At 63.1% G+C, this 135774-nt stretch overlaps 3 protein-coding genes and 2 long non-coding RNA genes across 7 annotated transcripts; 2 read left to right on the top strand and 3 right to left on the bottom strand.

Moving 5' to 3' along the window:
- Positions 1-230: 230 nt before the first annotated feature.
- On the bottom strand, positions 231-37311 carry LIN28A (lin-28 RNA binding posttranscriptional regulator A). The gene is made up of 4 exons (XM_075908848.2): positions 37085-37311; positions 36128-36312; positions 7757-7941; positions 231-5368 (listed from the first exon to the last, which is right to left on the bottom strand). The coding sequence occupies exons 1-4, from the start codon at positions 37113-37115 to the stop codon at positions 5155-5157; spliced, it is 615 nt and encodes a 204-aa protein (XP_075764963.1). The 5' UTR covers positions 37116-37311; the 3' UTR covers positions 231-5154.
- A 25037-nt stretch (positions 37312-62348) lies between these two features.
- On the top strand, positions 62349-89905 carry ZNF683 (zinc finger protein 683). The gene is made up of 6 exons (XM_075908790.2): positions 62349-62432; positions 76954-77170; positions 82343-82568; positions 84317-85188; positions 87256-87384; positions 87699-89905. Exons 2-6 carry the CDS (start codon positions 77000-77002, stop codon positions 88179-88181), a joined length of 1881 nt encoding a protein of 626 aa, XP_075764905.2. The 5' UTR covers positions 62349-62432; positions 76954-76999; the 3' UTR covers positions 88182-89905.
- A 3105-nt stretch (positions 89906-93010) lies between these two features.
- CRYBG2 (crystallin beta-gamma domain containing 2) lies at positions 93011-125369 on the top strand. Of its 3 annotated transcripts, XM_075908533.2 has the most exons (22): positions 93015-95380; positions 96644-96731; positions 101060-102108; positions 107421-111582; positions 112679-112726; positions 112817-112935; positions 114135-114291; positions 114909-115048; positions 115178-115304; positions 115715-115750; positions 116486-116610; positions 116755-116881; positions 117228-117370; positions 117652-117778; positions 118227-118259; positions 118485-118597; positions 118898-119027; positions 120186-120325; positions 121363-121486; positions 122138-122296; positions 122778-122937; positions 124235-125369. In XM_075908533.2, the coding sequence occupies exons 1-22, from the start codon at positions 95139-95141 to the stop codon at positions 124321-124323; spliced, it is 7638 nt and encodes a 2545-aa protein (XP_075764648.2). In that variant the 5' UTR covers positions 93015-95138; the 3' UTR covers positions 124324-125369. The 3 variants fall into 3 exon arrangements, with proteins under 3 accessions (XP_075764650.2, XP_075764648.2, XP_075764651.2); XM_075908536.2 differs by lacking the exon at positions 101060-102108 and having other exon boundaries at positions 95189-95380; XM_075908535.2 differs by lacking the exons at positions 121363-121486; positions 122138-122296; positions 122778-122937; positions 124235-125369 and adding an exon at positions 121080-121356 and having other exon boundaries at positions 93011-95380.
- On the bottom strand, positions 122790-123967 carry LOC142819884 (uncharacterized). The gene is made up of 2 exons (XR_012897557.2): positions 123545-123967; positions 122790-123124 (listed from the first exon to the last, which is right to left on the bottom strand). It is a non-coding gene; the product is annotated as an uncharacterized LOC142819884 (long non-coding RNA).
- Positions 125370-128925: 3556 nt separating the features above from the next.
- On the bottom strand, positions 128926-133131 carry LOC142819883 (uncharacterized). The gene is made up of 2 exons (XR_012897556.2): positions 131252-133131; positions 128926-129891 (listed from the first exon to the last, which is right to left on the bottom strand). It is a non-coding gene; the product is annotated as an uncharacterized LOC142819883 (long non-coding RNA).
- Between the last annotated feature and the right edge of the window lie 2643 nt (positions 133132-135774).

Raw genomic sequence — 135774 nt, 5'->3', positions numbered from 1 at the left:
AATGGCACAGCTGCAGGGGTGCACTTGTGCTGCTGAAAGACCCATAGTGCAGACATAGCTAAAATGCCACTGATGAGGGCCATGTAGATAGGTGAGTTACCATGGAAGAGAACCAAGAATGCTGAGTCCTAGGCCCCTGTTCCTGAACATTCAGGTAGTGACGATAGCTTTGGGAACATGCTTTACAGCAGGACAGATCTAGGGCAAATGAAAGGAGAAGCACCAGTTGCCATTATTCATAGTCTTTATTTTGCAGAAAAAAGTCAAAACGTTTTGCATGGTTGATACAAAAAAGAAAAGGAAGGAAAAAAAATGCAGTGATGGGCATTTCTGAGCTCACTGCAGACATTTCAGCAGGAAATCTGCTCTCCAGAAAGCACAGTCCTGCAACTCAGACAACCCCCAAAATCATACACATCCACCCTCTCAATCCCTCCCCCCACCCCCTTCCCGCTTCATAAAAATTCAAGAGTTTGACACAAACAAGCTTTGGTTGCTAGCAGTAAACATGGAGTTACATTCTTCCGTCTGACAGTAGACAATCGTTTGGCCACTTGACTACAGGTTTTTGAACCAGGGGAGAATCATCCCCCGAAGGATATTTTATCCCTCTAACATTCAAATGCTCCTATATGTTTGGATGGAGTTAGGGTTAGGGACTGAGACTTGGAGCACGGGTAAGAAGGATGATTAGTGGGCAGGACAGACCTGGCGTCAGTCCCTAGCTCAGAGAGAGTCCACCATTGCCTACCTGCTGTCCCATAATGCAGAGTGGCCGTTGCCTGCAAACCAGGCATGAGCAGGAGGTGATGACCGTAAGCCCCTTGCAGGAATTTATCCGCAAGATTGTCAGCAAGGAATGGAAAAAGCCACACCAAAGGTCTCCAGTCTGCAGATGGAGGAACCTCGAGTGCTGCAATGTGCATAGGGAAGGTACTGCAAGCCGCAGACAAGAAGATGCAACTGAATATTTTTAAAAGTCCATCTTCTGTAGCCTGGCTTTCCCTTACAAATCGACCCTTGGTTTTTGGGAGGCACGTGGCTCTCTTGTCTGCAGCAAGACTGGAGGCTTTAGGATTCACTGTCTTGCCAGAGCCCACTATGTTACCTCAGTCACCTCCCTGCCCAGGCAGAGCCGCAAGGCAGAGCATAAAGAGAGGATCCCATCTCCCTGGTCCAAAAACCCGTCTAATGCTTTGGCTATTTTTTTTTTACGTTTGTAAACAATAATCAAGGAGAATATTGAAAGAAAGTGGAGAGATTTACATAGATATTTACACAGACTAGACACCTAGCAAATCACCAAACTGCTTACTTGGAAGTTCTACACGATTCTTCAAGACAGATACAAAACGAGAAGGGGCAGCATATACCCGTCGGCACACTTCCGGTGCCAAAGGATGATCAACAGTTCCCTCTGTGGGTCCCACTGAGTACCGGACCCTAGGGTTAGACGCACAGTCCAATGCATTCTATTGCATTTCCCCGTTCAGACAGAGACGTTATCCTGAGGTAGATTTGTATAGATCCCACAGCTACTTTAAAAAAAATTCTTTCCCCTCCTCCAAAGTACTATCACCACTCCACCACACTCACGGCTGCAGCAGGCAGAAAGCCAGGGCGAGGGAGCCCCTTCCGCCCAAGCCTACCTACAGGCCACGGAGACGGCAGCATCTCACCTAGACAGCTCTAACAGCGTGTGTCAAGGAGCCTTACAAGGCCAACTCTTCATTGCCACAAGTACATTTGCTAACCAGGCCAGTTCCTTTTCCCAAGCTTTAATGGGAATGGGCTGAGCCCCACGGGTGGTGCTTTCAGATTCTGAGAGGAGGGCATTTCACGTCCGTTCTTGCAAACTCGCCCGTTCTCTAACTGCATGTCCCAGCGCTGAAGCGGCATCTTGGATTCCCTCCAATCTCCACCTGATTCCTATTTGGAAGGTTGAAAATCCCCCTCTCTCTCGACATTCCCTGCCCGGATCGAATTCTATTCTGTTACTACCTAGAACTTAGCGTGGAAACTGCAGCCCCAATCTCAAACGTGCTGCTGGGCCAGCATTCTCTGTACCTAGGCGGGGCGGCACAGCCAGCCCCTGCGGCTGCAGAGCACGGACGAGCCTCGCAGCTCATGGCTTGCAGACAAGATTCCACCATCGCAGCCAGCAATCGCTGGCTAGCATTTGAGGAAAGTGGGATGGGAGGGGGGGAGCAAGGAAAGGCAGAGAGAAGGGGAGAATTGTACCTGAATCTGCTACAAGGCTGGGAGAGGGCTGGCTTGGGGAACTCTTCATGCATGTGACGTGCCCAGCTCCATGCTCATCCCCCAAAGAGGTGCTACATCCAAGCACATTAGTGAGAGGTAGAGATGGCTGGAGCGAAAGGCCTTCCGGGGGGTGTTGGATTGTAACCCTTATTCTGTTACACTGCAGTTTTCCTAGAGATGCAGCCAGTCCAGGTGGGGGAGGAGAGAATCTCACACCCAGCGTCTTACAGCCGGGCAGAGGCTAAGGAGTTTCTAAAGAAGGGATTTACACTAGAGCCCCACTGATGACTATTATAGGCACTGAAAGGCTCTTGCTCTCTCAGAGGGAGGGATAACCCGGTGCAAGGGCAGCCAGCTTCTTTATGCCCTCAATCCAGATTAACCCCCAGTGCTGGAGTCATAGCCCCCATTTCTGATTGAAAGCCGGGCCCTGAGCATCTTCCCCACCGCAGTGTCTGCAGCAGGAGGAAGCCACCAGCAAAGAGCTTGGTTTTCGTGGTGGGGAAGCAGAATGGTGCGTGGTGGCCATAGTGGGGTCGCCAGGCCCCTGGTCAAGGTGGGCGGGGGCTCTGTGCTCCAGAAGGGGCAGGGCCTCAGGCAGAAGGGGTGGGGGTGGGGCTAGCCTCCCCTAGGCAGCCCTCAGCATGCCACACGGGGCTCCAGCAGTGAAGTAAAGGGCCTGGTGCTGCAGTAGTGACAGCAGCGGCTGGGATCCCCAAGCTCTTCTGAATCACTGGCCCCAGGGAGCTGCTCCCTTTGCCCACCCCTGTTGTCGGGCCTGGATGGTCCTCGTCAGCAACTGGAGTGGGGCACAAACTAGGTGCCCAAGAGCGTTTTCCGCCAGCGACCATTCCGCGGGGAACATGGAGGCAGGACGAGAGGGGGAAGAATTTGAACCACAATGGAGACAGATGGCTGAACCCTCCTCTGCAGCACTGACTGACTTCTCCATACCCACCCGCAGACCCACAGAGCTGCCTGTCAATCCGGGGAGAGAGGAAAAGAGCCCGTTCGAAATACAGCTTTTAACAATCATTAGACCATCCCGCGAGGCAGCCCTGCCGCTTCCAATACAAACTCGGTTCCGGCGCGGTGCGGGTAAAACGCAAAGAAACAAAATTCCACTCGGTGCAGCACGGTGGCTGCAGAGACCGTCTATCCCTGAGATTGCGCGAATACCTGAGAAGAAGTTGCAGTAGTTCTGTCCTCTCTCTCTCTCTCTCTCTCGCTCTCTTTAAGATTAAAATATACAAAAATACAAAAAACCAGAATATTTATATATAAAAAAAAAACAAAGACGACAAACAAACCCAAAGATACGTCATACGCGCACGTCTTAGTGCAGGTTTCACATCATGTTCGGCTTCAGCATGGAAGGGGGGGGCCTTGCGTTGCAAGGGCAGCTGTCCCCGGGAACAAATAAATAAAGGCAGACTGGGGGGTGGGGGAAGACAAGGTGGGGAGAGAAGGCAGCAGCTTTGAACTGACAGAAGGTCACCCTGTTCCTATGGGGAAGGAAAGGACCGAGCCTGCAGTCCTTATGCCGAAAGAGGGCATTGCAGGTGCATATGGACTGGAGGGTTGGCCCTAATAAAGGGAGGAGCAGAAGCAAGCGGTCTACAATATGGGAGTGATCCAAGGTCCATTGAACTCAGTGGAGAGAATCCCATTGACTTCACTGTGCTCTCGGATCAGCCCGTTGGCGCTGGGCAGTAAATATATCCCACCCTCGGCGCTCTCGACTGCGAAGCTTTTAAAAACAGTGGGGAGAAAATATGGCTTCTTCCTTGCTTGGACCCTGCATTGCAGCCCCGGGGCAATGAGGGCCCACCAGGGTCCAGACCAAGACCCGTGCTCCCGTGCCTCCTGTCCACGGCAATGCCGCCAGAGCAGCAGGTTACAGCTGGGCTGGAAGGGCTCCTGTAAACGAGGCACCTGCCCCATGTGTGACAGTTTTGAGGTCCCCACGGCTTCCTTCCAACCAGGCCCCCGTGTTCTTTGCTCCGTCCCCGGCTGGTGCCACTTTAAAAGGTCGGCGTTGCAATGGCCTTCAGGGAACGAAACCCCAAGTCCAGTTCGAGGTCCAAGGCCAGGGGAGCAATTTTATAAGGCCCGGGATTGGTCTCTAGGGAAAGGCTGTTCAGAACAGAAAGCCGAGCGCCTCCCCTCAACTCCCTCTGGAGCGTGGTGGCTCTGAAACGAAGGGGAATAAGTCCCAGCCATGCTAGAAGAAAACCCTCCGTCCAGCACGGAATGCCTTCCCAGCTGTTTCAGGGGCCGCTACAGCTTTCTCCCGGAGGAGATTACTGTTTCACTGTTCCCCTGCGGGCCTCAAAACACTGGAGCGTGGATACTCCTGGGCAAGCAGCAGACCTGGGCTGGATATGGGTGAGATCCATCTGTCCCACCTTCCTCTGCCAGGAATAGGTTGCTTGCTAGTGTCTAGCTGGCCATCGAGGGCTTGTCTCTGCTCTCCGGCTAGGGTAGAAGGACCGGCCTTGCTCCACCCAAAGAGACCCAGGGATTCACAAACGCTGTGTTAGAAAACCCGCCCCACCCAGGGAAAGAAAGCAGAGCAGCGTGTGGCTTTGGGCCGGAGGCAGTGGTTAGGGACAGGGCTATGGGGCTGCTCGCTCTCCCACTTTTGGACAGAGGGGGAAGAGGGTTCTCCCCACTCACGGGGGAGAGGGGTGAGGTAAATCTGTGCTGGGATTTTGGAATCAGCAAACAGCCATCCCACGGTTAGAGCTGCCACCCTCCCACCCATCCCTGCCTTATGCCAACCCCCCGAAATCATGGCGGCAGAGACTGCTCCCTCGTGGCTGACTATCCCTTGTTGAAGCCTTTTGATCCTGATGGAATTCCCCCCCACCTCCCCCCGAGCCCCCGCCATCATTCCCTGGTTTCAGGAAGAAGGGACGAGCTGTGCATTTCTTCCTCCTCCCGGAAGTAGGCGGGCTTTCCCTGAGAGCTGGGCGATTGCTGTGCTTTGATGGGGCAGCTGGCAACCATGTGGGCGATGCTCTGGCAGAAGTGGCATTTCTTGGGCTGCGGCGGCAGTTTGCATTCTTTGGCATGGTGGTCCAGCCCCCCGCAGTTGTAGCATCTAGGAAGAGGAAAGGGAGAGAGCCTGAGACCCAGGGAGAGGAAGTCAGTCGGCAGAGGGGATTCCGACTGCAAGCGGCTTTCCAAGGTGCCTCATCCCCCTTCCGCCTGGAGCATGATGCTCTGCAGCACGTGGGTCACGCAGGCCAGGAGACGTGGCTGGTTCCCCAGCACTGACATTAGCCCCGTTACGGCGGTAGAGAGTCAGTGGTGGCTTTGTGCTCCTCAGACGGGGACTGAGCGCACAGCCTCCCACCCCAAAAGCACAGGGAAAAGTCCCATAGGCTTTGTCTACACTGCGGAGCTCTTCCAGGGTACCTCCGGAATCCCGGAAAAGCACTGCCATGTCCAAGGAGCGCACCCGCTTTTACAGAACAGTTCCCGAAAAAACGGGCGCATTCTTTCGGCATCTCTGTAGTCCTCATTGTACGAGGAAGAAGGGCTGTTCCGAAAGAGGAGGTTTTCCCGAAATTTGGCCCTGTGTAGACGGGCCAAATTTTGGAAATGCCTCTGGGGGGGGGGGGGGGGGGAAGGAGAAAAAGATACGCAAATTGCGATTCACAATTTGTGTATCTTTTTCCAACTTTTCTTTACTGTCTAGACACAGCCTTAGCGACGTAGGGGCTGAGACACACAGCTGACTACTTCAGATTCCATCCAGGACCAAACAGAGTGCATGGAGAGTTCATTGCATTTAGCCTCCCTTTGAATTAGACTTGGAAGGGTGAGATGGTCAGTAAACACACACACACACACACACACACACACACACACACACACACACGAAAAAAATATTTCCAGTGATAATCAAAATGTAGAAAATAAGAGGCAAAATAAGAAAACACTGCCTGGGAACGCCAGAGTTTGCCTTACAGAGATGTATTTACGTTGCATATTCTGACATGCTGGGTACAGTTTGTGTTTGAATAGTGACAAAGCTTTAACTTTTTGATTCTCGATGTTTTACTGTCGCTCATTGTGGCCTGCACCCTCGCCCCTTAATTCTGCACAACTCTGGACATTTAAAATGAATAAAAATGCTTAAAATAAACATCCAGGTTGTGCACTGGAATTATAAAAAGACAGCAATCCAATTCTGCCAAGCCTCTTTTCAGTGTATTTTTTGGCTTTTGTCTCCATGTCCATGTCAAGCCCTGCATCTCTACGGTCAAACCACCACCGAGAAGGAAAACCAAACCAACAACAGCCTTTCTGGGTTCATTTCGCATCCCCCCCAAGGATTTAAATCCCCTTGCAGAACCCCACTCCTCCCAACCCGACTCGCTTTTCACAGCCTGGGAAATAGACTTCAAAATGCCCACCAGGTGGCAGCACTAACACACAGCCCCCCCCCCCCCCCCCCAGCCCAGGGAAGTCCTGGGAAATGAAGAATTTGAGGAAACCCCTGGCAAACTTGGAGTGGGAGGGGAAGGCTCCGTGGTGCTAACTAGAGTCTTGCCTCTGGGCTGCAGAGCTGCTGTGGGAGACCGTGCGGGGCTGTCCGGCCATTTCCTGAGCTCTCACAAGGCCGGGCTTTTCCTGGAGAAAATTACCCCTGCCCTCCCCCAACGCGCCGTGTGGCTCCAGCACCACCCTGAGCACACAGGCACAGAAAGGGAGCACTGGTCCATGCCATTCAGCCCTGGGTGGTTTTGACCTCTGGCCTTTCACTTCTGGTTTTCTGCCCTTTCCCCAGAAATCTGCATCTGACACTCATTAAAGGCTGAAGGAAGCATCTTTCAGAGGAAGGGCCACTGCCCCCTTCTACCCCCAGGAGCCCTGTGGCAAGAACCCTTCTGTTCCCAGTGTTCAGCCTCATGCCTTCCCCGCGGCGTCCCAAAGGCCCAGCAGCCAGATGGGGTCTCCCCAACCCAGCTCCTTAATATCAGCAACGTCCAGCTCCACTAGGAGTTCTGTGCCTGTCCCCCCGGTCAGCAGGAACCTGTCCGAGGTGTCTGCACACGCTACCCTGGTGGTCTCCTCAGTACAGAGCCAGGACCCTGGTTACCTTGGTGATCTCAGGAGCAAGGTGGCCACCACCCGCCCTTCCCGGACAGGGACATTTCCCTTGTGGAAGAAGATGCCTCGGGGGCTTTTCCAGAACCTTGGCCTGGGTCCCAAAGGAGCTAGAGGATTCTGGGGCACATTGGGAAATGAAGAGGGGTGGAGCAATAAGACCCAGAGAGAGCCTTACAGGGGAAGGACGGATACAAACAGGGGATGGGTGGGGAGGGTGTTACCAGATCAAGCATCAGTCCACAAACCAGTCTTCTGGCTTTGAGTCTCCTCCCACGCTGCCCACCACCCAGAGTTCTCTCCCAGTGCGGGGCTAGAAGCCCTTGAAGATCAGGGCCTGCTCTCTGACATGCCCTTGCCCTGCTACACTTACCTGTCTCCTTTAGATCTGCGTTTCTGGAGGTTCTTCCCCTTTGGTCTCCTCTCACTGCCAATGCAGAACACGCCCCCGGGGCCGGTCACTCGGATGGACTCCAACCCTTTGGACGACTTCTTGAAGGTGAACTCAACGGCCTCCCCTTCTTTCAGGCTGCGGAATCCCTCCATGTGGAGCTTGCTCTAAGGGGCCAGAGAAGGGGGGAAAGGTTAGGCCTGGTAAAAAGAGGGTGCAGCCTCACTGGAAGGAGGAAGGCCTCCTCTTTTCACTGCAGCGCTGGGAAAGGTTGGATGGAGGGATGGACAGGAGACGGACGCGGGGACACCACGGTGCTCTCTTCCTCAGAGACGCTTCTGGAAGATACGCTGCCCCATAAAGCCAGTTCCTTCCCCCAGCGGCGCTCAACCTCTCCAGACCACTGTCCCCTTCCAAGAGTCTGATCCGGCGCATGAACCCCCAAGTTTCACTTTCCTGGCAGACGACTTGCTGGCAAAATCAGACCTAAAAATACCTGAGTGTCCCAGTACCCTGGGACGGAACCATGGCCGACTTTCTTGTTTCCACCAGGTAATTATAAAATAAATCAGCTGGACTAGACATATCATACGGGAAGCTTTCGCTATGGCAGGTTCGCGCTTTGGGGTTTCACAGATCCGCAGTGCGAGCAACCCAAGCACGAGGCTTTCTGCTCTAGGAAATGGACGTTCACTAAATCGCAGCAGAATCGTTAGGCCTCTAAGAAGAAAAGGGAGTGATGCAGACAGAGAGGGGCAAGAGGCTAACGGGGGAGGAAAAAGGTGATGAGAGGGAAATTGAAGGTGCAAAGACATTTTTAAGGAGCTAAAAGTCTAAACAATTTCCCATCACGCTGTTCCTTTGCGAACCCGCCCATTAGCCCCCTTCCCCAAGTGGTCTGGCCACCCTCTGGGCTGATTAGATCAGTGTTTCTCAACCTTTTTTTAAAATAAAGTACCCCTTTAAAAAAAATTAGAAGTCCCCCCAGTACCTACAGTTTTCAGACACACGATTTTTTTCTACCATTGCAACACATTTGTTTAAACAACTTAATCGTAGCCGGGCGGGCGATGACATTTTGGGGTGTAAAAAGTACAAAAATAATAAAGTGCTGTAGAACTTAAAACACAAATTCCGTTTTCTCTAAATTTCAGTGATGCTAACGTGCCCCCCAGACTTCTGGATTAGACAACTGCCAGGTACGCAGGGAGCCAGTCCCAGGAACTGGCTAGGGAGATTAGCGTGCAGCTGAGGGGTTTATTACGGGTTCGTGTGGTTGGAAATTTATCCTTTTGAAGTGTAGACTGTGCAGGAGCAGGGCAAAAACCCCTAGTTAGCATTTGACTGGACTTACCGTCTCCAGCCTGGTTTTATCCCCCCCACCACCACTCTGGCATCACAGTCAACTTCACTAGCATGGTTTCCCCCCCCTCGTCCTCACCACCATTAAATGGCCGTCCAGGAAAAGGCTTTTCTGGTTCTCTGAGGGTATGTCTACGCTACAACGTTAATTCGAACTAACTTACTTCAAATTAGTTAATTCGAACTAAGCTAATTCGAACTAACGCGTCTAGAACTAAAAACTAGTTCAAATTAGCGTTTTGCTAATTCGAACTAGCATGTCCACATTAAGTGGACCCTGAACCGGGCTTAAGGATGGCCGGAAGCAGTGCCAGCAGGGCATCAGAGGAGAACTTAGAGCGTGGAGATGCTTTCTCAGGCTAGCCAAGGGCTGTGCTTAAAGGGTCCTGACCCCCACCCCGGACAGACAGTTCTCAGGGGTGCCCCGCTTGCAAAGCAGTCCTGGCTTGGAGTGCCCGGACTACCCACACTGGGCACATCACACCACTCGGCCATCAGCCCAGCTGCACTTGCCACAGGCTGCCCTCTGGGGAGAGGGGGCAATTGGGGGGCTGCAGGGGAGCTTCCACCCCCAGAAGCCCGCAGAGCCAGCCCAGTCCTCCCCATCAGGGGCTCGTGCCCCATTCCTCCCTCACCTCCTTCCACTTACCCTTCCCTAGCCCCTCTTATTGATGTACAAAATAAAGATAACGTGTCTTCCAAAATGGAATCTGTCTTTATTGAACAAAACTGGGGGAGACTGGGAAAAGGAGGTGGGAGAGGGGAAGAGAGAGGCTGGGAGAGGGGAGGGCAACTAAAATGATCAGGGGTTGGGAACAGGTCCCATATGAACAGAGGCTAAAGAGACTGGGACTTTTCAGCTTAGAAAAGAGGAGACAGAGGGGGGACAGGATAGAGGTCTCTAAAAGCAGGAGTGGGGTGGAGAGGGTGCATACAGAAAAGTTCTTCATTAGTTCCCACAAAGAAGGACTAGAGGATACCAAAGGAAAGGAATGGGTAGCAGGCTTCAAACTAGTAACAGAAAGTTGTTCTTCACAAAGCAAAGAGTCAACCTGTGGAACTCCTTGCTGCAGGAGGCTGTGAAGGCTAGAACTAGAACAGAGTTTAAAGGGAAGTGAGATCAAGTCATGGAGGCTGGGTCCATGGAGTGGTATTAGCCAGGGGGTAGGAGTGGTGTCCCTGCCCAAGGTTTGTGGAAGGCTGGAGAGGGATGGCACTAGACAAATGGCTTGGTCACTGTCTTCGGTCCATCCCCTCCAGGGTCCTTAGGGTTGGCCGCTGTCGGCAGACAGGCTACTGGGCTAGATGGACCTTTGGTCTGACCCAGGATGGCCATTGTAAGCTCAGGGCTCAGGGTCGGGGGTCTCACTGGACCCCCTTGATTCTCTTGCACACCTGCTCCTGGGTGGCCAGGCTGGCAGCTCTCCTGCCCTAGACGGCCACTTTCCTGTGCCTAGTGCGGAGATCGTGGACAAGGTCCACGATGTCTGCACTAGCCCAGGTGGGTGCCCGCCTCTTGTGGTCCCGGGCAAGCTCCCGGGAGCCGCCAGCCTGGTCCCGGGAAGAGGGGGAGGGCTGGGGGGCATCAGGTGGGTGGCTCGATCCGTGCCAGGTGCAGGGTCTGCTGGCTGGGTGCTGGCAGGCTTGCACCTGGCACAGGCACCGTAGCCAGACCATGCCCCTTTAAGGGGTCCGGGGCCGGGAGGGGGGCAGAAGAGTTTCCCTGGTGTTGGCCAGAGTGGCCACCAGGGAAAGCTGGGGAGGGCTAGCCTCCCACTAGTTCGAATTAAGGGGCTACACACCCCTTAATTCAAACTAGCTAGTTCGAACTAGGCTTAATCCTCGTAAAATGAGATTTTCCTAGTTCAAACTAAGCGCTCCGTTAGTTCGAATTAAATTCGAACTAACGGAGTGCTGCCTAGGAAAGTTAGTTCGAACTAATGTCCGTTAGTTCGAACTAACTTTGTAGTGCAGACATACCCTTAGATCTTACATGCGCTCACTGCATTGTTCCATGTCAGTATTACTCCATTGCATCATTGTATATGGGAAATGTGGCTGTGTTGTGCTGGGAACACCCCTCCCCCCTCCGCCTTACTCGCAAGAGGGAGGTAAATACCCATTAAAACAGTTAACCAGTGAAAAGATCTAATTGTGATCATTTAACCAGTTAACCATGCGGATGGGGTCCAGCCAGCCTGCCAAGACACAGGAGACTGCTCTGGCTGACAGGGTCCCACGGTGCCTCGGGTTGGGACCGCTCCGGCCGGCTGAGTCTTGCAGGTTTACCAGGTAACTGGTTAACCTTGTACATCCCTAATTTGGGCATTTGTGGTTCTCTCAAGAACATATCTCCTGTGAAGGGCAAGGGTCTCTGCTACCGTACAAGTCACTGTCTGTACGAAACTGTAGTTTGTGCAGATTAGACTAGTGCTTTTATGTAGCCTGTCATGAAACTAGCCCAACATCGAGAGGAGCTGAGGAGCCCTGTGGAAGAGCTCTGGGCACCCCAGGGGTATGTGGTACCCTGCTTAAGGACCACTGTCACTGACAAGTAAGAACACCCAGGGTGCTAGATGCTCCCCCGGCTGGCAATCTGAGCAGCACAGGACTCAACAGGTCACGGAGATTGAACAGCTCTCCATCTGGGAATTAAGGTCAGGTCTCCGCTACGGGGTAATGTTGACCTAAGCTACGTAACTCCAGCTACATGGACACCGTAGCTGGAGCCGACATCTCATGGATTGAGTTGTTGCAGGGTCTCCACTGTGGGGAAACTCTCTGGTCCCTTCCCTCATGCTGGAGGAGTACCAGAGCCAATGAGAGAGTGATCAGCAGTTGATTAAGTGGGTCTTCACTAGTCCTGCTAAATCAACGCTGGGGGGGATTGATCGCTGCAGCGCCGATCTCCCAGTAAGTCGAGAGATGCCCTAAGGTTGCAATGCGGCATGGTTCCAAAAGCCCCAGCTGTCAGCCGGAATCCTGGCTTTTTCCAGCAGCTTGCAGGGTCAGACCCTGCATCTGGAGAACAAAGTCCTGCATGTAGGGTGGTTGTTTGGAGACCCTGCACAGCGTACACTGTAGGACGTTACAACAGGCACTCACAGCTTGTCAGCTCAATGCTCCACTTGGGACAACTTGGGCTTAGGGAGTGGAGGGTGCAGGAGTCAGGGCTCCCCCGGCTCAGGGCAAGGGGTTGCAGAAGTCAAAGCAAGGGGGGGACTCAGGGCAGAGGGTGAGGGTGCAGGAATCAGGACAGGGGTTGGGAGGTGTGGCGGGAATCAGGGAAGGAGGGGGGCCAGTCCATGGAGGAGTCCACACATCCTGCCTGCTGGCTTTTCCTAAGGGCTGGTGGCTGTGTGTGTGTGTGGGGGGGGGGGGGGGGAGACAGTCTAACCAGTGGCTGCTTCCTGGGGCTGTGGCACTTGCTCCCCAACACCCCTTTCCGTCTGACGGGAAACATCGCATTCTACACACATTCCATTGTCCTGGCACAACCAAACCCTTACGCTGCTTTCAGATATAGGAGGAAGCTGTACACCAAACTGGTGGTCCTAGCTCTTACTTTTTAGGAGCTAGGAACAAGCGGACTCACAGACGCACACACAGACAGACAGACGCACAAATTCTCTCAAATATAGACTAGACTAATTTAACTTAATAGATTGTTGAAACGTCACCACTGAACGGCCCTGATTGCAGGTTTCTAAGGGCTCTATTTGCCAATATTTCCCTGAGCAGTTTCTCAGTGGAATGGAGCAACAAAACACAAAAGAAAACAACACTTTTTTGGGACCTGTGAGACTCCAGTTTTCCAATATGACACGATCGGGATGCTAGAAAGGAAATTTAATTTCCTAATTCAGAGTGTCCTAGCTCTGCGAGCCTTTCATCCAGGATTTTACAGAGAGATGCTCCACTCGAAAGAGACTGCTAGTCAGCTGAACCCAAATTATACATTTCAGAGGGGTCGTTGTGTTAGTCTGTAGCTTTAAAAACAACGAGGAGTCCTGTGGCCCCTCACTGACTAACCAAAATACATAGAATCATGAGCTTTCGTGGGCAAACCCCACTTCGTCAGATGAATTGGAATGAAAAAACCAACATTATCTGGGTCATTTCCAGCACAGTTCTGTCGGCAATTTAACAAAATCATTAACAAAGTCGGCCACAATAAACACACAATGATGCGGGTCAGAGAAGTCTATGCTGGTTGTGTGACACAGAGCAAGTAGGAAAAAGGCAGCCTACCAGGTGGGCAAGATCAGTTTCGTCGTCAGCTCAATGAAACCAACCTCAAGAATGTGCTACGAGGCACCGTTTGGCCGGTGGGGGATGAAAACCATGAATGGTATGAAAATGATTCATCCCGCGAGGCTTCACCCACTCTGGCCCAGCGAGACGGCGCGTAGTGCTAGCTGTGGGAACGGAGGTCTTCGTCCTGCTTTAGCAGCTGAGCATCTTGGACCAGAGGGACACCCTCCCCCGCACATGACCACCCCCTGCCGGGCCACGCCAGAGGCCACCAGACCACGGAGGCTCCTATCAGTGTATCCGGCTCCAGGAGATATTTACTGGATCATCTGGCAATGTCTGCTTTCGGGGAGGGGTGAGCAAAGAGTTAATCTGCAATCTTGTTTGGGAAGGTGGAGGGGGATTAAAATAACTTCCCCAGCATCTCAGCATCCCCACCTATCTCTCAACAGCAGGGCGGCTGGTAATTCCCAGCCCTGTTCAGGCTGCTCCCCTCTCCCGACAGCAGAGCCTTACTCCCAGCTCCCTGCCCATCTGGTCCACACGCTGCTCTTTGGAACAGGTTTTTTTTTTTTTTATGAATGGAGCATTCCCACCATTCATCTGTTACTCAGTAACCCAGGTCACGTGATCTCCCACAGCCCATTCTTCGCAGAGTGTAGGAAAATGCCCCCAGTTAGACCAAAAGGGGGAGTGTTTCAGGGGAGAGAATTCTTTCCTCCCCCATCCCCACATGGAGCCCCCTGGCCCTCCCAGCCATCTCCCCCGACCCCACGTCTTGGCACATGAAAAACTATGAAAATCAGGAGGAAGAAAGATTGTTTTGAGCTAAATGTTTACAGCTCCTTGGCCAGGCCAAGAGTGTTGACGGTGGGGGGTGGGGGGGTGGGGGGGGAGGTTAGGTTAGGGTGGGGTTTGCACAAAGCTGAAAGAAGAACCCTGCAAGTTCAAAGGAACATTTCCTTTTTCCTTTTCTGGTTCTCATTTCTCCAACCCCAACCAGTGTTCCCTGTAAGAGGAGTACTTGGGCGGCAGCCCAGGAGAGATTCAGGTGCCTCCTAGCTGATTAGCAGCGCGCCCACAGCGGGCAGCGTGTGTTTCTATTGGTGGTGCACATCGTACATGCCTCAGTGCACAGAACAAAATGAATTCCACACATGGATGGAAAAACTGAGGGGGAACATTGAGCCCGACCCCCTGCCAATGCACCTTTCCGAGGCTGACTCTTGGGAGCCCTCATGGCAACCAATGAGGCACAACCACGGACAGAGCTGCTCTCAGGCCACAGAAGCAGGGCGAGAGGCGAATTAGATCCATGTGGGGCCTCAGGGTGGCTCGCCAGGGCTGGAATCCGCTGCAGGCCTTGCATGGGGGTGAGGGACTCCCAAGTGGCCAAGGTCCCCTTTAGATGGAATAAAGGTTTCCCACCAGATCCAACCCAAGGAGTCACTGTCCCACGGGAGAGATCCAAGGGGCAGGGCTGACTTGCTTGTCCAGGAAGAGGTGTGCGCCCTTCGCTGATCATAGCAAACGTGAGCTGGACACGGAAATTAACCCCTCCTCGGTGGCTGCAAGTGAACCCTGAGCCAGGTCTCCCTGCAGCATAAAGAGGCCCCAACCGTGCCCGCGTACACACCCAGAGTCGGCAGTAAAGCAACAAACTCGCCTCCCCCAGCCAGGGGCACCGGACACTTTCGATAGTGGGGGCTGCTGTGCCCCCTGCAGCCTGCTAGAGCTGGGGCTCTGGGGAGGGGGAAGAGAGGATGTGGACAGGGACTGGGCAGGCACCAGAGACCCTGGGCCTGAGGTCATGAGTGCAGCCCCAGGGAGCCCCACATACCCCACCAGACCCAGCAATCCTCCATGGCTGGGAGAGGGGCCCCATGTCCCCTGCTAGCCCCAGCAATCATTCCTGCCCCGCCCTGGGGGGGCTGCTGGGCTAAGCACAGGCTGGGCTACACTCCAGAAGTGGCTGCCTTTCAGTCCCAGGTAAAGGGAGACTTAGCCTGTTGGCACCCTTCGAGATGAAAGCTAATGCAAATGCAAGATCCTTACCAGGAGATGTTTAGGAGCAGGAATAGCAGCTGTGTTTACACTGGTCACAGACAATAATCCCCAGGACTGGCAACCTTCATGCTCCAGGGCTAAGCTGATGGCCAGCTGGGGTTGTCAGGAAGGAAGGGCTCTACTCAGAGTCACATTACTCATTTGCGTGAGTTGCTCTGTGTCTCTGGATCCCTGCAGCCCAAAGGCATCCAAGCCGATCACAATTAGCACCTTGGGCCTCGTACCACCCGTGGAGCGGGGGTGGTTTATCCCCTCTCTTCAGGTGGGGAAACCGAGGCAGAGAGGCAAAGCAACTTGCACAAGGCTACACAGCAAAGAGTGGCAGAGCCGGGCATCCAGCTCCCCCCACAGCTTGCGGCGCTTGGCGAGACCTTGCGAAACCCGCCGGCGCCTGTGGGTTCCACCTGCTGCGCCCCACCACTCTTCTCGGCACAGGGCTGGGGCGCAATTTCCCTTCGCCGCCGTGTTCCACTGGGCCGGGGCCGCCGCGTCCAGAGGGGGCTGCATTTCAGCCCCACCAGGAGGCAGGGCCTTCCAAACCCGGACCTACGCCTGTTTATTTTCCAGGCGGGCTAGAGATAAACGACCCCCCCAGCAAAGGCAAAGGCAGCCCCTCTGGGGGAGGGAACGAGCAGGGCAGGCCGGCAGGGACCAGCCCCTCCATCTTCTCCTGGCCTGGGCCTTTTGAAGTGAGCTGCCAGAGGCCGGTGGTCCCCTGCGCGCCCCCTCCCCCTTCCCAAAACACACACATTGCTGGCATTCCTCTGTTATCAGAGAGGTAATCAAAGTGTGGCCCATTGAATTAGCTGCATACCTCCTGCCTCTGAAAGGAAGGGGCCCAGGGCCCCTCCTCCCCCTCTGGCCTGCCCCACACCACACACAAAGCAGGGACATTCCCAGGCCTGGCCAAAGCAGGGCGGGGGAGGGGCAGGAGCCTAGAGAGATCCTGGGAGGGGGAGGGGGAGGGGCGGGGCGCTGCCTTTAGTCCCCCAGGCCGGACCCAGAGAACAAAGGGCTGTCCCTGTCCACTGCCCCCTGGCCGAATTCCAGGAGTTCCTGGCTCTGGTGGGGGGAGGGCGGCTGAAGTGGACACTGCGAAGCCTCATGCGAGAGGCAGAGCTGGCCTGGGGGTGCGTGGCCAGAGAGCGGGCAGCCCCCCCAGTCCCTGATAACCCCCCTGGTCCCTGATAACCCCCCCCCCCCGGTCCCTGATAACCCCAAGCCATTCCCTGAGAGCTCCCTGCCTCTAAGAGTCTCCCCCCCACCCGTTCTCTGAGAACCCCCCAGTCCCTAAGAGCCTCCCCCCTGTTCCCTGAGAGCCCCCCCGTCACTGCTCTCTCCTCCCCGCCAGCCCCCCACGGACACAGCGCAGCCCAGCAAGGCAAGGGCTGTGAGGAGCTTCAGACAGCTCCCTGCTCTCCCCTTTCCCAGCAGCAGCCTCCTCCGCCGGGCCCAGCCATGCCCCTCTGGCAGGCCGGTCCCTCTCCACACACCCGGGGCGGCCGCGGGCCGGGCAGTCCCTCCCCAGGCCATGGCGCCTGCCGCTCCTCCCTGGGGGCGCTCGACTCTTTCCATTGGCCGGGTGTCCCCCGAAGGTCATACTGGAACAGGCCAAGCAATGGGGGTCTCCCAAGCCCCGCCCCTCGGGAGGCCGAAGGGGAGGTCACGCGCGGCTGGCGCAGCTCGCCGTGCGGGGAGCAGGGTCACGCCCCGATTTCACAGATTCGCTGCCCTCCAGGGGCCAAGAGACAGGGAAAGGCTGGCCCGGGCCTGCCTCCCAGAACGGCTCTTCCAGGCTCGCCAACGCCTCGGGGAGAAACCGTGGGGTCACTCGCCCTCCGAGTCACTGTCTCAAACCGCCCTCCTGGCTAGAAACCCAGGGCCGGCGGCGCGGGCAGTGAGGGCCAAGACAGCTGGCAGGACAAGTATCAGCGGGGCAGCCCTGTGCGTCTGAATCTGCATAAACGAGGAGGAGTCCCGTGGCACCGTATGGACGAACAGAGCTATTGGAGCGTGAGCTTCCGTGGGCAAAGGCCACTTGGTCAGACGCAGGCAGGAAGGCTCCTGCGCCAATGAATCTGTTAGTCTACAAGGTGCCACGGGACTTCTCGCCGTGCTGGCAGGACAGAGGCGCTGCTCACGGCCCTGGCGCCACGGCCCAGCGCGCGTCCCTGCGGCCTTCGGCAATACGGACCGCCCGCTCCCCTCGCCGGTGGCCAGGAAGGGAGACGCCTTCTCAGCACCTCCTTCCCCCAGGGCCTGCTGGGGTCCTTCGGGCGTCTGTCCTCCGACGCCTCCTTAAGGTGGGGGGGCTCATCTGCTCCGTCACCTCAGTGCCGATAACTCCCACATCCCCTCCGCGCTCCCTCCCACCCAACTCCTTGTGAAGGCCCAGCCCACCCCAGGCAGCCACAGCACCGGGCCCTCCCCCCCCGGGAATCCCAGACCCTTCCTGTGCAGGGTCCCGGCTCCTCCCCATCATCTCACGGCGCCGATACCCAGGCCCTGCCCCGCACATCCCCCGAGCGTCAGGCTCCAGCGCGACACCCTTAGCGCTGCAACATTGCCCCTCCCCCCTGAAATCTGCCCCACGCTCCCCCTTCCTGCTCCCCTCCCCCTCACCATAAAGGCTCCTCCCCTCATCTTCTCCCACGCTTGTCCAGCCAGGCCCTGCCGCCCTTTCAGAAAGCGGGTTCTCCCTTGTCCTCCGGACACCCGCCCTGGGCAGGGCAGTCGGAGAGGCCAGGCCAGGAGGAGCCCAGACTCAGCAGGAGAAGGGTCGTGTCCTACGCAGGGGCCCATGAGAAGAGTCGTTCATTTCCACAAGCCCCCTCTCCTGCCCGCTCTTTCGGGAAGGGAACTTGGCGGGCCCTGCTCAGGGGGGCGAGCTCAGACTGTCTGGTTGGCTCAACACCCCTCCCTGTTCCTGAGGCTTCCTCACCCCCCAATGCGGCCCCCCCATCTTCCCAAGGAGAGATGGACTCTGGACCAAGCCCTGCGGCACATGCACCGTCACCCCGCTGTGACAGCCGGGCAGGACCATCGCACCCTGGGAGAGCAAGAAGCAGGCGAACCACCAGAACGGCCCAACGGCGGCTACTGAAAGGACCAGTTCAAAGGCAGGGCGGGTCGCTCCTTGGGCTGAGCGATGGTAAACCCAGCAGACGAGAACATGGAGCTGAGGTTCTCTGCCGAGACGGAGCCAGTTCACCTGTGGCCATCCTGGCCTCCCCCCCGAATTACCCGATCCCCTCAGTGAGTCCCAGTAAGGAGCAGAGCTGGCCAGACAGCCAAGGGTGCAGTGCTGAGTCCCAAGGAGCACGGTGCCCGCAGACAGTGCAAAGCAACTCTGCAGAGGAAGCTTTGCTCCGAATTCACCACTAGCCCGAGGCCAGTGGGGCCAACAGACTTGCTGGGCCCCTGGGCTAGCCGGGGCTCGGGGCAGGGCCTCAGGCAGAAGGGACGAGGCTGGGGCTAGCCTCCCCCAGGCAGCCCTCAGCGCCACCCAGAGCATGCTGCAACAGCCGCAGCTGGGAGCCCTGGACCCTTTGGAATCGCCAGGGTCTCAGACAGCTGCCTCCGCTACCCCGGCTGGTCTGCCTGCCTTAGGCCATGTTTACTTGGAACTTCATGGATTGGATCACAAGGACAGCAATCAGACCCTCGTGCTCCAAAAGCACAGGCCACTGTCACTTGACCGCAAAAGAGAATCTCCATTAACTATTAGCAGTGCAGGGCTCATGACACACAGCGTTGAATGGCATCTAGTTCCGATGCACACAGCGAGAACCTAAGAGGCCCAGGAAAGTGCAAACGGGGCTTTAGGAGAGCCAGAGATGCTCCGGGAGGAGAGGCCAGTGCCAGGATGAACAGGAAAGGCTGGAACCAGGGCGGTGAGGTCAAGAGAAAAGGCCACTTCAGGCGTGAAAAGCCAAAGATGGAAAAGGTTGAAGTGGCTCCTGGAAGGAAGGGGGAGCCCTGCAACCGCGCGGCGAGCAAAGCGCTTAGTGATCAACTCGGGAGGGCGCCTCCCAGCCTTGCGAGTGGTGCTGCGGCGACCTCCCCCGTGTGCTCGGCGCTGTACACGCAGCGCAGAGCCGACAAAAGCAGTTCTCTGCTCCCCTTGATTCCCAGCTGATGGCCACCCCCTTCCATCACAACCACGGGGCTTTCTTCCCTTGAAAGCGTTCCAGGTGACTTCAGAGTCCAGGTGCAATGGAAAAGCAGCAGCCTGGGTTTCCATTCCCCTAGGGCTGGAGGGGCCCAGAGCCCGGTACAATCCCGAAGCTTCACAGCCTGCCCGAGAGGCGCCGTTTCGTTTGTTCCCCCTTCACAACCAGGTGCGATGAGGGGAGGTGACTCGCCCCGGGCAGCAGAGCACGTCGGTGGCAGAGGCGGCCGTTTGACTCCCAAGTCCAGTCCCCTGCTCTAATCCAACCATGTATTCTCAACTGACATGCATTCAAGAGATGCCTTTTAATGCGAGAGGGTCTTTGTTCCCAGCCCCACCACGCCGCACTCGTCCCCCCAGGGCCCGGAGCCAGCGGGACACAAGGAGACATTCTTGAGAGCGGAGCACGGCTCAGCTCGTCGTGGCGGGGGGGGGGGGGGGGGGCTCGTCACAGGAGCAAGGCGCCAGTTCAGCCCACGCAGGCCCCTTTCTAGACGCCGAGGCCGCGTGTACGCAGAGCGCCGACCCCAGGACGAGGCACGAGGGAGCCACGTCCACCCGCAGCCGAAGCGCCGCCGGGAGACGCTGTCCGGCTGGCAGGACACAGTGCACACGGGGGGGGGGGGGTCTGCCCAGGTCCCTTTGGCCGCTCAGGGGCACGGCTGGTTTATTCAGACCCCCGAGCAGCCTAAGTTCTGCCGACACAGGCTCTGGGGTGGGCCTGGCCCAAGGGGGGGGCTCACTCCGGTTTGGCCGATGGAACCAATCTCAGCTGAACCGAGAGGAGCTGCCCACCAGGGGGGCCGTCAGGGAAGGGGCCACGTCTGCGGGTGGAGCTCGAGCGAAGCCAAGCAGGGCTCCCCCTGTCCCAGCCTCGGAGACACAAGCCCTTCGTTCGGGGCAGCAGGACACAAGGGGCCTCCTGGCTGAGGCTAGGGATCTGTGCTATTTATGCCCCAGGAGCAGTGGAGACACCAGCAAACCCTGGATCTTGCCCTGATCAGAACCCATCCCCCGACTCCTCTGGGGCAAGGTGTGGGGGGGGCTGCGATGCACCCTGGAAGGGGTGGGGCCTCTGGGGAAAGGGGCGGGGCCGAGGGCAGTCAGCCCTTAGCAAGGAGCCCTCCCCCGCAGCCCTCAGAGCCATGTGACACGGCGCTCCCGGGGCAATTCAAAGAGGCCTGGAGCTCCAGCTGCCACCCCTGCAGCAACCGGGAGCTCCGGACCCCTGTGCAATTGCCCCCTTTGCCCCCCGGAAGTCGCCTGCCCACCCCCGTCCCAGACACTAATTGGGATCTTCAGAACGTTCCTGCTTACACCCAGGTGGGCGCTAACACGGTGGCGGTGCACCCGGGGGCGGCCCTGGCAGGCCACTGGACGGGTGATTGCAGCTCCCATTGGCCTGCCCGGGGCTACCCTGGTGAACCGGCTCCAGTCTGCGGGCCCCACCGCTGCTCCAAAGAGCTTGCCGAGACACACAGCCAGCACCCCCCCACCGAACCGTCCGGGCTGCTTCTCAGCTGCCCCCGCGTGCACTGCACGCCCACGGGACTGTCAAGCACCGAGGCTGCTCGGCCGACCCCAGCACCTTGAGCCAAACCTTCACGTCCCACCCAGAAAGCCGCAGAGCCGCCTCCCGGCCGGTGGTCAAACAACAGGGCCCTGGCCTCGGCTTTCCACCGACCCGCTGCATGAAGGGGGCAGGCACTTGGCATTTCAGTCCCTCAGTTTACCTACTGCAGGGGGCGGAGCTTTTGGCTAAGTGGCCGGCTGGAAAGCCAGATGATCGATACAATGATCAGCCCCTCCCAGAAAAAGAAATGAACGTGGCGCCCTGGAGCAAGGGTGGGAGGATGCAGCGAGGCCGCTCTCTCTCCTGCAAGCGGATTTCTACGGCTCCGCAGAGGCTGATGGCGAACAGGTTCGGATGCCATTTCCCTACCGCCCTGCTGGGAGATGCCAGCTCAGGAAAGCCAGAACCTGCCTCCAGGAAGAGGTTGGGTTTGGTAAATAGTTTCGACTCGGAAAATACATTTGACATTGTCAACGTGCTTTGCTTCAGCATCAGCGGAACACAAAAATCCAGCTTCCTGGTGCAAAAGAACAGTTCATTGCAAAACGGGCTAATTATAGTTAAAAAAACAAAAGTCAAACTGTAAACAAAACATTTTGATTGGCCCAACCTGCAGGATTTTTCCCTGGATTTTCAGGTGGCGAAGGCTTGGGGTTGGGTTTTTTGGCCCCATTCAGGGCATGGACATTTTTTGCATCTTGGAAGTTTTCCTATGACAAGGAAACGCCTCCCCCCAGCTCTTCCTACACCGGAGTCCTCTCGCCCAGTACAGCTGGCAAATTCCATCCACGTGTCTACCCCAAGCGCCGCAGGGACCCGGGGTCTTCCCTTCCTATCAGCCCGCTCACGGCGCTCCGCACGCAGCGTCAGTGTCTATCGAACCTCGGCCCGCTCTGCGGGGATGGGAGGGAGAGAAAGGCGCAGGGAGAACCTCGTGTCTCCAGATGCAGCCCCCTTCCAGCCCAGCTTCACTGCAGTATCAGGACACTTGTTTCTCCCGAATCCCAGGGCCCCAGCTCAGCCTGGCCGAGCTCTCTTCATTCCTCCTAACCCAGGGCTCCAGAATCAGTGTAGGCAGGGTCCCAGCCCTGGTGCCGAGGCCCTGCCTGGAGCACATGGAAGTCACCCCCCACGGACCTGGATCGAGGAGAGAGAACAGGCATGAACAAGGCAGGCAGGAGACGGGAGAGCTTCCGAAAAAGTCACCCAGGGCTGTGGTGGATTCCCCCTCGCAGGCGATGGTTAAAATCCAGCTGGGAGCGTTTTGCCAAGAGCTCTGCTCTGGGGATTGCTGCGGGGGGGGGGGGGGGGGGGAGAGGTCAGATTGCAATGGGCTTCCTGGCCCTGCAATCCACCAGCCAGCCCAGGGGAGGGCAATAATTTTGAGGGGCCACAAAATGAATTTTGCTATGTGGTCACGGGCTGGCTCCACCCTGAAAGGGGCGGGGCCTAGGTGGAAGGGGCGGGGCTGGGGACTAGCCTCCGGAGTCTTTGAATTAAAAACCCAGCAAAGGGCTTGTGACTCCCGGCCCCTCCACCACCGTGTTGCCTGGCAGCCGCCTGGTGCTGCGGAGATTTAAAGGGCTCACGGCTCTGATCCCCGCCGTGACTGAGCCCTGAGCCATTTAAACAGGATCCTGCTGCCTGGGCGGCCGCCTGGACAGTCAATGGCAGGGGCAGCAGGATAGAAATAGCAAGTGGCCAGATGCAGCCCGTGGGCCAGATCCAAGTGTGAGGGGGGCCGGATCCGGCCCCAGGGCCGCACCTGGCCCAGCCTTGAGCGAGAGGCAGTGGTGGAAGGGGAGCTGCACTCGGGACAGAGACAGCTCAGCTTGTCATCGCCCCCGCCGGGAACGGGGTGGGCAAGCGGAGGTGAGGCAGGGGGTCTGCCGTGGCCAGCGGGGAGGCTTTAATGAGAGTCGTGCCTTCCCATCTCCCCCTGCTCAGTCCCCAAGGGGGGCTTGCTGGGGAAGGAGCCGAGAGGGGGAAAGGGACTCCCCGGACACGCCCCTCCCTCCCCGCCGGACTCCGTGCACAAGCAGCGGCCCAGCCGCCAGGACTTCTATGGACACTTCCTGTGTCTAACAGGGCCCTCTGCGTGGGGAGGGGGCAGGGAGTCGGGGGAGGGGAGTTGCCCTGGTGCTGCCCAGGGGCATGCTGCGGGGAAGGGGCACAGGGGTGGGGTGTTGGGAACAGCATGGCCCTGCCCAGCCTGTTCCATCGCTCGCCGATTGCAAGAGGAGATGGGCTCAGGCTAATGAGCTGGCTCTAGCCCCCGCCCCCCTCCCCCGCAACCCGGCAATGCTTCAGTCTCAGCCCACTCTGAAATGGGCCCTGGTCCCCGCCTGGCCCACAGGCCCTGCCCCAAATGACCCATCTCACACCCCGCCCCTCGCCAGCAGCAACAGCACCACGTGTCTGACAATCAGGAAGCCACAGGAGAAACCCCTGGGCTACACCTGACCAGGGCTCCCTCTCCTTTGTCAGTCTATGAGCGGAATACATTTTGTTCTGTGCACCAAGGCATGTCCAGGTGCGCACCACCAACAGAAACCCAGGCTGCCAGCTCTGGGAGGCGGTGGGCCCCCCGCTAATCAGCCAGGAGGCATCTGAATCCCTCCTGGGCAGCCGCCGAAGTGCTCAGCTTAGAGGGAACCCTGCATCTGACCCAGCCTGAGCGCTTAGCGCAGGATTGGTCCCTGCCGGAGGGAGAATGGCGCCCACGCCGTGACTCTGGGCACACCCCCCAGGCTTGAGCTCAGACCCAGGCGTTAGCTCCTCCTTCTCTTCAGTCTGTTTGTCATCTGGCTTGGGGGCGGGTTACACTAAACGGGCAATTTCTTATCCCACAGCCCGTCGCAAGGCACCGCGCTTCTCACAGCTCCTGCTGTGGGCCTGGGGCGCACCCACACCTGGGGCTGGCCAGTCAGGCTGCAGGGCTATAAAACTGCAGCGCAGACGTTCAGAAAGGAACACTTGGATGGGCCCTGTCTTCAGGTGGGTGGGCAATGGTGGGGGGCATGGGAGAGGGACTGGAGGGATTGGGCCACCCCCCACAACCAGCCAGGGAATCCTGGGCCCCATGGACACACCTGGAGAGCGGGGTCCACGCATAGGATCTCTACTCCCCTCTGTTGTAGGCAACAAAATGTGCTTGGGCTGGCAGGACGTGGCCACAGCCCCACAGTAGCCTGAGCAAAGCTCAAAATCTGCAGCCATGTCTACACTGCATGGAAGAGCAAAGCTTCCACAGTCCATCTTTCGGAGTTCGAATTAGCCAGTCTAGTGAAGACCTGCTAAATCAAACTCAGAGGGTGCCCAATTGGTGCAGGTACTCCTGCTCTTCATGAGAAGCAAGGGAAGCTGACGAGAGCGTTTGCTCCTCTCGGCCTTCTGTTGCGTGGACGGCGCAGAAACTCAATTTAAGATCCGTCAACTTCAGCTACATAACCACCACAGCTGGGGTTGTGTATCTTCATTCGACCTTCCACTGTAGCGTAGACCAGGCCTGCACTGCCAGCTCACAGCTTTATCTCCAGTCTTGTGACATTTGTGTTTTTCTTAAAAGTTCTAGCTCCTGGAGTCAGATTACGTGACAATTTCAGATTTCATATCGATCGGGTAAGTTTCCCAACCTCTGTCTGTGATTTAAAAAACCTTTGAAAACACACGAGCCCGAAGGGCTGATGAAACAGAAAGCAAATAAAAGCACCCAAAAGATAGTTTTTAAAAAATCATGACTTTTTTGGGATCTGACTTATGATTTTCCACTTCTTGGAGCAGAGTTCTTTGTGAGCTGGGCACTTGTGTGGCCACTCAGGAGAGATTCAAATGCCACCCAGCTGATTAGCAGGGCACCACAGCTAGGTTTTTGTTTCTACTGGTGGTTCACATCCACACATGCCTTGGTGCATATAAAATTATTCCTCACATGGATAGAAAAAATCCACACACCGATAGAAAAGATTAGAGGGAACACTGGCTTGGGGGCAGCGATACAATTAACCCTTTAACAAACCACAGGCTGCATAACACAACTGGTACCACAATTGACACACATGCTTGTGTCATTATAGAACCAAGTTACAGTTGCTCTAGGAAGGAAACAAGGAGCGTTAAACCTCGTGAAACCAGGTTTACCTGCGCCGGTCGACAAAGGCTTCCTTGTCGACCATGACGCGTCCAGACTGCCCCGATCTGCCAACAAACAGCTGATCATCAGCTGGTCGGCAGAGCGCGGCAGCCATGTAAATTTAAATGAAGCCACGATTATTTAAATCGCGGCTTCATTTCCCTCGGCCGATCAGCCTAATCTACATGGCTCCATCGAGGGAGCCATGTAGTTTAGAGGTAGAAATGTAGCCGTGTTAATCTGGTGCAGCTGAAACAAAAAAAACAGGACTGTGATCTGAGGAAGTGGGTCTGGCCCACGAAAGCTCATCACCTAATAAACCATCTTGTTAGTCTTTACAGTGCTGCACAAACACATTAATTAATGGAGATGCCAATCTCCTAGAACTGGAAGGGACCTTGAAAGGTCAAGGAGTCCAGCCCCCTGCCTTCACAGCAGGACCAAGTACCACCCCTGACAAATTTTTGCCCCAGATCCCTAAATGGCCTCCGCAAGGATTGAACTCAAACTACTGAGCTATCCCTTCCCCCTGCCCCATTAGGGCACAGGGCAACTGCTTTGAAGTGGGGAAGAGAAAACCCCAGCCAGGAGTAGCAGAAAAATGTTTGAATTTGCTTATGCAGATGGAGGGAAGTGACTGGGATTTTCAACCTCTCCCCCAATCCCTTGGCAAATGTTTCCATTGCCCGAGGGAATACAGAACTAGAGAGGGGCAGCTTCTTTCAGGGCTTGTGTCCAACACAGCCTGGGAGGGAGAGAAGGGCCCTTGCAGCCTGCATCTTTAGCTCCTTCAGTGCTAGCTGGTTGTGGACACGTTCCGGGTGGCGTACGCGCCTTAGCGTGAGTAGCCCAAGGGCTTTTCTGAATGGGAAAGCTCGTCAGACTATGTTCTCAAATGAGCATCCACATGGGGGATTTTTTCCCAATGTTTAAAATTCGCATCCTTCCTTATTCAACAATGGCTTTCCCATGTGGACAAGAATTACTGCGTGTGAGACAAACCCCTTCCATGCCACGCACTTGCTTTCTCAGCCCCAGGACTCGGTACGGAAAGGCGGCCACCAATTCTCTCCCGGGGCTCAGGGAGAAACCTGCTGTGAGTGAAACGCGGGCAGAGCCCCCTGGTTTCAAAGTAAGGACGTCTCCACACGCCGCCATGCTTGCACTGTTAGTTATGTGGGGGAGGTCCCACTGCTCCACTTTCTGTTCCCGGCTGGGCACCGACCTGGCTGACTTTCCCAGCAGGCTCTGGGAGGGAGCTAACAGCGCAGGCGTTTGCATGGGGGGCCTGGACTTTATGCCCAAGGATCCATTCCAGATCTCATCTGCATTCCGGCTTTTCCAGTGGAGTCCTGCTCTACCAGAGGCCTGGGGAGATTCCATTTGTTTGGAGCCATTTTATCTTGGAGAAACACTGGAGGGGGTTTTCTTCCTCCTTCCACCCCCTGGGGGGTTGAGAGTTTGTGGAGGGGGATGGGAACGGCCTCCTTTAGATGGAGACAGGAGCTGGGAGTGTTCAGAGAGGGCACAAGTCCGCTCTGTAGGGACAGTAAACCTCGGACCCGGCCTTTCCCCCGTCCACACAAAGCCTGGGGCACAAATCGCAGCCCACGTGGCCGTACTGGTCTCGGCAGCACGTCGCAAAAGGCGCCTTCCCCCACCCGGAATAGTTCCCGCGGAGGCGCGACCCCGTACAGCTACAACTTGAGTTGCAGGATCAGCCGCCCCTGTGGCCGTCTCTGCACCCCCCGACTCCCATTGGATGCAGCTCCACCAGAGGCAGGGCCACACCGCTCGCAATGTCCTCCGTGTCAGCGACCCCTGCTCAGCCGGGAAAGCGCCCCCCGAAACCAGGGGCTCCCGACCTTTCCAGGAATCAGCTTTGTCCTGGGCTCCCCACATTTCCCCTCGCGCCCAAAACGTTTCCGTGCGAGCTCAGACAGACAGAGGGGCCGCAGCGCACCCGGCTCCCTCGTTTTACCTTCCCCGTATCCAACGCGCCAACAGGAATGGGAGCGCCGGCATCCAGCGCGGTGTGCACAGCAGGGCAAACAGGGCACTGTCTGTGTGAGGCTTTGGCCTGTGCTGACTCTGCTAATGCTGTGTACCCAGGCAAGTATCCAGAGCGGCTGTGGTACCCCTGGGCCCTCTGTGCACAGGCATGGGAAGGAGGGGTGCAGAGGGTGCTGCAGCACCCCCAGTTTTGGGCATCCTGAGCCCACACCCTTAGCACCCAGAGGTCCCAGTTGCTGGCCCTTGCTCCGGCCTTCTGGAGTCCCTGCCTCCTTGGGTCCCAATCGGCTGCCAGCCCTGCACCAGGCCCAGGGTCCATTGCCAGCCCTCGGTCCCACTCCTCAGCCAGCCCCACACCCAGGGTTCTGCCCCCTTCCTGGGGTCCCAGCCACTGGGCCTGGGCTTCTGACCACCAGCCCCACATGCGGGTCCCAGATGCCTGCCCGGGGCAGCAAGGGGCATGGATAAGGGTAGAGGGTGCCTGTTCCAGCGCCGCAGCCTGGGGCGTTCCTGGGCGGGGAACACTCGCGGGTGGTGCCGCTGCCGAGCAGAAACCCACGTCAGAAACGCCCGTTTGGGAACCATTTCTCCCGCTCTCCCCGGCGCCTGCCCACGCGCTCAGAGCACCGGCTGCTCTCCGCAGCTCACCCGCCAGCGGCGAGTTCCGGACCCCGTGCAAGCCCCATGGGACTGTGGACTCAATCACTGGGGCCACCAACAACCAAACTCAACAGTTGAAAAACTGGGCTGGGTAAGACACCCCTCCGGGGCCCGATCCCTGGCATGTCGTTTCCTCGGAACCGTGCCGTAGCCACACGAGCCGGCCAGCAGTCTTGCCTGCTGGGCTGCTTCAGGGGGTGTCCCCACGGCGCCCTGCCCCAGAGCAGTCCCTGGGCCAGGAAGGCTGGTCTGGCAGCTAACCTCCGGGCTTGGGATTGAGAGGGAGGGGAGCCGGCAGCCTACGCAGGCCCCTGGGCAAAGGGGGGGGGGGGTCGTGTTCCCTGTAAGCTGAGCACTTGGGCAGATGCCCAGCTGATTAGCAGAGCATCCAAAGCCACCCACAGCCGGCAGCCTGTGTTTCTACTGGTGGTGCACGTCTGCTCAGGCCTCGGTGCACATAACAAAATGCATTCCACCCATGGATGCAAAAACTAGAGGGGACACTGAAAGGGGGAGGGGGCAGCACTCCCGGAAGGGTGGGGCCTCAGGTGGAAGGGATGGGGCAGCCAGCCCCCCACGTCACACAGTTCCCCCCCCCCACACCCTCATCCACCAGCCCTCAGAGCCGCACGGAGCGCACAGCACGGTGCACTGGCAGCAATTTCAAGAGTCTGGGGCTCCAGCTGCCACCGCGGCTCCAACCAGGTGCTCTGGGCTCCTTTTAACTGCCAGACCCTGGGGCAACTGCCCCGTCCCCATCAGCAGGCTCCTCCAGGCCTCCCTGTGGGATCTTCAGCAAGTCAATTTCTGTGCCTCGTTTTTCCCATGTGTAAAATGGACTCACACTACTCCTGCCTCGCTGGTCTATTCTGTGCCTGCCGTAATGAGGCTCTGATCTCAGCCACAGCCTATTGTCAGACTCCGACTCGGGGCCTCAGCCACACTACAGCTCCCACGTGCCACGCCCCTCAGGACCCACAAGCCGGACCGGACTCCTCGGGAAGGAAGCTCGTGCGTGTCAGAGCACGGCCAGGCACTTGGCTGCTGGCTTCCAGCTCCGAGCAAGCAAAGTAAGGGCAGGCTAGGCTTCATGTGAAATGTGCTCCCTGCAGGGGGTCTGGGGCCCTCAACACTGGGGGGCCCGAGGTGCAGCACGAGGCACTCCCTGCCTCACAGAACTTGTTTCTCCTACGACTGGTTTTACTCTCGGCTCAGCTGGATGGTTTGTCGCTTTTATTCTTTTCTCTAAATCCAATGGACATTTCCTGAGCCAGCGGCGACCAACAGCCGCCGCCTGGATAAGGGACCAGGCCTCTCACCGCGGGAACAACCCGCCTGCCACAATGGGGGGCAGCAGGTTCTGCCAGAGACGTGCTTTGCAGACCAGATGGGGCAGCACACGCCCAGGCGGGGTCAGGAGCAGGGTTCCCTGTTAGCGGGGCGCTTGGGCAGCCACTCAGGAGAGATTCCAGAGCTGCCCAACTGCTTAGCAGAGCACCCCCAGCTCGGTTTGTGTTTCTACGGGTGGTGCACATCCCCACATGCCACTGTGCACATGACACAATTTATTCCGCACATGGATAGAAAACATCCCGCATGGATGGAAAAGCCTAAGGGAATGTTGGTCAGGCAACAATGCTCTGATGAAGGTGCAACAAATTGGCCTGGCTCTGTCCCATTCAGATCATGAAAAGGCAATTCCATGGTAAAGACACGAGGGCCCTGTCTACACTGCCACTGCCAGCAGCACACCACAACCAGCCTCAGTTTTCCTGCTGCCGGTGCACTCCCTGGTCTCGTCTAGACCAGAAGTTACCACTCCAGTCCGTTACCTACCCTGCACCTATGCTGGTCTTGCAGTAAAGGCACAACTGGTGCTGTGCGCCGAGAATGCAGCCTTGATTTCCTGCCACCGGGACCGTGGCTGGGCCTCGGTCCCCCCATCTGTAAAATGGGGATCACAGGGCTGCCTTTCCCCTCCCACTCTGACTCGTGTGCACGGACAGCAGGCTCTCTGGGGCCGGGGGGTCTCCCTCGGCATCCACACGGCGCCTTGCGTGAATGAACCCCAGTAGCAGCGGGGGTCTCCAGACGCTACCATCCAATCCAGTTCTCGGTCAATGCTTCGCCCCCCCCCCCCCCACTGCACGTCTCATCAGGGTCCTGAGAGCTGGAGACTGGCAGAACTCGGAACGGAGCCCTGGGGTCTAGTGCACTAATCGCTAGCCAACGCGGCCTCCTGCCCCTCTGCCCAACCCAGGAGTCTGACGGCCATTCCCAGGACCTCCTCCTCCTGCTAGGACTCAGATCCAGCATCACAAAGGCCTGCTAGGAGCAACCTGGTGGTGAACGCCCCGCCCATCTGGTGGTGAACGCCCCGCCCACCTGGTGGTGAACGCCCCGCCCACCTGGCATCCTGATTAGATACAAGACCCAAAGTCTTTCAATTCCAACCAGTTCCATTTCTCTGGCCACGCATTACCTGGCTAAGGAGCCTCCCCCTTTGCTAATCTTGCTGAGAGAAGCTTCTTTGCAGCTTCTCAACTCCCGTATCCTTGGCCAACTGGCTTTCGTTTTGCAAAGGAGCCTTCCTCGTTCCATACTTGTACTTCCCACTCTTCCCCCAACAGCGGTATTCAGGAGAGGGACTATTTTCCCCAGCAGTGGAAGGACACCTTTGGCACAAAGCTGCGATAAATCCAGCATTGATAACAACAGGCCCTGTGCTTAAAGCCTCCTTTGTTCCCACCTACGCTCTTTGGGTGGGGACGAGTGTTCCCTGGAAGCTGGGTGCTTGGGCAGCAGCCCGGGAGAGATTGCAATGCTGCCCAGCTGAATAGCAGAGCATCCATCGCCAGCAGCAGTGTTTCTACTGGCGGTGCACACACACTACTTCGGTGCACACAACAAAATTTATTCTGCATGTGGATGGAAAAAATTAGAGGGAACATTGGTGGGGCCACTTTTCATGTGCCATGGGCCCTGGCTGCATCCTACTGCAATACCAGCATTCAGTCAGTCGCTTTTTTGCTATTGATGGTCAGAACAGGATCCTGCTTCCATTCCAAGCGGAGCTTTATAAAGCGACATCAACCCTGAAATCAGCAGCCCAAAGCGGCTCCCAACCCACGGGGATTAATTCTCCATGGGATCCACTGTCCTCAAGCTCGCATGTGAACTTTCCAATGAACGTTCAGCCTCTACACCGGGGAGGTGGGAATTGCCTTACACCGAGTCCAACACCTGCCCCTCAAACCACACTGCCACTCACACCGTGTGCTGGGCAGCGGACGGGAAGGTACATGAAATACCAGGGAAGCATTAATCCTTGTGATTTCCTTGGAGAGGGGACTCTGAGATGGGGGAAGTCAGGGACCTGGTGATTTTCCTAAGGGGGCTGTTTAAAGTGACACGTCAGTTCGGGTTAGTTTAGTTTTTAGAGTTAACTATTTCTGTCCCATTCTCTCCTTTGGGGCTTCCATCCATTCCTCCAGCCGGGGTTTTTAATCATCTTTCTGTTTGAAGGTGAGGCTGGGTTTGGTTTTTACAGCACTCCGAGGTGACGTCCCCTAGTTTTATCTGAGGGGTCTCAAAGCCCTTTCACAAACGTTTAGTCTCCCCGCACCCTAAGGAAGAGGGAAGGGGCAGAGGGTGAGAGACGCTGGCCACAGATGGGGATAGAAAACCCTGCCAGGGAACCGAGCTCTGCTTTCACTGACAGAGAAACTGAGGCACAGAGGACTCCCTTGCCTGAGATCATGGCGCCAGTCAGTGCCAAAGGCAGGAGAGAAGGGCCGGAGTCCCTGCTGTTCCTTTTTGTGCCCCACTGGTACCCTGGAAAGCCTCCCCCCTCATGCCCTGCGCCATGGGACCACTCTCCGGCTTGAGACGTTAGTCCAGTCTCCATGGCCCATTCAGCCCTCCGCCTCCCAGCTGAGGCTGCAGACCAGCGTCTCCACCTCGCGGGCGTGGTTCAAGTCCCCTTTGGCTGGCACCTCCTGCTGCCGGGGCCAGCGGCGGGTGCATGGCACAGGACACGTGCCGGTGTTTGGGTCTGTGCCCCAGCAGGCTGCTTCATGGGTCCCTTTCTGTGCCAGGCTTGAATTGTCTTGCCAGATGGATTCACCCACCACTCGTGGTGGGAGGGCTACCAACAGGGGCTCACCCCCTGGGAGCGCGGAGGAACGAACTTAAACCTGCCCCGGAGACGTGCCAGCCCCCTGGGGTCCCCCTGAGCCGCTCTCCCCCAGCGGGTGGAACCCGCCTCTGCCCTGGCGCCTGCCGATTCGCACCAGCTGGGGAACTGACCAGGCATTTCAGTTCGTGGCATCCTGGTTGAAGGCTGGGGATCCCTCCCCCTGCCTCCCCAGCGGCCCCCACTGAGCCCATCTCCAGTGCCCGGCCAGACGGCTGGGAGATCTGACCCAATGCCTCATTGGAAGCTTGGAGGAGCCCTGCTCTCTCCTGGCCGGCAGAGATTTTAATCTCTTTGTGATCAGATAAAGGGGGAGAGAGAAGGAGACTCACCCCCTGCCGGGAAGGGCCATTCAAACCTGGTTCCTGTAATAAAGTGATTTAATAGATCTAAAGAGGCCAATTCCCTTCTCTCTCCCCCCTGACTTCCTGTGGGTCATCCTTCCCATATGCAAATGAAGGGGGCAGGGGTGGGGGCAGTGCAGAGGGGAGCTGCTTTGGGGCGGGTACCCCATGGCAGAGGGATGCCAGAGCCACCCCTTCGGGTAGCACCTCCCCGGACACCCTCCTGCCCCTTTGTCCATTCTCCCCTGGATCCTGGCTCATCACCCACGTGGCTCCCACCTCGGTGCCTGGGGCGAGGGTCTCCAAACACCCGGCTCGGGGGCACCCGGGAAGGCCTGGGCTGGCAGCCCCGCAGCCTCGCTTCATGGCACAACGGGCGCAGAAGTTTCCTTTACGCTCTGCGATGCGTCTCAGCCCTGTCCCGAGGGAGGAGGCCTGAGGGGCGAGATGGGAGTTTATTCCCCACGATCCCCTGGGCTTCTCGGCTGGGTCCTGGTTTGTACCACCCCAGCAGGGGCGGGGCAGAGGGCAGATGCACAACTGGACCGAGAGCCAAACAAGTCCCATAGGCCAAGCAGCCCCCCCTCCAGTAATGACCTTTTGTTATGATCAAGCTGGGGCTGGATTTGAACCCACCACCAGGAGATGAAAGACTGAAACCATCTTGCTCCCCCACCTGCGATGCAAGCCCACGGCACACGGGGAGGGGAGTAGCGCTTTGGACAAAGCCTTTGACACCATTCCTCCCCCCCACCGCCCAGAAAATCCACTCGGCCAATGCATGAAGCTTCTTCACAGCAGCTGCCCACCAACGTGGCTGCACCAGGCAGCGTGCGGCTCTCAACCCGGGGGAGAGCTCTCCCCATGATGTTAATGGACCGCCCCCACCCCCTCCAGTGGCTCTCTCGGTGGAAGACACTCTCCCACGGGGCGCTCAGGCGTAACTGGGGAAGTGGCTGATGCGCGCCCTGGTGCGACGTAAGTTACACGGCTATACGTGGCTGTGCATGTGGGCCAGCCTCACCGTGTAAGGCCCCCTCCTGGGGGGACGAAGGACGTTTGTGACCTTTCCCGGGACAGTGGGCTGAGAGACAAGAGCAGACACACTCTGTCCAGGGCGCGGCCGCACAGGAACCGACGACTGCCATCCAAGAACCAGGCGGGCGAGGGAGCCGAGACCAGAGCACCCCCGCTGTGGCGCCATTGGGCAAGCTCAGCCCACCTCTCACTCACAAACAATCCAGCTGCTTCTACCAGAGACCTTGGCCCTGGCACTGACTAGACCAAGCGCCGGGCCCAGGAACTGGGTTTCCCAGCCAGTCTAACCCCAACAGGCGACCGTGGTGCAGCTGTGCAGGTAGAGCCCACGCGGTTTCTGACCCTGCCCCAGCCCTGCCTACAGGCCCCCAGGCGCCAGGTCCAGTGCCTCTGGGGCTGGTGTGTCCCATTAGCCGGGGGGACCCGGAGAAACTGTTCTCCCCTGGAGCACAAAGGAGAACCCAAGCCCACCTCCACGCAGTCTTGCAGCTCCGACCCCAGTGTCCGCCCAGCGGGGGTAGGTCTGGCCCAGCCGCCTGCCTCTGAGCTCCCCCAACACCAGGAGCGTCCTCCGCTGAACACTCTCAGCAACAGCACTCGGCCCACCCTGAGGGACCCCTCTCTTCCGGAGGTCCCAGGCCGCTCAGGAGCCATGGACATTCCACTCGCAGGCCCACCTTTCAGCAGCTCTCACACAGCCCAGCATACATGAAACGGCCACCTCCCTGGCCTCGCCACAGCCGGATATCGCCCTTTGGGGGCCGCACCAGCTTTACCAAGGAGAACAAGTCTTGTTTCTTTGGGGCTCCCCTGGAATCAACCGCCCACGCGCTGCTCACACCAGCCACAATCCCTCTTCAACCAGCCCCACTGCCAACCGACACTGTCCAGACTGGCCGGGCAGAAGGGGCTGACCCTGGCTCCCCCTGATCCCAGGGGGGCTAAGGCCTCTGAAAGGTGCAGAACCAGCACACAGATGGTGCAGACAGACAGCGGCTCCAAGAAGGCGCCGACCCTGCAGGATTGCAGCTGGGGGCGGGGGATGGGGGCAGTGCTAGCTTGAATCTAGCTGGCTTGGGTAAAAACAGCATGTGGATGTGGTGGCACGGACTAGCCTCCAGAGGGTAAGCCGAGTGGGGGCCCTGGGGACGTACCCTGGTTGCCAGCCTGTGCATTGCATCTGCAGTACAGCTGGTACCCCGCATGGCTAGATTGGAGCAGCCGGGTGCGCCTCCCATGTGCCAATCACCCCTCCCCTTGCCGGGGAGATGCACCCTAAGCAAAGTAGAGCCCCCCCCCCCACACACACACCTATGCCGCGGTGCGAGTGCTGATTCAGCAAAGTACCCCGGTCCCATTGACTTCCCTGGGAGCTCGGCCCTGGCTCTCTGAGCCTCTCCTGCCTCTGTGCCCCGTGAGCCGTGACCTGAGGCTACCGGAGTCCCTGGCCCTCACACGCAGGGACCTTTTACAAGCCAACGGCCATTTCCCTAGGCTGGCCTTTGCCTGGACAGCAGGTTTCATAAGCCTGTTACATGCAGATGCAAACCCAGACCTGGCCTGCTCCACACCCCCTGCACCCCATTCCCTCGATAGCATGGCTGGGAAACGTCTTGGGGGAGGGGAGGTTAGGTTTTTTCTGCCTCTCTAGTCCAAGAGAAACAATCTCAGCCTAGGTAGCGGCCAGAGTAGGGCCCGGTGCCTGGCAGGCGTAGATCTGCCTCTCCAAACCCATGTGCCTGGTCTGTAGGACAAAGCCCTGCACCGCAACAGGGACGGATTTTCACTCAGTGTGGGCACTGCCAACACCCCCCCCCCATTGTTAAAAGCCAGGGGCTGGTGGGGCCTGGAGCCAGGTCCTCTTGATGGGACGGAATGAAAACAGGCCAGGGCTGGAAGGGCCTTATCGCTGGGCCCAGGCGGGATAGGTGGAGCACGGGGAGGGGGATGAAACCATCTTGACATGGAGAATGGGGGGTGGGAACCCGACTTCTAGAGAAGCTAATGGGTTGGCCCCCCACATCTCAGCTCACTTCTTGCCCCTCCCCCAATGGAAGCAGGCCTGGGGCATTTCCACTGCCCCTCCCCACGGGGGTCCCCTTTAAGCAGGAGGTTGTCTGCCTGCAGCCCCCCAGCCTCTGGCAGCTCCACTGTGGGCGGCAATGGGGTCAGGCAGAAATCCCCCTGGAGCCAGGCTCCCCAGAGGGAGCCCCCGCCCCGGCTCCCAGCCCCCCGCGAACGGGACTGAGGGGAACGATCACAAGCCCCAGAAACTCCAAGTAGCCCGGGGGTCCCCCCACCGTGAGGTGGATGAAGCTGGCGGGGGGGGGGGGGCAGGAGCCGAACGGCCCCCGAACGCTGCCCCAGGACGGGGGCGGGAACGCCCCGGCCCCCCACGCAGGGCAGCGGCCCCAGAGCGCTGCCCGGGCGGGAGCCTCCTGCGCCCTAGGCCTGCAACCGCCCGGCGCCCTGCCTAGGGCCGGCGGGAGGGCGCAACCCCCGGGGGGGGGCACCGGCCTCGCAGACCCCCGCCCCCGGCCTTACCTGGTGCACAAAGACATCCACGGGGGGGTCCAGCGCCAGGCCCTCCCGGCTGGTCATGGAGAGGAAGCCGAAGCCCATGCGCACGTTGAACCATTTGCAGATCCCGGCGCCGTGCAGGGGCTGCGAGTCCCCCTCGGGCTTGGGGGAGTCTCCCGCGGGCTCCTCGCCCGCCTTCGCGCAGCCACCTGGAACCATACACGCGAGACGCGCTCAGCTGGGGGCGCGGGAGCCCGGCCGCTTTCGCCATCCGGCGGGCCTGGGGCTTCGCCTGGCGCCTGGCCGCATGATCGAGCCTCCCTCGGGCGCCTCTGCCCTTCCCCCCGGGAGACCCCCCGAGTCCCTGGGAGCCCCCCCGGCCGCTGCTGCCCAGCCGGCTCCGCGCCCGCCTTGGAGAAACAGCCAGCCCCTTTGCTGGGGGGTGTCCCCCTCTAAAGCCACCTCACAATAGTAGGGAGCAAATCAAACGCCAAGCCCCAACCCGGTCCGCGGGACCCCCCCAAGTGATCGCCGGGGGGGTCAATCTCCTCTGGGGTGTCTTGTTTTGCGGATGGCAGCCAGGGGCGAGTCACCCCCAGTCGATCCAAGAGCCACAGACCCCCCCCCCCCCGCCAAAGGGGCCAAATCAAAGAGAACCGCCCCCCCCCCCCCCCGGGAAAGTTTGCGCCTCCCGGATCCAGCTGCTCTCGCCTTTGAAAGACGCTTCACTCCCCCCGCTGCGAGTCACCCAACGTGGAGAGGATTTTAAAAATGCCCCCAACTTCGGCCCCGGAGCGAAGCACATGTTGCGGCCCGGCCCCGGGTTTATTTACTACCCCTCCCCGCCGTCAAAAGGGGGGGGCTCGCTCCGCTTCACTCTCCTGCGCCCAGGGGTCCTTCCCCCGAGCCGAGCCGCCCCCCCGCGCGGCTCCTCTCGGGTAGCGGCCAACCCGCCAAGTTTTGGGGAAAGCGGCACCGAACCTGCGAACTGCTGGTTGGAAACAGAGCCCATCCTGCACCCCCTCCGCGAGCCTCGCCGGCGTGCCTGGCTCCCCCTCCGCGCCTCCTCGCTGCAGCCAGCCCGGAGGGTGTCCCGGCGGCGCGGCCCCCAAAAGAGATTCCAGCCCGAGCGGAGCGGAGGGGAGGGGGAGGTTCGCTACATCTTCACTCCAACAATAGCGGTGGGAGGGCCCACGGGCTTTCAAAGGATCCCAAATTCTAAGAGACAATAGCAGCCCCCGGAGCCTCGCCCCCGCCTCCCTCCGCCCCGAGCTCTCCCCTCCCAGGGGTGGGGAGGGGGAGTCACCTTCGGCCCTGCCGCGGGACGGCCTGGTTCATTTCACTTTCCCCCTTTGCCTGCTCCAGCCCCCTGCTGAAGGGGGGGGGCTCTGGGTTAGCCTGGTGGGGGTCTCGCTCGCCCCTCTCCGTCCGCCACGCTCCCCCCTTCAATAATTAGACATTCCAAGAGGGGCTTTTGTTTTAAGGGGGGGAGGCCACCCTGCGAGTACAGCCCCCCCCCAGTGGGCCAAGCCCCGGTAGAAACTACCTGTCGAGGCACAAAAATGGATCCCCAACCCCCTTTGCTCTCCCCTCTACCCCCCAGGGCACTGTAACCCCCCCAACCCCCTTTGCTCTCCGCTCTACCCCCCCAGCCCCCTTTGCTCTCCCCTCTACCCCCCCAGCCCCCTTTGCTCTCCCCTCTACCCCCCCAGCCCCCTTTGCTCTCCGCTCTACCCCCCCCAACGCCCTTTGCTCTCCCCTCTCCCCCCCAGGGCACTGTAACCCCCCAACCCCCTTTGCTCTCCGCTCTACCCCCCAACCCCCTTTGCTCTCCCCTCTACCCCCCAGGGCACTGTAACCCCCCCAACCCCCTTTGCTCTCCGCTCTACCCCCCAACCCCCTTTGCTCTCCGCTCTACCCCCCCAACCCCCTTTGCTCTCCCCTCTACCCCCCAGGGCACTGTAACCCCCCAACCCCCTTTGCTCTCCACTCTACCCCCCAGGGCACTGTAACCCCCCAACCCCCTTTGCTCTCCCCTCTACCCCCCAGGGCACTGTAACCCCCCAACCCCCTTTGCTCTCCCCTCTACCCCCCAGGGCACTGTAACCCCCCAACCCCCTTTGCTCTCCGCTCTACCCCCCAACCCCCTTTGCTCTCCACTCTACCCCCCAGGGCACTGTAACCCCCCAACCCCCTTTGCTCTCCGCTCTCCCCCCAGGCCACTGAGACCCCCCAACCTCCTTTGCTCTCTGCTCAACCCCCCCAGGTCACATGCTATCCACTCTACTCCCCCCCCCCCGCCACTGTGCCTCCCCCCAGCCCCCTTTGCTCTCCGCTCTACCCCCCCCCCCCGGCCACTGCGACCCCTCCCCCAGCCTCTCTGCCTCCTCTGGCGGGGAGATGATCAGCAGGACTTTCGCTGACCTCTGTACAATGAGAGCGGCCGCCCCAGCCCGCCTCGCAGGGTCTCCCCTCCGCGCCTCCCCCGCTCCCCCCCAGGAGAGAGCGGCGTGCCCGAGCGCAGGGGCCGGGGATCCTCTCCTGCAAGAGCCCGGGGCGACTCGGAAAGCGACGGAGCCAGGCGGGCAGCTGGACAGGGCGGGTCTCGCCAGGGACTCATCCGAAACCACCTGCGCTGGGGCCGGGCAGCGGGTCCCCCGGAGCCCCCTGGCCGGCCCGAACCGGCCCGGCGCTTTCCTGCAGGCCCCGGGCTGGAGGGGCAGAGACGGCCGCGAGGCGGCTGGTTGGGGGGGGGGGTGCGGGGCAGCGAGCGACGCGGTCCCCCCTTCCCGGGGCTGGGGAACAAAGGGTGAGGGGGGCAGATCGGGGCGGGCCGAGCAAAACTTCGGGACCCGGGGACCGAGCGTGTGAAAGCGCCGGAGAAAGCCACGCGGCTCCAGCGACACCCCGGTTACCCTGAAACGCCCCCCCGGGGGCCAGTGGGCCCAACCCCACTCGGCGCTCAGCCCCTCCGGGCTGGTGGGGGGCAGAGGCGGACGGGGGGGGCGCAAGGCGAGCAGAGCAGGGGGAACCCTGCTGGGGGGGCGGGCGCGCACCGGAGAAGGGATTCTCTTGGCTGGGAAATCCCCCCCCCCGGGAAATGCTGGGTCCGGGGCTTCACGCCCCCTGCGCCGGGATGGGGGGCGCTTCCCGTAGCCCTGGGAGCGCCCGGCTCGCTCCGGCCGCCTCGCTGCCCGCACAGACTTGGAGCGGAAATGACCCATTTGGCTCTGGGGGGAGGGGGCGCCGGCTGAGGCTGCCCGGGGGGAGGGGTGGGCGGGGGGAGGGGCTGCCTCCGGCACCGAAGGCCCCGCCTGGGAGGGGCGGGGGGAGCCGAGCTTCGAGGGGTGGGTGTCTCCAGCCCCCCCGGGGGGCGATTTCATGGCTGGCCCCGGACAATGGCCGAGTGACCAGCGCGGCGCCCGGGCTCGGCTCCATTTCCGGCGCTCGCCTCGGACTGGACAGTGCCGCTCGCTGCGCTTTTAAAGGGACAGCGCCTCCTAGCCAGGCCCTGCCCCCCGCCCCGGGGCCAAGTGATGGCCGAGCAGGCAAAGGTCCCCCCTCGGGTGCCCCCGGACCCGGATCCCCCAACAAAGCACCTGCCACGCGCGGCTTTGGAAGGGGGGCTCTGGAGAGCGGCGGGGAACAGTCTCGGGTCTACACCGGGGCTGCTCCACGCGGACGCACCGTTGCAATCGATCCGCCCCGTCCCCCCATCCTGCCTCGCCGGCCCCTGGCTGCCTGCAAACCCGAGCCCGCACGGGACCTTTCCCTTCCTCCCTGGGGGGTCGGAGCGGAGGTGAAAGGAAGCGGGTGCGCCCTGGTACGCAGCTCCGGCAAGAGCTGGCCGAGCGGCAGAAGGCCCGCAGGGAGCCAGGCGAAGCGCTGGAGGGACCGGGCTGCGATGGGACAGGGCCGGTGGGACTTGTTACGTTGCTTCCAGCGCTGCCCCCAACACTCGCAGAAGGGTTTTCCCTCCCCACCCCAAACACCCATCTCCACTCCTGCCTGCCAGGAAATGCCAGCTCCGGCCCGAGCCTGGTCCGCTTCATTCCCAAGGGAGCGTTTCCATTTGAGCCGGATCCTTAAAGCCAGCTCCCCGCGGGCCGGCAGCTCCTGCCAAGCGCGGCGGAACCTGCAGGACTGCGGGTGCCGCCGTTTTCGGGGTTAGCTGCGGTGGGAAGAGACCAGCCAGCGCTCCCCCCCCCCCCACACGCGGAGCAATTGCTCCCGACCCAGCTGTAAGCTCCGCAGGGCCGAGGGGGTGGGGGTGGGGGAACCTCCGCCTGCCCTTCCTCCCCGGCGGGCCCCAAAGCCAGCAGGCACCGAACCGGGGCTCAGAGGCTTGCGCGGGGCCGTGCCGGCCCGGGCTGGCAGGACTCCCCCCGAAAGAGCCCCCCAAGTCCGGATGGGCCGCTGTCCCTCTGCTCCCTCTCCTGTGCGCCAGGACCCGCCGCCCCGGGGGTGTCTCCGCTGTCGCCTGCCCCTCGCTGAGCCCTTTGGCTGCAGCCTGCCCCGCACAGGACCTGCCGGGGGGCGAGCGACCGCGAGGCCGGTCTCTGGCTCGTAGCTCGGCTCCTGCCTCGCCACGGATTTACCCCGGGCAGGCACGGGGCGGGGGCGGGGGCTGTGAGCCAGCGGTCCCTTTTGCCCGCGGGCCGAGCTAGCGCCCTCCGGCCGCCCCGCTCCAGGGGGAAGTCAGTCCCGCCCTAACTGGGGGGTTCTGCGCTGTCCAGGGTGCTGGCCCGCGGGCTCCGGCCGCCTGCCGCTGTCCCTGGTGCTGAAAGCCGCTGGGCCGCGCTCGGCGCTAGACACTCCCCGCGCTGGGTGGGGCGCTGCGGCCTCTGGGCCCCTCGCCCGGGCGGCTCCGGGTAGCCTGCAGCCGGCGGGGACAGCGCCCGTGGGCAGGGACCGGCTGGCGCCGGTGGGGCGGGCTCGGCTCCGCGGCCAGCTCTCGGGGCCTCCCCGTGAGGCTGAGGCGCGCCCTGAACGAGGAGAGGATCCGATGGATCGAGTCCCTGGGCCGCCCGCCGCTGTAATATGGGCACCAGTTGGGTCGTTGATAATTGGCAGCGTCTGTCGGCTGAAGGACACACGGGGCAGGTTCAGAAGGGCAAGCGCCACCCCGCTGCCCGTGCAACCGCTGCAAACTCTCCCAGCAGGGGGAGAAATGCAGCCCCAGGGGCGGGAGCAAACCTCCCCAGCAGAGGGTACGTCGACACAGCAACGCTATTCCGAAATGACTTCCTCGGCTATGCAGGCTGTGTCTACACTGGTACAGGGCTTCCAGGGAACGGGTCTGCTCTTCCGCAAAAACAAAACAAAACAAAAAAAGCGGAAGAGATTTCAGAAGCCCTGTCTTCCCCCTCCCGCCAGAAAGACGGGCTCTTCCGAAAGAGGAGACTTTTCCGAAATTTGGCCCAGTGTAGGCTACCTCTAGGCTGCAAGCCTCTCCCAAAGAGAGCATCTAGACTGCAACCTCTTCTTTCGAAAAAGTGAGCCGCTTTTTCGAAAGAGAGCACCCAGGCAGTCTGGATGTTCTGTTTCGAAAAAGCCCTGTTTGCATTCAAGAACGCCTTTTTTCGAAAGAACGCTTTCAAAAAAAGGTGTTATTCCTCGTGAAATGAGGATTACCGCCGTCGAAAGAAAAGCCGTGTTCTTTCAATTTAATTTCAAAAGAACGCAGCTGTAGTCTAGACGCAGGTGAAGTTTTTTCGAAAAAAGGCTACTTTTTTTCGAAAAAACCCTGCAGTCTATACACAGCCGTAGATGGCCCAAATTTCAGAAAAGCCTCTTCTGAAAAAACTATTGGACAAAGGTATCCAAAATGCAGGGCACAATTTGCATACCTTTTTCTGATACATCAGTGCAGTGTAGACATAGCCACAGCAGGCAGTTATTTCAAAACACTGTCAAGCTGGAGGAGTTCTTACTCCGACGCCTGAACCCCTCATGGCCAGGCAGAAGGGCAGTCGGAGGAAGAGGGCTCTACTTGGAAATCAGTGCTGAGTAGACACTCCCTATTTTGAAATAAGATACACAATTGACGTAGTTCTATTTGCATAGCTTTTTTCAAGATACACCCTGCCCTGCAGACACACCCAGAGAGTCAGGAGCAGGGTGGGGGTTACAGTAGATTTCAGAGGCAATAAACTTCCAGAGGCAGGGGAGTTTGTGACTTGTTTGATTTGCCCAGGGCCTAGTTTGGGGGAAATATCCCCTCCCCCCCCCCCGAGCTTCTCCTGAGTGAACAGAGGGGGCACCTTGTTGAGTATGGACCGGAGGGGCCATTCAGAAACTGTAACTCGGTCACAGCGGATGGATTCACACCAGGGATGGTTCTGACCCTTGTGTTCTCCTCTCCCCATCCAGGAGTAAGTGTGGCCTGGAGAGACGGGGGCCAGCTCCACAAGCTGTGACCCTGGCCCTGGGGCACACTGGCGTGTTTGGAAGCTCTAGCTGGCACGGACCACGGAAGGGCAGTGAGAGAGGCTGGGAGTCCAAGCTGATCGACTGACCTACCGTGGGGACGCGACAGTGGCCGGTGGACGCGCTCGTCCTTAGCGCGGGGCAGACGGGACCGATCTGCGCTGGACACCAGCGTTAACGCCACTCAGTGACTGCCCAAGAGATCAGGGCTGGAGGCTGGGCAGGAACTCAGAGTCCAGGAAGTCCTGTAGTCAGAGCTTCAGCACTGACTCATTGGTTCCCAACAGCTCCCATTGGTCACCCGGCCAAGCCTTCGTGTGACGGGGCCAGCCAATGTCACACCACATGGGGCACCAAGCGTCACTCAGCAGGATTGTGGAAACCTGTCAGGTAGAGCTTAATTTGTGCCATGGCTTGCCAGGGCTGAGCAGGGACCCCCTGGCCTGGCAGCTCAGAGCCTGGCACCCCCTGGCCTGGCAGCTCAGAGCCCGGCACCCCCTGGCCTGGCAGCTCAGAGCCCGGCACCCCCTGGCCTGGCAGCTCAGAGCCTGGCACCCCCTGGCCTGGCAGCTCAGAGCCTGGCACCCCCTGGCCTGGCAGCTCAGAGCCTGGCACCCCCTGGCCTGGCAGCTCAGAGCCTGGCACCCCCTGGCCTGGCAGCTCAGAGCCTGGCACCCCCTGGCCTGGCAGCTCAGAGCCCGGCACCCCCTGGCCTGGCAGCTCAGAGCCTGGCACCCCCTGGCCTGGCAGCTCAGAGCCCGGCACCCCCTGGCCTGGCAGCTCAGAGCCTGGCACCCCCTGGCCTTGCAGCTCAGAGCCCGGCACCCCCTGGCCTGGCAGCTCAGAGCCTGGCACCCCCTGGCCTGGCAGCTCAGAGCCCGGCACCCCCTGGCCTGGCAGCTCAGAGCCTGGCACCCCCTGGCCTGGCAGCTCAGAGCCCGGCACCTCTGGGCCTGCTGCGCAAGTTTTGTATGTAAAAGAAATAGCTTGAGCCCCAACACTAATTGCTTGAGCCTGGCTCCCAGGACCCGTCCCCCCCATCCAAACCGACATCCGCCAGCTCAGCGTCACTGAGGCGCAAGCCAAGGCGCGAGCCCTCACTGCTCAGCATGCTCCAGACAAGTGAGTCCCTGGCCTGCAGGGCCAAACCAAAGCCAGGCCGGCAGGGCCTGCAATCTGAACTCAGCGCCACGTCCACATCTAGCACACGGCTCGTCTCCATCGAAACAGGCGGAGCCACGGCGCCCAAGGGGAGCCCCCGGGCGCAGGCTGCTCCGAAGCCATTGGCTGCGAGGAACGGACGCCTGCATCTCCCATCGCGGCCTCCAACGTGCACAGCCCCTCGCTCCGTGTGCAAGGGACCAGTGCGTCAGTGAGAGGCTGGCAGATCCTTTGCAAAAATGCCCCCCGCCGAGGGCTGTGGCTGCCCCTTGGCCTGGGGCGCTCCGGGGTGCAGCAGGAGGCAGGCTGCCTGGTGCTAGGGGGCCAACTTGGGGCGTGGGAGGGACCGTGGGCTGGCCGCATGGTCTTGGCCTCCCCTCTAAAGCCGGGTTAAAAGCATTGACCCCTTCCTCAGGGCAGTCTGCAGCCAAGCAGGGAGGCGCTCAGCCGGGCGTGGGAGGCCCTCTATCCTCGCCAATGGACCTACACTGCTCGCAAGGCCCGAGCCATGCCCTGGGGGGTTTCCCAGGGACAAGAAGGAGCCAGCGGTTAGTTAACCCTTCCTTGCCCGAGTCCCGGGTGGGGATGGCGGGACCCTGGCTAGGCAAGGAGCTGGATTAGCTCCATGGGGAGGCCAAGTGCATGGTGCAGAACAGGGGCTGGTGAGAAGAGTGTGGCTGAGGGGCTGGAAACTGCCGCTGCTGAGGAAGAACTGGCTGGACCAGCCGTGCTCCCCGGAAGCTGGGCGCTCATGCAGCCGCTCAGGAGGGGTTCACATGTCGCCACTCGGCCTCGCAGCGCGCCCCCAGCCAGGTTTGTGTTTCTATTGGTGGTGCACATCCCACACGCCTCGGTGCACATCACATTATTCCGCACGTGGAGGGAAGATTAGAAGGAACATTGCAGGCAAGGCAAGCGCTCGTACACACGCTCGCACACTCATGCATCCAGATGCACCCTCATTTCTCTCTGCCCCCCCATTCCCGGGTGCGCACACTCACGTCGACTGACACTCTCCCAGCCACTCGCACGAGCCCCCGGCTCCCTCGCACGCTGGCTGCTGGAGGCCTGGGGTCTCGTCTCAGCCACGGGAACATAACACAGTGCTGTCTCCCTTTGCCCGTGCACACGGGGCGGGCTCAGGCACCCCCCTTCCCAACTCTCCCGCGGGGCAGCTGTGCTGGGCGAAGCGCCCTCTGCTGGACGCCAGGACACCCGTCTGGCTTTAGTTTCTGCTGCCTTGCGAGTTGCATCGGGCCCCAGGAGGAAGGTCTCTTCCCCTCTGTCCCCCTCAAACCTGGCACATCTCCCCGCCTGACGCTCCTGTCTCGGCCCCGGCCCCTCTCTCCTTGCCTGGCCGAGGAGAGCCAGTCGGTACCCACGTTCCGAGAACCGGTGTGCAGCTGGGTGGGGGCAGCTGCCTATTTAGCTTCTCTCCTCCCCGGGTTGGCAAGGGAACATGGGGCCCATGGGTCCGACCCCCGAAGCACACGCCCAAGCCCGTCGCTGGGGTGGGGCTCGCCGACGCGCTGCGAGTACACGCAAGATCGGGCCCCAGGGAGCTCTGCCACCCGAATGCTCACGCCAGGCTCTAGAGGTGCCCGGTGCTTTGCCAGCTCCCTCGCTCGGCGTACACGGAGCTGGCACCTCGCAAGGCAGGACCTGGCGGATTCGTGCCACATCCCGGCGAGGAATCCCTGCCAATGGAGTCTGGGGCTGGAGAAGCACCGGGCACCCCGGCCACCCACTCAGGTCTGCGCCGGGACGGCAGGAGATTGCCACAGATTCAGTGAGGTCAGTTCTGAAAACCTGGGCGGGCTGCAGGCTTTGTGAGCAGCTGCCAGCCTGGGGGGGCTGGTCACTCTAGGGCAGGCCTGGAGTCCTGCCTCCTCCAAGTCAGTGGCAAAATGCTCCTTGATTGCAGTGCGGGGCCAGGCCCCCCGGCCCGATCTCAGGGCGCCTCTCTGCTCCGGAATTCAGGTGGTCTAGCTGACGCGGGCAGCCAGACGCGGCAGGAATGACACCGCTGGTACCTGCAGGCTGCCTCTTGTGCCCAGAGGTGGTGGGTAAACGGCTGGCTTGGGGAGACAAACCCCTGCTCCGCCCCCACCCGCCCAAGGCCCTGCCCCTACCCAAGGCCCCGCCCCTTCTTCCTAAGCCCCGCCCCTTCTGTTGGCCCAACCTAACGCTAGCTCTTCCCCCATCCTAGGGTTGGGACAGCTGGGTGGCCCTATCCCCCGCAGTCCCAGCCTTTCTGGCTGGCCAGCGAGTCCCACCAAGGCCCCAGGCTTCTGGCCGGCCGGAGCATGGGAGGGGCCCCCCTGTCTCTCTGGAAAGGCAATGCCTTCTCTTGCCTGCCTTGCCCACCACCCATGGGTGCGCTGGCGGGCTGGGGCCTGGCGGGATGGCTCCTGAAAGCCAGTCACAGCCGCAAGAACTCAGGTCTGCGCTGCTCCTGGAGGGGGCGTGGGCAAGCCGGCACCGGGAGGAGCCTCGCGGGAGCGCAGACACGCCAGATGCCTTGTGGCGACCCTGCTCTGCCGTGTGCCCCAGGCCTGAGCCTTTGCTCGGCGCAGCCCGGCAGGGCTCAGGGGCTGCGGCCATCGAGCTAGGCGGCGAGCCCAGCCCCGTGTCGCCTTCTCAGGGGCTCCTGGGCTGTTGAATGGCGAGCGCGCAGGGACGGGGGCGCCTTCCTGTTCTTTCAGCGCTGGCCAGCGCGCCCGGGCTGGCTGCAGGGGCCAGGAGCAGCACGGTCCCTGGCACAAATAACGGCTTCATTAGATTGAAAGAAGTGGACAGTGACCTCTTTGAAATGGACTCTCTGACCCCTGCTGACCTTTGGCCCTGCCCCTGACAGCCTGTAAATCTTCTGCCTCCGCGTCCTGGCCCCTGCGTCACCACGGCGGGGGCAGCGTGGAGCCGCCTGGCCTGGCGTTCCCGGGGCCGTGCCGGAGCCGCCCGGCCTGCAGGGCAGCACCGAGCCATCGCCGAAGCGCCCGCTCTCGCCGCAGGGCGGGGGGGGGACACGGCAGCTCCCGGGGCTGCAGCGACCGCTGGGCAGGGCCAGTGCCGCTCGGAGCCTCCCGCCGTTCGCTCCCCGCCCCCGGCTCGCCCCAGGCCGCAGGCTGCTGCCGTGGACTTTTCAGGGGCCCCTGCGATCAGCTGGGTCTCGCCCGGTTCCCTCTCGACTCCCGCTGGCTTCCTTGGCAGAGGGGCTGAGCCCGCAAGGAGCAACAAGATGCCCCCGCCCCCCCCCGAGAGGCAGCAGGGCGGTGGCCGGTGCACGGACACCCCAGACTCTGGGGCCCGGGGTAAAGCGGGCACGGTGCGTCCCCCTGCTTCCAGACAAACAACCATTGAGAGAAGTGGGGGGAGGGGAGAGCTGGAGGCCAAGCCAGCCCCACCCCCCACTCTGCGGCCGCAGCCCCCGTCCCGCCCAGCTGGGCCTGGCTCCCGCCTGCGGGCACTGCGGCCAGGCAGCAGGTGACTCAGGGCTGGCCCTGCTCCCCATCCAGCAGGCTCCAGGGAGGGGCTGGGGGGCACATTTCAGCGCTTGGTGGTAGGGGTCGCAGAGCCACTCAGGTCCGGGGTCTCTATCAAACGGGGCGGGGAGGGGCTGATCCTCTTGCTCCCCTCCCGGGAGGCTGGGTGTCAGAGTGCAGCAGGGATTCGAGGGCGAAGGAGGGACGTTTGCGTTCCCGGCGCCCGTGCGACGCACGTTGGTTCCTGCCCCCCGAGGCTGGCGGAGGGGCCTGTCGGATCCGGCCACGCAGCCCGCAGAGCTCACAGCAGGGCTGGCACCAAGCGGGACCAGCAGCTGGGGGCTGGATTCCAGCAGGGTCCCTGGCTGGGCTGTTGTCCAGTGGCCTGTAACAATAACGCGTGGGGCTGGAGGAAAACCCTGCGTCTTGCCAAGCTCGTGACTGACGTTACCTTCCCTGCAGGGTCCGCAGGTCCCAAATGCTGTTTGGCTTCCTGTGGGGGGGCACCGAGGAACCCCCCCCCCCCCCCGAGACGCACTCACAACGCAACGGGGCCTCCGCAAAGCCAGGGCCGGCCAACGCAGCACAGTGCCCCGTAACGGCGCGTTCCCACGCGCCCACTGGTCAGAGTGGGGTTCGGAGCAGGCCTTTCAGCTGCCGAGCTCAGACGCGCAGGCCTGTAGCATCAGCTGCGCTTTGCAGGTGGGAAAACTGAGGCACGGGGCGGCGATGTGGCTTGCCTGCGGTCGCCCGGCATGTGAGTGGCAGAGCGGCCGACGTGCCGCCCGGGGCCCCACGTCACGCTGCCCCCCATGCACAGCTGTGTGGGGTGGGCAGGGCTCCCAGGCGGCTGGGAGGGTAGGGTCATGGGAGGCTTTGTCCTGGTTCCTCCGCACTGGCTCATCGTCTGTATTTCAACCCGCCCTGCGCTCCAGAGCATAGCATCCCTCTGGTGCGGCCGGCACAGCCTCCGGGTTGCTCCCTGCCCTGCCTGGAAGCCCCGTGGGTCCGGATGCTGCTCAGGTCCCTCTGGCCCCGAGCTTTGCACGCCCGCTGGTGACCTTTGGCTGCAGAGGGATCGATAGCCGAGGCCCTCGTCTCCCCTCCCCTCTCCCGGGGGAGCCCCACGCCCAGGTCAGTGGTGCTAATGAACCTCGGCAGCGACTGAGGGGCTGCCGGGAGGACACGTCCGCTGGCCTTTGGGGGACACTTTGAGCGGGTGTCGGGATCCGCCAGAGACACAGGTGTGTGCACGAGTGGCCCTCGGCCAGGGGCCTCTCACGAGGCAGCCAAATCCGAAAAACTATCAACCTGAGACTGCGCCCAGCCCAGGCCCCCCTGCTTTCTGCTGTCCGTCTCCCTGCTTTCTGTCCAGCAGCAGCTCCCGGCTCCTGGCTTGGAGTCTGCCCTCCCCTGGCCCTCCACAAGCCTCTGTTCTTACCCCCCACAAAGCTCAGTTTAGGCACATGCCCAGTGACCCTGTGTGATGGACCGGGCCGTGTCTGGGCACAGCTGCGGGCGTCCGCTCAGGGCGAATTGCTCAAATCCGGGGCTCCTTACAGCCCCCAGACTGGTGACCTCTCCAAACAGGCCACAAACCAGTCCCACAGAGCGCTTCAGCTGCCTGCCTGAAGCCTCACGAGCAAAATCCCTCCGACACCCCAGCAATATCCGTGCCTCAGATGGCCCTGGGCCTATACACAGGTGGGGGGTCCTAGCACCCAATCCCACCTACCCCGAACAAGTTCCATCCGGTTCCAAGAAATCAGCCACAGATCCCTGGTCAATTTACCCTCTGGACCTTACCCACAAATCACGCTGGGCCAATCCTTTAGCATCTAACAACTAAAGGTTTATTACCACAAGAAAGAAAAGCCTGAGAGTGAGGTTGTTAAAGGATAGTACGTTACATGCACCGAATCTCCCAGTACTCGATGCAGGCTCTAGCAGAGATGTTACAGCTGCTGGCTTAAAGTTCTTGTTGCGCATCCAAGCATCAGGATGGGTTCACAGGTCTTCCGGGCTCTTCGATCCCTGCAATGCTGCCTCTGGGATGAAGTGCTGAGCTGAGAACAAAATGGCATCGACCACATGGCCTCTTTATACCTCCTCCCTGGCCTCTTCTAGTATGTAGCCGGTCACCTGGACAGAGGCCAATCTCTGTGTTCCCTGCTGGCTGCTCTCAGATGACAGCCCCCATTCTTTAGGTGTGTCCTTGGCCCATTGAGAGCCATTGTTCCACAGGGCCTCGGTAATTAGCATGTCCACATGCCCTGCCCTGCCCAATGCTTAACCACATGCAGGGAAATCTTCAGTGTCCATACAAGTACATGCTAATAGTTGCACACACAGACATTATACAAACACAGGAACAGCGTACATAGGATTATCAGATAATAAGATTCTATTCAATACCTCACATGGCCCCCTTCTATACCATTTTTGGGGCCAACACCCCCACCTATGGGTGCAGCAGTGATCTGGCTGCTCCCCTCAAGATCCAGCAACGAGACACCCTGTAAGCTGAGCACTTGGGGGGGGGGGAACTGCCCAGGAGAGGTTCAGATGCCACCCATAGCCAGCAGGATGCGTGTCTACAAATAACACTGTATTGGTGGTGCACAGCTGCACATGCCTTGGTGCACATAACAAAATTTATTCTGCACACGGATGGGAAAAGTTACCTTACGCATGCCTCACCTGCCTTGCGACATGACTCCTCCTCCTGTCCTGGGGAGATGAGCTACACCTGTCACAGGCTCCCCCTCCCTGCTTCCCCTCCCGCCTCCTGAACACGAGTCACCATCTCATGAAGCTTGGGGGCCAAGGTGACTGCCCTCCGCTTACTGCACCTCCGGGCCTCGGGCCCCGCCCTGCCAGGAAGGGCATCGGCGGGCTGACAAATCCAGATAGGGTTACCAGGTAGCTTCAGAAAAAATACTGGACACACTTGATCGGGGGTGAGAGAGGAGAAGCAGGGCTGGTGGGGGGGGAGGGAGCAACTGGGCTGACCGGGGCAGATGGGGAGGCGGCGGGAAGCAGGGCTGGCCGGGGGGGAGGGTTCAGGGGGAGATCGGGAGGAGGAGAACCAGCTGGCAGGAAGCAGGGCTGCCGGGGGGGTGTTGGAGGGAGCGGGGCTGACTGCGGGGGGAGGAGTTGTGGGGGAAAGGGAATCGGCCAGCGTGGGCAGGACTGACCTGGGCACATGCAGAACCCAGGGCGCTGCCCGTCCCGCACACGGTCCCGGCGAAGCGCGAGTGAGTCCGGCTACGGCTCCACAACGCGCTGGACCAGCGCTCAGGGGCACGGACGGGGCTTCTCCTCCCCAAGGCGCCGCTCCTACGTCAGACGCAGCCAGAGGCTCCCAGCGCCGATCGCGCCCCCCCAGCCACTCCCCTGCCCCCGCCAGGCTTCCGTTGGGCGCCCAGCCGGAAAACCAGAAAATACCGGACATTGCACACTACACGTCTGGTATTTTCTGAATTTTTTCACTGGACAGAGGCCCCAAAAGCGGACTGTCCGGTTGAATCCCGCACACCTGGCCACCCTAAATCCGGATGGAGCTTGGTGAGGAAGGTCCGTTTCGCCCCTTCGTAACCCCAGCCAGTCCTTGCAAGTCCCATCCATGCGACTTTGGCTGCTCGGGCCCTGCTGTGCGAGGCGCTTGGAGCCAGTATCAGAGACAGGCCGACCGGCCGCTCCAGACTCGCTGTCCCAGGGCTACTCTCCAGCTGGCTGCCTGGAGGACCTGCCCTGTTAGCGCCGGGGGAGTCGACAAAATCGGTACGTGTGCTCTTCCGACTCACTGAGGTCAGCGGCCCATGGCCCCCCTGCATGCAAGGGCTCTCTGGGAAGAGGATCCGGGGTGTGAGCTGAGCAGTCCCCAGGGAGGATCGGCAGCCTGCAGAGAAGCTGCGCGGCTGGATGGTGAGTTCCTGGCCTGAGCAAGCCCAGACCCTAGAGGCGAGTCTGCCCTGCTAGGACCTAGTGACCCTGCTTGGAGCAGAGGGAGGAGGGAGCCTGCAGCGTCCAGCCTGAGGGCACAGGCAGCCGCTTGGCGTGTGACCCACGAAGGGTTAAGCAGGGTTACCTGGCCCGGAGCCCCGCCCCTGCTCAGCTGGAAGCTAGATTGACAGGCAGGTGGAGCAGCTCAGCGGGGGCTGGCAGCTGCTGGAGGAAGAACTGACTGACCCATGGAGGCTGTGCAGGGGACGGCTGGAGGCTGCAGTGAGCTGGGTAGGAAGCGCTCTGGGGTGGGGAGTTAGATCCAGAGAGTTTGGTGCGTTCTGGGTGGATTCCCTGCTGAGCTAGCGGTGGGACACACCCACTGCTGATAGGGCCCTGGGCTGGATCCCCCCAAGGAGGCTGCTATAACTGGGGCTCTTGCCTGGAGCTGCTAGGCCGCGCTGCCCTGCGTGGAGGGGTCTTGCCTTCGGGACTGCGGCTGCTGGCCCTTGCTGCCCTGGGAGCCGGAAGTGATTACTGGCTCCAGCTGCTAGGCCTCGCTGCCCTCAGAGAAGGGCTGTCTCACTGGGTGGGGTGTAGCTATTGGCCCCGTGCCTTAGGGATGGAGATGTATGTGGGGTGGGGTGGCGTGGCTTTTGGGGAGGCCTGAGGGGTCTCACGCCCTGCCTCTGAGGGGGCTGGCGGCACCCACCCATGGCAGGAGATGGGGGAGGAGGAGGAGGGCAAGGTCTGAAATAGGTCAGAGGCCATAGGGATGGGGGCCACGACTCAATCCTTGTCACCTGATCAGCTTCGGCCTATCAGGTAGTTGACTCGCTCCTCTACGCCCCCTCCCCTGCTGCCTCTGGATCAGAGGTAGCGGGTGGGGCGGGGAGAGCTGGCTTCAAAGCTGTTCTCCCCCCACCCCCAACACTGTCTCTGTGGTGTGGCGCGGAGGCAAAGCCGCAGCAGTCCCAGCGCGCGCTGCCCTGGGAGCTACCCCCACTGCGGCTCTGCACGTTGAGCAGGAGCCGGGTGCGCAGGGCTAGCGAGCTGTGCCCCCCCGCCCCCCCCGCCATCGAGTGAGGAGGAGCGGATGGAAATTCCACCGACTACTTGAGCTAATTCACTGCTGCTTCTCGCCCCGCGCAGGCAGATGGTGGGGGAGTGACCGGGGGGGGGGGAGTGACCGGGGGGGGGGGGGAGTGACTGCACAGGAAACAGAACAACCGGGAGGGGGGCAGACAGTGTCTGGAGCTAAACTCCCTCTTCTGCCTCTGGGGCTGGACCCACACCTGCTGGGCTGGGACAGCAGCCTGGGGCTCTCCAAGCTGGGGCCGGGGGTGTCCGGGGAGCTCTGCGCTGAACGGGAAGAGGGGGCCGAGCCGAGGGCTCTCTCCCGGCTTCCACCCCGTCCCTCTGCGGCGCTTTCAGCGTCCACGTGGGCCCCCTCTTTCCCGAGCTGAACCCCTCTGCGTGCTCCACTCAGCAGCCTGCTTCCGGGGCCTGGCCCTGAGAGCCCCTCTCGGTGCAGCCGGCTGGTCTCCGGGTGCCCCCTCCGGCCGCGTCCCGCTCTAGTGAGCTGCCCCTGTCCCTGCCCCCTCTCCACGTGGCTTCCCGTGGCTCGGTGGTGCAAAGCCGCCACGCTTTGCACGAGGCCCCGGTGGTGGGGAGCTGCCCTGGCTGGGGGCTGCGGAGCTGGCGAGAAAGCGGGGGTGGGGGGTCTTTGGCGAAGGAGAACCTAGTGACGGCCTCCTCGGCTTGCTGTGGCGGGGCTGGTCCCAGGCCGGGTGGGGGAGGGACCGTGGGACAGCTGGCCGTCCCCGCACAGGAGTTGGTCACTTCTGCCCCCTGGGGCTTCCTGTAGCCTTGTGACGGGGCAGGGCGGCGTCTTGCTGGTGCGTGCGGGTTCAGTTGGTCCCGTGCGCTCTCTGGCCGGCCGAGCGGCTCCGGGAGCGCCGGTCTAAGCCAAGGTCCCAGGGACCCTCCCACTGCTTCTGCGAGTCGGGGCTGGGGAACCGGCGCCCCAGCGAGGGCCATGGCCTGGGGGCTGCTCTCCCCTTGCGGGCCTGTTGCTGCCATTGCAACAATCCCCTTGCGGCCGGAGCTGGGGTCAGACTCTGCTCACTCGCGCTGCAGCCGAAGGACTTAATCCGGATTCACGCCGGTTCCACCGAGGGGCCAACGGGGCCTTTGGTGCTGACGCTTTGCCAGCCCGGGGGTGTCCAGGGGTGACTCAGCGGCCCTTTGGGGCAGGGGTGGAGCCGTTTTCCCTGGCGGGGAGGCCTGTGACCTCAGCTGGCTGGAGCCCCGTGGGCCTCTGCCCCCCTAGCCCCGCCGTGGGAAGTTCTGGGGCAAGGCAGCAGGCCCGTGCCCAGCAGGGTCCCCTGCCTTGACTCCGGGGTGCGGCCGTCCGCCATGCTGCACCGCCTGGCCCATTGCTGGGTTCTTATCTGGGGTCTGAGGGGCTTCGGAACAGGCTCCTGTGCACACGGGGCTCTGCGCAGCCAGCGCCCCACGGCCGGAGGGCTGGGCACCTTGGGTTTCACTGTGCGCCCTGGTTTGCCCAGCAGGGGGCGCCCACGACCCTGGAATGTCACAGCCACACACACACACACACACACCTACCTTCTGCCCCCCCCCGCCCCCCCCACGGCCTCCAGCCAAAGGCCTTTGCTCCAGGCAGGTCCCTGTTCCTGGCTTCGTCCTGTTGGGTCCTTGGCTGCTCCCCCGCGCTAGGTGGGAAAGACCCATGCTTGGGAGAGCACACACACCCCCCTCCGCTCAAGCTGGGCCTGGCTGGGGGAGGGGCCCTTTCTGGGGACTGGAGGAGGCTTGGGCCCAGGGGGTGAATCTGCACCCAAAATCTGAGGGTGGCTGGATTTGAAGCCCTAATTCGACCCCATCTTGCCCTAGAGCGGCCCCCCGGCCTCAAAACGCCCCTGGGAGGGGGTCTCTTAGGTTAGCAGAGCTACTGCAGGAAGGGAGGCAGTGTGACCTAGTGAATAGTGCACTGGGATGGGCCTCGAGCTGGGAGACCCCATGTCTATTCCTGACTCCAACTGGCCCGCTAGGTGGCCTTCCCTGCTCCGTGCCTTGATTTCCCCATCTGTAAAATGGGTATAATGATGCAGCCCTCCTTCGGAAAGGGCTTGCGCTCTGTTGCTGGAGCGTTGCTCCGGGCTGTGTGTTGCGGTCCCCCCAGGCGCGGAGCAGGCCCTCCCCGTGCTCGGCACGGTGCAGACGCCGAATGACAAGATGGTCTCAGGGCCGAAGAGCTTGTGAGCTCAGTAAATGGATCTGCGCTGGACAAGCTCGGCTCTCAGCGGCATGGCTGGAACCCCGTTAGCCCCCGTGGGCCTGTGCCGGATTCCCATCCCCGTGACCCACGGCTGGGGGGCGCTGCTCTCAGGAGACCGTCGTGAGGCTGGTTTGCACGCTGGCTACGCTAGTAAGAAAGTCTCTCCCTGGGAGACGGCGTCCGTGCCCCCAGCTGGCCTGTGCCGGGCTGATCTCCCGGCTGCAGTGGGGTCCCTGGCATTTCTCTTTCCTCCACGTGGAAGCGTTTGCTTAGAAACTCCCAGGTTTGTTAGTAACGGCTGGAGCCCTTCCTGGAAACCCCGGGAGTGGGGAATCAAGCCCTCTCAGGGAAGGGCCGGGGGCGTTTCTGGGGGCAGGGACAGCCTCCGTCTGAGAGAGCCTGTTCCGTTCCTTCCCTCCCCCACGGCCCCCGCCTCCCCTGCTCCACAGTCCCCGGGCGGGCGGGCTGATGTGCTTGTGTCAGCAAGAGAAACCCTGGTGAGAGAAACCACAGGAGCTCCGGGCGCGCTGGGCCTGGAGTGAAAGTTGAGGCTGTGTGCAGCCTCCCCTCACCCTGCTCCTCCCACGCTAGCAAGGGCCACCACAGAGCCGGGGGGCAGCGGAGGTTTGGGGGGGCTCCGGCTTTTCTGATGATCCCTTGGATTCACCAGCTCCACGGCGCAGGGTGGGGAGCCTGAGACCCTGATTTTAACAGAAGCTCCTGCTGAAATGCTCCAGCTGCTCCGGGGTCCTGCCCACCACGGCAGCCAGTGCTGGGGGCAGGGGGCTGGGCTTTCCCTTCCCGGAAGCCCCGAGCGGTGGCTACGGATGGAAGGGGGTGGGGGGCTCTGGCTCAGCACAAGGAACACACCGCTGGCTTGGAAGGGGTCCGGGGGGGGGGTGGGGAGCTGGTGTTCCCTGGAAGCTGGGTGCATGTGCAGCCACGGGGGAGAGATTCCAATGCTGCCCAGCTGACTGGCAGAGCGCCCCCAGCTGGGCTTTGCTGCTCCTGGTGGTGCACATCGGGGAAAATTATTCTGCACATGGATGGGAAAGATGAGGGAACACTGGGGGGGGGGGGCTGGCTCATCTTCCCCAGACCCTTGAGAACTGACTGGGGGAGACGGGCTGCAGGCAGGCGCCCCCCTCGGCCCACGTCACTGCAGGCCAAGGGCTTTCTCCTCCCCCGGCACAGTCCCCTGCGGGATCTGTCTGGGATCCAAGCGCCTGCCTCCTAGAGGGGCCCGTCCAGGCCCTGGCTGTGGGGCTCCGGATCTCAGGCACGAACACCCGCTGGCAACTGCTGAGCGTTTGCATTGATCCGCTAGGCCCAGGCCGGGCTCTGCTCTCAGCCACTCTGGCCTGACTGCTCCCAATTAGAGGGCCGCTAGGGATGCAGTGAGGCCGAAAGGCAGCTCCCTTCCTGGGGCAGGGCACACGCTGGTCAGCTCGCTCCCGGCTACACTGGGGATGGCACGAGGCGCCCTCTGACGACTGGGCTCCTCTGCCTGTGCTTTCCGCTAGCGCCTTGGATTTCTTGGGTGAATGCTGCTGTCAGACTGGGGCATGTGCCCAAACAGAAGCCTCCCCAGCCAGCCTGCACGGACCAATTGCACGGCTACGAAGAGGGGGGCCAATTCTTCCTGGCCGGCGCAGCTGCCCCAGGGACGCCCGGCACCGTGAGCGCGGCCTGGCTGCGCAGCCACAAACGATCCGGGGACTTGAAGGGGCTGTCGCGATCCTCTTGCCTGCCCAAAGAATTTCGTTCCGCGCGTCCCGCTCGGGCTTGACGTGGAGCCGGGTGGCCGAGCGCCGAGCTGGATTCCGAGATGGCGGATGACGGGGAAGCCGCCCCAGCCCGTGGCGAAGTGGCCGCTTGGTCCTGACGTCTGCGGCCGTGGTCCCAACCCGGCCATGTTACTCGACCTTGCTTTTGTCGGCGAGAGACGCCGTGCTGCTCGCTCGGCTCTGCTGCAGCCTCTGGCTCAGCTCACACCTTCTGAAGCTGCTGCTGCGGCCGCCAGCCCCTATCTGGAGCCATCTCGCTCTGGCAGGGGAGGTGTGAAAGGAGGCTCCGTGCCACTTGCTGTGTCTCTCCGCAGAGAGCATCTTCACCTGCTGCCTTTGGTTTCTCTCCTCTGCAGCCTCTTGCAGGCCGGGGGAACGGTGGGGGAGATAAGAGGGTGAGTGCAGGTCAGCCTGAAGGTGCGAACCGCAGCCCAGGTAGCGCTGCAGGGCTCCGTGGGACTGGGGCTGGGAGCTGCTTCTGCAGCTGCTCTAGTTGTGAGTCCAGGGGAGTAACCCCTTCCCTGCCGGATGGCTGCACAGCAGGGCTTGCAAAGTGCCCAGTAAGGGAGTCAGCAGCCTCCGCAGCTCCCCGGGCAAGGTAGGGGACGGGCATAGCTCTGCGTTCCTGGAATGGGCGGGGCCCTGGGTGGAAGGGGCGGAGCCGGGGGCAGCCAGCCCTCGGACTCCTGGAGCGCCTGGTGCTCCAGCGGAGATTTAAAGGGCCGGGGGCTCTGAGCTCTGTGGGGAGTCGTGGGGGGGGGCAGGCTGTTGTGTTCTGAGCACCACCAAACTTCCTGCATAGCTGCCGCCTCCCGGGGCTGGGGGCCCCTCCTGCCTGGAGAGGCTGGGGCCAGCTGAAGGGACGAGCTGCCGGCCCCGTGCCTGGCTGGCCTCGATTTCAGAGATGTGCCCCATGCGTCCAGGGCACAAATGCCCCCGAGAACTGGCCGCTGCCTCGGGTGGGGCCGGGGTCAGTGTGTGCGGGCTCGGGGGTGGGTCCTGGGGCAGCCAGGCCCAAGGGGAGCAGAGGAGCAGGCGGGCTGCCCGCCCAGCCCCGGCGCGTGGCTCAGATAGGACGGGTGCCCATGCGGGGGTGGCGTGCTCCCTGCCCAGACGGCAGCTGCACCTGACCCGGCTCCAGGCAGCCGCCTAGAGGTTGCCGTGGGCCTGGCGCCCGAGGTCGGAGGCAAGCCATCTTCCGGTGCGCGAGCCCAGGGCTGAGTCTGCTCTCCGGGCCGGGGGGAGCTCCCCTTCGGAAGCGGAGGAAGTGGTGGGTTCCCGCTGTGGTTCTGTGCGCCTGCCTCTCGCCGATCTCCACGCGGCTGCCCCAGCCGCCCGCTTGCTGCCCCTGTTAGCACCCAGATTTCTCCTCGCCCTCTCCAGGCCCCACTCCCCACAGGCCTCGCCTGCCCTGCCCCCCTCAGGGCCCCCGGGTCTCTGTGCCCAGACGGTCCCCACTGAGCCACAGGCCCCCAGCCACACGCCACTTACTGGGCGTTTGCCCGGCCCAGCGCCCGCTCCCGCTGGCATAGAGGCCCCCGCCCTTGAAGGTTCCTCCCCCAACACCGTCACTTCTCCCACAATGCACCACGGCTCCCGGGGCTTGCTCAGGCCACGTCCACGCGAGGAGCTGAGGGGAGTCGATTATGACCGATTTCTGGGCAGAGTCGAGGGGCCATGTCCCCGCTGAGGGAGAATCGGATGTCGTGTGAAGTCGCTGACGACTCTGAGCGATGCACCTTGGGTAGCCACCCGACCGTGCCTGCGCCGCTGTGCAGTCTGGGTTATGCCCCGGTGCATGCTGGGACAAGACTGGGTTCGTGTCGGCAGCGTCCCGTAACGCGCTCGTCTGCTCCCGCCCCCCGTGCTCGAGGTCAATGGGCGATGGTCTTTTCATGCCCTTTTGGCCCCGGCCGCCCACACAGACGCCACGGCAGCGCCAGCATGGCCACCCCCGCGGCTCCCACTTGCATCAAACCTGTGGGCTGCTGCTGGCCACTGGGGCGCACCTGGCGGGAGCGTGCGCACGTCGCTCCGCCGGGCCGAGGGCCGGGCTCGGGAACCCGCCGGCTGGCTGTTCAGGGGGCGCCGGTGCCGATGGACGCGCAGCCGGCGTGAGACTTTCTGGTGCGGGGGCGGCCGTGGGCCGGCGGGACCGCCGAGCGCTGCAGGGAAGGGACGCTCAGCTGGGCCTCAGGCCATGCGTCTGAGGGGAAGGGGCCCGCCCTGGACTGGAACCCGCGGCTCAGAGGTGAAAGGTCCCAGGCCTGGTAACAGTCTGCGCCACAAGGCAAATGGGGAAGAACAAGCCCCGCTGCCGGCCTGGCGGGGTCGAGGCGAGCAGGTTTCCACGGGGCTCCCGCCGGCCCCCTTCCTCTTTCGCGCGCTAGCAAACGTGGGAGAGTGTCTTCCACCGAGAGAGCCAGTGGGGGGGGCGGGGGCGGTCCATGAACATCATGGGGAGAGCTCTCCCCCGGGTTGAGAGCCGCACGCTGCCTGGTGCAGCCACGTTGGTGGGCAGCTGCTGTGAAGAAGCTTCATGCATTGGCCGAGTGGACTTTCTGGGCGGTGGGGGGGAGGGATGGTGTCAAAGGCTTTGTCCAAAGCGCTTCCCCCCACCCTGCGGGGCTGCCGGGAGCCGGGTGCCCCCTGGCTGCGTCGCCGTTCCCAGAGCCGTTACCCGCGGTCAGTGGTGCTGGGGGGATGCAGGTGGGGTCCGTGGGGTCTGTTGCGGGGCCGGTTCTGTTCAGTATCTTCAACCATTTACGTGATGGCCCGGAGAGTGTCCTTCGAACGGATCCCACGCGGGGGGGGGGGGGGGGTGGCAAGTGCCTTGGAGGGGAGGGGCAGAATTCAAACTGACCTGGAGAAATGGCCCGAGGCCAAGAGGAAGATCAGCAAGGACCGATGCAGAGTGCACCGCTCACGGGTGTCACACCACACAGTGGGAAGCGACTCCCTAGGAAGGGGTCCTGCAGGAGGGGAGCTGGGGGCAGAGTGGACCACGAGCTAAATACAAGTCACCCGTGTGACGCTGTGGCAAGAGAAGCAAACCTGCCTCTGGGCTGCACGAGCAGGAGCGCTGTGAGCAAGGCAGGAGACGTCCTTCTCCCGCTCTGCTCTGCGCCGATCAGGCCTCAGCTGGAGTGCTGTGTCCAGTTCTGGGACCGGCACAGGGAGGGCTTGGCTCCCAGCGGCGCTGCCCACAGCCGGGGCCAGGGCCGGGGGCCGGAGCAGGAAGGGTGACGTGGAGGGGAGGCTCTCAGCTGTCTGTCGGCTCACTGAGACGGAAAGGGGCCCTGGGGCCTGATCCGAAGCCCCGGGGGGTCCAATTGTCCCTGGCCAGGCCTGTGGGCGGCACTTCGGGACATTCTCTGCCCGCGCCCCAGCCGGGGGGCAGTACTGGCGATTGGGGGGCCCTGCTGAGGCGATCCGGGTAAGGACACACGGAGCCCTGGGGGGGGCCTGTGCCCAGCTCCTTGTGCCAAGCAGGGCCTGCCCCACCTGCCCTCTCTTCTCTCCCATAGCACCCCGCAGCCTGGCCTGGCAGAGCCGTTCCCCGCGGGGCAGGCCCCCCGCTTTGCGCTTCCCAGGCCCTGCGCGTGGCTGCCAGGGCGTCCAGGGCAGCCCTGCCTTGGGCGGCGGGGGGGTGGGATGGTTCTGGCACTAAAGTGGGTCATGAGACCTAGGTTCAGCTCTGGGCTTTTCCACTGGCTCCCTGTGACCGCAGGCCGCCCGCGTCCCCTCCTCCCGCCCCGGCCTGTGGCTAGCGATCCCGCCGTGGTGTGCGCGCGGAGGAGCGCGTGGAGCCGGGGAGCGGCTTTCGCTGGCCTGCGTGTCCCACGTGCCCACTTATAGCCCCGGGGCGGCTTCCCTGGCTCCCGTGGGAGCGCTGGAGGCCCCGATTCGGGCCGTCACGTGTGTGCAGCTCCTAGCGCAGCAGGGCCTTTCCGCAGGAGGGGGGACTGGACGGTCGCTCGGGTCCCCAGGTGGCGTCTTTCCCCAAGGCAAGTTTGAGCCGGGGGCCGGGGGCCGGGGGCCGGGCCGCGACGCTCGGGTGGGAGGACGGCGCGTGGCCCGTGCAGCCGCAGCCCCGCCCACGTTCAGGCAGGGGAGGCACCTTGTGGCCCCCTCACAAGGGGGGCGCTGTGACCCCAGCGTGCGACTGGCGCTCGGGAAGTTTGGATCCAGACGGGATTTCTGCTCTGGCTGCTGCTTGTGGGGTGGGCTGGAGCCCGTTGCCCGAGGATGGGGGGGGTCTGACGAGGGCCCGTTTCTAGTGCTTAAGCCCAAGGCGACGGTCCGCTCTGGCGTGTGCCCCTCCCCCGCGGAGGCTGCCCGGGCCGCGGCCTCGTCCTTTGGGGTATTTTGTTTTTCTCCTGTTTGCCTCTTACTGTAGGAGGCAGCAGGCGCTTTGCCGGCCTGGCTTTGCGGGGAGGCTGCGGGCAGCCAGGAGAGGAACCAGGGAGGGGCCCTGCCCTCCAGGGAGAGGCTGAGAGTGTCATGGGGAGGTTTTGTGGTAACCAGGCCCATGCCAGCTCGCCGAGCCCCTCCCCCTCGCTGCCTCCGCTCTGCGAGTTCAGCCCTCAGAGCGCCCGCCACAAGCTACGCCAGGCAGCGCTTGACTCCTGAAGGTAGAAATCAAGCGGCGGGTGGGGGCTTGGCCGGGTGGGGGGAGGCCAAGGCCTGGTCCAAGCGCCCCCCAGCACAAGCCCAGCAGTGCGGAGCCGGGGAGCCGTGTCTGAGCGGGCACAAGCAGCTGCGTGGAGATGGCCGGGAGGGAGGAGGTTGGAAAGTCGACCGCAGGGAGCATCTCTCCCGTGGGGGTCAGGGCCATGCGCTCCTGCTGGGAACGGACCCTGGTGCAGGCAGCCGGGCGTTCTGCCCGCCCCGTGGAAGGGACACCCACCCCCTGCCCTTTGGCATCTCTGGGCCGTCCCCGCCAGCGTGGCGCCGTCGCTGTACTTAAAAGTGCTGCGCAGGGTCTTTTCGGGGAAAAGGCAAAATGCCACATTTATTGGTAACACACACATAGCCGTCAACACGTGTCACATGCACATGACACATCACGCTCGCTCACACACACGCCCCATCTTGTTGCTACAAATATCGTTGCTCCCCCTAGTCCTGGTCCAAGTGCCCCCCAGCAAACTCCCAGGCCTTATTACCTTGGCTCCCAGGCCAGGTGAGTTAAGTGGGGGAGGGGTGGAGCTGGGCTTTTGCTGGTCTGGATCAGTCCTCCCATGATGAAAAGCTGGGGTCCTTCTGCAAGCTCCTTAGATGCATAGTGGCTCCCTCTCCTGCAGGTCTCCCCATGTTAGTTATGCATCATCCGGGAGAGTCGTCATATGCCTGTGCAGTCAGACATCTGTGGCTCCCTCTTCTGGGCCGCGTCTCAATGCTGCCACGTTCCCCTTCAAAGAGGGAGCTTCCCAAAGCAGGCCCTTGCTGCTGACTCCCAAGGCCTCCGAAGGTCCAGTCTTCTCTCAGTGAGCCCACTTCCCAGGTCCCATTGTTCTTCTCATTGTTCTTGGATCTGGCTTCCGCCCCTCTCCAACCATTGCCAGTGCCCAGAGATGCTTGGCTTTCATTCCACGAGGAGTAACGGTAGTTCGGAATAGGAAGCCTAGTCCGAACTACCTAGTTCGTGCTGCGTGTAGCCGCACTGCACGGGGTTCGAACCAGCCGGGATTTAAAAATGGCGGCGCCTGGCTTATGCAAATGAAGCCCGGGAAATTCAAATCCCGGGCTTCATTTGCAAGTGCGGTATGCCTACATTACCTTCCTAGTTCGAACTAGCGGGGTAGTGTAGACAGACCCTGAGGTCTCTTCCAGCCCTGTGATTCTATGATACGATGCTAAAAGGACTTGATCCAAAGTTCAAATAAAAATGTCAATGAGAAAATGATTAATACAGAGACCGGTGAGCAGTTTCTACACCGTGACACCAAGCGGGTCTCCTGGGCACATGTCCTGGCCCCCGCTGCCCCCTTCTTTGGGAGAAGGGGGAAGGTGGGGGCGGGGCGGGCAGGAGTTTGGGAGGTGGGGGCGGAGGGGATCAAGCCCCCCCCCCCCCACGGCTGGAGGGGAAGTTGGCGCCTATGACCCGGTGCCTCCCTATTTCCTTTTCCACAGCTGGGCCCCTGCGCACCGGGCAGATGGCTGCGCCGCCGTAGGCACTGGACCGGCCCATGTCCGATAGCCGACCCCTCCAGGCGCTCCAGGTACTCGGGGCCCTGGCCTGGGTTCCCCCTGGCCGGCCTGTGGAATTCCCTGGGGCGCTGGGGCTGGGCCCCCCTCGCACTCTTCCCATGTGACATGCGGCCTCCTCTGGGGCGGCGCGAGCTCTGTCCAGCCGCCAATGCCGCTGTCGCACCCGGGCCAGACCCCCCCCACCTTGGGACACTGGGGGAGCATCCTGTGCTCCTGGCTTGCGACCGGGCCGGCTCGTGAGCCCCGTGGCCGTTCCCCGGCGCTGGGCCGAGGGCGGGGGCAGGCTTGCGCGAGTTCCCGCCAGCCCCAGCCAGGTCACAGGCGAGGGGCCCCAGAGTGAAAGGGGCAGGGCGGGAGGGCTCCCTCCCAGCATCCTCGGGCCCCCAGCGCCTGCCCCAGAGAACCAGGGCAGCAGGCTGGCGGAGGGGGCTCTCCGGGGAGCCGGGGGGGGACGTTACTTGGCTCCCACAGGATCGAGCCGGCACACCCTGGCAGCCCCAGCCCCCCCAGAGGCTGTGTGGTCGGGGGAGCAGCTGTGCCTGCAGGGGCCTGGGGTCTTGCCTTTTAAGCCCCAGCCCCCTTTCCCATGGCAAATACCTCACCCCCATGTGTGTACAGCCCCCAGGGCTGGGGGCCCAGCTGGAGGGGGGCTGTGACCATCAGCGACAGAGTAAAAGGTCACCTGGAGGAAGGGCTGAGCCTGCAGGAGCCCTGAGCACTGACGCGGCCCCTGGCCTTGTCCCTAAAACCACCGGGCTTTCACCAGCCCCCTGCGGCTCTAGCCAAAGGGCCCCCCCGGGAAGGGCGGCCCCACGGATGCAGGGGCTGAAGGGAGGGTCCCACGGCCGTGCCGGGGGCCGTCCTGGGGCGTAGAAGAGGTGCCGGGGGAGGGCCTGATCCTTCCAGGCGCTGAGCACCTTCCGCACCCGTCCCAGTCAATGGGCGTTGTGGGGGAAACTGAGGCAAAGAGAGGCCGAATGGCTTGGCCACGCTGCCAGACAGGGAGTCAGCAGAGATGGGAATAGACCCCTGGAGACCACTCCCCTTCCCCCTCCCTCCTTCCGGCACACGGGCTCTGGGAGAAGTTGCTTGGGGGATGGAAAGGGAGCAGCGGGCTGCAGGGTGGGATAGGACAATCCGCTCTGCCCACTCCATCCCCAGCCGCTTTCCCTGCCTCCTTGGCTCTTGCCTGGGTGTGGGCGCCCGGGGGCCTCTCCTCTGGGTCACTGCCAGGCCCTGGCACCGTCGCGCGCTGGCTCAGGGGAGGATTGTGCTGGAGAAGCAGCCCAGCAGGGAGAGCGGCTCTGCAGGGTGCTCCAGGGGCTGGCTCTGCTCCGGCTGCCCGGGTCGAGTCTCTCCGGGGCCTGATGTGACGCGGCCAGTGGCTCTGCGTGTGGCGTGAGCGGAGATGCTGCATTCCCGGGAGCGGCCGCTGTGCTGAGCGCCAGAGCAGGGTCAGTGCCTGAGGGCGGCCGTGGAGGGTGATTACGGAGCCTCCGGGGTTAAGGTCAGTGGGGAGGTGAAAAGTCCAGGCTGCAGCTCCCCAGGAGCAGGAGGGGCAGAGGGGCCGGAGCAGCGCAGGGGGCAGGTGGGGAAAGGAGAAGGCTGGAGCGCAAGGCCAGCCCGGGGGTTGTCCCTTGCCCCAGAGTGGAGCCGTGGGCCCAGACGGAGCCAGGCAGGGCGGAGCCGGAGAGATCCCAGACTTCCTCCCCAAGGAAGACTAACTGGGGCTCCTCCACTCCTCCCAGGCCCCGCCGGCCACTGCCCTGCACCCAGGCCTGTGTGCTGTGGGGGTGCCATGTGCCTCCAGCGACAGCCGCGAGCATCCGCTGCCAGGCCGGCGACCGCCCCACCTCTGCTCTCACCCCTTGCCGCTCTGGGCCGGGCCACTGCCCTAGTCAGTCCCATGTGCCCTCTGGCCCCCGGCCAGCCGTAGCGCTAGCTGAATGGATCCTGGGGCTTTGGGGGCTGAGCCCCTGCTCCGTGATCCTGGCTCAGGCATGTCGGAGAATCCTAGAACTGGAAGGGACCTCGAGAGGGTGAGTCCCATCCCCGGCCCCCACGGCAGGACCCAGCACCATCTAGAGACCACCCCTGACAGCGTGTGGCCAACCTGCTCTTCAGTATCTCCGGGGACGGAGGTTCCACAACCCCCCGGCAATTTATTCACCACCCGGACAGGCAGGAAGTTTTTCCTAATGTCCAACCTAAACCTCCCCTGCTGCACTGCAAGCCCCTTGCTCCTGTCCTGTTGTCAGAGACCAAGGAGAACAATTTTCTCCCTCCTCCTTGTGACCCCCTTTTAGATACCTGAAAGCCGCTATCATGGCCCCCCTCAGTCTTCTCCTTTCCGAACGGAACAAGCCCAGTTCCTTCAGCCTCCCCTCCTAGCTCCTGTTCTCTCGACCTTTCCTCATTCTTGCTGCTCTTCTCTGGACCCGCTCCAATTTCTCCCCATCTTTCTTGCAATGTGGTGCCCAGAACTGGCCACAAGACTCCAGCTGAGGCCTGAGCAGCGCAGCGCCGAGCGAGCGGGAGAAGGGCTTCTGGTGTCTGACTCACCACACTCCTGTTCACGCGCCCAGAATCGTATTTGCTTGTTTTGCAACGTGTCCCCCTGCTGACTCGTATTCAGCTTGTGGCCCTCTCTGACCCCCGGCCCCCTCCCTAGACAGTCACTTCCCGTTCTGTGCGTGAAACGGATTGTTCCTCCGTGAGTTAAGGACTTTGCATTTGTCCTTGTTGAACTTCCTCTTCCTGACCTCTGCCCATTTCTCCCGTTTGCCCAGATCAGTTTGAATTCTGACCCTCTCCTCAAAGGCACTTGCCAACCCCCCCAGCCTGGTATCATCTGCAAACGTAACGAGCATGGTGTGACACACTCGCGGGCCGTGCCTCTCCCACGCCTGCGGCCCAGCCTGCCCGTCGCACAGCAGCTACGCTCCAAGCAAGCCGGAGACTTTGGGCTGCTGCTCCCTACTCCCCCGCCCCTGGGGCTCCTGGGAGCAGCAGCGAGGGGGGGTCAGTGCCCCAGCCGGGGGAGGGGGGAGGGAAGCAAGGCTGTTGTGGGGGGAGAGGGGACAGGAGCTATTGGAGAAGAAACATTTACAAATGGAAGTTGATGCTCTGGCAAGTGGGGGCTCTCTCCGTCCCTGCAGACCTCGCCCAGTCACAGGGCTCCAGGCGCTGGGGCCTAAGGCAAGCCCCAAATGTGGGAGACTGAGCAGCTCATGAGGGTTGGCCGTGTGCTCTCTGGATCTGGCAGAGGGGCAGCCCCCGCTGCTGGCAGGGCACCTGTGGAGCTCCAGGGAGTTCTGCATGTTGCCAGGCTGGAAAGCAGAACCAGGCACTGATCCATGTGAGCAGCTGCCCAACTCTGCATTTCCCATCGGGACAGCTCCGGCACTGGAGGCCCGGAGACGGGAACACAGAAACCTCAGCTCCCTAGGCCAGGGCCCGGGGTGCAACAGCTCTGGAACAAATCAGAGTGTTTCTGTTCACTGCTGTGCACGAGGGGCGTGAGCATGTGCGTGCGAGGGGCGTGTGAGCATGTGCGGGTAAAGTGGGGGGGTGAGTGTGATGGGATGAGTGTGCGAGGGGGTGTGAACAAGCTGCGGCTTCACTCAGCTGGGAATTTCCTGCCAATCCCGGTGATCAGTGGTGACTCGTGGTACACCCGGGCGGTGCCCCGCCCCCCTGTGCCCCCTGCCAGCCCCATGGGTGGCCCTCCCTGCACCCCCTCCCCCGCAGGCACCCGCCGCCTGTGCTGGTGAGACTGGGCAGCGCAGGGCACAGCTGGGGCAGGGACTCCAGGGAGCACAGACCCCCCCACACTGCTCCCCTCCCCAGGGGCTCACATCCCTGCCCAGGCTGCTGGGCCCGCCGCCCCCCCGCACGCTCGCCCTCCCCGCTCCCCGAGCCGCCGGCGGGAAGGTCCCTCCACCGTCCTCCCGGGCCAGGGGGCTTGGTTCAGACAGGCCCTGGGAGCCGCCCTGGCCCCGGCTCCTCTCCTGCTTGGCTGGAGGCAGAGGGAGCAGCGCGAGGGAGTCGGGCGGGGAGGGAGAGGGGGACCGGCCGACAGCCTCACGGCCGGGGTCCAGGGCCAGTCTGCCCCCGGGCCTGGCCCTTTGTAACCCGGCCTAACCCCCCGCCTGGAAATACCCCCCCGGGCCTGGCCCTTTGTAACCCGGCCTAACCCCCCGCCTGGAAATACCCCCCCGGGCCTGGCCCTTTGTAACCCGGCCTAACCCCCCGCCTGGAAATACCCCCCCGGGCCTGGCCCTTTGTAACCCGGCCTAACCCCCCACCTGGAAATACCCCCCCCCCCCCACGCCCTGGGGCTGTGGCATCAGAAGGCAGCCTGCCCTAGGAACACTGCCCCCAGCACTACCCACTGCAGAGCATCCACCCGCCGGGGCCAGCCCGTGGGGAGACGGGGGTGCCGGCCGGGTGCTGGGGGGTCACCCGGCCCACTCTCTGAAGTGCAGTCTCCTGAGTCCCATGGCTAAGAGCCCCACAGCGACCCATGGATGGGCAGGCACATTCTGAAGAGGGAAAGCGACTTTCCCAGACAGCCAACCAGCCCCATAAGTCCCTGCTGCCCAGAGCCGGCGGCACATCCTCCCTTCCCTGGAGGTCTCAGGACTTGTTTCCCTGAACCACACAGTATCCTCCCTTCCTGGGACCCAGCCCTCCGAGAATCAACCGCCCCCGCCCTGGTCCAGAGCCGCTGCGCTAGTCTCTGGTCACCGGGCCCGGGAACGGGGCCTCTTTCCCCCGCCCAGCGAGGGCTCCCCAGAGCGTGTGACTCCAGACAAGGCTGAGGCGTCTCCTGGGATAACAAAAGCCCAGGGCCAAGTTCTCCCTGTAAATCGGGCATTGCCCTCCGTGCTGACTTACACCAGCGTTTCTCAAGCAGCGGTCCGAGTTCCCTTGGGGCGCGCGAGAGACGTCCGGGGGGTCCGTCAACACAACGGAAATGCGGAGAAAACGGAATTTTTGTTGTAAGTTTCACAGCGCTTTATTATCTTTGTACTTTTTACACCCAAAAATGTCATCGCCCGCCCGGCTTCGATTAAGTTGCTTAAACAAATGTGTTGCAACAGGAGGGAAAAAATGGTGCGTCTGAAACCTGTAGGGACTGGGGGTACTTCTGATTTTTTTTTTTTGAAAAAGGGGGTATTTTATAAAAAAAGGTTGAGAAACAGTGATTTCCACCACTCGCGGCTCTGGTCCGTACTGCGGGGATGTAGAATCGTAGGCCTGGAAGGGACCGCGAGAGGTGAGTCTAGTCCGTGGGGCTCAAGGCAGGACTAAGAATTACACCATCCCTGAGGGGGCAGCCCTCTCTTATAAATCTTCCACGGCCTCCCTCCGCAATTCATCCCCCTGATGGGTCGGGTGTTTTTCCTAATGGCCAACCTAACCCACCCGCCAGGGGGCGACAGAATTGGCGGGGTCCATGCTCCTGGAAGGGGTGGGGCCTCAGGCAGAAGGGGCGGGGCTGGAGGTAGCCAGTCTCAGCCCTCCCTAGACTGCCCGGAGTGCACCACACTGCAGTAGTGGCGGTGGGGGCTGGGAGCCCCGGGCCCTTTGAATCCCCAGGCTCCGGGGCAGTCGCCCCCTTGGTCCCGCATTGGCAGCACTGCCTGCCCTCACCTCGGTCCGGCTGCGGGCTTCCAGTGAGGGAGGCCGGCGGGAGGAAGCAGCGTTAGGAATGGGATTGGACGTAGTTAGACCCTGGGGTCCCAGTCTCCCTTATGCTGTGACGGAGGGCTGGTGTCTCACGCCCTGTCACCTGCTTCTCCCGGTCCTTTGGCTTTACCCAGCCTGGCGCTCTGCCCTCTCCAGCGCTTCCCCGCCTGGGCTCTCACAGCGCCCGCCTCACTGGGCCCATTTTACAGACGGGGGTGTTGAAGCGCAGCCGGGGGAGGGGGGCCTGTGGTAGCTGGGTGTCAGTGAGAGATGCAGCCGGGACCCCGGGCACAAGGCCAGTGACAGAGGCAGGGCTGGCAGGTAGGAAGCAGACACCCAGCTATCACAGACTCCCCTCCCCAGGCAGTGGGGTGGGAGGGGTCCTCCGCAAGCCTCCCTGTCGTGCCTCGGTTTCTATCTATTTGAAACCCTAAAGCCAGGCCAGGCGAGGGGCCCCATGTGGAGCGGCCGAGGGAGGAGTAGATCCCGGCTGGCAGCCCTTCCCCCCGGGAGGAAGGGTCCCCACGGCCGTAGGAGAGCGACCCCTTTCCTGGGCTTCCTTTACCAGAGAACCCGGCCGCCGCCTCCTCCGCCCTTGCGGTGCAGCTCGCCTGGCTCTGACTCGCCTCTCCAAATTTAGCAAGAGCCCCTGAATGAGAAACGCTTCCTGTCAATGAACTGGCTTCAAGCCCGGCTGCTGAATCATTGCCTGCCAGAGGCCCCCGGAGGCTGGCGCGCGCCCCGCTCCGCCTCTGAAGCAGGGTTAAGGAGCAGCTGCCTGGGCCAGGTAGGCGATGCCATGTCCGGGGGCAGGGGCTCCGCTTGCTCTGTTCTCTGCCTCCTTTGCTTTCCTTCCGTCCCTCCCTGCCTGGCTCCTTTGCCAGACCCTTTCTTGTGGGGGCCGGGGGCTGCCCCCTGCCTGTGGGCCAAACTACGCCCCCCCCAGCAGCCTTTGGGTGCTCACCTGGTGCCTCAACGGCACGGGGAGCAGAGCTCAGCCCCGGATCTGAGCGTCGGGAAGTTCGAGGGGGTTACCTGCCCTCTGCCTCTTCCTTCAGCCCCATCTCCAGGCAAAGCCCAAACACCCGGAAACCAGCCAAGGTTGCTAAGAGGCCTGGGTGCTGTCCTAGCACATCTTTTGAAAAAGGCTCCTCAAAGCAAGGAAACACACAGCTCAGGACCTGTCAGGCTTAGCCCTTGCCTCAGAGGAGCGGCAGCCGGGCTCACTGTTTCGTGGCTAGAGCCGTGTTTCCCTGCCAGTAGCGCCCGTGCCTCTGACCTGAGGATTGCTGGTGGGTGGTGGAAGCAGGGTTCTTGTTATGGAGAGCTCAGGAAATAAGGGTTTTCCTGTGAAAGCTACTGGTGCGTGGGAACTCTTGTCAGCTCCTAAGCTATCGGCTGAGAGGAGACCGGTTCGGCACATTCCATCTCACCGCTGCCGCCCGAGAGCAGGTCGCCAAGAGACGCTCTTAAAAACGTTCATTCCGGTTCTAGAGGCATTTCCCTTTCTGCCAAGTGCCCCCCTGGCATGGGCGGACGGGAATAGGAACGCGCAGAACGTTACCTAGTCGTGGGCTTGCAGCTGGGGCTGCTCCACGTGTGTCATTAAAGCATCCCCGTCAGAATGTGCTTGAAAGGTGATAAAGTCATTGGGGAGAAGCTAAATGAATTCTTTGCTTCAGTCTTCATGGCTGAGGATACTGGGGAGATTCCCAAACCTGAGCCGTTCTTTGTAGGCGACAGATCTGAGGAATTGTCCCAGATTGAGGTGTCGTTAGAGGAGGTTTTGGAACAAATGGATAAACTTCACAGTAACGAGTCCCCGGGACCAACTGGCATTAACCCAAGAATTGTGAAAGAACTCAAATGGGAAATTGTGGAACTATTCCCTGTGGTTTGTAACCTACCCTTTAAATCAACTTCTGTACCTACTGACGGGAAGGTAGCTAACGTGACGCCAATATTTTAAAAGGGCTCTAGAGGTGATCCTGGCAATTACAGACCCGTGAGTCTAACGACAGTACTGAGCAAATTAGTCGAAACTATAGTAAAGAATAAAATTGTCAGACACATGAATGAGTATAATTTGTTGGGGGAAAGTCAACATGGTTTCTGTAAAGGGAAATCATGCCTCACTAATCTGCCAGAGTTCCTTGAGGGGGTCAACAAACATGCGGACAAGGGGGATCCAGTGGATGTGGGGTACTTAGATTTCCAGAAAGCCTTTGACAAGGTCCCTCATGAAAGGCTCTTAAGTAAAGTAAGTTGTCATGGGATAAGAGGGAAGGTCCTTTCATGGATCGATAACTGGTTAAAAGACAGGAAACAAAGGGTAGGAATAAATGGTCAGTTTTCAGAGTGGCGAGAGGTCACAAGTGGGGTCCCCCAAAGGTCTGTATTGGGACCAATCCTATTCAATTTACTTATAAGTGGCCTAGAGAAAGGGGTAAGCAGTGAGGTGGCAAAATTTGCAGATAACTATCTTGAGCAGTTTGGTAAGACCAAAGCAGACCATGAAGAGCTTCAAAAAGATCTCGCCAAACTAAGAGATTGGGTAACAAAATGGCAAATGAAATGTAATGTTGATAAATGGACAGTAATGCACATTGGGAAAATAATCCCAACTATACGTACAATACGATGGGGACTAATTTAGCTACAAATACTCAAGAGAGAGATCTCGGAGTCACTGTGGATAGTTCTCTGAAAACATCCACTCAGTGTGCAGCGGCAGTCAAAAAAGCAAATAGAATATTAGGAACCATTAACAAAGGGATAGAGAATAAGACAGAGAATATCGTGTTGCCTCTGTGTAAAACCATGGTACGACCACATCTTCAATACTGCGTACAGATGTGGTCGCATCATCTCAAAAAAGATCTTTTGGCACTGGAAAAGGTTCAGAAAAGGACAACAAAAATGATGAGGGTTTTGGAACGGGTCCCATAGAAGAGAGATTAAAAAGACTTGGACTTTTCAGCTTAGAAAAGGGAGACTAAGGGGGGATATGATAGAGGTCTATAAAATCATGACTGGTGTGGAAAAAGTGAATAAGGAAAAGTTATTTACTTGTTCCTACAATATAAGAACTAGGGGTCACCACATGAAATGAATAGGCAACAGGTTTAAAACAAACAAAAGGAAGTTTTTCTTCACTCAGTGCACAGTCAACCTGTGGAACTCCTCGCCAGAGGATACAGTGAAGGCCAGGACCTTAAAGCTATGTCTACACTGCAGAGTTTTTGCACGAAAACAGCCATTTTTGTGCAAAAACTCGCAGAGCGTCCATACCCCAAGCACGTTTTTGCGCAAGAAAATTTACAGTGAATGGACAGAGCAGAGGGGTTTTGCGGAATAGGTATTCCTTTCTACGAGGAACAACTCCTTTTTGAACAAGAATGATTTTGCAGAAAGGTGTGTGTGGATGGGCAGCAGGGGGGTTTTGCATGAAAACAGTCTATCGAAAGAAGCACAGGTGCCCTGGTGGCCATTCTGTGAATGGACATTAGAGCTTTCTTGCAAGACAGCGTCCATGCAGCTGGACGCTCTCTTGAGCAAAAGTGCATCACTTTTCCGACGTGCTTTCACGGTGTGGACGCGCTCTTGGGCAAGAAGTTTTTGTGGAAGATCTCTTCTGCAAAAAGCTTCCTGCGCAAGAAGCTGGAGTGGAGACGTAGCCTAGCAGAGTTCAGAAAAGAGCCAGATCCCTGGAGGTGAGGTCCATCAATGGCTGTTTGCCAGGCTGGGCAGGGACGGTGTCTCTAGCCTCTGTTTGTCTGGGAATGGGTGACCGGGGAGGGGTCACGTGAGGATTCCCTGTTGTGTTCCCTCCCTCTGGGGCTCCGGGCACCGTCGGCCGACAGGACACCGGGCCGGATGGGCCTTTGCTCTCACCCAGCTGGGCCGTTCTGAGGTTCTTATGATGATGTTGCTGTTCTGCTTTGTTTCCAGAAATGTTTGGTGCCATGTGCTGCTCTTTGGGACGGCTTGTGAAAGAGCCGTTACGCTGGGCTGGCGCTGACACTTCGGGGGTGGTGGGGGCCTGGATTGCTTGCGAGTTCCTGGGGCTGTTTGTTACTTCGGGGGGGGGGGGGGTTCTTATGGCCCTGCCTGTCCCGTTCCGTTCCCGGGCTGGGATTTTGCCCATAGGCGCCGACATGAGCGGGGCAGTGACTTAGCCACCTCCCCTGGATTTGGAAACAAAGGTTTTGCTTTGGGAATTTCTTAAGGTTTTTTTTTAATTCCCCCCCAATTGTTTCCTGTCTGGTCGGGGGGGAGGGGAGGGGAATGGAGCCGTGAGGTGAAACCTTTGCTCTTGATGCTTCGCCAGAGGGGAGTGGGGCCAAGAACGACCCTGCCTGGATCCCGCAGCACATCCCTGACATGAGCACGGGCCCCACCTCGCTGAGGCCCTAAGCCGGTGGGGAAAGCCAGGAAGGCAGGTCCCCGCCCCAGGCCCCGTCCCAGGCTCCGGGGAACTTGCTGCAGGATCAGGCTCTAAATCGAGCCCGGGTACGCACTGAGCCCCGCACTTGCCGGTGCAGCGGGAGCGGGGCGGGGGGGTTATGCTGGCAAAAGCCCCGGTGTCGACACCACTTCCCCCTCCGAGGGCTTGTGCCCGGACAAGCTGGTCTCCACTGGGAGGGGCAGAGCTGTGGCAGCAAACCCGTCCTCGTGCCGGCCAGGCCGCAGTGTGTGGTGTTCAGACCTGCAAATTCAGCTGCAACTTCCCCCGGGCTCCCCTGCCGGCTTCGCATGGAGGGGACGGTCAGCGGGGGCGCCCTGGCACGCAGCCAGCGCCAGCAGGGAGCCCATGAAAGAACTGGCAGGGACCTGGCTGGGATGGGACAGGACCCGTGAGAAATTCAGGTTCCTTTCAGCGGCTTGGCAGCAGGGTGAGACGCGTGGCCGGGAAGGCTGCTTGCACGGCTCTGGTGCTTGCACGGCTCTGGTGCTTGCACGCTCTGTTGTGAGCAGCCAACGGGGCTCTGCGGCCTGGTCTGCCGCTCGCTCCATTTGTGACCCCCCACGGGAGCTGGGTGGCTAATCCGAGAGCAGGGATCATTTCCCCAGGCCCCAGCGTCTCCGTGCACTCGCGGGCAGGAGCCCTGTCCAGGCCGGACGCCCCTGCCTGACGCCTTCTCTGTCACAATGGCTCTGCCTCCTGCACCTTCTCGGCCTCAGCGTTGTGTCTAGGTTCCTGACAGCGACGTTCCTGGCCCTGCCGCCCCCCAGCGCTGCTCGCCTGGCCCCTGCCGCCCGCCGCTCGAGTGTCGCAGGGCCCAGCGGCGGGCGGGCGGGCGGGGGAGGGACAAGGCTGCGCCTCAGCCACCGTCAATCCCGCCGCAAAGGGCCAGGCCGAGCCCCGCAGCCCTCAATCGACTAGTCCGATGAGTCAACCGTTCCTGACCCCACGCACCTCGGCCCTCCCAAGTCTGGGAATTTCTGGGTCTGGGGAGCTACAGGGCTCCTGGCCTCTGTTCCTGGACCCCGCCTAGTCTGATCTGCAGACCAAGGAGGGCCTTTCTCTGCCCCTTCACCACAGTATCCCAAGGGTTCACCGTGCGGCCCTGGGTAGGTCACCTCACCGCTCCGTGCCTCAGTTTACTCCTCAGTCCAATGGCTCTCCTGACCCATTCCTAGCTTGCAGGGCTGGCATGGAGCCGAACCGACCCATGTAGGTGATGTGCTCTGGGATGCTTAGAGGCAGCCCAGATCTCATGGAGGGCCACTTTCCCGAGTGCATTTTCCACCTGCTCAGCGTCCGAGCGCCACGGCAGAGCTGCCACGTTCCTCTGCGTGGCCTGAACATCGGAGCACATGACCTCGCTCCTGGGCCTCCTCTGGGGCTGGTCCCTTTGCCCGTGGGATTGCCAGGGAGAGGCTTCCCGCCTGGCCCAGCAGGGACCGGGCCCACGCAGGTGTAACTGAAAACCAGCCCGCTCCACTGGCTCGGACCGAGGCCACGGCGCCTGCGGCCTCTTGCTCCAGCTGACAGCTCCGACAGCACTGTCCTGCCAAAGCAACACTGAACGGGAGCGGCCGCTTGCCCCGGGCCAAGGGAGTTTCCACAGCAGTGTCTGAGGGTGCAGGAGCGGGGTGGGGGTGCGAGGTCTGGGTGGGCGGGAGGGAGGGTGCAGGAGCGGGGTGGGGGTGCGAGGTCTGGGTGGGCGGGAGGGAGGGTGCAGGAGCGGGGTGGGGGTGCGAGGTCTGGGTGGGCGGGAGGGAGGGTGCAGGAGCGGGGTGGGGGTACGAGGTCTGGGTGGGCGGGAGGGAGGGTGCAGGAGCGGGGTGGGGGTGCGAGGTCTGGGTGGGCGGGAGGGAGGGTGCAGGAGTGGGATGGCAATTGGGGGTCTGGGCACGAGGAGGATGGCAGGGCGCTTACCTGGCTCCACGCCCCCTGCCGTTCCCAAGCACCGCCCCCCGTGCTCCCATTGGCTGGAATTCCGCAGTGGGAAGTCCAGGCTGGTGCTCCAGCCTTGCGAGGGGTCGGGGGGCGGAGCTGGAGCGCTGCGCTAAACCCCGCCAGCCCATCCCCTGCAGCGCCTCCTGCTGGCCTTGCGCCCTGGCAGCCCCCGCGGTGCAGAGCCGCGCACAGGTCGCTCTGCCCCCGCCCGGCCCGAGGTGTCGGTGTTTGTCACCGGCATGAAAACAAAGTGAGTCTCCCAGCAACAGGCGGCTCGGAATGACTCGGGCGCTGCGCGGCTGCTGGCCACATGAAGGGCGCGGGTTGCTGGCGGCTTGCGAGGCCCGGGGGGGCGGGGGGACTCGCTCACCCACCCAGCGCTGCTGTTGTGTGTGTGGCCGGGGAGGCCTGGACGGGCCAGCTGCGGGAGTCGCCGGCCCGTTGCTCTGGAGGGCCACGGAGCCTTGTGGGCTCCAGCCTGCCCCCGGCGTGCCCCGCTCCGGAGCTCTGCCGCCAGGGAGGTGGGGTACCCTCGGTCTGCAGCCGGCTCCCCGCTGGCCCCTGGAAGATGCTGCTGCGGAGCCAAGTCGAGGTCGTTAGGAGGGGCGGTTCCTGAATCCCCCAGGCACCCCACTGAGCCCGGCCCCGCGTGGAGCCTGGGTCCAAGTCCTGGAGCCGCTCTGGGGCTGGGCCTCCCGGGTGGCCCCTCTGCCTTCCTGCGGGATGTGGCGGCCCTGGGGCGCGGGGCGCGCTCGGAGGAAGGCCCTGCTAGGCAGGCCGCTTGGTCCCACAGAGGCACTTTGCTGCTCCCCGCCCGGCTCATTGGGAGGGGCTGTTTGCGGCGGAGGGCGGGGGCCACGTTGTGCCGTGGGCCTGTTGTCCAGTGGGTTGGAGGCTGGCGACAGGCGCGTCCTCAAATGGGTGAAACCCGACTGCGGCCCGAGGGTTTCCCGGCATCTCTGTCCATCCGCCTATTTGCCCGCAGCCTGCTAGGGCCCACGCAGTCCAGCCCACGCCCCTCCACGAGGGCCCCGCCACGTGCCAGGCCTCACGGGCGTTCCCAGGCAGACGCGGGCGCTCGCTGGAAGTCAGAGCCACGCTCCGTGTGCGGCCACGATGGCCCCGGGAAACCCCCACGAGCCCCGTCCACGTGCCCTCGTGTCCCGAGTCAGCTACTTCGGAGCAACTTTCCGTGGGAATTCCCCCCAGTCCAGCCTCCCTTTTCCGGAACCTCCCCTTCGCCCCACCCGGACACACTTCGCCTGGACTCGACGCGGCCCGAGGCGCCCTCCTTTGCAGTGACGTTGCCAGAACGGGGGTGAGACGTTTTTACCCGGCAGTGAGAGCGGCTGCTCCCAAACTCAGCCCCAAACCAGAACCTGCGTTCCCACCTGGGGTCGTTTCGAGGGCGGCGGCACCTGGCCGCTGGCACAAGGCAGGGCTCAGCCCCCCCCCCCCGGTTAATTTCTGGTAATCTGTGAGCTGTGGGTGAGGACGTGGCCCCACTCCGGTGTTTCCCGTAAGCCGGGCGCTTGGGCGGCCGCTCACGAGAGATTCCGTGCTGCAGCAGCGCACCCACTGCTGGGGTTTGTGTTTCTACGGGTGGTGCACATCCCCACATGCCTGGGCGCACATGACAAAATGCATTCTGCACAGGGATGGCAAAGATTAGAGGGACTGTTGCTCCATGCCCCAGACTCCATGCAGAGCTGGGGGTGGGCCCTGGAGATGGCTGAGCCTGGCTCCTTGGAGCAGGCTGAGTCCCTGGCAGGTGAGGCTGGCTGATTGTAGGGCGGGGCAGGCTCAAAGGCATTAATACCAAGGCTATGTCTACACTCGCGGCTTCTTGCACAAGAACATCTTGCACAAGAAAACGTCCACACTGCCATGTGCGAGCTGTGCTTTTGTGCAAGAGCGCCCATGGGAGTGTGGACGCTCTCTTGCGCGAGAAAGTTCCGACGGCCATTTTAGCCATAGGGCTTTCTTGCACAAGAAATTCCTGCCGCGCGTCCACACTGCCCTCTTGCACAAGAGCTCCTGCACAAGAGGGCTTACACCAGTTAAAAAAGAGCGTAGCTCTTGTGCAAGAAGCCCTCACTTACCACACCCTACTGTAAATATCCTTGCACAAGAGCGGGCGGGCAGTGTGGACGCTCTGCGGATTCTTGCACAAGAAGCCACGAGTGCAGACACAGCCCAAGTGCATGATTCCCATGGAGAGTTTGACATATGCCGGATTGGCCCCAGTGTGACTCCATTGCTGCCGGGGGAGTTACGCCCGGAGATTCAGGCTCCTGGCATTCGGGTGCTGAGGAGGGCGTGAACCCGTCACTTCTCAGTGAGTCTGGTCGCAGCCCTCGGGGACACTACCCCCTCTCCTGGGCAGGTCCACGGAGCCTCAGTGAGCAGCTGGCTCTTGTCCCCTTGTGCAGACTCCCCCATGCTGGGCCGGACGGAGAAGGGGACGAGCGAGCAGTGATGAGAGGGGAGCTTGGAGCCATGCTGCAGAGCCGGGAGGCGGATTTCCAGGAACAATGCGCCTACATCGTGCAGGACCAGCCGTGCGAAATGGCCCCGCGCCCCCAGTTCCCTCGTGCACAAGCCTCCCTCCCCCAAAACTTGGCCTTCCAGTGCAACAGCAGCAACCAGGTGAGTCGGGGGCGTGGCTCCTCGGGGATCTGTGGCCAAGGCAAGAGGCAGGGGGGCAAGAAGAGGGGCTTGAACGCACCTTTGGGCTCCCCCCGCAGCCGGGGCGGAGGGGCTCAGACTTTTGCACTAGGCAGCTGAACTGCACATGGGCAAGACCCTCGTGCACATTCTCACACACACACCCCCTCCTGTCAATGTACACATGGACATGCTAGTGAACATGTTACCATGCACATGCTTGTGCTCATACATATGGATGTGAACATGCTACCATGTGCACTCCTCTGCACGTGCTAATGTGCAAACACTAGGGTGTGCACGCTCTCACACGCACATACCGGTGCACCTGCATGCGCATTCCCGCACGGGTGTGCGCACACACATGCAGATACCCTCGCACAACCCTAGGAACTCACAGCCAAGTGTGTTCACCCCTGGGGCCCCCACCCAAATGCACGCGGCGTGTGCACGTCCCTGCCAGCCCACGCCGGTATCACACACAATCAGGCCTGCAGGCCCCACACATGCCATCTGGCACGCAGGCCTATCTCACCCCCGCGGGGGGGCACCCCGGCAGGCCTGCACAGACTGGCTGGTGCTTGTGCTCCTGCCTCGCTGCTTCCTGTGGGAGAGATAAAAGCAGCCGGGCTTGGCGGTGCGGTGAGAGCCAAGGCGCCCGCGCCTCCCGCTGTGACAGCAAGGGAGGAAGCTCGCCGGCGAGGCTGTATCTGCGCGTGGTGTTCACCAAGTGACAGCCTCTGGGCTCGGCTTCCTCCCATCAAAGCGAGAGAGCGAGACAGGCAGCAGCCACGAAAGCGTTAACTGGCCCTCCCTGCCTGCGGCCCGGCCTGCGTGGGGCAGGTGCCCAGCCGGTGGGGTGGGAGGGGAAGGCTCATTCCTCCTGATAGCGAGCCCTGGCCGTGGCTGGTGCTCAGAGCCCCAGGCCTGTAGCCGGTGGCCTGGCCGTGGCCGGTGCTCAGAGCCCCAGGCCTGTAGCCGGTGGCCTGGCTGTGGCCGGTGCTCGGAGCCTGAGGCCTGTAGCCGGTGGCCTGGCCGTGGCCGGTGCTCGGAGCCTGAGGCCTGTAGCCGGTGGCCTGGCCGTGGCCGGTGCTCAGAGCCCCAGGCCTGTAGCCGGTGGCCTGGCCGTGGCCGGTGCTCGGAGCCTGAGGCCTGTAGCCGGTGGCCTGGCCGTGGCCGGTGCTCAGAGCCTGAGGCCTGTAGCCGGTGGCCTGGCCATGGCCGGTGCTCAGAGCCCCAGGCCTGTAGCCGGTGACCTGGCCGTGGCCGGTGCTCAGAGCCCGAGGCCTGTAGCCGGTGGCCTGGCCATGGCCGGTGCTCGGAGCCTGAGGCCTGTAGCCGGTGGCCTGGCCGTGGCTGGTGCTCGGAGCCCGAGGCCTGTAGCCGGTGGCCTGGCCGTGGCCGGTGCTCGGAGCCCGAGGCCTGTAGCTGGTGGCCTGGCCGTGGCCGGTGCTCGGAGCCTGAGGCCTGTAGCCGGTGGCCTGGCCGTGGCTGGTGCTCGGAGCCTGAGGCCTGTAGCCGGTGGCCTGGCCGTGGCTGGTGCTCGGAGCCTGAGGCCTGTGGCCGGTGGCCTGGCCGTGGCCGGTGCTCGGAGGGGGAAGAAGGGGCAACGGGCCATGGTGACTAGTGGGGCCGAGCTACTTGTCAGACCCTCGCTAGCCCCCACGCTGAGCCTGCCACAGCTCCTCTGCCCTCCCCCTGGCCGTGCTGCGGGCTCCTGCCCAGCCGTGGCCGGCAGCCAGGGGAGTGCCCTGGTGAACACCCAGGCCTGCTCCTCTGCCCGGCCCCCGTGTTCTGGGGGGGCCGGAGTGGGCGAGACGGGGGCAGAAGCAGAGCAGACAAATGAGGGTACAGTCTCCCTCAAGCATGGAGGAACCCCCCCCCCCCGCAGCCCAGGGGAGGGGCAGGGAGCCGGGCTGAGGGGGGTGCAGGAGAGAGCGAGGGAATGGCCCGGGGGGGGGATCGGCTCCCCGGCGTATCGGGCGGGACGAGCTGCCTTTGCAGGATCAGCTGCCATGGGCACCGCGGGCGGCTGACGCCGAGGCCCCTCACCCAGCTATGAAACAGCCACGGGGGGCTGCCACCCCCTCGCCACGCGGGCCTGTCTGGAGCCGGGATTCCTCCTGCCTCCCTCGCCCTGAATGGAGGCTGGATCCGGCTTGTTCCTGCCCAGGCCCAGCTCGGGGCCCGCAGCCGTCTCCTCCCCTTCTGCCTGAGGGTGTCCCTGCACGGAGTGGGCTGGGAGGGCTGCGGGGTTCTTGGGGCTCCTCTGGCCCCCGAGGCTCCAGCCCCGGAAGGGGCAGCTGCAGCCCGTGGCTGAGCCTTGGATGGGCTTTTGTTCCCCGTCCAGCCTGGCTCCTCCGTGCTGATCCCGCCTCGCCCCGCAAGGGAGCGTCTGCCGGTCCCGGTTGGGGGTCAGTGCAGCAGGGCCTGGGCTGATGAACGCTGCAGCAATCCTGTGCTGGACCGGGCCGGGTCTGGGCACCGCTCAGAGCGAATTGCTCAGAACCAGGGCTGCTTACAGCCCCAGACTGGAGACCTCCAAACAGGCCACACACCAGTCGCACCGAGCGCTTCAGCTGCCAGTCCGGCCGGCAGGAAGCCCCCGAGCAAAACCCCCAGCTCTCCCTGTGCCACAATCAGCCCCGGGCTGCACACAGGTGAGGGGCTATAGAACCCGATCTCACCCCCCCGAACGGATCCTCCCGGTCCCAAAGAACCAGCCACCAACCCCGGTCAGTTTACACTCTGGATCTTCCCCACAAGAGCGCGCTGGGCCAGTCCTTTGCAATCTAAAATCTAAGGCTACGTCTACACTGGTGGGGTCTTGTGCCAGAAATATGCAAATGAGGCTAAGCGTGGAATATCGCTGCGCCTCATTTGCATAGCTAATGAGCCGCCATTTTTGCGGAAGAGGCTCTTGCGCCAGAAGGAGCTGTCTACACGGCCCCCTCTTGCGCAAGAAAACCCTCTTGCGCAATGCTGCTACGCCGATTATTTTCAGGAATAGCGGCATTGCCCAAGAGGGGTTTTCTTGCACCAGAAGGGGCAGTGTAGACGCTCCTTGCGCAAGAGCCTCTTCCGCAAAATGGTGGCTCATTAGATATGCAAATGAGGCGCAGCGATATTCCACGCTTAGCCTCATTTGCATATTTGTGACGCAAGAACCGGCCACTGCAGACATAGCCTAAAGGTTTATTAACGAAAGGAAAAAGAGCCTGAGAGTGAGGCTGTTAAGGAGAATACGTCACATGCACCGAATCCCCGAGGTCTCGGTGCAGGCTCTCAGCAGAGGTGTTCTGGCTGCTGGCTTCGAAGTCTCTGGTGCCCATCCTATGTCAGGACGGGTCGGCGATCCTTCCCGGCTCGCTGACCCTCGCAAGGCTGCACCTGGGACCAGGAGCAAGACTGGAGACAAGACGGAGTCCTCTGCTTGGCATCTCTGGTGTCTCCCAAACCGGAGCTGGTCTCCTGATGGCATGATTCACGTGCCCGCAGCCACGGAGACGGGCTGGTTTGCAGGTTCCAGAGGCATTTCTCAGGCGGGTCTTGGCCGCTCGGAGAGCCTTGTCCCTGCAGCCGTGCTAATTAGCATAGTCGCTGAGTGGACATTCCTTCGTTACAACAGGCAGCCCCGGCCCATCGCTCTGTCTCAGACAGAACGTTCCCAGTACAAGCCCGGAGTCCATATTCCTAACTCCACACACAGACATCACGCCGGTCCACGAGTAGCGCACGTAGACTCAGTAGGACATGAGCTTCCATTTGACACCTCACATGGCCCCCTTTGGACAGACTCCGGGGCACCCCCCGTGGGCGCAGCAGTGACCTGGCTGCTCCCCTTAAAATCTAATAATGTGACAGGTCCCTGGGCCGCGCTGCCCACCAGGGCTCCAGCGCCTGTTTGCTCATCGCACCAGCAGCTGGGGGGCTCGACTGGGATGCACGGGAGGCAGCCCGGGGCGGGGGGGCAGGGCGGGGGGATAGGGCGTATCGCACGTGGGAAGGGCTGTTGGGGAGGTGTCGAGAGCGATCCCGGGAGGCTGCCGGGCTGTTCCCTGGAGCCCATTGCCAGGCCCCGGCGCCGACTCCGTGCTGCTGCCCCTGCCGGTGGTGGCAGTGCTGAGCCGAGAGCTCATCCCGCCAGGCCTGCGCCTCGGGCGGCTGCTCGGGGTGGTCTGCGCCAAGGAGAAGGTGCCCAGCCCAGCCGGCCGTGCTTGTGGCGCGTGTGTAGCGCCCTGTGGCTCGCTCGGCAGCCCCCCAGTGGTGCCTGCTCCGGGCGGGTTCCTGTGGGGGCAGGAGGCTGCGCTGGCAGCCGGCTGCCAAGGGTGCCCGGGGCGGAGACAGGCCGCACCTGCCCCAGAAGGCTCAGTCACCCTGCCCCGTGAGACTCCTGCTTCTGCCCTGGCGCCCCGCTCCTCCCGAGCCCCGCTCAGCCCCACTGGCCCCGCTCGCATCTTTTCAGAGCCAGGCAGAGCGTGGGGCCTCAGGGCACCTGCTGGCTCTCCCGGAGCACTCTGCCTCCGGCCCCAGTGCCGCGGCTGGGCCTCGCAGGGGCCTGGCTTCCCTTGTGTAGCCATGGAGGGGGGGTGGGATCTCCTGGCTGCCCGGGAAGAGCCCAGGGAATGGCCCGAGCAGCGTCTCTGAGGGCAGGGGCAGACGGCCCTAAGGGGAGAATGTGTCACATCTGGGGGCCGTGTGTCCTGCCCCGGCCCCCCAGGTGGCAGCTCCCCCTGGGCTGTTGTCACAGCCTGGGCCCCAGCTGCAACCTGCCCTTTCCTCACATCCCCCACAGAGCACTGGAGTCTCTCCATCCCCTCCGCAAGCCCCCGCCCCCCTGCTCTGACCCAGGGGGAAACCGAGGCACAGAGCAGGAAAGGGATGCCACTCCTCAGCGGCAGGCACCGCCACAGCCCTGAGGAAAGCCCCTCCCCCTGCGCTGTCCTGTGTGCTCCCCGGGGAGCGGCACCGCAGTGGGGCCGGGACGCCGAGTGTGAAACCCAGGCCCCGCCGTGCGGGGTGATGGCGCGGGGCTGGGATCGGACTCCTGTGCCGGGAGAGCCGGCCGCCACGGGCGGAGGCAGCGAGAGCTCGGGCAGGCGGCACCTGGGCGCTCGCTTACCCCGCGTGGTCTCTTCCCTTCTGCCCCTCCAGCCTCACAGCCCGGGGGGTAAGCCCCACCCTTCCGGCGACGCCCGGGACCCGCGCCGCAGCCACCGGACGCGCTACCCTCGCCTGGCCTGGAGCCTGCCGGCCGGCCAGCGCAGCCGGGAGATTTACTTCTACACGCTGCAGCCCCTCGCGCCGGGCGCCGAGCTGCTGGTGTGCTGCGACTGGGACTGCGCCGAGCGCCGGCCGGGCCCGCGGCCAGGGGAGCCCGGTGAGGAGCGGCCGGGGGCGGGGTGTGGCGGGCGCGCACAGACAGGGTGTGGCCCGCCGGGCAGTGTGCCCCGAAGGAGGGCGGCGTGCGGGGTCGTGCCCCTGTGTGGCCTAGTCCCTGGGGCCCGGACATCTGCTCTCGGCGGGCAGCGGGAAACGAGGGGCCGGAGCCTCGGCTGAGGTTGGGAGCTGCTGTGGTGCCTGAAAGTGAATTTAGTGCATGGGGGGTCCCTGGCCCCACGAGCAGGGAAACCTCACCCGAAGCACATGGGATCGCCATCCGGGACGGAGCTGTGTTCGGCAGGGCCCTGGGAGCTTGGCTCCATTTCAAGCAGGGGGCTCAAACAATGTTGCCTCTGATCTTTTCCATCCATGTGCGGAATAAATGTTTGTGCATGCACCAGGGCATGTGGGGATGTGCACCACCAGTAGGCACACAACCCGAGCTGGGGGTGCCCTGCTAAGCAGCTGGGTGGCACTGGAATCTCTCCCAAGTGGCTGCCCAAGCGCCCCGCTGACAGGGACCCCTGGGGCCATTAGTGGCCAGAGCGCAACCCCAATGCAGGCGTGAAATATTTGGTGAAAGTTACTTACTCCGGCCTGTGTGGCTGCTGGCCTGGGGCGGGTGGGTGCCCCGCAGGGACTCACCCTCACACCAGCCTCCCAGCACCCCCAGCGCCCATGCAGGCCCAGCCACAAAGGGCGCCACTCGGTCCGGCAAGCCACTCTGGTTGCCTCTGCCGCGATGGCAGCTGCCCCAGCAGACGCGCTTCTGCAGCCAGAGGGGTGGGGCTGGTTGTGACGGCGCGTTGGGGTCCCCCACCTCCTGCACCCCCGAAATGGCACGAACAGACTCCCCCAGCCAGTAGAACAGAGGGGGTTTATTGGCTCCCCAGGGTACAGCCCAGCACAGATGTCATCAGGTTACAGGGCAGGCCTAGGATGCCTCAGCCCCCCTTGATATGGGGGGGTCTCGGCTTCTAAACCCCCCAGCCTTTGCTGAGGCTGCTTCCTCCATGCTCCCAGACAGAAACTAACTCCCTCTCCTCCAGCCCTGCCCCCAGCCAGGGCAGCATCCCCCTTCCTTTGCTCCTCTCCATGGGGGGTAGCTGGTCAGACAGGTTGAGACCCTCTTTGCATAGTGACTCATGGCCTGTCTTGCTGGGTGGTGCTACAGACAGTGGCCAGTGAGTTAGCAAGTCCCCCCCACTACTTCACACCAGTGGGCTTTGCTTTGTTACCCGGGCAGGGGGTCCCAGCGTGGGGAGGTGGGTGTGGGGGGGGCAGGCGGGATCCCAACGTGAGGACATGGATGTGGGGGCAGGCAGGGTCCCAGTGCGAGGACGTGGGTGTTAGTGGGGGGCATTGAAAACTCATGAATCAGCCCCAGATCCCCGATACGTTGACCCTTGGGGGGTTTTCTTGGGCATCGGGGGTGTGGGTCTTTGGCTGAGCTCGGCCCTTTCCTCGCTTCTCCCCACGAGCCCAGAGCCTGCCGTGACACAGACAGGGAGAAAGCAAAGGCAGCGGCTGCTGGGGGAGTGTGCGGAGGCCTGCGGGAGGGGGGGTACTTTGCATCTGAGAGCCCAGGCTGGGATCTGAACCAGCCACGGCAGTAAATAGCCGCCCCCGCCCGCGGAGACGAGCCGGGGGGGCGAGGGGGGGAGCATCCTGCCAGCGACACTCCCTGGCGCGCGCCAGTGCTGGGAACACGCGGTAACACACGTGTGCTTGCTGCTTTCTCCCCAGAGCATGCCGGTGCCCGGAAATCCAGCACAGAGCCCCCTGCCGCCCCGGGGCCTCAGCCCCACCAGCCCCTCCCCACCAGGCGCCCCCGGAGCGAGGAGGAGGACGGCGAAGGGCAGGGCCGGGCCGCGCCGCCGAGCCCAGCGGGAACCCGACGCGCGGCCTGGAGCACCCAGCCCCCCCGGGAAGTCCCGCCGTGGCTCGGGGGGCTTAGCCCTGCCCCCAACGCCCTGGGGAAGCCCAGCCCTCCCAGCCAAAGAGCCGCGAGCCCCCGGAACCAGCCAGGCCCCGGCGGCTGCCCGTCCGGCCCTGCCGCCTCGCTGTGCCAGGAGCTGCACCGCTGCCTCTGCAGCCTCTCCCCCTCCTGCCCTCTGTACCTGCCAGGGGGCCACCTGCCCCCGCCGTTCCTTTACGCCTGCGGCACCGGCCCTGCCCCCCGTCCCCGGGGCGGGCTGCCCCCCCGCGCCTGGCCCTTCCTGCCCGCGCCAGCCCCGAGCAGCGGCGGGGAGGTGGCTTTCGCCTGCGCCCTGGGGGACGGGGCCCCTCCTTACTCCAGCCTCTGCGGGACGCTCTGGCCTCCAGCTCCGCCGCCTGCCAGCCCGGAAGCCCCCGGGCCCCGGAAGCCGCAGGACGTTCCGGTGCCCCTGCGCGGAGCCGCCTCGTTCCCCGGGGGGGACCATGGACCCACGCAGCCTCCGGCCCCTGCCGGGCCCCGGGGCACCGCCGCGCCGTCCTGGGATAGCGCCGCCCCGCCCCAGCCCCGCCGGCCGCCCGGCCCCGCGCCCCAGCCCTACGCGCTCAAGCGGCAGAACGGCAAGATCAAGTACGAGTGCCACGTCTGCGCCAAGAGCTTCGGGCAGCTCTCCAACCTCAAGGTACCACGGCCCCCCTCGGCCCGCAGCAGCCTGGCCCCTGCAGACCCCGCCGCGCGCTCTTGCCAGCCTCCTGGGCGGCAGCGTGGCCTAGGGGCGAGGGCGCTGGCCTGGCAGTCAGGGGAGCTGCAATATGTTCCTGCTGTCTGCTGAGTCATGGCCTTGCCCCGTGCCTCAGTTTCCCCACCTGTCAGTGGGAGATAATGGCGCTGACTCACCCCGCTTTGCATTCTGTGGAGGGAAAGCGCCTCCTCGTTGGGGAAATACCCTCCCTGCCCCCCCCACCGGCCCGTAGCAACACGTCCCGCCCACCTCCGAGGCCCCCGCTCCGGAATGGCTGCAGATGGTCCTCGCGGGGAGCTGGGCTCCCTGGGACGGGCTGGGGGATCCCGGTGGCCGTGAGGGATCGGGGGGGGGGGTGTTGACCAGGACGTCACTGGAGCCCCCCAGAGACCTTTGCTCTTCCTCTGGGTTATCCCAGCAGCTCGGGGCTGGTCCCAGATCCGGCACCTGGATCTCATTGCAGAATTTTCTCAGGGCACCCCAGGCCAGCACAGCCCTGGGTGGAGCCAGGACCTCCCCATGGCGCCCCAAGGGCCCCTCCTGCTCAGCGAGGGAACTGCATGCTGCCCCACTGCCCTGTGCCCCCAGACAAGAGGCGCCCCGCCACGCTCTGAGCTCCCCTAATGGAGATATCTCACGCCTCCCCTCCCACCCCCTCTCCTCCACCCCGACCACCTCCCCTCCCGCCCCCCTCTCCTCCACCCCGGCCGCCTTCCCTCCCGCCCCCCTCTCCTCCACCTCGACCGCCTCCCCTCCCACCCCCTCTCCTCCACCCCGACCGCCTCCCCTCCCGCCCCCCTCTCCTCCACCCCGACCGCCTCCCCTCCCGCCCCCCTCTCCTCCACCCCGGCCGCCTTCCCTCCCGCCCCCCTCTCCTCCACCCCGGCCGCCTTCCCTCCCGCCCCCCTCTCCTCCACCCCGGCCGCCTCCCCTCCCGCCCCCCTCTCCTCCACCTCGACCGCCTCCCCTCCCGCCCCCCTCTCCTCCACCTCGACCGCCTCCCCTCCCGCCCCCCTCTCCTCCACCCCGGCCGCCTTCCCTCCCGCCCCCCTCTCCTCCACCCCGGCCGCCTTCCCTCCCGCCCCCCTCTCCTCCACCCCGGCCGCCTTCCCTCCCGCCCCCCTCTCCTCCCCCCGGCCTCCCCTCCCGCCCCCCTCTCCTCCACCTCGACCGCCTCCCCTCCCGCCCCCCTCTCCTCCACCCCGGCCGCCTTCCCTCCCGCCCCCCTCTCCTCCACCTCGACCGCCTCCCCTCCCGCCCCCCTCTCCTCCACCTCGACCGCCTCCCCTCCCGCCCCCCTCTCCTCCACCCCGGCCGCCTCCCCTCCCGCCCCCCTCTCCTCCACCCCGGCCGCCTTCCCTCCCGCCCCCCTCTCCTCCACCCCGGCCGCCTCCCCTCCCGCCCCCCTCTCCTCCACCTCGACCGCCTCCCCTCCCGCCCCCCTCTCCTCCACCTCGACTGCCTCCCCTCCCGCCCCCCTCTCCTCCACCCCGGCCGCCGCCCCTCCCGCCCCCCCTCTCCTCCACCCCGGCCGCCTTCCCTCCCGCCCCCCTCTCCTCCACCCCGGCCGCCTTCCCTCCCGCCCCCCTCTCCTCCACCCCGGCCGCCTTCCCTCCCGCCCCCCCTCTCCTCCACCTCGACCGCCTCCCCTCCCGCCCCCCTCTCCTCCACCTCGACCGCCTCCCCTCCCACCCCCTCTCCTCCACCCCGGCCGCCTTCCCTCCCGCCTCCTTCTCCTCCACCCCGGCCGCCTTCCCTCCCGCTCCCCTTCTCCTCCACCCCGGCCGCCTTCCCTCCCGCCCCCTTCTCCTCCACCCCGGCCGCCTTCCCTCCCGCCCCCTTCTCCTCCACCCTGGCCGCCTTCCCTCCTGCCCCCTTCTCCTCCACCCCGGCCGCCTTCCCTCCCGCCCCCCCTCTCCTCCACCCCGGCCGCCTTCCCTCCCGCCCCCCTCTCCTCCACCCCGGCCGCCTTCCCTCACGTCCCCTCACCGCCGGCTGCTCCTGCAGGTCCACCTGAGGGTGCACAGCGGCGAGAGACCCTTCCAGTGCCGCATCTGCCAGAAGCGCTTCACGCAGCTCGCCCACCTGCAGAAGCACCACCTGGTGCACACGGGCGAGAAGCCTCACCAGTGCCAGGTAGGTGACGCCCCCCCGGCGGCGGGAGGCCCTGTGCTGGGAAGGGCCCTGGGGTCTGGTGGGGCGATGGCCTGAGCGCGGGGACAGACAGGTGGCGGATGAGACTCCGCTGAGTGAGCCCAGCTCCACGGGCCTGCTGGAGTCACCTCTCCCCACCCCCCCGGCTCATACTGGCAGCAGGTGGGGGGCTGTGCCGGGGCGGGGGCCAGGCAGGCTGCCAGCTGGGGTCTGACCCCCATCCCCCCAGCTGATGCTGGCAGCAGACGGGGAGAGGGGGGCGGGCCAGCTGGGGTCTGACCCTCTTCCCCCCCCAGGTCTGCCTCAAGCGCTTCAGCAGCAGCAGCAACCTGAAGACCCACCTGCGGCTGCACTCAGGCGAGAGGCCCTACCAGTGCCGCCTCTGCCCCTGCCGCTTCACCCAGCTCGTCCACCTGCAGCTGCACCGCCGGCTGCACCAGCGCCTGCACCGCTGCCCCCGGGCCTGCCCCCGGGCCTGCCCCCGCCCCCTCAGCCTGGCCCTGCACCGGCGCGGCCTCCTCGGCGCCACGATCGACCCCGCCGGCTTCGGCCTGGACCTGGGGCGCCTGGTGGGGGAAGGGGCCGACCCCGCCTGGGCTGCCGGGCTCCTGGAGAGCCTCATCCTGCGGGAGCTGGAGTGTCTGGGGCCGGCACGGGCAGCTCCTCCGGGACAAGGGCAGCTCCTCCGGGACAAGGGCCCCCGCGCCCCCGGCCTCCTGCCCCCGCCCCGCCGCAGCGTCTCTGCCAAGCAGGAAGATTTCCCCCTGCAGCCGGCCTGACCCACCCCCTCCGCCAGGCCCGGCGCCCTCAGCTGCGGTCCCCTGTGGCTGCCGCCATGCCCCCAAGGGTGCCAGGAGCCGTGGGCTCGCCTCCCGCTCTGCCGGCAGTGCTGGGGCGGGGGGGCGGGTCTCAGCGCTGAGCAGGGGCTGACCCTGGGCCTCCAGCTGGGGGGCTCCTGCCCCAGGGCTGGGGGTCGGCAGGGGGCCCGGTGGGGAGCCAGGGCCGCCCAGGCCGCGGGTACAGGGCAGCTGGAGCCTCGCCCAGTCCCCCATCTCTGGGGCAAGCCCAGCCCCCTTTCCAGTGATGCCCCCGGCGCCCACCAGGAGGGGAGGCCAGGGCGGCCGGAACCACGGGCTGGCCACGAACCAGCCGCAACCTGCTCCGTGCGCCCGATGGGACCTGGCTCCCTTCGGCAGCTTCCCCGGCCCCCCGATCCCTGGGCTCCACCAGGCCCATCCCAGCCCCTGGGGGGCCCCGCCTGCCTGGCCTCCCGGGCCACAGCGAGGGGCGCCTTGGTGCCGTGCCAGCTCCTCCCGCCGGCCCAGGGAACGGGCTTTAACTCGCAGGTCCCCGCCCCACCGGGGGGAGGGACAAGGCTCTCCCCAGCCTGGAGAAAGAGCTTTAATCCCCACAGTGCCCCCCGGGGGCGGGACGAGCCAGGGACCCCCTGGCCCGTGGAAAGAGCTTTACCTTCTCAGGTGCCCATCTCAGGCTGTGACTCGGGTCTCTCCCCTGGGGCTGCCGCCCTCCCCTTTGCTGCGGCCTGGTACCCACCGAGCTCCCGCCCCGCCCGCCAGCCAGCGCGAGCCGTGGGGTGCTCTGGGGCGGCACCCCCCTCCCCCCCCAGTGCTGCCGCAGGAACGTCTCAGCACTTACGGGCTTTGCTCTGCCCGCGGCAGGCGTCTGCGGGTCCTTCCTTTGGCCCTTTGGCCCGGCCGGGGCCAGGGGGCGAGTCAATAAAACCCTCTGCTTTTGTAGTTTGGCAAACTTCTCGGCGGGACAGACCTCTTTTCTGGGGCCTGTCAGCCTCCCTGCGTCCATGGAGAGGCCTTGGGTGCCGGAGGCGGCGGCTCTGGGGGCTGGATTTCAATGGGGCGCCTGAGCTCTCCCGGCCAGCGCCCCCCACCTCCGACGTCCCTGATCACTGACCCAGGGGTTCTGCCAAGGCCTGGCCACTGAGCAACCATGCAGCCCATCAGGCTGTGCGTGGTGCGTGGGCACCTGCTCCCCTCCAGTCCTGAGCCGTGGCCTGCTTGGATCCCCGCCAGCGTGGCAGGCTGGCAGCAAGCCCCGCCTGGGTGCCTGGTGCTGCAGGGGTCCAGGAGGAGCCCCGATAGCCAGGGGCGCTGCGGCTCGGGAGAAGGGGAGCGTGGCTGCGGCCGATGCTCTCACCTTTGCGGCAGGGGTGCCCGTGCTGGGGGTACAGGGAGTGGGGCCGGCTCCAGCTCGCAGGCTGAATGACCCTGAGCCAGTCGCGTTGCCTGGCGGGGCCTTGATTTCTCCACCCGTGAGCTGGGCAGAGGGCAATGGATTGGCTAGTGTCCCAGTGCACCGCTGCCCTCTGCTGGCTGGGATCATCTCTGCTCAACTGTGTGCCATGGACCCCATGCTGCTGACCACCCCTGGGGATTCTTCAGATCGAGTGCCGGGGGCCTGTGCGTACAGAGCGGGGGGCTCTGGGGGCTGACCTGGGGGCTGATGTGAGGCTCCTGATGGCCCAGGGACTGGTTATGCGGCTCACCTGTCTCAGAGGAGCGTGGGGGGGGGGATCTGTTTGTGAAGGGCTTGGGGGGGCTCAGAAGGGGAGCCCTGCGAGCAGCTCTCAGTGGTGGGCAAACCGAGTGGGGAGCGGAGCCTGGTGTGGGGTCACGTAACAGCTGCCGCTGGGGTCCAAGGGGCCATGCTCTGCTCACGTGGCCCCAGGACAGACGATCTTCCTGCCCCACTGGGACTAGACCGGCCCAGGAGCCAGCCCTGTGACTGGCTGCCCAGGGGTGCGCAGGGGGCAGGCTGGGAGCCCCAGCGATGGGCCTTGTGCCACCCCCAGGTGCTGCAACAAAGGTGCCACCGCGAAACGCGCTCCCACGAACTTGTCTAGTCCAGGGGCTCTGGAGGGAGCAGAGCAAAAGTTCCACTTGTGTGGGGGGGTCCCAGTTACTCCAGTTCCAGCCTCTCCCCGTAGGGGGCGTTGCAGGGAATGGGGCAGGAGCACTGGCGGGGGGGGGGACTCCCAGCTACTCCAGTCCCAGCCCCTCCCAGTAGGGGCGCTGCAGGAAACAGGGCAGGAACACTGGCGGGGGGGACGGACTCCCAGCTACTATGGTCCCAGCCCCTCCCAGTAGGGGCGCTGCAGGAAACAGGGCAGGAACACTGGCGGGGGGGGACGGACTCCCAGCTACTACGGTCCCAGCCCCTCCCAGTAGGGGCGCTGCAGGAAACAGGGCAGGAACACTGGCGGGGGGGGACGGACTCCCAGCTACTATGGTCCCAGCCCCTCCCAGTAGGGGCGCTGCAGGAAACAGGGCAGGAACACTGGCGGGGGGGGACGGACTCCCAGCTACTACGGTCCCAGCCCCTCCCAGTAGGGGGTGCTGCAGGGAACGGGGCAGGAACACTGGCGGGGGGGGGGGACTCCCAGCTACTATGGTCCCACCCCTTCCCAGTAGGGGGCGCTGCAGGGAACGGAGCAGGAGCGCTGGCGGGGGGGGCTCTCAGTTACTACGGTCCCAGCCCCTCCCAGTAGGGGGCGCTGCAGGGAACGGGGCAGGAGTGCTGGCGGGGAGGAGGCTCTCAGTTACTACGGTCCCAGCCCCTCCCAGTAGGGGGCGCTGCAGGGAACGGGGCAGGAGCGCTGGCTGGCGGGGGGGGGGGGGGGGGGGGGGGGGGGGGGGGGGGGCTCTCAGTTACTCCAGTCCCAGCCCCTCCCAGTAGGGGGCGCTGCAGGGAACGGGGCAGGAGCGCTGGCGGGGGGGGGGGGCTCTCAGTTACTCCAGTCCCGGCCTCCCACCGAAGCAGGAGGTTCCTAGTGGGGGCTGAAACCTGTTTTCCGTGGCCCCCTGTGAGGTGGGGGCGCCTCTGGCTCAGGCTCCCTGTGCTGTACGCAGGCTGTGCCACCCCCCGCCCCCAGCACGCCCAAGGCGGCTCTCACCGTCTTGTGGGGCGTGACTCTGCCTCCCCGACCCGCGGCCGGGCCGAGGGGCAGACGCCGTGTGCGGGGCTGGGCGCTCGGCCCCTCTGCCTGTCTCTGCAACAGGAAGAGCCGCCCCGCGCTCCCTTCTCAGAAATCCCCGTGCTTACCAGCAGGCCTGCTGACGAATCCCCTCCCGAGCGGGGTGGGCGGGCGGCTCCGCTGCCCCAGGGCCCCAACGGGGCCTTCCTGGAACTCACCCCAGGCCGCTGGCTCGGGGGCGAATTAACCCTTCAGTCCCCAGCGACCCCACAGCCCTCGGGGGACAGAGTCACGATGGGCCGGATCCGGCTCTTCTGAAACCAGCAGGGACTTGGATAGGAGCAAGATCCGGGCCGGGGTCCCCTCCTGTGGGGGGCAGAGCCTCTCCCTGAAGGTGCTGAGGACCCCTCAGATTCCCTTGGGCGCTGAAGGTGCTCAGTGCTCAGGGGAAGGTGGTCTCGTGGGGAAGCTGGAAGCCTCCGAGCTAGGCCATCTGGACCCAGCTCCTGGCTCTGCCACTGGCTTCCAGTGCCACCTTGGGCAAGTCACGGTGCTGCTCTGTGCCTCAGTGTCCCCATCTCTAAAAGGGGGGATAAGGAGGGGCAGAGAAGCCATTTCTTTACCCTGGGTGTAGCCAGGGGCTGGTCTAGAGGGATTAGACCCATTTCACTGCCCAGCCTGAGAGCCCCACCCCAGGGCAGGGCAGGGCAGGGAGTGGGGGGTGCAGGAGTCAGGCAGGGAGTGGGGGGTGCAGGGTTGGAGCAGCCCTTTGACCACAATGGGCTGTCCTCGCTCTGGCCCTTTAAGGGCTAAACCCAGCCCTGGGGGAGGGCTGGGGCTGTGGAGTGGCAGGTCGCAGCCAGGGAGGGCCCAGCAGGGGCTGGATAAATAAAGAGCAGGAAGAACCCGGCTGCCAGGGGAGCAGGAGGCCTCTTGAGGCAGGGCAGGCAGGCAAGGCAGGCAGGCGGGCTGGGCTGGCTGGCTCGCTCGCTCGCTCGCTCGCTCCCAGGCTGAGGCAGGCTCTCAAGGCCTGAGCAGCAGGGCAGAAGGCAGCGGGTCCGCCCCCCTGGCCAATGCCGAGTGGCCATGGCAGGTTGCAGTTTGCCTGGGGCAGGGGCTAGCTGGCGTCTGGCCATGGGTCACTGAGGCAGGGCGGCATAGGGGGTGGGGTCTCCCTGAGGGGGAGGACCCCAGAGTGTGGGGCCCTGCGGCAGGGTGGTGCCCACCGAGGAGGGTGCCGCAGTCCGGGAGGGACGTGGGGCCTAAGGTGAGGTGGCAGAGCCACTCCCACACAAACAGGGAACAGGCGCAACACCAGCCAGAAGGGGGCGCTCTGGTGCTGGACTGAGCTAATTCCCAAGTGGCCAGCAGGAGGCGCTGCAGCGAGTTGTGCCCTGTTGCTGTGTAATGGCGACACCGTTCCCCAGTAGGGGTGATGATCACCAGGTAACTGTTTAACTGGTTACCCATTGACATGACCAGAGGGCAGGAGGTGGGGGTGCAGGAGTCAGGGAAGGAGTCGGGGGGCTGGGAGGTTTGGGGGTGCAGGGTCTGGGAAGCGCAGGATTCAGGTCAGGGCTCAGGTCTGGGGGGGCTGACTGGCTTCAGTCCCAGCTGCATCTTGGCTGGAGTCCTTGAGAGGGTGAGGCCAGCCCCACAGCTCCTTGGTGAATGTGGGGGCAGGGCTGCGTGTGCTGGCCCTGGGTGCTCCATGGGGGGAGGCAGGGCTGTGCTGGTCAACCCCAGCAGGGCTCCTGAGGGAGGGGCTTGTGGCAGGGAGTTAGGGTGAGGGGCAGCAGTATGGAGACCCTGGCCCCAGCTGGCCGCTCTTCCCGGCGTGGCCTCTGATCACCCTGCAGCAGAACTGTCCCTGCTCCCAGCCCCCTCCCTTTCCCTGGGACGGAAACCAGTCCCATTCCCGGCACGGCCCCTTGTCCTGGCACAACCACACCCGCTAGGAGAGGAGGAAGCTGCCTAGCAAATGTGCTGGCCCCAGTTCTTCCGTCTGGGGGCAGCTCTTGACCAGACTCTCTGGAAGGGGCAGGCCGGCCGCGAGTCCAGCCCGCGAGGGGAGGGCAAAGGAGAACTCGGAGCTGAGACGCGTCTCACCGGTGGCTTCCCGGGGCTGCAGAGCGCCTGACCCAAGGGCTCCGAGGAGGCTGAGCTGCCCTGGTGCTACTACAGGACCCCCTGCTCCGGGCAGGGGGCTCTCGCTGCTGGCACCCCTGCAGGGTGCTGTTGGCAGGGCCCCGTATGCAGAGGCCTCTGCTCAGGTGGGCGACTGCCCTGCCCAGCAGCTGGGCCAATGGCTCCTGTGCAGGGTGTCCCCAGGGGCCTCCAGGCCAGGGCCCACGGTAACAGCCCTGTAGCTGGTCCCTCCGCCTGGGCTCCCAGCAGGGGCGGAGCTATGGCAAAGGGGCGGAGCTTAGGGTGCAGGGGTGGGGCCCCAGGGAGTCGGGTGGTCTTCACCTGGCCCTGTTTGCTTTCACTGGCTGGGGCTCCCGTGTGGCTGGTCCCCCCATTTCTGAGAGGCAGTGGTTGGATCCAGGGGGTGATCTGCACAGAGCAGCAGCCTGCAGGGAGCCGTGTGTGGGGGGGTGCTCGCAGGCGCCATGTGCGAAGGAGGTTTGGGCTGGATGTTCAGCCTGGGTGGGAGACCCCCGGGCGGCAGAGGCTGGAGCAGAGTCTGTGCTGAGCCAGCGCCCCAGGCTCCAGCTGTCGGGGAAGCTGCAGAGCCCTGGGCGGGGCTGTCCGGTCAGGAAGGATCCTCGGGGCTCTTTGCCCACGGGGGGGGGGGACATGGGCCCTCCAGCCCAGGAAGCGCACTCTGCAGCCGAAATCCCCCTCGGGTGCAGCAGGGACACTGGGTTCCTCTCCCCCTCCTAAGCTCGTGCGCAGTGCTCCTGCGTTTTGCTGAGCAGCGGCTGTGCTCCACCCCAGAGGTGGCTGCATTCCGCCGTCCATGAAGAGATCCGTGGATAAGGGCTTGGGCCTCTCTCAGGTAAGGATAGAGATGTACGTTATTTTGATCATCAACAGCCCCCCAGGACCCTTCCCCAGACTGTGTCCAGGGCACGGCCCCCGTGGGGTGGAGTGTGGCGAGGCCGCACGCTGAGGATTTGTTATAAAGCTCTGCCGCTTCTGAAGAGAGCCACTCGTGGGAAGACAGGCCTGTGGAAGGAGAGCGGGGCTGGAAGCCGGACCTGGAGCCCAGTGACTCTACGGGCCAGGGCAGTCCCCCGGGCCCAGGCTCAGTCCCACGCGCTGGCCTGCCGCCTCCGGATGCCCCAGCCGTCTCTCCGCTTGTTGTCTGAGTCGCTGCCTGGGGGAGACCTTCCCCCGGGCCCAGGCGCTGAGATCCGGCTTGTTTGTTCTCTAAGCAAACAGGCAGCAGGTCGGATCCTTCCCCGGAGCCACCGCGTCTCCAATCCCGGCCCCACACCTGGCACCTCAGCCCGGCCTGGCCAGGCGCTCTCCCCTGGGCGGTGCCACCGCACACCTGTCGGGGCTGCGGTCACGCTCATGTGACAGGGCTCGAGTGCCAACGCCAGGTAACAGCCCCGGTAACCAGGCCTGGGCCCCACAGGCCTCCCGGGGCCGTCCTGGCACCTGTCAGCGCGGGCTGCCCGCCCCCTTCCCCGTGCCCCCTGGATTCTCCCAGGCGGGGCAGCCCCCCCGCCAGCTCCCGGCTGCGGAAAGGGGGGGCGAGGGGAGCTTGTCTCCCTGCCGGCTGGGGGCGTGAGGAGCGGGGCTCTCGGCTCGCCTCGCCTCTGGCCTCCGGCTGCTCATGCCTCTCCGGGCCCGGGGCCAGGCTGGCTCCCCCCGGCAGGACCCCGCCCCTGCCAGGAAAGGGGGCCTCCGGGGGCGGCTCGCCCAGCTCTTCTCCAGGAGCGAGAGCAGCCTGACGGAGCTGCAGGCGGCGGGCGGCAGGGACGGCCCCAGCGTGCCAGGAGCGGCAGCCCGGCAGGATGGGCAAGCGCAGGGCAGGAGGAAAGAGAAGAGGAGCCGGGCGCAGGGGTCCTGGGAGAGGTGAGCGCCCGGAGGGGCAGCGGGCGACGGGGCTGCACGCTGGGGGGGTCTGCCTATCAGTGCGGGGGGGGCTGGGCTCGCAGGAGAGTGGGACAGGCAGGCGCGGGGGGGGCTGTGTTCCCAGATGCATGGAGTGGGCACGTCAGTCCACGGGAATGCGGTATGCACACGTGTGTGCGTGTGCGAGGACACGTGTGTGCTCAGCTGGGACCGTTCATCCTCCTTGCACGTGTCCCGTCCGGGCTGGGCTGAGCTGTGGCCACACGGCCGCCTGCCCTGCGCTGTGTCCGAGAGCGCTCGGAACGGCCCCGTGGTAGGACCTGGATTTTGTGCCCCGCCCACCACGCAGCCGGGGCCAATGGGAGCTGCAGGACTGTGCTGGGGCGGGGCAGCGTGCAAAGCCTCCCCCCACCCTGGGCTTGCGGCTCTGAGTGGCGGGAGGGGGCGGGGCAGCCAGGGGGCCTGTCTGAGGGGCTGCTGGGCTGCTGGCTGGGAACTGCTTAAGGTGCCCCAGCCTGCACTGGGCGCCCCAGCCCTTTCTCCCTCCAACACTATCCCCTCCTCCTCGGCCCCCACCCAGGTCCCAGCCCGAACCCCAGCCCCCCCCCTCCTGCCCCCGCCCCAGGCCCCACCCGAACCCCAGCCCCCCCTCCTGCCCCCGCCCCAGGCCCCACCCGAACCCCAGCCCCCCTCCTGCCCCCGCCCCAGGTCCCGGCCTGAACCCCAGCCCCCCCCCTCCCAGCCTGCCCCCCCCCCCCCCGCCCCAGGTCCCAGCCTGAACCCCAGCCCCCCTCCTGCCCCCGCCCCAGGCCCCACCCCCCCGGCCCCCCTCCTGCCCCCGCCCCAGGTCCCAGCCTGAACCCCAGCCCCCCCCTCCCCCCCCCCGCCCCAGGTCCCGGCCTGAACCCCAGCCCCCCTCCTGCCCCCGCCCCAGGTCCCAGCCTGAACCCCAGCCCCCCTCCTGCCCCCCGCCCCAGGTCACAACCCAAACTCCGGCCCACCCTCCTGCCCCCCTGCCCCTGCGCGAGGCCCTGGAGCACTTACCAGATCCGTGGCGTGGCCCCCGTCAGATCTGAAGGCCGCCCCGTCCCTCGGCCGCGCCCTGGGGCTGAATTCTTGCCCCGGCTCCTTGTGTGAACACCCGGAAGACCCTTGTCCGGAGGGGGCTGAGCCAGGCCGTTTGGATTCCCGGTTTCTCCAGGGCCCGGCTCAGGGCCCGGCGCTCGCACCCACGTGTCCCCTGGGCTTTGTGCTTGGCTCCAGGATGGCCGAGGAGGACGAGGCCCCGGCCGGGGGAAGTCGCAGCGTGGAGCCCCCCCGCCCCAGCCGGCCCCAGAAGTCCTGGCGGAAGGTGAGGCCTCCCTGGCATGCTGGGGTGTCTGGCCGGGGCGGGGGGGGAAGGGCCTAGCTCCGCTCCCGGGGCAGAAGGAACAGCGGAGGGGTCTGTGCGCTCCCCGTGCAGAGCAGGGGGTGGGCTGCGGCAGCACGGTCCCTTTGCTCTCTGACACCCAGAGGCCTGCCTCGATTCTCCGCCTGGGGCTGCTCCACGCCTTGTGCTGCTGGCAGCAGGGAGCCCCCCAGGCCCGGGGCCTCTCAGAGCGCAAGGTCATGGCCAGTCTGCTCTACTGCCCCCGGCTGAGGCTGGCCCTGCTCTGGCGTACGTCAGGGTTAAGGAGACAGGCTCTCCCGCTGGACGGCAGTGTGGTCTAGTGGTTAAAGAGGGGATCTGGGTGTTCTTCCTGGTTCTCACCTGCTCGGTGATTACGAAGAAGTTGCCAAATCAATGTGTGCCTCAGTTTCCCCACCTGTCAATAATAAGTGACATCCCCATGGGACAGGACCCTGCTTTTAGAACTGCAGCCTCCCATGCCTCTCCCGTCACAGCCCCCCTCCGTCCAGGGGTTGGAGTATCCCAGAGGCTTAGGTGGCTGCTTTCCAGCAGGGCTGGGTGGGCGAGGGTCAGTGCCGGGCGCAGGGGTGCTTGTGGGTATGGGGCAACAGATGCTCCAGGCTCTCAGAGTGCATCACAAAGGTGAATGTGGGATGTCCCGGGCCTTACCCCAGGGAGGTGGGGCAGTCCTATTATCCCGGTTACCGGTGGGGAAACTGAGGCACGGGAGCAAACTGGTGACACCAGGCAGGGGAGAATCAGGGCCAGCATCAGGAAAGAGCCCAGCAGCCAGGCTCCCCAGCCAGCCCTCACCCTAGTGACCAGGCCAGCCTGGGCATTTCCCTTGTGTTGCTCTCCTGCTTTCTTACACCCCCCCCTTGCTTCCTCCCACCCCCCGCCCCCCGCTGATCTCAGGACTTGCAGAAGCTGCAGGCTCTGGGCCATTCCCACGGGGCGAGGGCGCCCTCTTCTGGGAGCTTGGCCACCCTGCATGACAATACCTGCAGCGCCTCGGGATCTCACGGGTACATCCGTCTGCGCTCGACCCTGCCGGCATTTGAAAGCCGCAAACCGGGAGATCAGGGGAGAAATCCATGGGCCCCTCGCTACACCCCCTGGAAAGCCATAGGCTGCCCCAGCTTGGTGGAGGGACGAGCGCTGGTACCTGGAGAACGCTTAGGTGCATCTGTCTCCTCCTGCCCTCTGTGTGTCTCTCTCCCTCTGTCTCTCACCTGCCCTCTGTGTGTCTCTCTCCCTCTGTCTCTCACCTGCCCTCTGTGTGTCTCTCTCCCTCTGTCTCTCACCTGCCCTCTGTGTGTCTCTCTTCCTCTGTCTCTTCCCCTGCCCTCTGTGTGTCTCTCTCCCTCTGTCTCTCACCTGCCCTCTGTGTGTCTCTCTTCCTCTGTCTCTTCACCTGCCCTCTGTGTGTCTCTCTCCCTCTGTCTCTCACCTGCCCTCTGTGTGTCTCTCTCCCTCTGTCTCTTCCCCTGCCCTCTGTGTGTCTCTCTCCCTCTGTCTCTTCACCTGCCCTCTGTGTGTCTCTCTTCCTCTGTCTCTCACCTGCCCTCTGTGTGTCTCTCTCCCTCTGTCTCTCACCTGCCCTCGGTGTGTCTCTCTCCCTCTGTCTCTCACCTGCCTGCCTGCCGCCCATCATGGTGAGAGTATCGGCACCTCGCTTGGTGCTGTGGCAGGACCTGAGCATGTGTCCACAGTGTGGCATTGGTGCAAAAAGAGCAACCAGGAATCTGGGTGCATTAGCAGGAGCGTTGTGAGCGAGAAACAAGAAGCCCTTCTGCTCTACTCTGTGCTAATTAGGCCTCAGCTGCAGTCTTGTGTCCAGTTCTGGGCGCCACATTTCAGGAAAGATGTGGAGACACTGGGGAGGGTCCAGAGAAGAGCAGCAAGAATGAGGAAAGGTCGAGAGAACAGGAGCTAGGAGGGGAGGCTGAAGGAACTGGGCTTGTTCCGTTTGGAAAGGAGAAGGCTGAGGGGGCATGAGAGCACTTTTCAAGTATCTAAAAGGGTGTCACAGGGAGGAAAACTTGTTCTCCTTGGCCTCTGAGGACAGGACAGGAGCAAGGGGCTTAAACTGCAGCCAGGGAGGTTTAGGTTGGACATTAGGAAAAACTTCCTGCCTGGCCGGGTGGTGAGACACTGGAATGAGTTGCCTGGGGGGTTGTGGAGTCTCCATCCCTGGAGATAGTGAAGAGCAGGTTGGACAGACGCCTGCCAGGGATGGTCTAGATGGTGCTGGGTCCTGCCGTGAGGGCCGGGGCTGGGACTTGCTGGCCTCTGGCGGTCGCTCCTGGCTCTAGTGCTCTCTGCTTCTGTGCGCGAGCCGGGCTGTGCTCTGCCGGGACATGGATTTTTCACTGGCCCCCTCATTCTCCTCCACGGTCCTTCGGTGGGGTTGGCGAGGCCAGGGCAAGCCGCTGAGCAGGAGCGAGGGGGGGGCCTGAGCCGGTTTGGAGCGCCGTTAGAGCAGAGCCAATATTGGTAATTGCGCGTATCCACGAATCACGTCCCCTCCCCGCACTCATGAGCTGGCGCCAACCCTCCTGCGCGTCTCAGAGCCGCTGACCGGCGGGTTCTTTGCGTCCAAGCTCGCGGGGTGTGGGGTCCCGCGGGCTGGGAACGCACTTCCGTCTGGATGGACGCGCAGAGCCTGGTGTGAAAACCACCCACCAGCACCAGCTTTGGGGTCCAGGTGGTCCCCGGAGCCTGGCCTGGGGCCGAGGCCTCGGCTAGACACCGCCCCTCCCCCCGGGCGCCTGCCCGTCTCGCTCCTGCTCCCCGCAGCCCTCCCAGCAGGGCTCCGCGACTCCAGAGAGGAATTTGCTCCGGGGCGGGCGGGTTAGGAACAGAAGAGCGGCCGGGCTGGCTCAGCCCAAAGGCCCATCTCGCCCAGCGGCCTGGCTGCCCACAGCGGGAGGGAACCATCCAGTGAGCCCTCCCTGTCGCCCCTTCCCAGCCTCCGACAGACAAGAGGCCCGGGACACTCCCCGCCCAGCCTGGCGCAGCCACCGACGGACCCAGCCTCCGTCACCTCGCCTAGCTCTTTTCGGAGCCCCTGAAAGGCCTGGGCTTCACAGCCTCCTCTGGCCTCCCACCTGGGTCCCCCGACCCCCGCAGGGGCTCCGCCGGGCCGGCTCCTTCCTCAGGCGTGGGCGCGGAGCTTGTGCGGAGCCTGGCTGGAGCCAATCAGCCCTGGGAGCTCCGAGGAATGTGCCAGGGCAGAGAGAAACCGGCCCCCGGCCCAGCTCCGGGCGGCGTGAGTCACTGCGGCGCTGGAGCCGCCCAGCGGGTGGGGCAGGGAGCCTGGGAAAGTGGCAGGGCTAATCTCCCCGGGCGGGCAGGGTGGGGACCTGTGCGCTCCGCTGGCCTGTGGCTGAGCGCCGGCGCCTTGCCCTGCGGGGAGCCGGAGCCAGGCTCTAGCCGGCTCAGCCGGTGCCAGGGGAGCCGCTGCTGCTCCAGGGCAGGGCCAGTGGGGCTCAGGCAGGCTGCTGCCTGCACGTCCCCGCAGAGCGGCCCGATGCCAGGGGCAAGGGCCACCTCCCTCCCATCTGCCGCCAGGAGCCACAGGCCAGCTGGGATTCCTCGGCCAGCCACAGAGCCTGGGCCTGGCTGAGTCAGAGGTTGGGGCTTCCCGGGGGAGGGGGGGGGGGGCTCCTTCCACCACTAGGAGCTGGCACAGCCCGGAGGTGGGGGCGGGGCCAGGAGCCCCAGACTTAGCCCGGAGGTGGGGGCGGGGCCAGGAGCCCCAGACTTAGCCCGGAGGTGGGGGCGGGGCCAGGAGCCCTAGGTCTGCCCTGGGGGGCAGCAGGGCCAGGAGCGCCGTACCTAGCGGGGGAGGGGAGCGGCAGGGCCAGGCCTTCGTGAGTGACAGAAGTGCGCGGGTCTCCCTGCGTGTGGGGTTCCCCCCCTCCCCAGCAACTGGGAGAGGGCGTTCCTCTCGTGCGGGGGTGGGGAACCTTTTCCAGGCCAGGGGCCACAGACCCCCCGAAAAATCGCACACAAGTGAGAGGCAAAGGGAAACCCCTCCCCCCCCCGCTTTCCCCTCCCACACCCGAGCCCGGGGCGCTGGATCCGGGCAAGCCGGGGGCCTGAGGTCTCCACCCCTGGAATCAGGCCCTCCCCCCGGCCAGCCGTGTGCAAGGACCCTGCCCCCTGAGCCATGGCGGGTCTGGCCGAGGTGCCGCTGTGTGGGGATGGGGCGCTCCCGCGGCCGCTTCCTCCCCTCCCCCCGCCTGCCCAGGCGCCCTCTCATGGCTCCCTCCTTCCCCCCACAGCCGCACGCCCTCAGCTACTCGGAGTCCGACCTGCGGCCCTTTGGGGCCCTGCCCTGGCGGAGGCGGCTGAGCAGCCCTCTGGGGGGCTCGGGCACCGGCGCTAGGGGCTCCCTGGGCCAGCTCGGGCCGTGCGGGCGGCTGCAGAGACCAGCGGTCGGCAGTGCTTTGGACATGGCAGGCCAGCTCGACCTGAGCTCCGCCGGGAACCTGGCCGGAGAGCAGGAGACGCCGGAGCCGTCGGTTCGGCCCCTGGCCATGGGGAGCTCGAGGCCAGCCGCCCCCAGCCAGGCAGAAATCGCCTCCTTTGGCTTGCGGCTGGACAGAGACGCTGGGTGCTCCGGGGGAGAGTCCGTCTCCATCAGCAGCCCCGCCAGGCCGGGGGAAGAGGGCACGTTTCCAGCTGCCCCGGAGGACCCCGGCAGAGCCCCGGAGCCTCTGGCAGAGTGGGCCGAAAGCCTGTTCCAAGAGTATTTCCCCGCAGGGCCCTTCCGCCCCAAGGCGGCAGGACAGCCAGGCGCCGGGAGCCACGGGGAATCCGCCGCTGACCTGGTGGGCAGTGGGAGCCGCGGGATGGAGGAGCCTGAGCCAGGCCGGGAGAGCCCTATTCCGGGACAACCTCTGGACACAGGCCGCCAGGTGGAATTGGCTCCTGCCAGGACGCCTGCGAAGATCCGCTGGGAGGTGGTGCTGACGCTGCGCCAGGAGGCGGGTGTGGCGAGCGGGCCCGGGCCGGGATCCCACGGAGCCACCAAACCCGCCAGGGAGGCAGGCGTTTCTCTGGGGACTGCTGACTCGCAGGGAAGGGCTGAGCCGTGTCCCGGAGAACCGGCCCGACCGGCTCCCCAGCTGGCAGCGCACCAGGAATTCCAGCCCTGCACGCTGCAAGGGGGGGGCAGCACGGGGGTGAGCGGGCAGGTCCGCCCCGTCACGGGGCCCCAGGTGACAGCTCGGCACGGCCCTGGGCAGAGACGGGGCTGGCAGGAGCCGCGCCTGCCCCGCTCCAGGGAGCTCTCCGCAGCCGAGGGGCGAGCAGGAACGCCAGCCAGCAGGTACGCGCGGAAACGGGTTTCCGAAGGAACGCGCGGCAGGTGCGCTGGCCGGGCCAGCCCAGGCCGGTTGGCAAGGACCGGGGGGAGGTACGTCCCAGCACAGAGCGGGGCCAGAGCCCCTCTGATCCCCACCTGGGCCGTGGCAGAGCTGGCCTGTTCCTGGAGGGCCTGGGGCCCACAGGCGCCCGAGGAGGGAGGAGGGCTCAGCCCAGATCCAAGCCAGGGACAGGGGCCCGGTCTTGCATAAATCCTGGCTGGGAGGCGGTGGCCGGATCTGGGGTCTCAGCCCCAAAAAGGCAGGGCCAGAGTCCGCTCCCAGGGGGTCAATGTCCACCTGCCACGTGGGCCCCGGGGCCAACCCCTTCAGCTGGGTTCCCTCCTGTCCCAGGCCGCTCTGCTGGGGGCTTTGCCCAAGCTTGGAAGGCCCCCCCCCCCGGGGTGCTGGAGGCGGTTGAGGTCCTGCCGCAGGAGGGGTCAGTCCGGAGGTCGGTTCAGGCCGTTTTACACATTGTGCCTGGGATGGGATCGAGCCGCGCTCCTGCCCGGCGGGGTGGGCGGGGGCATCAGAGCCAGCTATGGAGATGCTGAGCCCCGCCCCCAGGGCAGCAAGCCACACCCCCCAGGCAGGTGATGCCTCTCTAGAGAGGCTAGGGAAAAGCCCCCGGGGGCTGCTGCAGACAGGGGTTCCATTGCGGGGAGCCAGGCCGCACCTGCGGGCGCTGCAGGAAACATGGCCCGGGGGTGCCAGCAGAGACAAAGCCCAAGGGGGCGGAGGGCTCCTCTTCGCCATCACTTCTGGAAGTGGTGCCTGGGACGTGTTTCTGGCAGCTGCCCGTCCACGGCCTGAGCCATTTGCCATTTTGTTTCCCATCACCTCGGGTGCGTCTGGCCTACACGGCTCTGTCGACGGAGCCATGGAAAGTAGTTTAGTCGATACAGTCAATGAAGCGGGGATTTACATAATCCCTGCTTCATTAAAATAAAAATGGCCACCGCACTGTGCCGACAATCAGCTGATCCGGCCCAGCGCGGCACTCTAGACACGGCGCGGTCGACAAGGGAAGCCTTTGTCGACCGCTCCGGTATGAGGTTACCAGAGCGGTCGACAAAAGGCTTCCATTGTCGACCGTGCCACGTCTAGACTGCCACGCTGGGCCGGATCAGCTGATTGTCAGCACAGCGCGGTGGCCATTTTTATTTTAATGAAGCAGGGATTATGTAAATCCCCGTTTCATTGACTGTGTCAACTAAACTACTTTCCATGGCTCCGTCGACAGAGCCGTGTAGTCTAGACGCACCCCTAGTTTTGTGAGATCCTCTTGAAGTTCTTCAGTCTATTTTGGTCTTAACTATCTTGAGCAGTTTGGAATCAGCTGCAAATGTTGCCACCTCCCTGTTTTTCCCTTTCTCCAGATCATTTATAAATAAATTGAATAGGATGGGTCCCAGGACGGACCTTTGGAGGACCCCACTAGTTACCTCTCCTTTCTGAGAACTGACCATTTATTCCTACCCTTTGTTTCCTGTCTTTTAACCAGTTACTGATCCATGAAAGGACCTTCCCTCTTATCCCATGATAACTTACTTTACTTAAGAGCCTTTGGTGAGGGACTTTGTTGAAGGCTTTCTGGAAATCTAAGTACCCCACATCCACTGGATCCCCCTTGTCTGCATGTTTGTTGACCCTCTCAAAGAATTCTAGCAGATTAGTGAGGCAGGATTTCCCTTTACAGAAACCATGTTGACTTTTCCCCACAAATTATGTTCATCCATGTGTTGTCAATTTGATTCTTTACTATAGTTTCAATTAATTTGCCTGGCTCTGATGTTAGACTCACCGGTCTGTAATTGCCAGGATCACCTCTGAAGCCCTTTATAAATATTGGCGTCACGTTAGCTACCTTCTGGTCTTTAGGTATGGAAGCTTTTTTAAAGGCTAGGTTACAAATCACAGGTAAGAGTTCCCCAATTTCCCATTTGAGTTCTTTCAAGGCCATCTGGTCCGGGTGACTTGTTACTGGTAAGTGTATCAGTTTGTTTCAAAACCTCCTCAGTCTGGGACAATTCCTCAGATCTGTCACCCAAAAAGAATGTCTCGGGGTTGGGAATCAGCCATGAAGACCAAAGCAAAGAAGTCATTTCGTTTTCCCTCAATGGTCTTATCTTCGAATGCTGCTTTAGCATCTCAGTCGTCCAAGGGCCCCACTGGTTGTTTAGCAGCCTCCTGCTTCTGCTGTACTTAAAAAACAATTTGCTATTACTTTGAGTGTGGGGCTAGCTGCTCTTCACACTCCTTTTTGGCCTTCTTAGCTATATTCTTCCACTTCACTTGACCGAGTTCATGCCCCTTTCTGTTTCGCTCACTCGGATTTAACTGGCACATTTTAAACGATGCCTTTTTATCTCGCCCTGCTTCCTTTACTTGGTTGCGTTTGGGGTTCTCTTTCTGTGGTTTTCATTTGTGTGTTTTACATTTCAGTTGGGCCTCTGTTACGGTGTCTTTGAAAGTTTCCTTGCAGCTCGCAGGGATTTCACTTTTGGCCTGGAACCTATTCGTGTCTGTCACTAACCTCTTCTCTTTGTGCAGTTCCTCTTTCTGAAATTCAGTGCCCCGTGCTGGGCTGCAGGGCTGCTTTGCCCACCACGGGGATGTTACATTTTACTGTAGTATGGTCACTGTTCCCAAGCGGTTCAGCTCTATCCACCTCTTGGCCCAGAGCCCGCGCTCCACTTAGGACTAAATCAAGACTTGCCTCCCCCTCGTGGGTTCCAGAACCGGCTGCTCCGAGAAGCCGTTCTTGTGTTACGGGAACAAGTGAAGAACTTTTCCTTATTCACTTTCTCCACGGCCGCCATGGATTTGATTGGCCTCTAGCCTGGCCCTGAGGTGTCGCCTCTTTTCTAAGCGGACGCGTCCCAGCCTTTCAGCTTGGAGGGTGGTGCTGAGTCGCTGACCACGGATGTGCAGGAAACCCTTCCCACTGGGGGAGGGGGGCTGCCCCCGCTCCAGCCCCCATGTGTGTCTGTAGGGAGCATGGTCTCTGCCATGCAAAGGGCCCCACAGTGGGACCGGCGGGGGGGGGGGGCTGCATCCCAAAGGAGGGCAGGCCAGGCTTGACCGGCAGGCGGGGAGAGGGAACTGTCTGTGGCCGCTGCAGCTCCCTGGGTCTCCAGGAGCAGTGCAGAGGCTGGGAGCCACGTCCGCCCTAGCCTGGGAGCCGCCTGCAGTGCAGGGAGAGTCACCGGCTTAACCTGCCTCTCTGCTCGTCCTTTGCCAGCGCGCATCAGCTCCATTGGTGCGATTGCTTGGCCCCAGGCGGGCTGATGCCAGCAACTGGCGCCCTGGGCAAACCAGGCAATCGGTGCCCTCCTCCAAACCCCGCAATGATATCGTGCCACCACTTGGTGCCCCATTTAACTTGGCACCCTAGGGAACCGCCTAGTTCGCCTAGATGGACGGGCCACCCCTCCCCCAGGCACCCACCCTGCCAGACACTGGGCGAGCAGAGCGCCCGCTCTGCCTGGGCCCCGGGGAGATGGGCGCGCCAGCAGCACGGAGCTGGCTCTGGCCCATTCGGACTCGCGCTGGCCGCAAGCAGTTTCCCGGGGTCACGGTACAAAGACTGCAGGACTCCAGAGCCGGGGGTCCCCAGGAGCAGGGACGCTGTGGGACTTTTCACACGTCCAGTGCCTCCTCCGTGGGGGCTGGAAACGCCGACCCCCTGTACCCGTCTGTGCCAGCCAGCCCGTCCGCTTGCGTCTTTCAGAGCTCACTCGCCCTTGTGGGGGTGCCCTGCTTCGGGTGCCCGGCGTGAGTGGAACTGTCCGGGCCTTCCAGATCCCCAGAAGTGGAAGGCTGGTCTAGTGGTTAGGGCGGGGCTACTCAGCACGTGGTCTGAGGGCTGCGTTCGTTTGCGGCCCGCAGGCCGGTTTGGGTTTACACGGGGCTCAACACACGGCCCACGGGTGGGATCCTTTGGACGTGGCCTCCCCCGGGAACACGCCCCACAAGGGCGAGTGAGCTCTGAAAGACGCAAGCGGACGGGCTGGCTGGCACAGACGGGTACAGGGGGTCGGCGTTTCCAGCCCCCCAGGGAGGAGGCACCGGGAGCACCGGGCCACTGCGAGAATTGCTTTGTATTCGTGCCCATCAGTGTGAAAGAAGCAATTTGCATATATTTGCATATATATTTGCACGTATATGCAACCGCACTTAAGTTGCGGCCCTCGGCATGTGCTGTGAGTATCATTGTGGGCCCCGGGGCTTCCAAAGTTGAGTAGCCCTGGGTTAGGGCATTAGTGCAGTGCTTGGGAGAAGCAGTTCTCTGCCACACTCTTTCTGTATGGCCTTGGGCAAGTCACTTAGCCTCTGTGTGCCTCGGTTTCCCCCACTGTACAGGGGGGCCAGTAGTAGTGCCTGGCCTCACAGGGACGTGGGAGGATCAATACATTAAAGATGGTCAGTGGTTCAGACACTAGAGCAAGAGGGGCCATGCAGGTAACTTAGGCAGCATTAACAGCCCCTCAACGTGGCCAAAGGCCACGGCTCTACTGGCAGGAGCCAGGACACGGCATCTGCCCATTGCTCGAGGGGACCAGCCCCGGCCCCCTGCCTTAGTCTGGGCTGGAGCCGGACTGGCCAGGGTCCAGAGCCGTAGCTGAGGACAGGCTCAGCTGCAGGCGGTAGATGGAAACCTGTGCAGGGAACAGAGGTGTGTCTGGGGTCTGCTACCGGCAGCAGGGCCCAGGGGGTTGAAAAGCCTCCCTCGCAGCTGGAGCTCTGCCTGGCGCCGACGAGGAGCCCCCTGAAGGCACCTGCCGACGGGGAGGCGCCGTGTCCTTGCGGGGCCACCAAACTGCACTGGGCCCCACGGGGACGCCCGACAGGCCTGTGACCCAGATCCCAGGGCGTGATCCATCCCTGCTAGGCACGGGGGGAGGAGCCACAGTCGCCTCTGGAAGGGCAGGCCCGTGCGCCCCCCGAGCTGGCTCTACGGGGCGCCCAGTCTGCCTGGCACCAGAGCCGCCTTCTCCCAGACGCCCAGGAAAGTAGCTGGGCCCCAAGTGGAGGCTGGGGCCGGAGACCGGGGTGTCTCAGACGGGCTCTGGCTGGAGCTGCCTGTAGCCCCGTGGGGCTGGGGGTGGGGGCTTGCGCCGAGAGGGGGCGCTCGCTCAGGCTGCGACCCAAGGGGCGGACTTGCCCGAGTGCAGGGGGACGGGCTGTCAGTGCCCGGGAGCCCAGGCAGAGCTCTCTTGGCCTTCCCCTCGCTGCCCACGCCCTGACGGCTTCTTGTGTCTCCTCCCCCCCGCAGTGCCGCTGGGCCGTGCCCAGGAGCCGCAGGCCAGGAGGCCGGATCGGAGAGAGCCCGTGAGGCCAGCACAGGGCCGGAACCCCGCCGGGGCGAGATGAAGAAGGCCGGCGATGCTTCCCATTGCTCTGCGCCAGGAGAGCCAGGCAGGCGCTCCTGGTTCAGCTGGAAGAAGGCGCCCGCGGAGCCCTCCCCCCCCCAGGCCTCCCTGCCCTCGCAGAGGTTAGACACCGATGCCAGCCTGCCGGGCGGCACCAACAACCCCTCCCGGGTGTCTGCGCTGCTGGAGGCCTGGGAGAAAGGGACCATCGGCAGGGACTCTGCAGACGCGCCCTGTCCGACAGCCGGCAGCTGCTCCCGGTCTGCCGGCCCACGGAAAGGGTTCTCGGCACATGCCCCCATCTTCTCCCAAATCTACGCCCCCGCTCCCAAGGAGACGAGGCCGCCGGGAAAGGGACAGCACGTGGCCGACAGCTCCCCCGTCACTGAACCCCCGAGCGAGATCCAGCCCCCCAGCACTGTCAGCATCGTGGAACCCACTGGCTCCCCAGGCGACAGCCACGTGCCCGGTCCCACTGGCATCACTGCACCCACCGACTCCCCAGGAGACAGCCACGTGCCCGGTCCCACTGGCATCACTGCACCCACCGGCTCCCCAGGCGACAGCCACATGCCCGGTCCAACTGGCATCATTGCGCCCACCGACTCCCCAGGAGACAGCCACGTGCCCGGTCCAACTGGCATCATTGCGCCCACCGACTCCCCAGGAGACAGCCACGTGCCCGGTCCCACTGGCGTCACTGCGCCCACCGGCTCCCCAGGCGACAGCCACGTGCCCGGTCCAACTGGCATCGCTGCACCCACCGGCTCCCCAGGCGACAGCCACGTGCCCGGTCCCACTGGCGTCACTGCACCCACCGACTCCCCAGGAGACAGCCACATGCCCGGTCCAACTGGCATCATTGCGCCCACCGGCTCCCCAGGCGACAGCCACGTGCCCGGTCCCACTGGCGTCACTGCGCCCACCGGCTCCCCAGGCGACAGCCACGTGCCCGGTCCCACTGGCGTCACTGCGCCCACCGACTCCCCAGGCGACAGCCACGTGCCCGGTCCCACTGGCGTCACTGCGCCCACCGGCTCCCCAGGCGACAGCCACGTGCCCGGTCCAACTGGCATCGCTGCACCCACCGGCTCCCCAGGCGACAGCCACGTGCCCGGTCCCACTGGCGTCACTGCACCCACCGACTCCCCAGGAGACAGCCACATGCCCGGTCCAACTGGCATCATTGCGCCCACCGACTCCCCAGGAGACAGCCACGTGCCCGGTCCAACTGGCGTCACTGCGCCCACCGGCTCCCCAGGCGACAGCCACGTGCCCGGTCCCACTGGCGTCACTGCACCCACCGGCTCCCCAGGCGACAGCCACGTGCCCGGTCCCACTGGCGTCACTGCGCCCACCGACTCCCCAGGCGACAGCCACGTGCCCGGTCCCACTGGCGTCACTGCACCCACCGGCTCCCCAGGCGACAGCCACGTGCCCGGTCCCACTGGCGTCACTGCACCCACCGGCTCCCCAGGCGACAGCCACGTGCCCGGTCCCACTGGCGTCGTGGCACCCACCGGCTCCCCAGGCGACAGCCACGTGCCCGGTCCCACTGGCGTCGTGGCACCCACCGGCTCCCCAGGCGACAGCCACGTGCCCGGTCCCACTGGCGTCACTGCACCCACCGGCTCCCCAGGAGACAGCCACGTGCCCGGTCCCACTGGCGTCACTGCACCCACCGGCTCCCCAGGAGACAGCCACGTGCCCGGTCCCAATGGCGTCACTGCACCCATCGGCTCCCCAGGAGACAGCCACGTGCCCGGTCCCACTGGCGTCACTGCACCCACCGGCTCCCCAGGAGACAGCCACGTGCCCGGTCCCAATGGCGTCACTGCACCCATCGGCTCCCCAGGAGACAGCCACGTGCCCGGTCCCACTGGCGTCACTGCGCCCACCGACTCCCCAGGAGACAGCCACGTGCCCGGTCCAACTGGCATCACTGCGCCCACTGACTTCCCAGGAGACAGCCACGTGCCCGGTCCCACTGGTGTCACTGCACCCACCGGCTCCCCAGGCGACAGCCACGTGCCCGGTCCAACTGGCATCACTGCGCCCACTGACTTCCCAGGAGACAGCCACGTGCCCGGTCCCACTGGCGTCACTGCACCCACCGGCTCCCCAGGCGACAGCCACGTGCCCGGTCCAACTGGCGTCACTGCGCCCACTGACTTCCCAGGAGACAGCCACGTGCCCGGTCCAACTGGCGTCTCTGCGCCCACCGGCTCCCCAGGAGACAGCCACGTGCCCGGTCCCACTGGCGTCACTGCACCCACTGGCTCCCCAGGCGACAGCCACGTGCCCAGTGCTGTTGGCACCACCTCTGTGCCCAGTTCCCCAAGGCCGGGGCTCATTCCAGAGGCTGGCACCACTGCCCTGTGTCGATCGGACGGGGCGCTCCTCCTTCCCCAGGCCGGCAACGGGGCCCTGATTGGCTCTGCAGGAGAAGTCCTTGCACCTGAGGCCGAGGGCAGCCGGGGAAGCGAATGCGCCCGAGGGCAGCCCTGCCTGCCATGCCCGCTAAGCAGCACGTCCGCCGCTGGAGCCCTGAGCGAATGCTGCTGGCCCTGTGCTGGGGGGGCCCAGGTGGCGCCCGGTGAGCCCGCAGGCAGCTCGGCAGCTGCGTGGCAGGAGGAAAGCTGCGGGGCGCCAGGCGGCGGGGCTGCTGGCAGCGAATCCCTGGGGGACAGGGGCACGCCTGGTGCCTGGAGTAGCAGCTTCATTGCCTGCCCGTGGCAGACCAGTCTCTTGGCGGCGAGCAGCCCTGAAACCGGTGGCTGCCTGCCAGGGCCGGGCAGCGTGGCCCCCGCCAGCCCGGAAGTGGGAAGCTGCCTGCCGAGCACGGCCAGCATCCTTGGACCCACTCCCAGGATACGGAGCACGTGGACTGGGAGCCTCTCGCACAGCGAAAGCAGCGAGGCTGGTCCTGCCGCGGGCGCACAGCCAGCACCCACGGGCCTGGACACGGCCCCCCCGGCTGAGCTCGGGCAGGAACCAGCACAGAGCTCCACGGGAGCTGTCCACGAACCCGCCGTGTCCTCCGAAGAGCCCAAAGCCGCCCGTGCGGGGAGTCCCCAGGAGATGGCCGAGGAGGATCCCGAGCTGTGTGTGGACATGGAACTTCTGGTGGACACCCTCCGTAGCATGGACCCCTCCGAAATCCGAAACCCTCTCCTGCCCTTCCGGCCATCGCACGCCTCCTCCCGCGGGAAGTACGCCCCCCTGCCGCCCATCGACGAGCACCAGGTCGCTCCTGCTTCCCAGGTTGCCCTGCCGGAGTCCCTCGCCCAGCTCTTCGGCCTGGCGGGGTGGATGTGTCTGGAGGAGAATGGACCGAAAGGGGAGAACGTGGAGCCCGAGGAGGAGGAGGGGGAGGAAGAGGAGGACGAGGAGGAGGAGGAGGAGGAGGAGGAGGAGATAGAAAACCCGTATCTCAGTAAGGATGAGATGCCACCGGCCAAAGAGGAGCCCAGGAAAGTTTACTCCTGGGAAAACAGGTCAGCTGGACTCGAGGAGAAGACGGTCTCCCTCCTGGGGATACTGAGGCAGCCTCCAGGGGGCGAGAAGGCCGAGGGCTTTGCTGCTAGGAGCCCAAGTGGCCTTTTCAGTGCCAACCTCCTCCAAGGCACCGCTCTGGTGACGGATTTCCAGGAGCCCAAGGCAGGCCCCACGGAAGATCGGCCTTACTCCCGCTTGGACAGCAGCATCCTCTACGGAGGGTTCATCTCCTCCGTGCTGCCCCCGCTCAAAGCTCTGGAGAAGGACCGGGAAGGAAGGGGCTCGCCCACGCCGATTGACCTGGCTCTGCTGAATGCCAGCGGGCACTGGATGCCCCCCCTCGGACCCCAGTCGAAACCCTGCGCACCCCTGACCTCTGAGCCTGCCCCAGCTGGGGGCCCAGGGACGGGAGGAGCCATCTCTCTGGAGGATGGGAAGGCACCGGGCATAGACCAAAGCACAGGCCAGCGGCCCCTGCTCCTCGGGGAGGCAGAGCAGAAAACTCCATCTCTCCCGGCCTCCGTTCAGCCTGCAGCTGGGGAGAGGAAATCTGGGCCGCACTGTCGGGTGAGTCCGGGCCGCACTGTCGGGTGAGTCCAATCTTGGCCGTGCTGTCGGGTGAGTCCAATCCGGGCTGTGCTGTCGGGTGAGTCCAGTCTGGGCCACCAGGTGAGTCCAGTCTGGGCTGTGCTGTCGGGTGACTCCAGTCCGGACCATCAGGTGAATCCAGTCCGGGCCATCAGGTGAGTCCAGTCTGGGCCATGCTGTTGGGTGACTCCAGTCCGGACCATCAGGTGAGTCCAGTCCGGGCCACCAGGTGAGTCCAGTCTGGGCCATGCTGTTGGGTGACTCCAGTCCGGACCATCAGGTGAGTCCAGTCCGGGCCACCAGGTGAGTCCAGTCTGGGCCATGCTGTTGGGTGAGTCCAGTCCGGACCATCAGGTGAGTCCAGTCTGGGCCATGCTGTTGGGTGACTCCAGTCCGGACCATCAGGTGAGTCCAGTCTGGGCCATGCTGTTGGGTGACTCCAGTCCGGGCCATCAGGTGAGTCCAGTCTGGGCCATGCTGTTGGGTGACTCCAGTCCGGACCATCAGGTGAGTCCAGTCCTGGCCACGCCGTCCGGCGATTCCGCGGGGCTCGGAGGAGAAGCCGGCTCAGCTGGTCCTGGGGAGCTGAGCCAGCACAGTCTGGGTACGGGGGTCCTGCCCCAGAAACTCCTCCGCCCCACTGCGCTCCTCTGTCCCCGCTAGTGGGCTGGGCTGGGGTGGGCGGTCAGTCGGTCGGTCGGTGGGCGTCTGGGATTAGGGCGCTAGGTCAGGTCGCCGGCTGTGCCCAGGGAGCGGACAGGCGGGGGCTGGAGGGGTGAGTGGGGCTGTTGGGTAGGGGGCTGTAAGGGATAGGCAGCGTATGGGGCTGGCTGGCTAGAGGGCCGTGGCTGAGAGAGGCGCTAGCTAGTGGGGTGGATGTGGGTGAGGCTTGAGGCCACGTAGGACGGGCTGGTTGCTCGTGGAGGCAGGCGAGGTGATCGGAGCAGAGATGTTAGGATGCCGGGTGCGTGGCGGGGAGGCAGTTCGGGGCTGACCACCTGGAGCGAGGGAGGCTCCTACACGGGCGGGGCCATTTCCTTCCACTTTCTACAGCTGTTTCCTCTTCTTTCTGCAGCCAGATGCACAAAGCCCCCCTGCGAAGCTGAACATGCGACCTGGGAAGGTACCGACATGGCGGGCTTGGCTGGGGGGCCTGGGCTGGGCGCGGGGACGGCAGACAGGGGAGGCTAACCACGCCGTCCTTCCTCGCCAGATCGTTCTGTTCGCCGAGCCGGGCTTTGCGGGCCAGGAGCGAGAGATCTGGGGCGACGTCGCCAACGCCACGGCCTGGGAGCTGTCCCACACCATCTCCGTGCGGGTGGTCCGAGGCGGGTAAGCGGCGCGGGCCCCGGGCTAAGGAGGGAGGCTGCAGGGGGAGGGAGGGCACCGAAAAGGGAGCAAAGCGCCGAAGGCGGCGTCACTGGAGTTTACAGAGGGGATGGGAGGACGAGGTTGCCTGTGATGGCACAGGGCCCATCGGTGACCAATACCTCTCATGGCCAGAGATGGGGCACTGGATGGGCGGCTCTGAGGGCTGCGGATGGGCGGGGGAGGGGGGCTCTGGAGTGTGGCGGGGCAGGCTCCAGCCAGCTCTCGGGGTTGCCGGCCTGGGGGGACTCTGAATGGTGGCACCGAGGGCTGGCTGCCCCCAGCCCCACCCCTTCTGGGCTGAGCCTGAGGAATTAGTGAGACTCCGTAACTTGGTCTGAGGACTCCAGTCGCCCCCGGAGGCCAGGGCCCCGCAGTAGGGCCGAGGGGGGGTCCCGTGACTGGCGAGGTGTAGGTCAGACAGAGGGTCCCGGCCTTGGCAGCGATGAGTCTGGGCCTCGCGGGAAGCTGCATGGCTCCGCTCACCCGCGAGCCCAGATGCCCACAAGCTGCTGCCTCTGAGCTGGAGAGGGAGGGGACGGCTCTCAGCTGGGGGGGCTCAGCTCCCTGCCCCGCCGCTGGCTCCCGGGGAGATCTCGGGCAGGGAATCCCTGTGCCTCACTGTCTCCTCCTTTCTCCTCCCGCTGGTGCCGGCGCCTCAGTGTAGATTGGAAGCTCCTTGGGGCAGGGAGCGCCCAGCGCCGGACACGACAGGGCCCTGATCCTGTGCAGGAGAACTCGTGCCCGGGCCCCTGGTGACGCGTCACAGCAGCCAGTCTGAATCCAGGGCTCTGAGGCCCCCCACTCCGCAGGACGGGCTGTAACAGGGGGCTCACTTGTGTCTCGCTGGCTGGGCTTGCTCACCTCCGAGTAGCCAGCTCTGCCGTTGCGCTGGGAATTAACCCAGGCACGTGGTTATCTGCCCCTGGCTTCCCGCTGGCTCTGTGCTGACCTCAGGTGACTGGCCCATGCCCCGATGCTGCAAAGCCATCCTCATGGGCAAGCCCCTTTATCCCGCCCAGCGTCCCGCCGACCCCCGGCGATGCCCCATGGGCATGAGGGTTCCCTGTGCCCAGTCGGGGTCCCCATGGGCAGACAAGCTGTGCTGGACTCCCCAGCTGGGCCCAGGGTCAGAGCCCCTCTCCCGTGCTTTGCTCCCCCAGCTGGGTGATGTACGAGAAGCCGCGGTACCATGGGCGGAAGTGCGTGCTGGCCGAGGGGGATGTGGAGATCAGCAATCCCTGGGCAGCCTATCAGAAAGACGGGGAGGCGCCCGAGAACACGCCCTTCCGCATCGGCTCCCTCAAGAGGGTGGTGAGGGTGAGTGCGGGACCCATTGAGGCTGGTGTCTGGGTGGGTTTGATCCTCTTAGAAAACTTGCTCTCCTCCAAAGCAACGGGAGCTTCAGCAAAGCTGAGTCCAAGCCAAAGTTCCTGCTCATCTTTTCCATCCATGTGCGGAATACATTTCTCATGTGCACCGAGGCATGTGGGAGCGCGCACCACTGCCTGGCCCTCCTCTGCCTTCCAGCAGCAGGGCAGGCGTGGCGGCTGGTGCAGGAGCAGAGTGGCGGACTCAAGGGAGGGGGGTGAGGAGATGTTCACCCACAGAAGTGCTGGTTGTAGCGGGAGAGGGAACAGCAAGGCCCAGGGTGAGTGTAAGGCAGGGGGCGCAGCAGGAGCTTTGTTTACAAGGCAGATTCTTGGGATCCCTCGGGCTTCTGGGTCCATTGGAAGAAGCGTCTAAAACTTCACGGACTCCTCCGCAACCTGGGCAAAATCCCTGAGGGAAGTTGGGTTGAACTTGTCCTTGGGGATCTGAACCAGAGAGTGAAGCAGCTGGCACCTGCGTGGAAGCCGGGGCGGGTTTCCCTGGGTTGGTTCTGAGCACAGTGACGAAGGCGCCTCCTGGCTAGCAGCCGCTGTCCCCTCTTCCAGGATTACCGGCTCCCCGAGATCAGTTTGTTTAGCACCGAGAATGGAGAAGGCACCAAAGTGCGGTTCACGGGCTCCTCGGAAGACACCCGGCTCTGTGCCAAGCCCTTGACGGCCTCGTCCATCATTGTCCACTCCGGCCTGTAAGCCTCGCGCAGCCTCAGGGCCCCTCCTTCTGCTTTGGCAGGGGAGCCGGCTCCAGTGCCCCCTGAGGTCGGTGGGAAGACTCGCCCGAGGCCTGCCCGTGTAACTGTCCGCTCCCTCTGCTCCAGGTGGCTGATTTACTCCAAGCCTTTCTTTGACGACGACCCCTACGTTTTGGAACCTGGCGGGTACCCCAGCTTAAAAGCCTGGGGTGCGAAGGACCCCGCAGTCTGCTCCCTGCATCCCATTACACTGGTGAGCGCCTGGCCGTGCCGTCTCCTGCCTCCCCACTGGGGGACGCTGCCTGCTGCTGTCCCTGCCCCGTGGAGGAGAGCAAGGGGCAGAAATAGCAACCGGCTTTTCCGCAAAGGACAGGCAGCCCTGGGCCGGGGCGAGGGCCCTGTGGATTGTCGGGGTTGGGCCCCTCCCTCGTGGAGATGCAGCTCCCAAGGGGGAGACCGGGAGCAGCAAAGCCAGGGCTGCACGGAGGCGTCTCCTCAGGCCAGCCGACCCTCGCACACAGCCCCCTCCTGCCTGACAAGACCAAGCAGCCGCGTTTCCCTTCCACAGCGTTTACGGCCCGAGCCCTCAGCCTCATGCGGGCCCTGCTTCACGCTCTCCCCGGCCGCTCTCTGAGCTCTCCTTTGGGTTTCCTCTCGTTTCAGGGCTGCCCGGTGGTAGAGAAACCTGGGGAGCCCAAGGTAAGAGAAGAAGGTGCTTGCCGAGCCTGGGCCCAAAAACTGGGGCCAGGGTCAGTCCCAAAAGGGTCAGTGTCCTGAATGCTCACAGCCGCTGCAGAGCTAGCCTCCCCGCCAGGAGGCGCTGTTGGGGGACACGCCAAGAGACGGGTGGGGGGCTGCTCCCAACCCACTCCCAGCTGTCGCTAGGAGGCATGACTATGGAAATGGCATCAGGACATTGGTGTGGCCGTGCTCCTGCTACTCCCACCTCTCCCAGCAGGGGGCGCTGTTGGGAACTGGGCAGGAGTGTGAGCTGTGGGGGTGCTCCTGCTACTCCCGCCTCTCCCAGCAGGGGGCGCTGTTGGAAATGGGGCAGGAGCGTGAGCTGTGGGGGTGCTCCTGCTACTCCTGCCTCTCCCAGCAGGGGGCGCTGTCGAGAACGGGGCAGGAGTGTGAGCTGTGGGGATGCTCCTGCTACTCCCGCCTCTCCCAGCAGGGGGCGCTGTTGGAAATGGGTCAAGAGCGTGAGCTGTGGGGATGCTCCTGCTACTCCCACCTCTCCCAGCAGGGGGCGCTGTCAGGAACGGGGCAGGAGCGTGAGCTATGGGGATGCTCCTGCTACTCCCGCCTCTCCCAGCAGGGGGCGCTGTTGGAAATGGGGCAGGAGCGCGAGCCGTAGGTCAGCTCCATCCCAGCCTCCATCCCTAGGTCTGCATCTGTGGGTCCTCAGTTGCCAGGTTCCCTGTGTCTCTCCAGGCCGTGATCTACGAGCTGGCGGGTTTCCAGGGCCACAGCTGTGAAGTGAACCAAGACATCTATGACCTGAACAGCCTGGGGCCTGGGATGCCCCCGGTGGGGTCTCTGCGCATCCTGGGGGGCTGGTGAGCGAGGGTCTCATTGCAAAGTGCCCTGAGCCCAGGAGATGGACTGGGGGAGGCGCCACGTGTGCCCAGAGGGGGAAGGTCCCCCCGCCCCCAGCGGTGGCCTGGGATGGCCTCACGCTTGTCTCTGTCTCCCTCCCCCAGCTGGGTCGGCTACGAGAAGGAGGGGTTCCGGGGCCACCAGTATCTGCTGGAGGAAGGCGAATACCCCGACTGGCAGCAGTGGGGAGGCTGCAGCGCCGCGCTGGGGTCCTTGCGGCTCATCCGGACGGTGAGACTCGCCAGCTGCGGGGCTTGGGACCGCGGGCAGCCGGGCTGCCGTCTCCCCCGAGTGGCGGGGGGGGGTGCCTTCCTCCAGCCGGCCCTCGTGCGCTCTAGTGGCGCTGCCCGGGAGGGTGCCGGGGCTCTGTGAGGGGGGCACTAGTCCCCCTGGGGCTCAGTCCAAACGGTACACAGGGCGCTCCCTGGCAGCTGGGGGCTGGGTTCCAACCGGTGTCCTTGTGGCGGTCCCATTCCCTCCAGCAGCACGAGGGGCCCGGGGAGGGAGCCGCTGCCGAGCCAGGACCCCCGGGGGAGGGAGCCAGCCGGTCTGAGGGAGGGTTCCCCTCTCCACGCAGGACTTCTCAGACCCGGCCCTGGTGCTCTTCAAGGCCCTGGACTTCCAGGACGGGCCCAGCATGGAGCTGAGCGAAGCGCTGCCCGACGTGGAGCTGGCCGGCTATGGACCCACCACCCAGTCCATCCACGTGCTGCGTGGCGTGTGAGCGCCCGGGGGCGGGGACGGTGGGGAGGGGGCGGGGGCAGGGAGGGGGCCTCAGTCTAGGAGCAGAAAGGAGTTTAGGGGCTTGGCCGATCCTGTGCTGGGTAACTCAGGGACCCGGGGCTCCCTTGCGCTACGGCCCGGGGGAGGAATCCTCAGGCTTCAGGGCTGCCGACCACAGGGGTCAGGAAGTAACGCTCCCCGTGTGCACGGCTGCCCGCTTGGCAGGGCGCTGGGAGCCGGACGGGAGCCTCAGTCACCCTGGTCCGTTTCTGTGGCAGGTGGGTGGCCTACGAGAACACACACTTCTCAGGCGAGCAGTATGTCCTGGAGAAAGGGATGTATCGCACCTGCGAGGACTGGGGAGCCAGTGACAGCCGGATCGCCTCGGTGCAGCCTGTCCTCCAGGTGAGAGCGCCTTGCCTCCCACACGCCCGCCCCTAACGAGGGAGCCCGCAGTCACCCAGCCTGCCGCCCCTGGCCCTGCCCTGTGGCCCAGGAGCGTTCGAGGGAACCCGAAATCTGCATTCTCTGGGTGGGATTCTCGGCCGCATCCACCTTTGTGCCGCAGAGGGAGCAGCCAGCGCAGGAGACGCCCCAGTGCAGGGCGCACAAAGGCAGAGGAAGGGCCCCCCTCGTCCCAGCCCCCGTCCCTGCGGGGGAGCGTGGGCTGGGAAGGGTCCTTGCGGGGCGAGGCCTGGTAGGCGGCCATGCCACTGAGGCAGAACAGTTGCCCTCCCGCGCGCAGTGCGGGGCCCGGGCTGCTCCGGATCGGGGCCCTTGGCCCTGGCGCATCCGAGGGAGGCCCTGGGACCCGGCGGGGAGACCGTAACGGCTGCGCCTTGTTTCCTTGCAGGTCGGGGGGCACAGTCTGCACTTTGTCAGCCGGGTAAGTGGGCTCCCGGGGGCAGGGGCTCGGTCCCTCTCCGCCTTGGCCTGCTGCTGGGCCCGCCCGCGGGGCTCCGGGAATGGGGGTGGGCGGGAGCTGGCTGGCAGGGGGGTGAGCGCACGGTGGCCTCTGCCAGCCGGGCGGACACACGGGCTGGACGGGTCCCCAGTCTCCCTCCCTGGGTCCCTGCCCGGGTCACTGAGCTTTGTGCCCTGGGCTCTCCAGATCCAGCTGTTCTCCGCTCCCGGCTACCTCGGGGATCACGTCTCCTTTGAGGAGGACCAGGGGTCCCTGCTGCCGGCCTTCGCCCCCCAGTCCTGCAGGGTCCACGGAGGCAGGTCAGGAGGTGCTCAGGGCTCTGGGGGGCGGGACGTGGGAGGTGCCTGCCAGGAGCCCCCGGGCGGCCAGGTCCGGATTTGGGGGCTGGAGGGATCGCGGGGGGCTGCCAGCCCCAAGGGGGGAAGCACCGGGGGCTGGGAGGCACAGGGCTGCTGGGGCCGGGAGGTGACAGGCGTGGCAGGGCGGTGTGCGGGGGGCCTGTGTTTGGAGGGGCCACAGGGGCACATGAGGGTGGCACTGGCGGAAGAGCCCTGCCCCCCCCAGGGCAGAGTCGTCCCATGAGAGCATCTCCCCTCCAGCTGGATCCTCTGCGAGGAGCAGGACTTCCAGGGGGAGCAGCACGTTCTGCTGGACGGCGAGTACCCGACGCTCGGCGCCATGGGCTGCGCCCCCTCCGCTGCCGTCCGCTCGCTGCGCAGGGTCCCCATCGTAAGCGCGGCCGCTCCCCGGCCCCCCCCGGCACGGCCCAGGCCCCCGTGGCCACGGGCCTGTGCAGGGACGGGGGCTGTTCCCCGCTCCAGCCGCTACCCACAGCGCCCCTCGCCCCACAGCGCCCCCCACCCCTCGCCCCACAGCGCCCCCTACCCCTCGCTCCACAGCGCCCTCGCCCTGCTACCCACAGCGCCCCTCGCCCCACAGCGCCCCTACCCCTCGCTCCACAGCGCCCCCTACCCCTCGCTCCACAGCGCCCCGCGCCCCACAGCGCCCCCTACCCCTCGCCCCACAGTGCCCCCTACCCGTAGCTCCACAGCTCCCTCTGCCCCGTGCCCCTAAGCCCACAGCGCCCCCTGCCCTGGGCCCCCCCCCTCCCCGCTCCACAGCGCCCCCTACCCCTCGCTCCACAGCGCCCCGCGCCCCACAGCGCCCCCTACCCCTCGCTCCACAGCGCCCCACAGCGCCCCTCGCCCCACAGCGACCCTACCCCTCGCTCCACAGCGCCCCTACCCCTCGCTCCACAGCGCCCCTCGCTCCACAGCGCCCCTACCCCTCGCCCCACAGCGCCCCCTATCCCTCGCTCCACAGCGCCCCCTACCCCTCGCTCCACAGCGCCCCCGCCCCGCTACCCACAGCGCCCCTCGCCCCACAGTGCCCCCTACCCGTAGCTCCACAGCTCCCTCTGCCCCGTGCCCCTAAGCCCACAGCGCCCCTCGCCCCACAGCGCCCCTACCCCTCGCTCCACAGCGCCCCCGCCCCGCTACCCACAGCGCCCCTCGCCCCACAGTGCCCCCTACCCGTAGCTCCACAGCTCCCTCTGCCCCGTGCCCCTAAGCCCACAGCGCCCCCTGCCCTGCACCCCACAGCCCACAGTGCCCCCTGCCCCACGCCCCTCGCCCCACAGCGCCTCCTACCCCTAGCTCCACAGCGCCCCCTGCCCTGCGCCCCTCGCCCCACAGCGCCCCCTACTCTGCCCCTAGCTCCACAGCTCCCTCTGCCCCTCGCCCCACAGCACCCCCTGCCCCGCGCTCATAGCCCCACTGCGCCCCCTGCCCAGTGCCCCTGATCCCTCAGTGTCCCCTGCCCCGCACCCCTAGCCCCTCAGCTCCCCCTGCCCCTCGCCCCACAGCTCCCCCTGCCTCTCGCCCGCAGTTCTTCTCGGAGCCCTCGATCTCCCTGCACGGGCTGGAGTGCTTCGAGGGGAAGGAGGTGGAGCTGAGCGGCGCGGTGCGGAGCCTGGCGGCCGAGGGCTACAACACCCACGTGCTGTCGGTGCGCGTGAAAGGCGGGATGTAAGTGTGCGCACGGCCCCGGGCACGCCCCTCCCGGGGATAGTGAGCTGTGACCGCCCTCCCTGGGCCACGCCCGCCGCACGCTGCTCAGTCGTGACCCGCCCCGGAGCGCCCGCCTGTGGCAGTGCACGACAGAGATCCCCTTCGGGCCCGTGTCACACGGTGCACAGCCACCGAGGGAACCTCCCCGGTGCCCCCAACCTGCCCCAGTGTCCAGAGCCAGCCCCGTAGTGCCCAGGCCTGCCAGGCCCCTCCCGGCTCTCCCCTGCACCCTGGGCGGTGGGGACTGCGGGGCTCCTCCCCAGAGCCAGGCGCCGCCGGCACCTGGACAGACCCATTCTGTTCGCTTCTCCCCACCTGAGCCAGGGCCCCGCCCCACTGGGATGCCGGCCAATCAGACTGCCCGCTTCCCTGATGTGTTTGGCCCCGCCCCTGTGCTGGCAGGAAGCCAGGCTGTGCAGCTGAAAGACACACGGCCAGAGAACCGGCCCTGCCCCAGTTGGGCAAGACCGTGAAACAGGCTCCTGGGAGCTCCCCCAACGACCCCCCTGGGGGCCAAACCAGAGCAGCCGGCCTCCAAGGCCGGGGGGAGGAAACTGTCTCGGAGACCCGGTTGCAGACAGGCCAGTGCCCGGGGCCGGGGGCAGATTTCACCGGCGTCCAGCCATGTATGGAATTAACCAAGAATAGGGACGTTGAGCTCCTGATCCCGGCTCTCACGCTTGGTAACTGAACCGGGGGGGCTGGTTTCCAGTCCCCTCCTGTAGCCGCCAGGCCGCGCGCCGGAGAACGACCGGGAGCCCGCACGGCCCGCACGGCCCGCAGGCGCTGTGTCTCCGTTGCCAGTCACGTAGCTGTTTCCCTCGAACCCCGGGGCGCCGGCGCAGCGAGCAGGCCTGCCCTCGCCCAGGAGCCCGGCGCGGTCCGACCGCCTTGCGGCCAGCGAGACGCAGGAGGCCGCTCGCTAGCCTCTGCCGCCGAGGCCCAGCCAGGTCCCTGCCCGAGTGCAGACGGCTCTGCTCCCTCTCCCCTCCCAGCTGGGTGCTTTGTGAGCACAGCAACTTCCGTGGCCGGCAGTGGGTGCTGGACTGCATGGAGATCACCAACTGGCTGCTCTACAGCGGGCTGCAGCACGTGGGCAGCCTCTACCCCATCCGGCAGGTGAGCACTGGGCGCGCCTGCGGCAGAGATGGCCTGACGCACCATCCCCCTCCCTGGGGCAGTGACGGGAGGGAGGCCACCCGCCACCTGTCCCGGCAAGACCCGCGCGGTGCCTCCAGCGCTGACACTTGGACAGGGGCCACGCTGGGCCAGGCGCCAGGGCGGGAGGAACGTGCCGAGACTAGCAGGGCTGCCCTGGGATTTACGGGGACGCCGGAGCATTGGCTGGGGTGGGTGGAGCTGGTGCAGGAGGGCGGACAGAGGTGCGCAAGTCTGGGGACGGAGGGTCCCTAGGCCACCTGGAGCTGCAAAAGGCCAGGACTGGGTAGCACGTGGCGGATGCCGTGGGCAGAATGTCAGCACCAGCAGGAAGAAAATTCAACTCCTGCTCCTGAGGCCCAGCACTGGGCCCCTTGAGCGAGAGGAGGCTCTCCAGCAGCTGCTCGCAGTACAGAGTCTATGACCCCTCTCGGGGCGGTCCTGGTTCGGTTGCCGAAGAGCCGTGGTGCACTGGGGGCACTGGCAGCTTCTGGCTCTTTCGCCTCTTGTGAACAGGCCGGTGCCCGGTGGCGGCTGCTCCGTCGCTGGCAGCGGGGGCCGGCAAGGGCCCTGCTGCATGGGCCGCGGAGACCGACGTTTCTCTCTTTCCAGAGACGGATCCACTTCCGGATCGCAAACGTGGGGCTGCAGCTCCTGCTCTGCGTCCCGGAGGCTGTGGAGGACATGAGAGCCGGGCGCGTGGAGGTCTCGGCCCTGGCGCAGCAGAGCAGCCCGGTCTGGTACTACGAGGAGGGGCTCATAAAAAACCAGGTGAGTGCCGGCCCCTGCGTGGGGCGGGGGGCGGGCCTAGCAACTCGGAGGGGACGTGGGGGGGTGTCGCCAGCCCTCGATTGCCCGGTCGCAGGCTGCTTGAGATGGGCCCAAAGCAGAACCCAGCTCCCCACCCTTCGTCGTGGGTTCGGTCCCTACTGACGGCCAGGAGGTATTTCCTTTCTCTCCCCCACCCCTGGGAGCAGGAGGGATGTCTGGGGGTGGGCCCCCTGGATCACTGCTCCCCAGGGGAGTGTGTTGGCTCTGGCCAGGCAGGGCTCAGTTTTGGGGGTTACTCCCTGGCCTGTGACACTGGGGGCAGAGAGCAGCTTGTGCCACCAGCCACAGGCTCCCCCAGCACCCATATCCCTCTGCATCCCCCCCCCCCCGGCAGTTGGTACTGGCCATTGCCTGCCCCTGCCTGGGCCGGGGGCACGGGAGGCAGGACAGGGGCTGACGCTTTGGCGGTGGCTGGTTTCAGGCTGCCCCCACCATGAGCCTGCAGGTGATTGGGCAGGCCGGGAAAGGCGCCAAGGTGGTGCTGTGGGCAGAGAGCCGAGTTCCCCGCCAGGCCTGGAGAATCGATTCGTTCGGGCGGATCTGGAGCCAGATGTTCGAGGGCATGATCCTGGATGTGAAAGGTGAGCCCGGGGCCTGCCCACCCCTGATCTCACAGGTTCAGCGGCCCTGTCGTGATCATGCGGTTTAGCCAGCAGTCTGGGAACTAAGGGGTTAACCTTACCTAAGTCAGGTAGAGTCAGCCAATAGGAATGTAGGTAGGAATTTCAAACGGGGACAAAGGAATGTTGGGTTTCTCCCTCCTTTGTCCTGAGCGTTTTTTTTTTTTTTTTTTTAAGGAAAAGAGAAAGAACCTTTATTATCACCACAATATTCCTGTTGCAAGCGCAATGGAAACGTCACAAAGGAATATTCCATGGAGGGACACCCACCATGGGCCGGGAGCGCAGTTAGAGAGGAGAGCAGGGCGGCCCTAGACTAGCTGCCAGCAACTGGCGCCCGAGGCGACCCATGAAATCGGCGCCCCCGCCTCTGAACCCCTCAATGATATTGCGCCACCATTTGGCGCCACATTGAACTTGGTGCCCTAAGCGACTGTCTAGTTCGCCTGTATGGACGGGCCCCCCGATGGAGAGCAAACCCCTTTGAAATGCACAGACACCCGATCCCCTTTCCCAACCCAGAAAACAATAAAACCGAACGGATTGATCTCAGCTTTGCCCTACTTACAGCTAGTGAAGAGTCTGTTCTTGGAGGGAGACATTGTGTCTGACTCCCTGAGTAGCTGGAGAGAAAAACCGCTGGGACAAAGGAGGAGAAACCCAACACCCCTTTGTCCCAGTTTGAAATTCCTATTGGCTGAATGTACCTGACTTAGGTAAGGTTAACCCCTTAGTTCCCAGGCTGCTGGCTAACCCTCTTGATCATGACAGGTCCCCTCAGACCAAACCCCAAAACCTCCGGGCTTTGGCCGTGCCTGCCGAGGCTGCAGCTGGGGGAAGGGAGGGGAGGGGAGGCAGGGCAGAGACCGCCCTGCCCAGACGGTACATGAGTCCCTCTCTTCTCCGGATCCCCTCCCACTGGGGAGAGATCATTTGACTGCTGTGAAAGCTTTTGTGAAATGGTTTCTCCAAAGGGGAGAGCAGGGGAGGGTGTGAACAGGGGAAAACCCTGGGCTTTTAACCCCCCCCCCCCGGAGACTGGTCAGAGAGGAGGCTGCACGGCCTAGCGGCAGAACCCAGGGGGCAAAACAAGGGTCCTGAGCTACGGGAGGGGCAGCCTCCCCGCTCTGTAAATAGGGACCAGACGCACGGAGGCGGAGCTGGGAGACTGGCAGGTCGGTGGGGGACGGGGGCAGGGGAGAGGGAGGGGGAAAGACTGGAGGGATTTTCTCTATCAGACTGTCCCCTCTCTGTGCAGGGGGCCGATCGTACGACCGAGACCACGCCGTCCTCTGGGACGTGGCCGAGGAACGGCCCACGCAGATCTGGGACATACAAGTGCTCTAAGTGCCTGTGGGCACTGCCCCCAGCTCCCTCCGTGGCCTTCCTGGCCAGGGGCTCCTCAGGGCCCCCCGCCCGCCCGCCAAGGGGGCCAAGGGCCTTTCCGAGTCCCCCCGTGGGAACGAGAGCCAATCGCCCGGACGTGCCATGCGGTGCCCAGGGGCCCGTGGGCCGTGCAATAGGGCGCCCTCTGGTGTCCAGAGTGGCAATTTCAGGCTGGCTTCTGGGGCTGAGGCTCCCGAAGAACTCTATGAACATGAATGAATTCAGTGTCCCCCCCACCCCCCCGCCGTATGGGGTTGGTATCTCCCGGGTTGCATTGGGGCAGCTGACTTGTGCTGCGGTGAAATGTCCCCCCCACCCCCGTCCGTGCTGTGCGTCCCGCCGCCTGCCTTCGCTCTCCCCCCAGCAGGGGTGTGCGCCCGGAGAGGAGCTCCCCCGTCAAAGGGGGCTGGGGGCCCAGGAAGCACCGAGCTGGCCCCGTTCAGTCGTCCCGGCCGCCCCTTGAATGGCTCTGCTGTGGGGAGGGACGAGGCTGCTGCCCTGCGCTTGCCTAGCTGCTGTCTCTGAGGGCGCCTCCCCTCGGGTGCGTCACGCCGCAGAACCCCGCAGCAAAGCTCCCTTCGCCCCCCCCCCCCCCCACGGAGAAGCAGCTTCCAGCAGCTGCTCTGCCATCGGCACCTAAACCTGCACCTTGCACCTGAGCGCCGGCCCCTCCCTGGCCACCGCCAGGCTCTCCGGCCGCTGTGACGCCCGTACGGACTGGGCCAGCCTGGCTGCGGCGCCGCTTGCGCCCTGCAAACGCCCCCTCTCGCCTCCACGCACCTTGTCCAGGCCACACAAAGGCCTAGGAGAGACCAGCGGGGTACAGCCCCGCAGGGACAGCGGAGAGCCGGGCTGCGGCGCGGCGGCGGGGGAGGGACTTTTCCACCTTCGATTCCGATGAGCATGTAAAGTTTCACTCGCTCTCTAACAGTGATGCCGGTACCTAGCCGTGTCGGGTGCTCTTCGTCAGTAGAACGCAAAGCACTTTATAAAGGAGGTAAAAGCGGCTTTATTCCCATTTTCCTTTCCGATCGGAAACAGAGCGAACACGGGGGAGGTGAAAACAGCCCCGCAGGCCCAGGGGGAAGTGGGCCCAGCCTCCGTGGAGAGGGGCCGGTTTCTTCCGAGCGCAGTGCATGCTTGTTGAGCTAATACACAAATGCTCCTCCTTGGATCAGAGCACTGAACGAAAGCAGCAGCTTTTAAGACAGGTTGGGGTAGACAAACCCTCGCCTGCCCTGTGTGATGGTACGAATGCAGGATTCTCTCCGGCCCCAGCCCACCCCACCGGAGAGCCAGACCCACTGTTGGCGCTGGCGCTCCGGGCTGCTCCGCCTTTGCACCCAGATCTGAATTTGGAGGCTGAGTTCTGCTCTGCCTAGCGCACTTTTCCTGAGCACCCCCCAGCTAAGCTCTTGCAGGGCAGGTCTGAGTTCCGCCTCGCGCCCGCCTAACTCAGCCGTGTGCGATTTTTAAACCGACTCCGTGCGAAGCCGGAGCGACACTCTTAACCAGGCTTTTTCCGGCCGTTTCTAATCCCAGCTGGAGGTGAGGCACAGGGCTCGTGGCTGCTGCTCTCCCTCTGGGCCCCTAGAGGCCACTCTCGGCTCACTGCGCATCTTGTGCAGTGATAGAGATGGAGCCCTGTTAGTCTGGTGCAGCTGAAACAAAAACCAGGACTAGGCAGCACTTTGAAGACTAACAAGATGGTTTATTCGGTGATGAGCTTTCGAGGGCCAGACCCACTTGCCCACCAAAGCTCATCACCTAATAAACCATCTTGTTAGGGTTATGTAGCACTTTAAAGACTGGTTTTTGTTTCATCTTGTGCAGGGTTGCTGTGGGGCTGGAGGGGGCTGGTTCACAGCCCAGGGCGCCCCGTGGAGCCGGGAGTTTCCGTTCTTAGCGGTGACTTTGCCCCCGCTGGAGGCCATAGAGCCAAGCACCCAAAGGGGCTGGATAATTTGGTGGCCAGTGTTAGCACCTCAGCTGCGTGAGTTGGGCAAGATGCAAGCAAACCTCATGGTCCAGGGCAGGTGTTGGGGTCAGGAAGGAATCTCCCCCAGCCAGGGTACCTGGCTTGGCGCATTGTCCCTGTTCAGTCCCTGCATGGAGCTGGATCAAGAGGCCAATGACCTTGTCTGATGTGCAGCTGGCCCCTCCGCTGGTGTAAATCCACATCGCCCAGTGCCGTGGATTCACACCCGTGGAAGCCTGGCCCTAAGTCTGAGGCCCGTGACTGGCCGTGAGCCCAGCGCCACGCTGAACCCCAGACGCCCTTCACATCCCTGGGATGAGGCGCTAAACGCCCACGTCCCTGCAGACGGGTGGCCCCATTTTGCAGGAGCTGAGACTCTCGGCTGCCTAATATGCTACACCGGGGGGGGGCCACACACAAGTGAGAAGCAAAATGAGACGCCCCTGCCTGAGAAGGGGGGAGACCCTCCCCACCTTCCCCTCGCGCACCAGAGCCGGGGGGGGGGGGGGGGCAGGCTGGTAGCTTGTGTGCTCCAGCCCTGTGGCTGGGGGGCTGCAGTGCCGACGCAGGCTCCCCAGTGCTGAGCCTCGGGGGCCGGATCCAGGCAGGCCGAGGCTGCATCCACCCCCAGGCCTGAGGTCCCCGCCCTGTGCTACCGGCTCGGCTCTAAGGAGCATGGGCCAAGGTTTCGCTGAGCCTGGTGGCTTAGCCCGGGGCTAACGCTGGAGCTGGAGCGAGCTGCGACTGAGTCTAGTGGGTGGGAACTCGGCAGCTGGTGTGAGGGGCCCGGCCCGTCCTCTGCACCCAGCTGCCGGGTGCGTGAGGGGGCCTCTAGTAACGACTCGCCGTCCGCAGACCCCGGAGGCCTCAGCCTGACAGGAGGACCCGGCAGCTCGAGAGCAGCTTGCGGGGCCTTAGGGGCGGGGATCCTGGCCTCCTTGCGCCCCCAGACTCTCTGCCGCGCCACGGGGCGGGGGGGGTGACTTGACACGTCCGTGGTCGGGGTGAGATAAAGTTGCCTGTGGTGAACGCATCGCCCCGCCCTGCCCCCGCCGCCCACCCTGGGAGCAGAGCGCCGTTGTCGCCCTTTGTCACAAGGAAACCCAGCCTAGGCTTGCGGCCTGCGGCCAGCGCCCCGTGCGGCATCTGTTCCCCCTGCCCCCGCGCGCACTCGCTGCATAGGAAGTGGCATGTTTAGGCGGGCCGGGGCTGCCTGCGCAAACGCACGAGGAGCCCCCTGCGCCCCACGGCTGCTGGAAAGCCAGCTCTGACCCGTCCTCCCAGGCGGGGGCTTGGAGCTGGGTTTGTTCCTGGCCCGCCCGGAGCAGGCAGTGCCCCAGTCCACGGCTCTGCAATCCAGGCCGGGATTTCAGGCTGGTTTACGCACGACCCTTCTGCTTCACCTAAACCAGTGGGGCTCAACCTTTTTTGTAAAGTGCCCCTTTAAAAAAAAGCACAAGGACCCCTTTTTCAAACAAACAAAAAGTCCCCCCAGTACCTCCAGTTTTCAGACAGAAGATTTTTTTCTACCATTGCAACACATTTGTTTAAACAACTTACTCATAGGTGGGCGGGCGATGACATTTTTGGGTGTAAAAAGTACAAAAATAATAAAACGCTGTAAAATTCAAACAAAAATTCAGTTTTCTCCAAATTTCAGCTGTGTTGACGGACCCCCCAGACTCCTCTCGAGTACCCCAAGGGTCGTACTGGTTGAGAAACACTGATCTAAACCCCTTGAAAAGCTCCCTTTTGGCTACAGGAGACGGGGCGGGGCGCTGGTTCCCAAAAGCTTTGTGTTTCACCTGGGTGGCTGAACTCGGACCGTGTGCACTCGGGGGGGGGGGCCTCACTCTGGCTTAGCGCACACCGATTAGGCAGCCATTGGCCGTTAAACCGAAGCAAGCCACTCCTAAGCCGCTTTAACAGGTACACATGGCTGTGGATGGGAGCTGCTGGACTAACCATTAGGCAGGGTTGCCTCACAGATTAAAGCCCGGGCCTTGGACGTAAGCGCTGGGGAGCGTCCGTGGGGTGCAAGTTGTGCATAAACCCGCTTTGTGTGTTTCCTTAGCCCACTGGCCTAACGGCCCGTCCCCCTCCCGGCTGCGCTGCTCTCGAAAAGTTCCTTTTGCCATGCTCTCTTGCGAGGGGCGCCAGCGTGTGCGCCCAGGCCCGTTCACAGGCGCGATTCGTAGCCCTGTCTAGTGGAATGAGCACAGGCCCGGTGCAGATCATGGAGCCCTGGTGTGGATCAGCGAAGGGCCAGGTGTAAGGAACCTGCTGCGCTCAGCTCCATGCTGGTGTGTGGGGCCGTAGCAGGGCCGTCTGGGTTTAACTAGCTCGGGTTTTACACCGATTTGAACCGGACAGGCGCCAGGTTACGGGTGGATACGGCTTAGCCTGGCTGGCTCTGCACGGTCCAGAGGGGACTGATGTGAGGCCACACCTGTCCCTGCTGGAACGTCACTGAGCCCAGAGCGCGCTCGGGGGCATCTCTGGCCCCGGGGCCCTAGAGCGACGCTTTTCAGACTTACCCCGGCTACACACGCTCCTGTCGGGGGCAGGCAAGACAAATGCTCCAATGCAGGCGAGATCGTTTATTTGGTAAGATCTGGCAATGGAAGCCCAGGAAGGCGACGACTCTCTGAGGGATGGGAGAGGCTACGCTATTTGGAAAGGGGAGCGAGACCCGCTGGCCTAGGGGAACTGGGCTCCGCTACACCCAAGGGAGGCGCACACGGGCAGTAAGGAAGCTTGGCTCCCGGTTTATTAGGTCGAGCCGGCTACCCGGGAGCAGGGAGCCGGAAGCCGCCAAAGCATCAGAAATGGTTTTACAGGCCAGGGCTCACTGCCCGCTGCAGATTAGCGCCACACACGCAAGCGCGGGCGAACCCCCCTCGCTGCGTCTCATCTCTGCTCCGCGGGCAGGTCCAGGCCACACAGAGCCGGTTAGTCATTGAGCGGCCAGACCGGGTCCGACCAGAGGTTCATCCAGCCCGGTGCCCCGGAGGGAGGGAACAGAGCAGGGAATCATCACGGGATCCGTCATCCCTTGTCGCCCACTCCCAGCTTGTGGCAAACGCAGCCTAGGACGTCCTGGCCCACCTGGCTAATAGCCCCTGATGGACGCGTCCTGCATGGATCCCGCTCTTCCGTGAGCCGGGCAGGCTGCTCCGCAGGAGGCTGTGCCCGCCGGGATCCCCTTGCTGCTGGAGGCGGAACGGCCCTGGTGGGAACCCAGGGGAGGAGCCGGGGGCTGAGGAGAGACGGGTGCAGTGGGTGTGTTGTGGGAACACTTCAGCTGGTGCAGGTTACAGTGGCTGGGCTCTGTGGATTGGCAGGCAGCGGCAGGGCTCCCGGGAGGAGAGGCTGAGATGGTGGCAGAATTGGCATCTCCCCGGGGAGCCGGGCGGGGGGGCTCATTTTGCTCGGAGGAAGTAAATTGCTGCCAGGGCCAGCGCCAGCAGGAGAGACGCGGGGACACAGCAAGGCGTGCCCAGGCTCACGGTTTGCTTGGTTATGGGCGTCGACTGCACAGTAGTTGTATCCTGGAAGAGCAACCGGAAAGGTTATTGGAAGGGGGTGGCGCTGCGCGATTCCCAGGCAGCCGCATCCTGAGGAGCTGCCAGGACCTTCCCCCTTCGCGCCAAGGTGGGAGCCGGCATTGGCCGCAATGGCCCCTGTGAGCCCGTATCTGCCCCTCCAGCGCCTGGCGCGTCACAGGAAGGGACAAAGGACCTGAATGAGCCTGAGCAGTAGCGCGATGCCGCCAGGGCTGGGGGAGCGCTCCTTCCTGACCCACCGGGCCAGCAGCTTCCGCCCTGAAGCATGAGGACTGTTTATCCTCAGCCGGCATCTCTTGTCCATGGTCAGAGCAGCATCCGTCCCATTTCAAACGCCAAACCCCACGGGAGGGCAAAGCATCTGGCCCCGCCGAGAGGGACGGGAGTTTTAAATGGCAGGTGTTAGGAGCAGGCGGTGCCCCTGGGGGTGGCAGGCGGCAAAATGGGGAGGGGGGGTAGGATGGCAAGTGACTCAGGCAACACTGGCCCAACCTGGGGACTCACAGGGCCCCTGGCCAAGCTCTGGCAGATGAAATTCAGCACAGACTGATGGGAGTCAGTGCGCTTTGAAAGGGACAGCTTCAGACGCGGGGCTCTCCCTAACCGTGCAGGACAAAACCCTGGAGCCTCGCTGGGCCAGCCCCAGAGACAGCTGCGAGTCCCACGAAGCCACCCAAAAACCCCAGACCGCCCCCAGAAGGGCAAAGAATGAAACAGCCGACAATAGTACGAGACCAGGCCTGACGGGGTCAGCGGAGCACCCGCGGCCGGAGCGTGCCAGGTGGCTCACCTGGGGACAGAGCAGGTCCCGAGTCCGGAGGCACAAGCCACTGAGACGGCCGGAGAGCCTCCCTCCCCGGGAGGGGAGATGGAACTTGGGACTGTTTTGTTCACAGATGCAGGGCACCGGCAAAGGGGATCAATGTGGGGTAGCAGGGGTCCCCTCCCTCGCAGGGCGCTGTCAGATAACCCAGGTCCGAGGCCTCGCACAGACAAATGGTTATTTGCACCTGGCCTAGCGCAAGGGGCAGAGCATTTAGCAGGACAGGTAACAAATCCCATCGAAGTGTGAGGGCGGAGGGAGAGAAATTCGGCTGTAAATAAAACGTCTTTTTAAAACGCCTGGGGGGAGAGGGGCAGGGAGAGCCTGGTGTGAAAACCGGACTGAATTAGATGACAGCCAAAGCTAGATTAGAAAGAGGCAATAAAATGGGATGACAGAGGCAGAGAGAGCCAGGTCAGTTGCCCCAGAACCCAGTCCCATGTAGCTGATTTGGGCTCAGCTGCCCCAGCCGTGGGGCCAGTGGAATCTGGTCTCCACCCAGACCGTTAGGGCTGGTCCTACCTTTTTCTGTGCGGTGACAGCTGCCAGACTCATCAGGAGAAGAGCGGTGAAAAGCAGGACAGTCTTCATGGTAAAGCTCAGTGACTGAGATGCTACTTGTGCAAGGAAGCGTCGTCTTCTGCCTGCCCTAGCACACAAGCAGAAGCTCTAAGTGTGCCTGTAGCAGAGCATCTGCCAATCAAACCTTGCAAGCTCCCTGCCACGCCTAGACACTGCTAGCACTTGGGCGGCTGTTCAGCATGGCTTTGCTGACACTATGCTCATCATACCACTGATCACCCCCTCCCCCCCCATCCAGCCCCTACCCCAACACAACAGCAAACCAGACAGCTGCACTGGTAAAACCACAGCCTCTCTGTATGGGCAATTCTCCAACCCCGACCGAAACGAGCCAGGGGTTTTGATGCCAGGGGGCTGAGGCGGACAGATTGTAAACTGCACATCTGGACTGGCGGTTAATGGAGTTGGTTCCTGGGGAGGTGGTGATGCTGTGTATGGGGGGGAGGATTGTGAGGGGTTGTGGCATCACAACGGGCTTGGGTTGACTCTCTTGAAGCTGCCGGAAGGGGTTGCAGGAGAGTTTGGCAGCTGGGGTGGGAGTTCTGCAAGGACCCCCGATCACAGGCCAGCTTGTCAGTCTTCTCGTCTCCCTCCATTCCAGGAAGTGCTTGGTCCCCAAAGCACAGGGCCACCTGGGGCTCACACCCTGGAGAGGACGGGGTGGATCTGTACTTTGCCTTGGTTCCCCCGCTCCCGTGCTCAAGTTTTTCTAGAAACCTCCAAACAATCGTAATCGGAGTTTTCACCGAAAGCCATAAAGCAGCCTGGGCTCACTGGGATGTGTGCAAACTTGAGCCAAACTTTCTGCTCTCTTGGCCTGCATGCTGGGTTTGGTAACAAGCCCTCTTCTTCTGCAACAGAAAACTAGAAATAGATTCAACTGCAAAATTCCGATCTAGCTGGCAAGTCCACAACGCTCAGAGGTTCTTTGATCAGGGCCGAGGCCCCTCTCTCTTCAAAACTTTTACAGCTCTACTTTGAAGCCAGCTGATGGTGACAAGCATTTCCTAACTCCCGAATGTGGACAGTTGTACTGAGAAACGGATGCTAGCAAGATGCTAGATTAGATTAGATATCGCAAAGTAACATTTCCTTGTAACCTTCAGCGGCAACTACGCAAATCCAGTGAGCTTCCCTGGAGTTTTCACCCGTTTTATACTCCCTTGACTTCAGTGAAGTTACTCCCGATTCACACCGGTGTCAGTAGAATTAGGCCAGCCTCTTCTGTGCCTTTTTAAGGCAGCTTGAAAAAAGCAATTGGCCAAAATATTCCAGACGCAGGGATAAAATAGGCCCATTTATGTGGGATTTCTTTGTGCGTATGAAACATATCAGTGTCTGGAAAGAGAAAGGAGTAAAAGGCAACATCTGAAAGAAACAGAAATGGGAGACTTTGCTGTAGCTATTTTAGATCTCCTTTTTTGGCTAATTTCAGTAAGCAGAAGTGTAGAGATGAAAGTCTGTTGGGGACAGTTCTCAGCCCATGAGAGGCGCGAGTGTGGTAATCTAAAGCTCTTAGCACAAAATCAGCAGGTCAAGTAGGTAAGATTCCTAGCTATTGTCAATCGGCATGGCACCATCGACAGAGCTTGGCCCAATAAAAGATGGGCGAGAAGGGTTCCCCAGAAACAGCATGATGACGACCCAACAGCCACCTTGGATATTTAAAAATCTTTTGTTGATAGAGTTTTTGTAAATGGTACAGCAGATCCGAGAAAACAGGAAGAAAGAAGTGGTCAGAAAAACAAAGTGAGAGAAGGGAAGGAACCATGAAATGACAACTAGAAAGTCTGTTTGCAGCTGAGCGTGGGAGTGCAAAAGTGTTGACAACACCCGGCATAATCAGTTCACAAAGCTGAACACAGCCGTGGGATTTTAAGTTCACCTGTTCTCCACAGGCACGAGTCTGGCGACGCTGCTTACTGGAATGCAGAGCGCCTCATGGAGCAATGTGACTCCAGGTGCTGAGGCTTTAAAATCCCAAAACCATGAGCCTCCCAAGTACACTGCAAGGGCGAGCCAGCCTGAACCCTGCGGTTCGAGTACAGGCCTAGCCCAGAGGGGAGCTGGGCTCTGCCGTGTGCCATTTCCTGGGGCAAGTCGCTTCCCCTCTCAGTGCCCGACTATAGAGGGGGGACTGTTGTTTCCCTGCCACTGTGTGTCGGGATGGGGACACACTGGCCCCATTAACAAGGGGGTTATGCCTCATCCATCCTCTTATATCCCATCGGGGGATCCCTCAGGGACTGCTCCTTTAATGGGAGGCGGGGTTAAGGCCTCCTAGCACTTGATCTGTCCCCAGAGGCCAGGGATTCCCTCAGGCTTCATCCCTTTAGGCAGATATAATAATATGTAGTGGGGGGAGGGGCAGTGGATGGGTAGGTGCAATGGGCTCTTTGGGGAAGGCAGCTAGTGGGACACATGCAGTGGGGGGGCAGTAATATGGGGGGGCAGTTGGAGGGAGAAGTGATCCCAGTGGAGGTGAATGTGGAGATCGGGGGGGCAGTGGTGGGAAGAAGGGGTGCCAGAGCTGGGGGCTGCACGCATGGGGTCCTTGCTTCAGGGACTGTCACCGTCTGTTCAGTAACTCACACCCCCTTTGCATTTTATACAGAGCCAGTAGCAAGGCAGGTGGATGGTTTTCCGCTGATGTGCAGCACTGGTTTTGCATGGGAAGTTGCACCTAGTTGTAACCAGGGCAACCGCTGCAGACAAGATGGTGGAGCATAGAGCCCAAGAGACCCTTCCAAACGTGGGGATATGTCTGGGGCTGAGAGAGGAGGAATCGCTCTTTTGTTGGTCTGGAAGTATGTGCATTAGGGAAATGCACAACAGAGGGACTCCTCTCCTGGGGAACAAGGCAACACAAGCTGGAGCAGTGGAAGAACCTTCTCTCATCTTGCATGCCTCCCCTCTGCGCAGGCTTGGCAGAATTTGATTTGTATTTTTTGTATAATTTGGACAAATATCAAATTTATTTGAAAGTATCTTTCCATATTAGCCTCATTAGCACCGGCACTACAATTGACAGGTACTCCCCCCTTTTTCTGTTATACATTTTGAGAGTCCTCCCTTTTCTCTCCACTCGGCAACCCCCAAGACTTTGACTCTATTTCAGTGTTCATGGTTGTGGAAAATGGTTGGGGGCTGTTCAGACCAAGAATTTAATTACTGTTGACATTGAGTAGAACAGTCATTAAAACTCGCATTGTCCACATCATGCCAGACTATTCAAAGTCAACCTTCCGAAGGCAAAGAATAAGTTCTCGGGCAGTAGGGGGACAGAGTTATCCTTCTTGCCAGGCATGTCTGTGGAGCAGTTACTGATGTCTGTTACTGATGATGTTTACCAATGATGCTTACCGATGGCAGTTACCAATGGAGGTTACCGATGGCGGTTACTGATGACAGTTACCATTGTCGATTACCAATGGCAGTTACCAATGACGGTTACCAATGTCGGTTACCAATGTCGGTTACCAATGGCAGTTACCAATGTCGGTTACCAATGGCAGTTACTGATGGCAGTTACCGATGTCGGTTACCGATGACAATTACCGATGTCGGTTACTGATGTCGGTTACCAATGACAGTTACCGATGGCGGTTACCGATGACGGTTACCGATGTTGGTTACCGATGACAGTTACTGATGGCAGTTACCGATGTCGGTTACCGATGACAGTTACCGATGGTGGTTACCGATGACAGTTACCGATGACGGTTACCGATGACAGTTACCGATGGCGGTTACCGATGGCGGTTACTGATGGCAGTTACCGATGTCTGTTACCAATGACAGTTACCGATGTCGGTTACCGATGGCAGTTACCAATGTTGGTTACTGATGACAGTTACGATGGCAGTTACCGATGTCGGTTACCGATGGCGGTTACCGATGGCAGTTACTGATGGCAGTTACCGATGTCTGTTACCGATGACAGTTACCGATGTCGGTTACCGATGGCAGTTACCAATGTTGGTTACTGATGACAGTTACGATGGCAGTTACCGATGTCGGTTACCGATGGCGGTTACCGATGGCAGTTACTGATGGCAGTTACCGATAGCGGTTACCGATAGCGGTTACCGATGGCAGTTACCGATGACGGTTACCGATGTCGGTTACCGATGGCGGTTACCGATGTTGGTTACCGATGGCAGTTACCGATGGCGGTTACCGATGACAGTTACCGATGGCGGTTACCGATGACAGTTACCGATGGCAGTTACCGATGGCGGTTACCGATGTCGGTTACCGATGGCGGTTACCGATGTTGGTTACTGGCGGTTACCGATGTCGGTTACCGATGGCGGTTACCGATGTTGGTTACCGATGACAGTTACCGATGGCAGTTACCGATGTCGGTTACCGATGGCGGTTACCGATGGCAGTTACCGATGTCGGTTACCGATGACAGTTACCGATGGCGGTTACCGATGACAGTTACCGATGGCAGTTAC

The sequence above is a fragment of the Pelodiscus sinensis genome, chromosome 26, assembly GCF_052426305.1.
Source record: "Pelodiscus sinensis isolate ZL-2025 chromosome 26, ASM5242630v1, whole genome shotgun sequence".
Taxonomy (NCBI): Eukaryota; Metazoa; Chordata; order Testudines; family Trionychidae; genus Pelodiscus; species Pelodiscus sinensis.
Note: the sequence above shows the minus strand (reverse complement) of the source record. Positions and strands in the feature narration are given on the sequence as shown.

What these genes read in the sequence shown, in the direction of transcription:
- LIN28A (XM_075908848.2), bottom strand. Translation starts at nt 37,115, where the DNA reads ATGGGCTCTGTTTCCAACCAGCAGTTCGCAG. An exon ending in TTCCAACCAGCAGTTCGCAG is followed by an intron (nt 36,313 to 37,084) that starts GTTCGGTGCCGC and finishes GTATGGTTCCAG; the next exon opens with GTGGCTGCGCGAAGGCGGGC. An exon ending in CGCAGATCTAAAGGAGACAG is followed by an intron (nt 5,369 to 7,756) that starts GTAAGTGTAGCA and finishes TCCTCTTCCTAG; the next exon opens with ATGCTACAACTGCGGGGGGC.
- ZNF683 (XM_075908790.2), top strand. Translation starts at nt 77,000, where the DNA reads ATGAGAGGGGAGCTTGGAGCCATGCTGCAGAGCCGGGAGGCGGATTTC. An exon ending in CCCGCGGCCAGGGGAGCCCG is followed by an intron (nt 82,569 to 84,316) that starts GTGAGGAGCGGC and finishes CTTTCTCCCCAG; the next exon opens with AGCATGCCGGTGCCCGGAAA. An exon ending in GGCAGCTCTCCAACCTCAAG is followed by an intron (nt 85,189 to 87,255) that starts GTACCACGGCCC and finishes CTGCTCCTGCAG; the next exon opens with GTCCACCTGAGGGTGCACAG.
- CRYBG2 (XM_075908533.2), top strand. Translation starts at nt 95,139, where the DNA reads ATGCCTCTCCGGGCCCGGGGCCAGGCTGGCTCCCCCCGGCAGGACCCC. An exon ending in CCCTCAAGAGGGTGGTGAGG is followed by an intron (nt 114,292 to 114,908) that starts GTGAGTGCGGGA and finishes CCCCTCTTCCAG; the next exon opens with GATTACCGGCTCCCCGAGAT. An exon ending in AGGGGCTCATAAAAAACCAG is followed by an intron (nt 122,297 to 122,777) that starts GTGAGTGCCGGC and finishes GGCTGGTTTCAG; the next exon opens with GCTGCCCCCACCATGAGCCT.